Below are 121,896 nucleotides of genomic sequence, written 5' to 3' on the forward strand. Positions count from 1 at the left end.
TCAGGGAAAATTAATAGCTCTTGGTTTAAAAGCTCAACCAACTAAAGCCTCTTAACTACCAGCCTTGGGTCCAGTAAATAAAATTTACTTTACTTTACTTTAATGTCTACTACAAGGTTATCAATCTCTGACATTGAATCAAGGAGAAAATCTTTGGTATCCAATTTAATGGACGAGAAATGCCTTCGTGTGATCAAATATGATCTACATTTCATTTGGTAGCATGCTTTAATTTTCTTATGTTTAAACTAGGTCACTTTCGCACTAATTGAAATTACTTTATAAAACATATTTACCTTAATTCAAACCTAATTTCTATGGTAGAATGGTACCATTTTCATACAAAATTGCCTTCTTGGATTGTTCTCAGTTTCGAATCATAGTATTTCTTTGTGTGTTTCTGCAGCTGCGTAAAACAATTATATATTAGCACAAAAGGATAAGCATAACTATATATTTAAACATTTCTCAACCATTCAACAATTCCCCAGAACAATCAGAGTATGTAGTGCATAAAGGATTGCCTTTGATGAGATAAATTGGACTGTGATAAGTTCTAGACCAAACATAAGTAAATTAGTTGAAAACAGTATCCTTTTTTAATTGAAGATTTATAAGCTTGAAACCAAATGGTAGATTTACGTTGCAATTTTTGTATAGCTAGACAATATTCTCTGTAGGTATTTAATAAATACATCCACTTATTAATTTTTTGGTGACCTAGGGGTTGTAGTCTTTTTTTCGCAATACCATTAAATAAACGGAGAACAACTCTGACGAAAACCCTGGCATTTCTCTGTTCGATTTTTTTTTTCGAAATTAAAATCATGCACAATTCAGATGAAATTTAAAAATATCTATACTATGATCTATCCATTTACCAAAATAAATTCATATCGTTATAACAAACTTACCGTCTTCACCACCAAAAATGTTGATTTGTGTTCTTGTATCCTACATTTAAATGATCTTTCAAACAAAAATTGCAATTAATTTCATACGTCTGATGAATCCTCATTTACTAAATTTTCATTTTTAATGTTACATGTTTTAAACCAACTATTGTATGCTTGTGAGTTCTAACGGACTTGTGAGATTTACATTGAATTAAATATTTTTTTTTAAGATCAACTTTGATTTTTGCATCATATGCATTCTTGCAAACCTGGACACTCTTTCAAAAAAGCGAGTATAAATCCACGTAAGAAATATAATTTAATAATTGTTATTGCTAGTTTCAAACAACTATTTGAAGTTTCTTAATTCAAAACTGTCACTGCATTACTAGTGTATGGTTTGTGCAATTGCAGCGATGTGTTTAGCAGTACAACACATAAAAATGGTCTGGGTTTGTATTGAGGATTTTTTTAAATATGTGCATTGAACTCAGTTTGATTGGTCAGCCATCAAGGATATATTTTTACCAGTGTAGTGGTTGTCAGTTTTAATATTCAAATATGTACTTTCAGCGTTCATTGTGGGTGAATGAAATACCTGAATTCGGTGAAGCATGAATAGTATTATAGTCTATTCATAGATATGTATTGGGATAAGCGAAACAAAAAAAATAACTAATTAGGCGGCAGTTAAAGAGGAAAATCGAATAATGCTGCGTATAAATTAAATTATATCAACTGAAACAAATGTAAACAAAAACAGCAGACAAAACAAAGGATTCTGAGCTCTATTTCTTGCATTTACCGTAATTCAGAACCTTACAATCAAATTTTGACTTACCATTGGAAATACCTTATATTTAAGTGAAGCATTGTAAACTCTAACCATGAATAATAAGAATTTGGACTCAAATAGTGACCATGTCCCTTTAGAAACTGTGCCTCATATGATTAATGTGGCTTAATGCACCTGAACTAGTTCTTAATACTTTAGTATTTATGGATATATTACAAACTCCTTTGATAGATTCGGGTGAATTCTAAGTTTGCTGATCGTCGCCAATTAATGATATAAGGTAAGCTGGACATAGCTTCCTAATATATGTCACCTATCCGAGGTCGAACATACCTATATCGAAACGACTTATAAAAGAGACAAATCAGCAATGGCCTGTATGGACATATATTAGGATGTCATTGTCTTTGTCCGTAATGTTTTTCCTTATAGTTGATCATTAATGTTCTCAGTTATAGATTATTCTAGTCTTCTGAAAGTATTGTTATATCTCCATACAAAACTGAACTAAACAAGAAATTTAAGGAGGTCGATTTGAGGTTTTTTTAAGTAAAAACAACAATATCAACATTCAAAATATTGAGAGTATTCTAGTCAAAATGAAGATATCCCATTATACAAAATATCTGATAGTTTGTTCTGCACTGACAAAGAGGAAGCCAAATTTACATTACTCTTCATATGTAGATTTTAGAAAAATAATCTTTGTTTTTTTTTTTCTTAAAAACCTTCCGCCAAGAAAAAGTTTCATCATGTACTGCCTTTAATTGTTTACTTGAATAGAATTTAAACTCAAATAATAATTTCTAATACTGTATGATTTAAGTTATAATATAATAAAGAATTGTTTAGAGTTCAACACAAATATATTCTCAAAAGCTTTTTAAAAGCACTGTAGACTAGTGCTCATCTATTTTGGTTCTACCGATACGTCTTCTTGCATAGTATATGATATAGTGGATAAAGAACCGCTATCAACCCAACTTAACTGCATCAGTATGAAATTCAGAGAGTATTTGATGGTCTAAATAGCTGATTGCATGAGGAGTAGGATCATTAAAACTTGTTGTTCAGCTTATCCCCACTGTTCCTTTTTGGCTGGATTACATCTTCGGAATATGCAGCAAATGGAGTAAGGATAAAGATTTTTAGAGAGGTTCCGAACTGTTGCACAATAATATCTGTACAAAATAATAAAAATGATGGATTTGCGAAAGAGTATATAACGTTAAGTTCGATGTAAGTCATATCTACAACCTTCAACTTCAGGTTAAGTTATGTGTGGGTGTGATGATGCAACTTCACTATAAGTCTGTATTTTCCTTTTTGAAAAATGCAAATGTCATATCAAATTTTAAAACGTCATGCATATTCTACTTTCAGAAAATGAAAAAATATAGAATAAACGTTTATCAAGTATTTGGATTAAACACAGAACTAACTATATAGAGAGATTTTTTAATACTATTTCTCATTAAAAAAAATTTTAAATTTCGGTATGACATTTTATCCAACTTTTATTGCATGATATCATTATTATTTTTATATTAATTGAATCAAACCTTGAACTAACTAACAATTCGAAAACTGTATAAACTATAAAGGTGTTTGAAATCTAAGAGCAAAAGTATTTTCAATAATGTTCAAAATACACTGTACCGTTCTTTTTAACTTTGCTTTGAAACAGCTTCTTGTAGATTTTTTCTTAGTTGAGCTTATAAAATTACAGTCGCTCAAACATTACACCCCATATTATTTGTATTAGGTCCTCATCAAAGCAACACTAGATATATCACCACAAAACCTCAAATGTCAAAAATTCAAAACATAAAGACTAAAAATGATTTTACACTCACCCAATCTTTTCACCTGTTTTCAGAAAAACACAGATGTTTAGCTATTTAAATTTTCATGCAATGTGTCAAGCGTGTCATTTTTATGAAAATTGAGTAGGTTCATTCTGTCACTTTATTGGCATGCTACATGTAGCTACAAAGAATGCGTTAACATGATTTAAATATCAAAATTTGGATTGGTAGAAAACATCGATGTTAGTTTCCTTTCAAAAGTAAAGCTCTAAACAAAGAAAATCAAAGAACGCTATTTTCAGTAAAAAAAAAAATCAATAGCGTTTTTCTAAAGGTATTCTTTAACATTTACTTGATTGGCTTTAATAGTTTTGAATAACCTGACTGAATTATACAATATGTACCAAATTACTATTGCATTTAACTTTATTATCTTAATCATAAAGGCAATCCATTTTGATGAAAATTACTTAAACTTAATTGCAAAAACCTCATGACATACTTACTGAAAATTCAGAATGAAAAGCAAAATATTCATATTAGTATTTGAAATGAAAGTCTGGTATTACCGATCACAGGCACCTGACGTTATAAATATGTAACTCTTTTTCTTATAATAAAACAATATACCCTCTACCTTATAAAACACATTGCTGCCAGCTTGTCTATACTTACTAGCCTTTTTTCAAAGAAACTACAAAATGCCTGCACCAGAATGACTGCTTACATCTGTGGTATTTCAACACTTACGTGTGAGGTGATGCCCGCAAGCTATAATTGAATTTTAGCTGATAAGTAATTATTGTGAAGTTCATCAAAAAGCTACTTTCATTTTCGATAAAGTAGCCCGAAATAGCAAAAACGCTTTGGCTGATCAATGTCAGCGGTAGTTTGCATCAAAATATATACTTGCAATGAAATGATATTGAATTATTATGTAAGAACGAATATATTTAATGGTAACTTATTTAAAATTTATATAAAAATTATTATTTAACAAATGTTGAACTAATAAAATGAGCCAATTCGTTTCTTGAATGCGCGATTTTAGTTTTGATGGATAGAACGCTTGCGAAGCACGACCTCTGGTGACAGAATGGGATAGAACTTTCCAGAACGGGGTAACCAAGAACGCGGGTATATTCTAGGCATATTTCACTAGTCAATGTCAATTTTGACTAATGGAGTATCTCCAAAAACGGCATTAACCAAGCTTCTGAGCTCCTTTCTAAAATGATGTCAAATTGAATATATGTACCGGGATTGCTTTTTACATGATTTGATATAAAACAAGAAATAGTTTTATTTTCGACATAATTCTTTGAAAACCGTTAAGGGAAAAAAATCATTAAATCAATTATGACGTCATAATGGTTCTAGCACCATAAGGACACTCTGGAATTATTTACTAAATCTTGACCTTAAAATTCAAATATGATACTATCTAACAGGTCTATCAACGAACAATGGTACTCAAGTGACCGTCTAGGTCTTTGTCTCTTATGGGGACGGGAATACTTGAACATTTACTTTTATCATTTAATGTATACTTTAACTCATAATTTTGTAGAATTATAAATACATGAATATATGAATGTCTGGCTTTCCTGTATGTTTTAGACTAGTCCTGATATGTATTTGCTTTGTTTTCAATTTTCATTCGAGAAAAGATAAGACATGTTACAAACAATAAAGGACGCTGATATAGTACTGCTAACCTTTCATTTTATGCATGCAAATAGCTTCATTCAATGCATTAATGTAAAGAAAGAACAGTACATTTTATCTTTTAAAAAAAAATGTAATTTATTTTTATAAAATAATGCTAAAAGCAATTTGCACTTTTAACAAATGACGTAATGTATCGTTTATGCATTCAAATACAGATTAAAGTCTCTTCAAAAAGTTCACAAGATTAAACATTCAATGACGTGTGCATTTACTACTAAAAGAATATGTGCAAGAAAAGATTGATTTTCAAGCTTTTATATTTCTTTTTAAAGAACAGGTTCTACTTGTAAAATGTGCTGGCAATGAGTTTTTCATTGGTCTTACATTAATTGTTTTTTTTTTTTATTTGGAGAATGATTGGTTTCGAAATCAATTTACACCAATCTTTAAGGCCTGATTTTCGGAGGTCGGATAATTCAGCCTCTTTTTGACAATCCTAAATCAACAAAATCAATGGATCATTGTATGACAATCGCCATTTTAATGTTGTTTCAAAAATCCATATCCTGAGTTACACATTTTTTAAACCAAATCAAAATTTATTCTGTTTATTTCTTATGTCTTTACTAATATCAATCATTTATTTTGTAAACTACCTTTATATGTTTATTTGATGTTTGCAAAGCGTTGTTATCGCTTTGGTCAGTACCAAGTATCTATACTAAAAGTAAAATGTGTACTATAATATAACTTAACTCGATTGTTTCATCAATAGGAGATGCCGATGCTTTGATTTGTATTCAATAATGAAATTTCCAGCATTTCTGTCTTTAGCGATTGATCATTGACACTAAATAAACTGAATTTTAAAAACTGCATTTACATCAATGAATATTCTGCATTGGATATATCATAGTGAGCAAGAATGCATTAAGTATTTACAAAAACCTTTCCGATTTCAGCCAAATTGAAGGTTAATGATGATGAATGTTTATGGATGAAGATGAAGTTATATCCTTTACAAAAAATAAGGGGATTATATATGAATGGAACTTTGCAACTTAATGCAAATTCCCTTGAGCACAGTGCAGGATTGTCGACAGAAACTTGGTGCGTATGGTAAATACTGTCCAACATCCATCCAATTGCCAACGTGATACAAATATTTGCATTGAATGGGAAGAAATGGGAAAGCTAGAATATACAATCAGGTGTTGAGTGGGACTATAGGTAATGTTTATTGCTATAAGCTGTAAGTTACTCCCACAACCTGACACTTAGAGCACAAGTGTTTCTGTCAACGGAATTTATTTGCCATTATCATGAGACTTTTTTCCACAATTAAAATACTATGAAAAAGTGTCATGTCGTTAGTTTACGCATACTTTTGGCAATGTAAGATTGTTACATAATAATTGGTTATTACTGAGGACAATATAATTGGATGAAATTACTTTAAAATATGCGAGTTTTATTGTATGTTGTTAGCCTACCCGAGTGCTCAATATTGCTTTGTCCTTTATATTTCACTTTTAAGGGATGTATACTTTGACAAATAAAGTGATAAAGTGTGAATTTAATTATTGAATAAAATTGCATATTGTGCATACAATACCGAATAAGAAGACCATAAGAAGTTAATGATTTAATCTTTAGAAAAAAAAGTGGTGGTCCATCATGTAAAATAAGTTTCGAGACAGAAAAACAATTTTAACTGCTACAATTGCATCACGAATGACAAGGCAGATCTACTTTGAATCGTTAATATCATTGTACATAATCGGTGATGCATTTGGCCTTTCCTTAAACTTATTTATGTGTCTTTGTTACATAATCAATTCTCTCAACAATATAAAACCCAAACAAACTAGAGTGTCTATAATCTAATCTGGGAACCTGTCTATTCGTCCTGTGGTATGTATGATGCTGCACGGTCATTTTAATGGTTGCTTTATATGTGTCTCTAAGGAAACTTAACCTTTTTTACTTCATCTCAAGATCTCTCAATTTTTAAAAACTCTTTTGTCTTCTTCATATTTCTTAATATTGTTTTTTTTAAAATCTTTATTTATAAAATTTGCATGCATTGTTCATTTAAAAGCAATTTCTTTCATATAAATTAATCAGATAAAAGTTATTATCATAGAGGTATTTTTAAAAAAAAAACGTATTGTAGGCTCCTTTTTTTAAAGGATCGCAGTCATTTTCCTAAAATGAATTTCCGTAATTTTAAAAGCGCTGAAAATTCACAATAGAAAAATTTTTAACGCCTCAATCTCCACCTTTCATAGTTCAGCCATCTGCAAGTTGTAATTTGCCAAAATCACCGAAGCGTATTGCGTTCTTTGATGTAACCTACATCGTTAACGTTGCTTATGGCAAGAAACTAAAACAGAGACTGGTTAAATATACAGCGACATTAAATTAATATCTAAAGTAATTTACTTATCTCTCTCTCCCTCTGGATTAAGTGTTGTACGACACCTCATTCTCCTGCATTTAATCATTCTGTCAGAGAGAGAGCTCTCCTAACTGTACACAGAGAATGTTGATTACTTCACTCCAAAAGATTCTCCCTCTCACCAGATATCCAATGTACTGCAGGAACCATTCAAGATTGTGGATCGAAGGATTATCATGCACTTATTGCTTCCGATGCTCATTTGTCTAGTGTATCCTGTTTGGATTGTAAATAGCGGTCATCAGAAACATCACCAGTTTACCAGATACAGAGGTAAGAAATTCTAACGTACCCATTTCATTAGCCTATTGATACAAATACTCAAAAACATTATCATTGCATGTTTATTTTGTTTAGTTTTTTGTGTTTCACATTTGCTAATGTTGCCTAAACATTAATGTGTTGCTGCTATTTTTGTTGATTCGTTAAGATGATGCATATAAGTGGTATGTTGTTATTTATGCTGTTAAATTAAAGTACATACACATGTCCCCTCTATATAATGCAAACTTTCTATCTTAATGCTGAGTATTTTGAATCCTAAACTTCAAGAAAATATGCGTTATCGAAAACATGACGGCTTGTCTTGGCTCTTGCCAATTTCTAAATTAATTAGTAATCGGCTGGCACCTGGAACTCGATTACCGTGGACATTTCTAATTACAAAATATTAATTAATGCTGTTTTTTTAGAATGTGTAAACCTTGCAACAGCATACAGAATAGCATATCGTATGTGTATTGGAAGTATAATATCAACGTTTTATTAAAACTATAAATATTCATCCATTTTACATATAGATGTATATTTTAATTTCAGCATGTTTAAAATTGTTTGAAAGTTACTAGTAAAGTTTTCCCATCAATATTTTCAAACTTATTGATTATCTTGTTTTATTTGAGTTTTACTTAGTATCACTTTGCATTTATTTCTGTGTATGCAATATTGCATTTTTTACCTTAAACATTTTTGTGTTATGTCAGGCATTCCTTTCTTAGAAAAAATAATTATGCGGCATATGATATAATTAGCAATTTATTGTGTTAATGTGACATTCTTTAAGTCATATTTTGGTTTTTTCATCACACGTTCACTATTTTATTTCCGGAAGACAATCATCTCGAAGGTTTACATAATAATAACATAACAAAAGAACATGATGAGTGCATACATCATACATTGTATACTGATAATTTGATACTTAAAGTTATATTTGTTTTAGTAGGTACATACTCGTTTTATATTCCATAATAACTACACACTTCATCCAAATTTATAATATTGAGACCTAAGTTTATTTGCAATATACAGATATTTCCATAAATTGCTTATTTCTTTTGTGTTTGTACTACAAAACAATCGAATCAATTTGAATATCCTTGGTTTACGATAGTAGTGTAATATAATATATAATACACTTATGTCTTAAATAAGATAAAATGAACATATAAGTACAAAATGATGATCATCCTCAACCTCCATACTATTGCATAAATCAAATGTCCTATTATTTCTTGGTTAATTTTCATGTAAAGACAATCTAAAATATGCAATCATAATTTTATACTTTACATGTATTGGTTAAATCTAAAATAGCAGATTCTTTCATCTACCATCATCCAAGTCACCCAAGCCTTTGGCGTATAATTCATTTTTGGTATTCAAAATCTATATGTCATTGTTCACAACCATGTCATTATAACATGTTTTTCATATACAATTTTCACTTTTCACATTTCTTATTTTCAACCAGTATTTTAAAATGTTTTGATTATTAAATATTTCTATAGAAATTATTCCAAATTCGTAATAAACTGCACTTTTACAAGTATTTTTTCGTACTCCATGAATGAATTCTCTGAAGAAGTAATATGTACCCTTTCTAAATCTAACCTTTATGAAAACCCATATTTTAGCACAATAACATGGCACACTTTTTACATAAAAATCAAACACGCTTATCTGGGTTTTAACATTAAAATGTTTTATTTTACTCACTACACTAGACAACGTTTTTGTACCTTGTATTACACAGTGCTTCTGCGTAGATAAAAATTTACCGTTATAATTAGACACCATCCCCAAATAGTTAAACTGGTTCACTACATCAACATTGTTACCATTGTACTCCAATTTGTCGTAATTATTAATACATTTTTCATTTCTAAAAACTACAATGTGGGGTGGTTGTACATTGACAGTTAAATTCCAATCTTCTGTGTATTTATCTGTTTATGGAGTTCATTTAACATTCTTTGTAAGTTGTCAGCCGGCTCTGCTATAAGTACAGTCTCATCTGCCAACATTATTAGAAATATATGAATCATCTGCATTTCAATTGATGTACAATTATTTTATAAAACGTCTTTCAAAATCATTAAGATACACTGAGAATAATATACGTGACAATATTTCACCTTGGAGGACACCTGCTGAGATACTAAATGTATCAATCAATTTTCCTGGTGTTCTATACATGCTCTAACATTTCTATACAATGACTTAATAATACACAAATGTTCCCTTGTATGCCATCTTCTTGCAATTTCTGTCATAATTAAGATCTATCAATTAAGTCGATTGCCTTTGTATAGTATACAAAACAACAGTACAACCCTTTTATCACACGTAAAAAAAAAATGATAAGCAGCTGTAGAGTTCTCTACATTATACAAATATGTTGTTGGAAATAAGTTCAGAAAATGGCAATTGTTTTATTTCGTGTGTATCTATAAACGTGAAGACAATTCTTTTATTTACAAGACTACTAAATAAAAAACAATTCTTCTGAAGACATTGTGTCAAGTTACGAAGAAAAACAGTTATAAACCTTGGATTGAAATTTCAATTCTAAGAGTGGATACTACACATTTTCCGTTTGCATTTTGCATTATAATTACTCTTTTATTTTATGAATTACTTTTTTTCTTTTTTTTTAATTATATCACAACAATTATTAACAACAAGAAATTATGTTATGCTTTCTGACGCCTGCAATTCTGCATTTTAATTACAAATTGCACTTTTGTTTCTGTGGTCTAAAAGATTTTGATTGTCTTATAGTAGTAATAATACACTATAGAAACGTTGCGTTAGACGTTAACCATTAGAAATGCTGCGTTATATATAACCGACAATAACTATGAAAATTACAAGAGCGCTTTGAATAGTACAATGATGCGTTCAAAATTGATTTCCTGTCTCTGAATACATTTATGGAAAAATTCGCCTCTAAAGTAGAAAGGTAGAAAGACAACACAAACGCTCTCTCTCTCTCTCTCTCTCTCTCTCTCTCTCTCTCTCTCTCTCTCTCTCTCTCAACAATTTCCATAGACATAAACCTTCCTTGATCTAATGCAATAAAAGACTCAAGGCCATTTTACACACTAATACTGTTCTTGAATAAAAGCTCTCTAATTGTTTAAAATAAGCTAAGAAACGTACATTTTGAAGAGCACGCGGGCAATAAAACAACACAAAAACTGAGCTATTAGCATGAAGCTAATCCATAATATCGTTCAGTAGCACACATTCCTTCTTTATTTATTCAATTTTGATTTAAATTCATATTACTAGAATTTGCAACATGGCATTTTGATTTTCAAATTAAAATGTATTTCAGTTTACGAGATTAACATTATAATAAGTTTAGTTTTGCAAATACCAAACAATTCACTACAATAACAATTCTATCCTGTGCTCCTTAACATTTGCATTTTATATTTAATTTCTAACTAATAACCATTTAAAGTGTTTTATTTAACATTGTTAAAATCATCAAGTTTAAAAAACAGAACTGTAACCTGCCACTCGTGTTTTGAAACAGCTAAGCTACTCGTGAATTGGTCAATTTCGAACATATAGTAATATCAAATAAAAAAATTGTTAACACGTACTTCAACCTTGCTAGCCAAATTGAGGGATTATCTATTCTTAAAGAATCTGTTTGTTGATATACCAATGTAAACATAAAAAAGAAATTCACAAACATTGGTTATTTTCACATAACAATTATTTTCCCAAACCTTGCATCTGCAAAATGTCTTGTAAACAATATAAACTTGTTGATATTTAGTAGTATGATTGTTATAAAACGTTTATTTTTCGAACATGTTTTTATTCATTGATTCTGAACAGTTTCTAGATATGTAAGGTCCTACAAAACCTGCTGATTGACTCATGCAAAAATAGACATCTGTTTTGCTTTTTTTTTGTTTGATGCCTTCCAACAAGCCATGCATGAGGCTGTCCTTTAAATGGGTTTATAAAAATGATATTAAAATGGAAATAGCTTCCGTAAAAACATGACAACTGGAACTTGAAATAAATACACTGTATTTCAAAATTTCTCATAAATCATAAGATATAAATAGCCTTGGTTTTGTTTTAACCTGGCGATGCGTTTTATTTAGATTTTATTGAGTCGTACAACTCTCAGAAGGACAGATAAAAAATCTCTGATTTCATTAGTTTCTAATATGTTAATCTTTTAGCAGCATTATCAAACTGCATTATCTAACTATAGAACCTATACATATGTAGTATTTAAGATCAAATATCAAGAACTTGAAATACATGCAATTAAATGATACGTTGAAAAATTATCAAAAATGCTGCTTGCAATTACTTTAAAGTACGTCGAAACACAATGAACTTTTGTATACATACGAAGGAATTTTCCTTTTATTAACAGCATACAAAGACCATCTGCGTTTATGTACATACAAATTATTTATGTGCCTGTTTCAAAATTCGTTTAGCATTTTTTAAATTTAGAATTTTTACATTGTGGTCATTGCCTACAAAGATGAAGATGTGGTAGGCTGCAAAGCAGGGCAGGTAGTTTTATAGTCATAGCATTTGTCATAGTCTTGTGAACTTGTTGGTGATGCGGTCTTTTCTCGTATAGTATGTAAGTTAGGTTAGTTAAGAAACATGCATTATGTGTCGGAACGTTGTTTGACTTTAAATCGCAGGGCCAGCTTGATGTATGACTGTACAGAAATAGTTTAAACGAGTTTTAATGACATCATTACTCACCTAACTGGCACCAATATAACTTACTAATTTGTGCAGGCAAAAAAGATATTTGTGTTTTACTTGAGGTCTTCTGTACCTCCGTCTTTGTTGTTTATAAAACCTGTGCCTTTGAATCAATCAACATAAGAACATTGACTATTGACATGTCCTCGGATTTTTCAGACCAGCAAACAGTTAAATGACAAATCTGACATGGTCCATATAATATTGTAATTTAGTCTCATTCTATGTAAATGCGGTTTCACCGGATATCGTGGTGCTGTGGTTGTTATTCCGCAGGAATTTGGTATCATAAGTGAAATCTCTTGACATCTCGTTTTGTACATTTAATGCATCTTTCTTCAAAAAGATTTGTATGAATTTATGTATGTTTTTTATCAGAATTACATATAGCAGAACATCAATAAATATCTTTTACATAATTCTAATATTTCATTACTTCCTCTTCTAATTTGTCTTTGTTCTAAACAATCGGCATCCTTATATTCAACATGTTTCTATTTCATTTGTGTGAAAATAACATTTATACATTGTGGACATCACTTTAGATAATTTCCAAGTTTTAGTTAAAATTCATTTATTTTTATTTTTTATTTTTTAAGATCGCCATCAACATATTTCCCGGGACATTACAAATTTAACCTTGCGCTTTCTGCACCAGAAGACTGCTACAACAATAACACCGACCACTTCTATACCGCACAGTCTTAAAGGACTGTAAGTATTCCTCCATTATATTTCAGTTTATTTTACTTATATCTATATTTGCTTTAAATGTTGCAGTTTTATCAACCACTAGTTCAACTATATTTCATAATAGTTGTGTCCAAAAGCAATTTGAGTTTTCGAGGCTCTTCCTGGTAGACTAGATTTGGAAGTTTAGGCTATTTCGGTTAAACACTATTCTGGTTACATGTATTAACTGCAGCAAAAAACATTAACAAAATTTGCTTTTCATAGATGAACAAACAAAATAAAAACCCAACCAAAAATGAACGCAAAACCACACCTTAAGATCATAAGAATAATATATATCGTTAAGACTTAAACGACAAATGATGAAATTTACAGACATCGTTAAATACAATCTCGGTTGTAATTTGACAAAACATGCTTCAACTCCCAATTTATAATGGTATCTTTGTGTACAACTTCCACACAAAATTAGCCTTATGAAATTCATATGCTCTGTCAGGTTTACAATTTTTAACAACATTCATTTTCTAGATAATTTACTTGTAGAACTTCTAATAAAGATACACGTATGTATTTTTTTGCTTGTTCGCCACATTGTGAAACCACAAGGGAGATTATACGTTAATTAAATGAGCAACATTTTGCAACGAAATTGCTTATCTGGCGTATATGTATATCAGTGGTAAACTATGTATATTTATGAAGCTTTTTTGAAATTCTTATGTTTTATTTTAAGGTAGTCCATCCATAACTATCATGTTTCATATCTAATAGATTGCAAGGTTGATTACTAAAATCTTAGTGTGATTTTAAGGGGTTTATTAAATACTAAAGATATATCTTTAAGATTTTAAAAAAAATTAAATTGAATATAAACAAATTTATCACATCTTGAAGTTAACATTAAAGTCTATGGAAAAATATGTATTTTTAAATATATCTTTATAGTATAAATAATTTTATCACAAATCTCTTGGTAAAAAGTTGCAAAAGCTTTCCCTTTCTTTGAAAATGCCCAAAAAAGAATCATTTTTATAAATGGAATTTTCCTCATTTTTGCAAGGGGCAAACAACTCTTTTAAAAGTTCCAAGTGCAAAAAGTTCATTTAATTGACTGCATACATATCCCCGAGTTTTGTTTATGTCAGCCTCATAATTATTTTAGAATAGGTATTCAATGTAGTTTATATAAATCAAAATTGTTAAATTCACCCTAGTTTTGGAGGGACTGCCTTAAGGAATAAATTGTATATGTTTTAACGTTATTTTCACTGTGAAAATGTTTTATTGACATCCTCTCTATTTTATTGCATACAATATAAGAAAAATATACAATGTGAGAACAATTTGAATTGAATTGTGTACTTTCCAAGAAGTTGTTGTCTTATTATTGTAGGAGAAAGAAATTCAATTTCAGATAACCGTATGTAATATTCAAACCGATCTCGATAAGTATTAAGACAAAAGAGACACCTTAGATCTGCAATAGAACTAAAACAGAATGAAACACTTTTGGACATGTGTTTTTCGGTGTAAATTATCATGCTCTGGTGTACGACAGATGCGCTTGAACGATTTGATAAATATCCGTGTGTAATAAGTCGGTGTTCCAGTGGTCCTTGGTCCATTCACAACGTCAAAAATAAGTCTTAGGTTTGACATAGTTAATACCAACGACAAAATTACAAGCAGTGACCAAAACCATCTGTTGAAACAAACCTGTCAACGAAACTCAAAATCTAAAACAACCAATTTCAGTGTTCAAATATCAAATTGAAGAATATTGTCATACTTATACATATATATTTCTTAATTAAAAAACAAAACTATATATTGATATAAAAAAAAATGTTTTACCAAATAGTTTTAAACCTTTAAATATTTTTTGTATTCTTAACGTTTCAGACATGCTCGTAAAATATTTTTAAATCACGCCCCCTTTATATTGAGTATTCTTGTGTGCAATAAAGACATTACATCTGTTCTGAACAAAATTTTAATGAAGGAACTTCAACACACGTTTTTTAGATACACGCAATCATACATGGTAAAGTGACAAATGTGGTCAAGAGTAATTAGATACCTCCAGGTAGTCTTTTTATAATGAGCCTATTAGACGTATACCTACACGAATACAGGAAAATTAATTGGAAATAAACATAGTAAGCTGGATTTAAAAGCACTTGCTGTTATGAATTATGTTTAATTATCATAATGTCTTCTGACTTCCTTTCACTTTTTTCGTTATACCTATTAAATCATATTTCGTTATGAAAAGTTAAGTCATAAAACTTTGTAATATGGATTTTTATTTAAATAACAATCATTAATTAAAATGTGGTTAGTTTTTAGAGTCAATTCTCTTTCAAAAAATTTTCATTTTTAATACAATTTAACAAAGATGTCTCTTCATCACAATGATAGTATTTAAGTCGGCCACTTAATTTGAAAACAAAATTCTGACGAATTTAACAGGTTACGTAATAAATGAATTAATAGGACAGAAGTGGAGAAAAACTGTGTCACACGAGAGCATTTTAATCCAATGAGATCAAACAGAGATCGATTAGCAGGCATTGCTTTTAAAAATTTTTTCAAAATAACAGAAAATGGACAATAAATGTAAAAACACTAATAAAATTCTGAAACTGCCTCAACATGTTATAATAAAACTTGTATCTAATAAAACTGCAATATGATACATATCGCTTCAGTTTTTCATCACACGTAAAAAAAATTTAAGAAAACTGGTCCCTGACTTTAATCTTTCCATAAATTTAAAAGGCTTTGTTTTGAAAACGAATATTGCAAAGCAATCGCAAAAAAATGTATCATTTGTGAATTTAAAATTCACAAAATTTTAAGAGGATGTGAAGGAACCCATTCATTGACTGTACTCATATCTATATCATCTCTTTTTAGAATTGTGAGGAACGAGAAAGACATCATGGTTATAGAGCTGTGTCAGTATTTACAGCAGAGGAGATCACCATCGTGGTTCCATAGATACTTTTGTGTCAGGGATTTCAATCCAATCTGGTGACTCCGTCCTCTGTCTAGGAGTAAGTTGCCTTTTTTGTGTGAAACCATTTTATCGATGTAATATTCATGTTTCGTGAACAACCAATATATTCAAAATGAAGTAAAATTTAAGTTATTGGTATTAAATAATTCTATTGTATATAAATGAACACTTTATACTTTATGTGAAGCTTTTACAGCTGTGCAATTCGTGGTTTGCAAGAAATGCGTTTCTTTTCTTTTCTTTTTCACGTAGTTAATCCGGTATGATATGAAAAAATTATTATAATTCTAGAAAAAATATATATATATATATATATATATATATATATATATATATATATATATATATATATATATATATATATATATATAATACAGCCGCCTTGTATTATTTGTGACTATCTTGCAAACGTTCTTCGGGTTTGTGTCCAATATGGCTTTTGTAACTGTTGTAACTGATGTTTCTTTTTCCCTTGTTTCCAGGTTTTAGTGTGTTTGTTCTTGTCACGGTATTTGTATCCAGCATAAAGGTTATGCTTATGACTGCAAGTAGCGGTGGTCTATCCAGTGTATGTACCATGTACAAAGGACACTTACAGTGTGATATGATGGTCGAATATGACACAAAATGCTGGAATTTAGTGATATTTATTATTTATGAATCATTTGTGAACTTTTTGAAGTGTGTACATCCTCCATTATCATCAAAGCTTAGATTTCTCATTCAAAGTCACATTCAGTAGGATATCAAATGAACGGTGTTGTATTTTTAGTTCTTTCTGTAATACTTAGTATTGTGATTTAAAATTATTAATATCTATTATTAAATTTTCAGATATGATACAGTATCAGTCATCGTTTTTAGATAGTTGTTAACAACATGTACAGTGTATGTCACTTTTCGACAATGAATCCTTGGTTTAACACGATTTGATATTTCGTCATGTATTTTTCTTCTTTTTTTTTTTAATTATGTATGGATATACTTCATGTTTATTATCACAGAGAGAGAGAGAGAGAGAGAGAGAGAGAGAGAGAGAGAGAGAGAGAGAGTAAATGAATTCTGCTACTCGTAAAATTGTGAAAACAATCATTTTAGAAAAAGAAAATATGTGTTTTATACCTTTCTCAGTTTTTATTCATCAAAAGAAATTCCTTAACCATATAAACTATCAATTTTATGAATATTAAATGGTATTGTTTTTAATTTCATGACTCGAATTAAAAAAAAAATACATTATGTATGAATTTTGATACTTACATCACTAGAAACATACAATTTAAAAAATTTGAAAATTTAATGGAACAAAATATTTCACCCGTATTTTATCCATCATATAAGGACTAAGCCTTGTTGACCTCTGTAATTAAGCTATTTGCATTTAATCAGTTCATTAATTTGTTAATTTACCACACAGGTCAAAATGGTACGATTGTACCATAGCATTAAATGCCGGACAGTGTTTTAAATGAGAGCACGATTGCAGTCGATCCTCCGGTGAATGACTTTAGAAAATGCCAAGTCACAACAAGGTGATTTGGTTGTGTTCTAGTTCTCTCTTGTTATATAACTATTGTCAGCGGAAAGGACAATTAGCATATTACGGAGATAAGATATACTGCGCGGTGAAACATACCTGTGTATTGAAAAGGTCAGGGTCATAGTGATTTGTTATATTTCGTTATATTACTATATTCAGGATAACACATGTAAGGGTAAACTTTGTTTTGCAATTTTCGGCTTTTTCTGACTGGGGCAGTAATATCCAATAAAGGCCGGATTTTTATTCTTTTGGCTACTGTATATATTTAATTTATTACAAATAACTATAATGCATGAATGAAAATATCGTGGTTTCAAAATTATATATGTATGATAATGGTAAGTTTTTGCTGTGAAATAAAAAGAATATATAAAATAAGCCTACAAGAAGGATGCAAGACAGATTCTATAATGCGTAAATCTTATTCTGGACAAGAGGTCTATGGGGCATATCGCTCACCTGAACAACAGGTCTAAAGTGCACGAGTTCTTAATAAATATTTTTTATTAAACTCTAAAAGGAGAAGTTGAAGAAGGTTAGGTGGTACAAAATTGAAGTAAATGTAGTTTTAAACTTTATTGGTATACGATGCTTTAATAATAAAGTCACGAGTTGAACAATTATACTTTATATCGGAAACTTGAAAAACAGCTTAAAAAAAGGTTTTCAATGATATACTAATACGTATGCTAATTTCTGGCTTCAGTGCTCTTCAGTGTTGACTGTGCACCACTCACTTGTCTCCAGTATTGATTCCGGGATCAGGGTTGGGACACTATCTATACTATACATGTATCATGAACCATCCACAGTAATACAACAAATCATAGAATTGTAGTTCTAGAGAAGATTTTAAAAGATTTTTCTCTTTAGATTTCGAAGTTGATTTATGAACCCTTTCTGGTGCTTCAGTATTGGTCCAGGACATGGCTTGCAGAGAAATATCACTAATTGCAGTTTTTAAGAAGATCACTTCCTATATATTTATTTCTTAAACTTTGAACCCCTTCTAAAACTCCAGTATTTATCAAGGGGTTTAGATAAGAACACTTTAGAATCTACACTTGTTTATATGAGGGTGTCTGTATTGTCACTTATTTTATCACTCCGGCCAATTTTCTGATAAATGGTAAAAAAAGTGGTGCAATATCGGTCCATGTTATTACCATTAAGAAAATGAAAACCTTCTATTTCTACTTTTGAATTTTAACCCCTCTTTGGACCCCAGTATGGTCCGGAGATTAACGGTTAAAATATTTTTTTTTAATCTTCAATACGCATAGAAGCTTAATAATAAGTCATAATAATTATAAATTATAAATGGTTCTTGAGTAGATTATTTTAGGGCACCGCCCTGTTTTCGTAAGTGAAACTTTCTCCTAAAGGATATGGTTAGTTTAATTAAGGCCAGCAAATTTAGGAAAATTAGTGCGACTTAAAAAGAAGAAAGGACGGCCAACTGGAAGGAGAAAACGCACGGACGACGGACATCAGGTGATGATCAGCAAAGCTCACTTCAACATTCGGTTGTAAAAAGAGTATCAGCGAATAGTAAAGAGTGTAAATTAATTTGTAGAATTATCTTGTTAAGCCTGTTAAACTATACTGATCCGTCGTAGAGTCAAATTTTTCGACTACATCGATAGTTCTAGGTACAGTCTCTGTGGATAACAGAATGCCTCCCATCTGATGAGAACCATTTTCACCAGGCTGTCGGTATTGCTTCCTTTAGTCGTACAGTTGATGCAGGTGATTTAAAACGATAAGTCTCCATAACTTTGCAAGTATTCAGAAAAGACATGAAATAAAGGACTAACATTGCCTTCGTCTTACGACATTTCATTTTACAACTACATGTATTTTAAAGTCAACTTGGCCAGAATAATAACACCTGTAGACATTAAGCCTTTGTCACTGGACTTCCAAGAGAAGAATGAGGCCTCGGTCCGTGTTGCAAAAGAAACTACAATATATTCCAAATCGGGAACCGGACTTCAGAAACACATTTTTAAAAATTGACGGTTTTGTTGAGGCGCCAAAAGATTCTGGTTTGGTTTCATTTGTATGTTCTGTTGTACAATGACCTTGTAATCAGAATAAAAAATCTTTTACCGACTTTTACACACATGTTTCGCCTTCATCGTGAATTTCATATTTAAAATAGGAGAACCTCCGAGACAGTGACAAATGGTTTCTGTATACTGCTTTGCCAGATTTCATTTTCTTTTCACATCATTCGTCTTTTAAAAGATGAAACCGCATGGTATGTTCCTTGAATGGACATTAACAGCACTTATTTACGGGGAAACGTGTCGGAGATGACACTATTCCCTATACAATATACAGCGTGTTTTGGTCCGAAGTTCAATAGTTTGTATGCAAGACCAAGAGCTTTTAGATTTATTGTTAATGACATAATGACACAACTAAAATTACATATCGGTATGCATGTTCAATGTCATTAATCAACCAATTTAATTCATCGAATTTTACTACGAACATAAATATAAACTGGCCACAAGAAAAAACGGTTTACATTCATTCGGTTTCTAGCCAAAGTCAAATGCTTTTTTGTATATATTTGTTTCATTGAATAAAATGAGAAATAAATGATAAAATGAAAACAAGGTATCTGCAAGGTCATCCTTCTATTAATTTTCCGGAGTCATTTGTTCTTATAAATTTCAAAGAAAAAACTTACTAGATAATATTGTGAACGGGATAACCTTTCTAATTACGGAAGTTCACGATGGAGAAGGTTCGTTTATCTTAATGGTATAAGAGGCCATCACGTAAAAACATTACAAACAACATCGTTTTTGATGAATTCTCCACATTAGGGTTCTAGGATCCCTATTCTGCGGCAAGATACAATGTTATACACAAAAATATTTTGTTCTTCGTAGTACATTGTATAATTCAAAATAAGATAGAACCTTATCTTTGGAATGTTTTCAAAATACTAGTGATAAATTAGATAGTAATTCAACACAGCCACAAAAGGCATGTATTAGTTTACCATTTATTGTGTACAGACTTACAGAACTTAGCCACTGGACTTATCAAACAAAGTCAAAAACAGGCCTCGGACCCCCACCCCGTCAAACACATTTATCCAACGGTCCACCCCAAACCCCTCCTTCTGGCAGACATGTATGTAATTATCCCTCGAATCCTCCCTACGGAAATTTGCACACTTTTCACGTATTGGGGAAAAAACCTTTTAATTTTTTTTATATTTTTATTTGTTGAAAAAACAAAAGGCCAATGGGCCACATCGCTCACCTGAGCAAAAATAGACATAAAATCAGCTTTATGAAATAATATCCAAAATATCGGGACAATGAATAAGTAAAATAGATCAGGTATTAAAAAAATTTCAAATTTTTCTACAGATGTTCTTATGTTGAGCCCCTTTTGTATCTAGAATAGTTCATAGTTTACATCACATATTGAGCATTTCCATTCTCAAAAAGATCTTAAGAACAACTGTTCATATAAATATAAACCTACATCAAACTTTGAACCCCTTGTGCGGCCCAAGAGTTATCCAGGGCCACAGTCTAAACAAATGAGAATCAACAAATGTCAGTATGCTTGCATATTATCAATATTATATTTTTTAGAATAATCAAATTTATTTCCTATGCAAAAATTTGACCCCCCCCCCCATTATGGTCTCTTCATTTTTCATTTGATTTTAAAGATTTTTTTCTATATATACCGGTATATTACACTACACCAGGCTTGGGGCAAATTACATTGTAAAGTAATGCATTACATTACCATTACTTCATGAATTTGGGCATTAAATTACCATTACCATTACTTGATTTTCTTGAAGTAATGCATTACATTACCATTACATGAGTAAAGTAATGCATTACCATTACCATTACTTTTAAAAAATAATGTAAAACTAGAAAGAGTTTTTGCAAATGTTTCAAATATAAAACACTCTTTAACATATCTACAGGTTCATGCTCAGTATCAGGTTCAAATTCAATGACTGCATGTATACAAGTGTCAGTCTTTTATTTGCTCAATATATAATCATATTGTGGCATTATGAACATTAAATAAGTAATATATATATACCGGTAGACATTTATATATTCATAGACATTTGCCATGATACAATGTCAGATACGAAATAGAGATGCAGAATTACATGCATAACAAAAAACAATTTATGGAATAATGTTGCGGTTATTAAAAGCTGAATAGAGATATTTCCCCAGATTACACAAATCTTTATAATTTTGGACACTTAATTGTATTAATTCATAAACAGATGGTTTTTCCCAGTTATATTTCTTAAGATACTGTATTTGAATCGTATTTCTTTCTACTGAGGACACTTTAAGACAAAAGATTGCTCTTGCACTTTATGATCAAAGTTTCAAAGGGATCATCTTTTAACTGCATCTTGTTAGTTTGAAAATCTTCCCAGCTTTACTAAATAAATGTTTTACAGGAACAGTCGAAGCTTGGACTGAAAAGTACTGTTTGACAATCTTTATCTTAGGCTATGAATCTTGTATTTTCTATCAGTCCAAACTAACCATGTACAGTGTACTTAATATACAAGAGGAGAGAGAGAGAGAGAGAGTCGAGAGAAAGAGAGAGAGAGAGAGAATAAGTAAGTAAAATTATTTTCAAATGGGTTATAATAATGGAAGTGATATTGATTTTCATCATGGATGTACAGTGCATTCATTTTGCTTTTAAAGGTGCATGTCTGTCTCCTATTCTATTGGGACATAGCGAAGGGAATGGGATTGGGGTGTTTAGCACTTCTTATAACAATAGATTGTTTTGATACTTAGATTATCCTGGGGGCATAGTGTGTTGTTGACACATTTCTTATTGAAGCGCAAACTAATTGGAGTAAATTGTTTAAATGATTAAAAACTCTTAATAACAACACTCTTAAAAATGTTATGAAATTGTGCTGTTATATTTAGTAATATTAACAATTCAAAAATGAATTTTTAAAAATCTTTTTTGATAATACAATTAAAACGTTTTTATCTCAAGAATTATTTCTTTCTTCTTGAAAAATAAATTTAGTCAAATTCAACTATTCATTTATTCATCACATTTTTTAAAGTGAACATGCATAAAAAAGCAATGTAATGCAAAGTAATGCCATGTAATGCCAGCATTACACTAGATTTTGGAAAGTAATGAATTACATTACCATTACTTGTAATGCTAATTTTGTGGCATTACACACTACTAGCATTGCTTTCAAAACATGTAATGCATTGCAATGCATTACCATTACATTTAGCATTACCCCAAGCCTGCACTACACTACCTGAGGATGCTTCTAATCAAGTCACAACTTTTCTGGCCAATTGATTTTTGAGAAGATATTTCTCTACACATTCCTACAATGTATGTAAAATTCTACCCCCAATTGTTGCCCCACCGTACTCCCGGGGATCAAGATTTGAAAAAAAACTAAAATCTACACTACCTGAGGGTGCTTCCACACAAATTACAGCTTTTCTGGCCAAATGATTTTTGAGAAGATTTTTCTGGATATATTCCTATGCATTCGACCCCCCACTGTGGCCTCAATCTACCCCCGGGTTCATGGTATGAACAAACTTGAATCTACACTACTTGAGAATTCTACCATACAAGTTTCAGGTTTTTTTGCCAGTTGAATTTTGAGAAAAAGATTTTAAAACATTTTTGCTATATATATATATATATATATATATATATATATATATATATATATATATATATATATATATATATATATATCAGGCTTGGGGCGAATTACATTGTAAAGTAATGCATTACATTACCATTACTTCATGAATTTGGGCATTAAATTACCATTACCATTACTTGATTTTCTTGAAGTAATGCATTACATTACCATTACATGAGTAAAGTAATGCATTACCATTACCATTACTTTTTTTTTTAAAGTAAAACTAATAAAGAGTTTTTGCAAATGTTTTAAATATACAACACTCTTTAACATATCTACAGCTTCATGCTCAGTATCAGGTTCAAATCCAATGAATAAACAAGAGTCATTCTTTATTTGCTCAATACATAATCATCTTGTGGCATTATGAACAACATATTACATAAGTAAAATGATATTTATAGACATTTGGCATGATACAATATCAGATATGAAATAGAGACACAGGATAACATGCGTAACAAAAAACAATTTATGAAATAATGTTGCGGTTTTTAAAAGCTAAATATAGATATATCCCCAGATTACACAAATCTTTATAATTTTGGACACTTAATTTTATTAATTTATAAACAGATGATTTTTCCCAGTTATATTTCTTAATATATTTTAATCGTATTTCTTTTTACGGAGGACACTTTAAGACAAAAGATTGCTGTTGCACTTATGATCGAAGTTTCAAAGGGTTCATCTTTTAAATGCATCCATCTTCCGGGCTATACTAAATAAATGTTTTGCAAGAGCAGTAAAAGCTTGGGCTGGAAAATATTGTTTGACGATCTTTATCTTAGGATATATTAAGTGCAATAATAGATTAAATACATGAATCTTGTATTTTCTATCAGTCCAAACTAATGTACTGTGTAATTAATATACAAGAGCGAGAGAGAGAGACAAAGAGACAGAGAGAAAGAGAAAGGAAAAAAATAAGATTATTTTCAAATGGGTTATAATATTGGAAGTGATATTGATTTTCATCATGGATGGACAGTGCATTCATTTTGCTTTTAAAGGTGCATGTCTGTCTCCTATTCTATTGTGACATAGCGAAGGGAAGGGGATTGGGGTGTTTAGCACTTCTTATAACAATAGATTGTTTTGATACTTAGATTATTCTGGGGGCATAGTGTGTTGTTGACACATTTCTTATTGAAGTGCAAACTAATTGGAGTAAATTGTTTAAATGATTAAAAACTCTTAATAACAACACTCTTAAAAATGTTATGAAATTGTGCTGTTATCTTTAGTAATATAAACAATTCAAAAATGAATTTAAAAAAAACCTATTTTAATAAAACATGTACTTGTCAATTAAACATTTTTTTTTTTAATTAGAATTATTTCTTTCTTCTTTAAAAATAAATTTTATCAAATTTAATTTCAACTATTCATTTATTCATCAATTTTTTTAAAGTGAACATGCATAAATATGCATAGTAATGCAAAGTAATGCCATGTAATGCCAGCATTACACTAGATTTTTGAAAGTAATGCATTACATTAGCATTACTTGTAATGCTAATTTTGAGGCATTACACATTACTAGCATTACTTTGAAAACATGTAATGCATTGCAATGCATTACCATTACATTTAGCATTACCCCAAGCCTGAATTATATATATATATATATATATATATATATATATATATATATATATATATATATATATATATATATATATATATATATATTTATTTATATTCCTATGTAAAAATTTGACCCCCAAATGTGGCCCCACCATACCCCTGGAGATCATCATTTGTAGAGACTTGATTCTACAATACCTGAGGGTGCTTCCACACAAGTTAAAGCTTTTTTGGTGGATTGAATTTTGAGAAGATATTTCCCTATACATACCTATGTAAAAATTCGACCCCCAGTTGTGGCCCCACCTTACCCCCAGGATCATAATTTGATAGAATTTGAATCAACTCTACCTGAGGATGCTTCCACACAAGTTACAGCTTTTCTGGCCAATTAACTTTTGAGAAGAAGATTTCTAAAGATTTTTCTCAATATAATCCTAGCTACGCAAAAATTTGACACCCAACTGTGGTCCCATCATACCCCTGGAGATCATGTTTTGAACAAACTTGAATCATCTCTACCTGAGGAAGCTTCTACATGTACACAAGTTACAGCTTTACTGGCTGATTGATTTTTAAGGACTTTTCTCCCTATATTCCTATGTAAAATTCGACCCCTGATTTTGGCCCCATCCTACCCCCGGGGATCATGCTTTGAATAAACTTGAATCTTCACTACTTGAGTATGCTTCCACACAAAATACAGTTTTTTTGGCCATTTTGTTTTGGAGAAGAAGAAGAAACCAACAAATTTTTAATATTTCTTAATTATCTCCCTTAGAAAGAGGGTGTTGCCCTTCATTTTAACAAACTTGAATCTCCTTTACCAAAGTATGCTTTGTGCCAAGTTTGGTTGAAATCAGCCCAGTGGTTCTGGAAAAGGAGTCAAAAATGTAAAAAGTTTACAGAATAGTCCAGAATATTCTAATAATATACTAACCTACTATATATAACAAGACAGATGGACAGACAGACAGATGAACGCCAGACAAAAAATGATCAAAAAAGCTCACTTGAGCTTTCAGCTCAGATGAGCTAAAAATCAAATAAATTACATTGCTTTGCCTTCAAATTCTCTCTAGCAACTCTTCAAACTTAAGGCATTTAAATACAACATTAAACTTTATCCATAAAAGATGGAAGATAATTGTTAAATGGATAAAATAACTACACTGTATAATAGTAATTAGAGTAAAGTGCTCTAAAAATAAAATAGTTTTCTATGACCCAATTAAACATAGCAAATATATGTATATAAGCAGAACTATTATCATAGTTTCAAAATAAAGGTTCAATAAAATGAATACACGATACAACAATTAAAAAGTAGGAAATCTGACTAAAATTCAAAGCCTCATAAACTGTTACATACTACATGTTTGTATAGATAAACAAACTTTTGTATTTCAATGAATTTTACAACTTAAGAACAATTGATTGAATTATTTTGAAGTGAATATGGAGAGAGAGAGAGAGAGAGAGAGAGAGAGAGAGAGAGAGAGAGAGAGAGAGAGAGAGGGTGTTTACATTCAGATTGGCAGTAACTGTAAGACATACAAATTTAATATATGAGCATTATCGCATCAGTTGCACAAAAAATACATGTAAGGGATAAGGAGTTAGTCTTAATCTGACCTGCTAGTTGTATGTATAAATATAATTTGAAATAACTTACTTCATAATGCATGAAAAGGAATGCAAAGTATAATCAAAATATAGTTACTAGTATTTCTACAATCCTTGTGCACATAAAAATATGGACAAAAAAATATCAAGTAACTTATTTTTAAATGCATGAGATGGAATGCCCATCATGATAAAGTATAGCTATTTTTTACAATCTTAATGCAATAAAATATTGACCAAAAACAACAATTCTCCGACTAGCTATTTATGACAGGATTTAAATGTTTTGCAGTGATGGTTGTAAACCATGACAAACATTAAACATTTCAGTGTATATCTATGATACACCTATTCCACAAAATGTAAATATTAGTGGCAGTACTTTTTGTAAAACCTCCAAAAACCATACCTGGTACATGTATATAAATCTGAGTTTAATGCCATATCATCAAAAAGATTTCATGATTACTTGATATGCAATAAAAAAAAAATCATGAACACTTATATGTGTAACTTTTGATGAAAAATTAGGTTACCTCATGTGTAAAACTGTATAAACTTTTGGTGAATAATATGGTGACCTCGTGTGTAAAACTGTATAAACTATTGATGAATAATATGGTGACCTCATGTCATAATGTTTTTAGTGCTAGTACTTGAAATAACGTTACAATCATTCACTCTGATTTCCAGCACAGACTACATGTACACTATATATTTTCAAAACTTGAATTTGTGTAAAATTGTCCCCAGTGTTTTTTTTTAAATGCTATCATTCAGTACAACTCAGCTTCTAGAGAAAGACATAAGAGGGTGACTGGAGGAGTAGCCATTTGTTATGTTAGGGTCTTCCCTGGTTCCCGCCTCACTGACATGGTATTTGTTATTTTGTGTTTTCCTACACAAGTACTGTCTGACTAAATCAGCAGTCAATGACAGGGTCACTATGGTAATGAGTGAGATCACCATGGCGAAACTCCGGAAGGGGAACTGCTGTCCATCATCCTTGCTGTACATTGGATACTCGATAAATGGCTGCCAGTCCAGCAGGACTTCCCCTGCACCAATCCGAAGAAGAGTTCCAACCAGGAATCCTGGGATAGCTCCGTAAACATTGGTCTTCTTGAAGAAAACAGCACAAAACAGTTGTGGTAGAACAATCACAAAGACAATGTCAGCTGCTAAGACAAACAGTCCATACACTATGGGTACAAAGAGAGAGACCAGGGTAGCCAGTGTACCAACACAGAATATTGAGACAGTCTGTACCCACAGGGTTTCTGTGTCCTGGGCCTGCAAAATAAGCAACATTTACATGTAGATATTTAATATCTATATACATTTAGATATTTAATATCATGTTAAAGGTAAAACTTAAGAATATTTAATTTTCTTATATTAACTTGCAAACTAAAGATAGCTAGCTATTGTCCAACAATGGGAAATAACTAGATTTTTAACTTATCATACAAAATAGCATAGGAGTCGTGTACTCATACTGTACATGCTGAAAAAAGAAAAACAAAGAAATACACCTAGAATAATATCAGTTACAAATATTCTTGATAGTTATATATGTTATTGCCTTTATCGCAGAACCACCATTTTTGCAAGTTTTACCTTTTTTCTAATGATCTTTTTATAGATGTTATTGGTAAACATAGAACTTGAGCCAAGTATTGAACTATCCATTGAGGACATCACAGCTGCAGAAATTGCACCAAGACCTTAAAAATAACATAAGATATCCATGTACAATTCCGCAAATTGATTTTGCCATACTGATGGTACAACAATTTTACTCTATTGTAGTAGAAAATTGTTGCAAACTAGCACAATTAACTTTGGTCTGCTACAAAGAACATGCATGTAAATTTTTTTATATCAAATATCACTGTTATCTAGCACTGATTGTCAATGTAATCTTAGGTTATGTGAATTTGGGTTACTGTCACCAATCTTCAGTCAACTACAAAATTACTGTAAATTAGAATAATGATACTGTATTTTTAGTCCCTATTACTGTTATCATCATCTTCAAATAATTTTAATAGTCATTTTGGATCATTATTAATGTTGCTTTCAGTCAATTTGTGAAATAATATTGGCTCCCTCTAACAGCTATCCATTCAGTCAATAATTACAATAATCTCAAGTCAGCTGTTACTTTTTCCTTAGATAGGTACTATTACTGTGATTTTTATTGATCCCAAAATATTTTCATCTTGAGCCACTATGCTAATGAATTCTAGATCCATGTAAGCAATATTAAAAAAGAATTGCATGTTTCAGCATATTGCATACCTAAAATAGCAACCCAGTTAGGTGTGAATTCATGTAGAACATAGGGCAGAGTCATGCTTGATTGATTCAATGCCATTGGGGAGGCACCAAGTGTAGTGTTGCTCCAATCTACAAAGAATATCAAAAATGGATAAGTACATGTATATAGGTAACTGCAAAATTGAATTAAATTTTTTTTTTTACAATGTTTATCTTTATGCTTGTTTGATTTGCATATAAATGTACAGAATAGTGAATTTTAAATAAATCCATCTAATCAAAGATAATCTGTTCCATGCACTTAACATAAATCAACCCCATAAATCTTTTTCCCTCTATGAAAAAAAACCAGAGTTCCTATTGAAATAATTCTTTAAAAAATGTGAGTATGTGTTTAAGGTCTGCAATTTCATTATACTCTGTCCCAAGATATTTTGGATTCACGTTTGGCTTAATTGTTTGATATTTATAAATACCTCAGGATTCAAACGATGTTCATTCAAAAGTATGAAAAATTTCCAAGATTTCTCAGTCAAAACGCCCTTGTTAGCTTATCAGGTTTCAATACAATGCTAAAAAATGTGATGTCTACGGAGATTTTGCATTGCAGCAAGCCCGGATGATAACGTTGAAATATTGTGCGATGTATTCCGACTGTATTCCGAATGGAGAAAAGATGTAAACATTCCCCATTATAAATCTCCGTAAGGAATCTGTTTTCGTTCCTGTGAATTTTTCCGAGTGAAAGATGATAATGTGTCAATGAAATTATCTTGGAAAATATCCCTTTCAACTATTTCAATTGCACTTCTTTCACAGGTAAGTGTATTTTTTATTAAAAATCGTCCAAATGTGCAGCATAAATATCTTGGGACAGACTATAGTTTAATTCTCTTTCAGTCTGATCTTATAGATAAATTGCTCCATTGATTATCTGATAATAAGCATATCCTGACCCTTTGCCTGGCTTTGTCTTATTTGTTACCCAGATACAGTCCTACGGTACATGACTTACTGGCACTCACTGCCACCGCTCCAATAACCACTGAGGGAATGGCCAGGATCAAAGCACTGAATGCCCCCGCCACAGACAATAGCTGGGCCTGTCTACCACTTCTGACAGAGAGCACTCTCTGGAAATAGGCCTGCCAGGGAATGGTTCCAAAAATCTGAAAAAATGCAATAACACAATCATGTGAGAAATCTAAATGTGGAAATAACAATTTGTGTGGAGCCCAAATACCAGACTTTGTAGTTTTTTCAGATGGCTGACTTGATTACTGCATACAAGAAATGCTTGCCCCGTTTTATTTTCACCCCTTTCGCCCTCGTTGTTAGCGGGCGAATTTAAGACTTTACGAATTTCAATGTCTCAAGTTATCTCTTTTGCAACACGTCTGAGTGAATTCAAGAATGTGGGAAACTGTTTGCAAGTGTAGAAGGATGAAAATTACATGGGGCAAAAATAACCTTGTTTACAGTATATATTTTGTTTTAGATGCTTACATCTTTAATTAGTTTTTATGCTATGCTTTTATGATAAATCCTTTTATCTTTGAAATTTTACATATTTAAGTAGTTTCTTTTCCCCGTAACTCAATGAAAATTATTAATCTGACAAAAATTATCATTTTAAATGAGCATTACCATAGCAATGAATAGGTCAATCCAAGGACTGGTGATGCTTGGGTCAAATTGTCCAATCCATACATCTGATGATGCCGCTACACTGCCAACATTTTGATTGGTCAGAATGAAAGGCAGTGTCAAACCCTAAGCAAAACAGTATCTTCAGTACTGATATCAAAGCAACAAAACAGCATTTTAGATTTCAGAGAAACTATATGACTCAAATTTTGCAACAATAAATAAATCAAGTAGAGGGTCCTAAAGCACATCATTTGACTGGTATGTATGTATAGCTTGTAGCAAATTACCACATGTCTTCACCATGCAAAGCTTTCTATTACTCTTTCTATATATGCCATATTGTTTCACTTTTTAATTGATTTCAAAGAAAAGAGGTTTATTTTGACTTTCGGCAATAAATGGCTGTAAAAAAATTGCATTTATTCTTCCTTATTCTGCATTATATAAATTAATACAAAAAACTGATTTTCCAGATGAGAGATAGCTAAATTGCATACAAAATATAAACTTATCCCAATATCCATAGGATAGACATTTAGTATATCACAAACGCAATAATACATCAGATTTATAGACATCAATTCGTGAGCAGCAAATATCTTTGTACGGTAGATAACATGAGTATAATAGCTTAGTTAAATCATATGATTTGCAAGCGATTTGGAGAGTTAAATATCTTGATGTGAGCAGCAATTGCCAGCAAGAATGTATATGATTTAGCGATTAGGATCTCAACTGTTTTTCAAGATTATATTAGCAATGCTAAAGTAATGGAGTCTAAATGTCCATGTTGGCACTTTATAAACCTTGAAACAAGCACCAAGAGTACATATGGAAAGGTATTTGTTAAAATATTAAAGCACAACGCTGATGAAGGAAAGACTGATTGGAAAAGGTATTCAGAGGCGTGTTCAACAGAGAAAGCGCTCGCCAAAATTTGTGTTGCAGGTACAGATAATGTTGAACACACCTCTAAGTTACTCATGTGACCTAAAAATCAAATATTTAGCATAAAAAAGGAATGCTGTCATTCATTTTTGACATTTAAAAGATAACTTTTAAAGAATATACACAGGTATGAAGTTGTCCATGTTAATTAATACACACCAAACCAAAGATGATGAAGATGAGCTGAACAATGTCTGTGTAAGCGACAGAGATCATTTGACCAAACATGGTGTAAAAGATGGTAGCTGCTGAGGAGCTGACAATGGCTATACTCAGGGGGATGTTCACAATAACACTAAGGCTGGTCCCTGTCAATAAACACATCACTTCTGTAGGTGCAAGCAGCCACTCTTTACATACCAGTGTAGATACATGTACACAGAGGAAATAATGTCATCATTTCATTCATTAAAGATTCTTTGTCTACCAAAATCCTGCAAAGCTAAATGATGAAAAGTTAAAAGGCAAAACTAAAAAAAAAAAATTGATTTTTTAAAATTGATTTTTAGCATTTAGAAGTCAGAACACACTTATTTAAGCTGTTAGTAAATGCCTTTTTTATCCTTTGTGAGAATGCATTAACAGCATAAAAAAACACATCTATGATAAGTATATGACAGTCATAATATCAATTAAGCTTTGTGATTATGTTTATCATTTTAATTCTGTACATGTATTTAATTGGCAATCCTTTCTGATACCAACATGGCTTTTAAACATTTACAGATTAGAACAAACAAGATATCTGTGAGCCAATGCTCACTAGTGATACCCCCGCTCTGATGTGAATATGCAAAATAAGCAAAGTCGACATTTAACAGAAAGCTGGCATCCGATTGGTACAGAAATATATCCCACAATATGGCATGCCTAAACAAATAGTGTGTTAAAATTTCAAGCATCTGCGATAAATAGCTGCTGAGAAATCTTTGAGGAAAATTTGTTTGAAAATTTTGGCTAAAATAAACAAAGTACTCATTTAACAGGAAGATGACGTCCGATTGGTACAAAAATATATCCCACCATATGGCATGCCTTAAAAAATACTGTGTTAAAATTTAAAGCATTTCTGATAAATAGCTGCTGAGAAATCTTTGAGGAAAATTTGTTTGAAAATTTTGGCAAAAAATAAACAAAGTCATTATTTAACAGGAAGTTGACGTCTGATTGATACAAAAATATATCCCACAATATGGCATGCCAAAACAAATAGTTTGTTAAAATTTCAAGCATCTGCGATAAATAGCTGCTGAGAAATCTTTGACGAAAATTTGTTTGAAAATTTTGGTTAAAAAATCAGCAAAGTCGTCATTTAACAATAAGTTGACGTCCGATTGGTAGAAAAATATATCCCACGATATGGCATGCCTTAACAAACACTGTGTTAAAATTTCAAGCATCTGCGATAAATAGTTGCTGAGAAATCTTTGACGAAAATTTGTTTGAAAATTTGGTTAAAAAATAAGCAAAGTTGTCATCTAACAGGAAGTTGACGTCCGATTGATACAAAAATATATCCCACAATATGGCATGCCTAAACCAATAGTGTGTTAAAATTTCAAGCATCTGCAATAAATAGTTGCTGAGAATTCTTTGACGAAAATTTGTTTGAAAATTTTGGCAAAAAATAAACAAAGTCGTCATTTAACAGGAAGTTGACGTCTGATTGGTACAAAAATATATCCCACGATATGGCATGCCTATACAAATACTGTGTTAAAATTTCAAGCATCTGCGATAAACAGTTGCTGAGAAATCTTTGACGAAAATTTGTTTGAAAATTTTGGTTTAAAAATCAGCAAAGTCGTCATTTAACAATAAGTTGACGTCCGATTGGTAGAAAAATATATCCCACGATATGGCATGCCTTAACAAACACTGTGTTAAAATTTCAAGCATCTGCGATAAATAGTTGCTGAGAAATCTTTGACGAAAATTTGTTTGAAAATTTGGTTAAAAAATAAGCAAAGTTGTCATCTAACAGGAAGTTGACGTCCGATTGATACAAAAATATATCCCACAATATGGCATGCCTAAACCAATAGTGTGTTAAAATTTCAAGCATCTGCAATAAATAGTTGCTGAGAATTCTTTGACGAAAATTTGTTTGAAAATTTTGGCAAAAAATAAACAAAGTCGTCATTTAACAGGAAGTTGACGTCTGATTGATACAAAAATATATCCCACAATATGGCATGCCTATACAAATACTGTGTTAAAATTTCAAGCATCTGCGATAAACAGTTGCTGAGAAATCTTTGACGAAAATTTGTTTGAAAATTTTGGTTAAAAAATAAGCAAAGTCGTCATTTAACAGGAAGTTGACGTCCGATTGGTACAAAAATATATCCCGCGATATGGCATGCCTTAACAAACACTGTGTTAAAATTTCAAGCATCTGCGATAAATAGTTGCTGAGAAATCTTTGACGAAAATTTGTTTGAAAATTTGGTTAAAAAATAAGCAAAGTTGTCATCTAACAGGAAGTTGACGTCCGATTGATACAAAAATATATCCCACAATATGGCATGCCTAAACCAATAGTGTGTTAAAATTTCAAGCATCTGCAATAAATAGTTGCTGAGAATTCTTTGACGAAAATTTGTTTGAAAATTTTGGCAAAAAATAAACAAAGTCGTCATTTAACAGGAAGTTGACGTCTGATTGATACAAAAATATATCCCACAATATGGCATGCCTATACAAATACTGTGTTAAAATTTCAAGCATCTGCGATAAACAGTTGCTGAGAAATCTTTGACGAAAATTTGTTTGAAAATTTTGGTTAAAAAATAAGCAAAGTCGTCATTTAACAGGAAGTTGACGTCCGATTGGTACAAAAATATATCCCGCGATATGGCATGCCTTAACAAACACTGTGTTAAAATTTCAAGCATCTGCGATAAATAGTTGCTGAGATAAATGCGACAGAAATTTTTGTTACGGACGGACAGACAGACGGACAGACAGACGGACAGACAGACGGACGGACAGACAGACAGACACACAAGGGTAAAACAGTATACCCCCTCTCCTTCGGAACGGGGGTATAATTATATAAACCCTTTCTTATTAGATGTAAAAAGTATGATATTACAGATAAAAAAAATTGGTTTGTAGCAGTGAATTTTTACTGTATAAGCATTAGAATAAAAGAAAAACAATATCCAAAATGAACATGTACATATCAAAAGAGAGTATATGTAATACATGAACTTTCATAAACTGATACAGAAGAATGGTGCTCCAAAGCTTACCGAGAGCTACTAAGATGGAGGCCGTCCAGAACACATCCCCACACAGTGTAGCAAAGTAGACCAGAACCACCACTAGAGCTCCAGACTTCTCCTGGATGGGATCCAACATGGTCAGGTACTGACGGTCTCTCATTGGACGAGCAAATATAACACCACCTAAAGCAATCAGCATTTTTCTGTCATACATGTACTTGCATTGGTAGGTTTTTTGAACATTATGTACCCTGTATACATTGTAGGAACAGAGAACATATTTTATCATTGAAAAGAATAAATCACAACAATTTAATTATGGTTTCATGTATACAGGAGATTTTTGTGAAGATAAAGTTATATTCATTTATTTAATTAAACCAGTAGGTTCAGAGTTGTCAGTCACATGGCTTTAATAAACAGAGGCCCATGGGCATCATTGCTAAAATGAGCAACATTGTCAATATCTGGCCCCAGCAGCAAACAAGCTTTACTTTATCTACAGTAATTTAATCAAAGACAAAAAGTCATCCTCCATTACTGTGATCTTTCTTTGATAAATTACAGCTCCATTTATATCATAGGATGTACCGGTAGCTTCTATGATCTTCACGCAAAAATTTTTAATGTTCATTTTTATGATGAACTTTGACCTCCATGTGGGTCTATTTCTAAACCCCTATAAATGTCATGATTTAAATAAACAAGATTCTACTCTCTATTAGAAGCTTAAGTTATGTGTAAGTTTTCTTGATATCGTTGTCCGTGAGATTTTGAAGATGATTTTTAAATAACCCCAACTAATTCTCATCTATCCTTGGAAGTGGGCTTTGCCTTTCTTTAACATTACACTTGAGGATGTTTTTCCTGAGTCTGGTGGTTGAAATTAACTTATAGGTTCTGGTGAAGACAATGCAAATGTAAAAGGTTAATTAAAACAAGGATAAAACTACCAGGGTATGACAGGCATTTTACAAAGCTCTCTTAAGTCTTGAACTCAGGTGTGGTAGGCCAAAAATGTAATCAGCTTCAAAAATGACATAGTATTTTTTTAAACTGAATAAGCTGTCTTGGCTTCTTATTTTACCTAGGATCAATCCAATGAAAATACCAAATGGAGCTAGAGTCCACACCATCCCACTCGATGCAATGGACTCGGCTGTTCCATTGATGTATCCTCCCCCAACTGTTGTAGCTGGTAATGAAAAGGCCAGTGTTACAGTAAGATTGAATCATTAACTGAATGTAACAAAAGATTAGGGATGACATAATTATCAATAACATTGGACAAGTAAATTACTTAAAATATCATGTAAACAATTAAATTACTTGAAATGCATTTATCATAAAATTGAGAATTTCAAAATGATGTTAGTTAATGAATACAATGTATCATACATGTAAATATACACTTCTGATTGTAATACATTTCAAAAAAAATTTGAAAATTAAAAAAAAATTCATACATGTAAATATACAAATTAAATGATCAATTAACTTCTGATTGTAATACATTTCAAAAAAAATTTGAAAATTAAAAAAAATTAAGGCAAAATTTTACATTTCACATCATCATCATTTGACATTTTACATCTTCATAGAGAATTTTTCTCTAAGCTTTCAAGCATTATAATGGAAACCAAGCATTGATTTTTACCTGTCATGGTGAAGATCCCTACAACCACGTTGATATCCCTCCCAGCCACAATGGCCTCCTCCATCCTAGAGCTCCCATTCCTCTTCCTCTTGAGCCTGGCCGCCAGAATGCCGACCACGATAATGACCAGGTAAAAGAGGAGCAGCACCACCAGACCCAGCACATTAACAGCCATGGTCTAAATATTACAAATATCCAATATTTTTATTTTTTGTCTGAATCAGAATGAATGTACCAGACTGAGTAATTTTATTTTCTAGCTGTTTACATTATAAGAATGACGTGCTGGTATTTTTTAAGTTGATTTCTAGCTGTTTTAAATGCAAGTCCACAGTCCTGGTATGGACCTGTCTGATAATGAATTGTTGTTTTATACATTTCCAAAACAGAAACAGGTCAACAGAATGCACAACAATGTACATGTTACCTATTTTGTGACCTGTACTGTGTGTGGTGAAATAAACAGCATTGAATGAAGTATGTATCACATTCACTTCGAGCAAACAAAATATTATTAATTTTGCAATAATGTTTTCCAATTCAGAATTACCTGATATATCACTTTGTTACAAAAAATCTACTGTAAATCAAAAAAACATTTTCAAAAAAATTAATATAAATGTTTTTTCCATCAGAAGATAAACAAATTATATCTTCTGAAACAAGCATCATAATTGGATCATTATATTTTTAAAAGAACTTGCTTTATGCATGTTTATGTGAATTCTACAAAATGTAGCAGTTACATTCTGAAGAAGATATTTTTAACATGTTTAAGCCCTTGAAGATAAAGATGTTTATGTCATGTCTTAATTTCTTTAATTTTTTTTAAGCAGGTAAATCTTCAAGTGTCTGCATTCAATTATAGAAGCCCTTTGAATGTGTTCAGTTAAAAGACCTCAAGTTCTATTTGTTTGTGATTACAGGTGACTCTTGATGGCTCCATTACTTATAAAGTAGCTCTTGGTCTCTCAAAGTGAAATAAACTGTCTCAATTTTTGTCGTTTATCGATACCGTACATGTAATTACTGAGCAAATCTACTTCTGATTTCTCTATAATCTAAATTAAACATATTTGATTATTCATTGTTTTTTTAACCTGTTAAATAAAGTGTTGGTAGTGAATACACATCATTTATTGTATATAATTCACCCCGAGTGTACCTCACCTAACAGTACATGCATGGTGCTTATCAATTGTTTGTATACATAGCTATAACATGTATAAAACACCTATATATATGCTTTGTTTTAAGGGTATATTTAATTGATTTATGATTTGTTCTTTATAATTAACTCTTGTGCAACATAACTTTGGTCAATTTAGCGTTGTTAAGAATATTTGAATTTGCATGCATATCAAGCCTTCGATCTTGCAATGTATGCGGGTCCTTCAAGAAGTACACTCCTATGTTTTAAGTCCTTTGGGTTTTATATTATAAATACCTGGTAATTAAATTTATTCCTTGCATGCCATTTAATGCCTACTGAGCAAAAAATAAGAAACAAGGTAGCTACCATTTGACAATTCAGTGCCTACACTAAGCTTAAATAAGAGGCTAATGGGCCACAATACTCATGCATGCACCTAAACGTTAAATATGCATGGTTTTACAAATGAACACTATACGTAATGAGTCATTAACTATATATAGTTTACAATCATAATCTATAGTTAACAGTTAAGTATAGTTTATGGTTCATAAACTACAATTAATGGTCAATAAACCTAGTTTATCAATTGTGAAACTATAGTTAACACCATTAATCTATATTTCACATTTGTAAACTGTAGTTAATTTAACATGAACATCTATGTTTAAGAAGTGAAAACTATAATCAACACTAAAAAACAAACATTTGTGATTGCAAAGCATATCGTTTATCTGATAAATAAAGTTTCATGTATTTGAAACTATGATTATAAACCTCTTAAGGATGCATGTTTAATCATGCATGCAAGGTTTGAGTTCTCAAATCCGGATAGTTTTAAAGTTCAATCTCATGAGAAAAATTTGTTTTAAATACAAAAAGTATTTATGAAATGAATTATTATTGATATAACAATCAATATTTTTACTAAATTAAGCAAAACAGAGGAAATTTGGACTAAATTTTTCAGATTTTGTTTTCCACTGAAATATTTTTGGTAGCTACTATAATATTCAAAGTTAAGATTTTTTTTGTTAATCAACATAATTTTGCATATTTTCTGTTGGTTTTATCTTGCTTTTTCATTTAGATAATCGTATGGCACACACTGCAAAAATATTGAAAAATGCTTAAAAATGATAAAAGACACCACATGTCTCAAAAGTTTGATCATTGACCTCAAATAAATTTTATGCCAGCAGAGAAAGGTCAAAATACTTAGTTTAATACTATAAATGTTTAAGCATTATCATTATTCAGTTTTTTGTTATATTGAATCAAAAATGGGTAGTAATTCAGGGTTGCAATGTCTCTAAGACCCGGGAGGCGGGGAATTTCCCGGGCCACCTAAAGTGACGTAATTACCCGGCTATTTTTTCATTTCAATCACAATCTAGCTATAAGCTAGACCTCCAGATCCCCTTCTACTTTTTTATTTCTCCCTTCTACATCAATTTTTAGAGACAACTCTGTAATTTGAAAACTGATACAGGGCTATAATATCTATAAAAATTGTGAATAAAAACTTAATGCTTTGTATCTATTTAATGTCACTACCATTCATAAACTGTATTTCATTTGTTAAAGAGTTAAGCAATTTGTATTTTTATCCCAATTAAATAAATCTCAATCATAATTTAAAATTTTTATGGATTTTTCTCAAATTTTCAAAAAATATTCAATGGCCGTTAACTCAAAAAGTAGGTCATTGACCTACTTTTTTGAAAGTGAAGAATAACACTACCATGTAAGGTCTATAACACACAATAGTTGGTTTTTCATTATCATCAGTGGAATTTTTTTCATTCTGAGTAAACGTCATCCTTATAATCATAGTTAACGAATGCAAATTACAGTTTACAGATGTGAATCTATATTTATCAGCAAAATCTATGTTTAACGTTATTTGCAGACAGATTATCATTTAGTGCTGAAACGAATACCATAAATCAGTATTCGAATATTTGTGAGTGCCTACAAATATTCGAATATGAATCGAATGGTATTAAGCATATTTGATAGTTTGTATTACTAAGTGGGTGTATGTGTAGACTGCTTAAACACGTCAATTCGAAGTTGAATCTTAATGCATTAGTATCCATTGAATTGGGTGCGCATTTATTTTTTATGCAAATAATAATATATTTAATTCTTTTTTTTTAATTTCCATCAACTACAATCAAAAGATTAATTACTTCTTTAATAATATACTGCAGTCCTGACTCTTGTATGAGACTGATATGTAACTTCGAAAGTCATTCCAAATATTTCCGCCATTTTTGATATAGTATTAAACAGAAAACCAAAAATGCTCATAATTCATGAAATGTTCTGTTTAAATATAATTTAAAAAAAACAAATTATATTGAGGTATCTTTTTTAAACAAAAATTTCGATGTACCTTTCGATATTAACTCTCTGTAGCTTACACTCGTTCAAACATTTAAGCAAATTAAGTATTTCTTCAGAGTCTGATATGAATTGAAAAATCCAGAATGTTTGTATTCGTTTTGATGTAAACCCTGCTTTTACTTTCAATGTAAACAAGCATGGTGGATGAGTCTATTACTAGGTTAAGTAATAGACTCTACCAAGCATGGCAGTCATAGATGGCTTTCTCTTTACTTTCGTTCAGAGTAAAATGTTTCCAGCTTCTCTTTTCCATTGTAACGAAATAACCTATGCTGCATAGTTTACAGTGCTTAATATGGGTGTGAAACATGTGATCGAATATTCGAATGCTATATAGATATATATTCGAATATCAGAAATTTACTATTCATTGGCAAATATTAGAACATTCGTTTCAGCATATTATCATTCGAAAACTATAGTTTACAACTTTTAAATATTGTTTTGCAGATGGAAACTACAGTAAACAAATCGTTAATTATAGTTTACAGATCGTTTACTTAACTATAGTTTACGGTTTGCAAATTAATTGTTAACTATAGTTTACAGTTCATAAACTAAAAGTATTGTTAACATCATTAGCATCATTAAACATAGTTAACAGTCAATAAACCTAGTTTATCATCTTTGAAACTTTACTTAATGCTGTTAATCTATATTTCACATCTGTCACCCATAGTTAACGCCATCATCTGTGAAACAACCATTTGCAATTGCAAAACATAATTTATCTGATAAATAAAAATTTGTTTCACAATTGTTAAACTATGATGAACAACTCTTAACTATATTTAACCAGTGCAAATTATAGTTTACAGATGTGAATCTATATTTATCAGCAAAATCTATTAATTGTTAACATTATTTGCACACAGATAAACTAGCTTAGATTATTATTCGTTAATAACTATAGTTTACAACCGTGAAATATAGTTTTACAAATGAAAACTATAGTTAACAAAAATGTTAACAAAACAGTTTGCGCTTCGTAAACTATAGTAACTAGTAGATAAACCTAATTCATCAAATTACGAAATGTGAAACTATGTTAAGCTTATTTTTGTGAATTTGGCGTGCCATACATAGTTGCATGGTAGCCTTCAGCAGCCCCTAATCAAATCAGGGCAATATTGCTGAAAGTCACTTTTATTACATTAAATTCTAGCCACATCCTTGAACACCCCTAGGAATATGTTTGGAATGTTTTCTTTATCGTTGATAAATACGTAATAAATCCAGAGGTGCTCGAATGAAAGTTCACGAGACTTCACCGAGATTTGTTCAGTTCCTGTGAAATTTCGAGCGGAAGTATAAGTGTTCGGATAATATTCTCAAAATACGTAAGTTCTGGTCGTTTTTTATATCATATTTTACATTGATTTATGTTAAAACGTGAAAAGCTTTTAAGATGTATGTCTTATTTCACCATCTAGCAGTTATTTATATTAAACGATAATATTCAGAACAGAGTTATTGTTTGTGTTCAACCACGTGTAGAGTGGTTGAAAATATAAACATTGGGTTGCTTAATAAAATCATAGTCATATTTGATGTGTGTGTGTGGTGTGCAATACCATGTTTTAAAAAAAATAATGGGTGTCTGCTTTGCATAAAAACTTAGTATATCTATGGCACGCCAAATTCACAAAAATGAGCAAAACATAATTTCACAGTCGATAAACTAGGTTTATCGACTGTTAACTATAGTTTACGGATCGTAAACAATAGTTACCGACATTAATCTATATTTCACATCTGTAAACTATAGTTAACGCGATAATCTATGTTTCACATCTGTAAACTATAGTGAACACTTAAAACAATTATTTGCGGTTGTTAAACATAGTTTATCTGATAAATAGGGTTTTATGATCAGTAAACTACGGTTTACAAATCTAAAGCACGCCCAATTCACATAAATTAGCAAAACATAGTTTCACAAGTCGATAAACTAGGTTTATCGGGTGTTAACTATAGTTTACGGATCCAAAACTATAGTTACCGACGTTGATCTATATTTCACATCTGTTAAACATAGTTTACGAATGCAAATCTATGTTTTTCTGTCTGGAAATACACGTTAACAATAGATTTTGCTGATAAATATAGATTAACATCTGTAAACTATAGTTAACATTTGTAAACTATAGTTAAGAGTTGATAAATATAGTTTCACGATTGTGAAACTATATTTATCAGATAAACTTTGTACAATTTGCATTCGTGAACTATAGTTTAGAGTCATTAGGCCAGCATTTTTTTATTTTTAGGTTTACAAACCCGCCGCTCGGTTTTCTGAATTTTTAGAAAAAAAATAAAATTACAAAAAAGATCTATTTTTTCTCCCCGACAGCAAATTTTTCCTAGTAGGAAAAAAGTATCGTCATTGTTAACACAGAGGCATAAAATCTGCTCTTTTTGTGTCATGATAGCCTAAAAATTTCGTACGCATCTTTTTCTCGTGCTACATTCTTCAGAGAAGCTTCTACAAACACTCTGCTGTAAGTTTCATTCTTTGAAGTTTTACCGACAGTGTTGACCAGTGGCTAGACGAGATAGTCACACTTCATTGAACATGGCTTCGATAGTTACCTGTGCAGCTGTTTTCAAGTACATCACTGTAAAATGATTCCCTTTCTTTTTGTGTTGAATTGGCATATGTATTCATTGGCCTTTTTAAAAAATTATTTTACAGAGAGAGAGAGAGAGAGAGATGTATTAAAGATATTATAAATTTCTGCAGTAACTATTCTCATGAACACATTTTAAAGTGACCTGCCTAGTGAATTAAAAAAAATCATATTATTGTTTGTGCATTTTCCGTTATTTTCTGTGCTACGCGCATTGATGAAGTTTTCCGGTCAATTTTTTCTTTGATACGTCGATCAATAGAAAAATTATTATCTTCATTTCTTAAATCATACAGGAGAACACATTATGACTTTATGTACATAACATTTTGGGTTTTGTTTAAAATGAAATGTTGACATGTCCGACAATAGTCTGACTAGTAACTTTGAATCTTGGGCTAGTAAGTTTGCGGCCAAATTTTGTAATTGCACACCCCTGACATTGCTATATGTACATGTAATATCAAAGCTGTATGTCTAATATTAATGTACTATTTCAGTGATATGTTACACCAATGACATACTTTTCACATGCTACACTTGATGCAGTTACACTCCACTATCATGAAGTTGTCATTTATTATATTATTAGAATAAAGATGATGTCATAAAAGTTTTTCTTTCTCCTAATAATCTTTACAATTTTGTGGTTCGTAAACCAAAAAATAAAAAAAATTGTAGGTCAAAAGAGATTTTTAATTTTTTTTTTATTTCCTCCTCCTACGGAACTTTATCATTTTGTTGTTTGTAAACCTAAAAATAAAAAAATGCTGGCCTTAATTATAGTTTCACAATGGTGAAACTATATTTATCAGATTGCAATTGCAAATGATTGTTTTCAGTGTTAACTATAGTTAACAGACGTGAAACATAGATTATCGCGTGAACTATAGTTTACAGACATGAAATATAGATAAACGTCGTTAACTATAGTTTTCAATCCGTAAACTATAGTTAACAGTCGATAAACCTAGTTTATCGACTGTGAAACTATGTTTAGCTCATTTTTGTGAATTTGTCTGATAAATGTAGTTTCATGATTTGCGAAACTATAATTAACAACTCTTAACTATAGTTTATGATTGTAAATTATAATTAACAAATGTGAATCTATATTTATCAGCAAAATCCTTTGTAAACGTTTTTTACAGATAGATAAACTATGATTATCATTCGCAAACTATAGTTTACATTCATGAAATATAGTTTCACAGATGAAAACTATAGTTAACGAATTGTTAACTATAGTTTAGGATCCGTAAACTATATTAAACAGCTGATAAACCTAGTGTATCGACTGTGAAACTATGTTAAGTTCATTTTTGTGAATTTGGCGTGCCATATATATCAAGTAAGCCATTTTCAAGGAACATTCTGCATAAAATAGTATAGTCTGTTTCCCTATTGATGTTATTACTAGGTCAGGCGCGGATCGAAAATTAATCATCAGGAGGGATCTCTTTAAAGCGTGTTAGTTGTTGCAACAGCAGACAAAAACTAAATTTTGTTTTGTCACATTTATTTCTAGAACACATTTTATTCACCAATTAATGAAGATAAAGTTTAAAACAATAATCCTATAGATTTTATATATGACTACAAGAACCTAGATACTGTGAAATAGACTATAAAAACGAGGTACAATTTTTACTACGAAATTGAAAGGTCAAATGAAACCATGTGGTCTAAAATTTTAATAACAATAACATTCCTAGGGGTGTTGAATACCAGATAGACACATTAACTGATCACAATTGAAATTATGAAAAGATTAACATTGAGTTTGCCTAATACATGCAAGTATTTACAAAAAAAATTAAGCCAAATAATAGTTAACAGCATATCAAAATATAATACATACACCACTGTCAAGTGGGTTCCAGTCAGCTACTGAAGGTTTGTTGTTCTACATCCCAGCAAGTTGAATACATGTCACTGACCATCACTATAAATTACATTAAACACTGTTATGAACACATGTGATAAATGGGTTTTTTCTCTCCAATAGAATTTTTTGTAGATGTTTTCTACACATATTTTCTATTTTAACAAAACCGGAGTCAATGACTTATCATACAAGTAGAATCAAGAAAATTAATCTCCCTAACAGGCTAACTCAATCCATGTGCTGCTGTTTACCTGTTTACAAGATACACGTGTAGGTTCCTTCAAAATTCGGTTCAGTGGGTTTTTGGCCCTCCTCGATTTATGTCAACTTGAAGAATTGTCTTTTTGCTTACAACATTACATATTACAATTCATGTTGAATTCAAAAAAAGTTCTGAAACACGCTAATCAACAACTTGTGACATGATAGTACATTAAACTGTTACAACCCAACAAACGGCATCTGATATGGGGTTCTGACCGTATTTTAGTAGGTCCATTCAATGCAAAATCTTTTTATGTATAATTCAGAAAATGATTTATGATTTTAACACTTCATTATTTTTTTATTGACTTAAAATAAATTTATAAGTTTTATTTTTTGTGAATGTCCTTGATTTTTGCCTAACAAGAATTATTCTTTTTTAAAAATGAAATTTCAAAGAATTTACGGTTTTTAAACTTACCCAGTATATACAAAGATGGCGTCGAAGAAACCGTGTAGATATGGCGGGAATTGTTATAGAAAGAATCCACAGCATTTACGGGATTATAGACATCCAAATGATTCACCAGAGTCAGATGAGGAAGCAAACAATCCCAAAAGAAAAAGAGCGAATGATGTCATCGATTCAGAGGAAAATGAAACGAAAAAAACTAAAGGTGTGGATTCGCCAAAAGACAATGATCCTGAAGAGGCATCGGAGAGCCCCAATGAAAGCAGTTGTGATGCCAAAGCAGAAGAAGAAACTGATTCAGATCAAATGGATAAAGACATCCCATCCCCCGATAATGTTAAAGATAACATTAAGCAAAAGTATCTCATGGAAATGCCAGAAGATTTTTACCAATTTTGGGAGTTTTGCAAAGAGCAAAATAAATCACAACCAGAAAACGCAATGTATTCATTCCTGGGTTGGAAGCTAGTCGGACCATATGACATTCTTGCGGGAAAACATAAAGGAATCAGCAGAAACAAGAATGGAAGAAGACCTAACTACCTCTTGCACTACCGCTATTACTATGATCCTCCAGAATTTATGACTGTTATTAGAGGTGATGACAAAACTCAGTTCCATATTGGATATTTCAGAGATGTTCCTTCAGAAATGCCAGTGTTTGTTGCTGTGAACCAAGCAGCAGATTCATGTAACATAGTGCCTAGAGGAGAAAACATATTTGGTGCTGTGAAAAATATCATTGATGAAACATTAAAAGCAAAATCTACTGATCAGGAAAAGAAGAAAAAGATGGAACATTTCCAGAGTAAATTGGTTAACTTTGCGCAGACCAAAGGCATTTGTTTAGCCTTACAAAGCCCTTCAATGAAACAACGCAATAAAAAAGTTGTTTGCAAGAGTTTTCATGGGGCTGGAATTGTTGTTCCTGTTGACCAGAATGAGGTTGGCTATAGGCCAGTACCGGAAACACCAGCTGATTTAAAGAAAATGTTGAAGAAAGTCGTGGATAGTAAAACTGAAAAGGAAAGAGACAAGAATATGGACCCTATTCAAGAACTTGTGACACTTGTACAGTTTGCAAATGATGAATGTGATTATGGGGAGGGACTTGAACTTGGCATTGACCTATTTTCCTATGGAGGAGATGTCCTTCATCCTATTATGGAACATTTGCTCCCCCTCGCTTATCAGCTTCTGGGACGTTTTGAATACAAAGAAATTATTGAGTCGCATTTGCGACACAGATCGCATAAAGTTAACAATGAACTGGAACTCTGAAAAATAATTTCAGTTTCTTCCGAAAATGCCAGCAACCATAGATAATATGTATAGTTTACTTGTATTCATAGTTTGTACCTATTTTCAAGTAAAGCAGATATGTACACATTCAATACTGTTGTTTAATGTCATATTTGAAAGGATATTGTTTAATTATTATTTATTAGTGCTATGTAACATGTATTCCTATGACTTTTACTAGAAATGCTGATTTTTTCTTCAGTCTAGTGATATAATTTATATCATTATTTTAGTTTCCATTATATCATATAACGGAAACTGAAATACAAATTTGCGGAAGCTATAATGTGTTTAAGTGCTTTTTTGTGAAATTGCCATTTGCCAATGAATCAATGTTTATCAGTCCATCTGTAAAGTCATTCTAAGACTTAACAGTAAATAGTACTACATGTAATAACTAATGAGTAAATATTATCCAAGGATATTTATTCAATATTTTGTGAATTTCAATCCTCTTAAACTTGTAACTTGAGAAAAACACTTTAGAAATCTGGAATTGATGGGTGAACAATCAAAGGGAGATGACTTGTCAATTGTCATTTTCTTTTATCTGATTTTTATTTCTCATCTTTCCCATGGGAAATTTTTAAACTTCAAGCATTCACCTTAAAAAGAAAATCAGTACATGTACCGTATAAACATGATCAATCTTCTGCAATAGGATTAATATCATTATTATATGATACTACTATAATATTTTAGGATACTACATGTATATTGTATATGAGATTTATTTAGACGTCAAAATTCACAGATGTGGCCGTTTCTGTTCCATTAATTTAAACTTGTCCTAATGATGCAATGGATTCTGAGATATTAATCACAGACAAGGCATCTTTCTCAGACATGAAGAGTCGGGCCAGTGCTTATCCCCGACTTCCTTGGTGCCAAGCTGATGAGAGTGATTGAATCTCCCTGGATGGGAAACTAGTCTTTGGCAGGTTAACTAAGCCAGTACCAATTTTCAGCTGGGTAGACTGAGACAATGTAGATACATTGCCTTGTCTATGGGTACAACACACGACATCCAGTGACCACAGCAAGGCTTGATCCAGCTACCTTTGAGTTTCTGGCCTAATGCCCATGACCACTGAGCCATATGCTCCTTATATATATGTTTAAGCAAAAAATCATTACTGGTATGTTTTCAAACATATTTTGTCTCGTTACTTCACCGGTATGTGCAAACAAATGTTTACAACATGTTAATTAATATGTGAGCACACCACCAGTCATCTTACAAAAAATAACGATTCAATGCTAAAATATCCTTAAATACAGTAAACTACTTTAACAAACCTGGCCTGCTGTCACCCACTTCCCCCCCAATCAATGCTCATCCTCAAGTCCGACTACTGTAAGTCGTTTAAATTCTACGGTGTTAAAATTTCACGATTTCTATTAAAGTACCAATCGCGATGGTTTTAATTTCACGCTGCTTAAAAATCATTTGATCAGAATATAAGCATTGAAACATTTTTGAAAACTATTAAACTAATGATAGTATTCATCATGGGTTTAATTTCGTGGGAAAATATTAAATCTCGAACATAATGAAATTATTACCATCGTGATTATTTGCCATTCTACAGTATTGACCTCAAATTTATGCTCTTTCCTTTAAAGTATTTGAGTTGGGCAATTTAAAAATGGTGGCAACTGGTATTATAATATATGATACCCCTCAATATTATGCCACATTATAATACAGTAACCGTTTCATATTATGAATCAATAATATACACCAATATATTATGATCTGAATCATTGTTATATCATGTGATTTCTTGTTTATTGATATAATAAACAATTATGCAATTTGAAATGTTTAATATCATTGGATGCATCAACCATCTGACAATTTGGTAAAGATGGGACAGGTAACTTAGTTTAACTTCCTCCAGGAATCTAAAATAATGTGGCTCAAATTTAGTATCCAAGTCTATCAAGCATATGAATGTCATAAGGTACATAATCCGTCCAAGTTTGGTGAAGACAAGACCAGTAAGATCTCATACATAAGAAATGCTCCAGAAAGTTGAATTATATGCCAATGCCAAGGAAATAGCAAAAGCTTCCCATTCTATCTCTTTGGCCAAAAGTTTTCTACAGTCTGTCCATTTGTCAACAGAAGTAATTATGCATATGCATTTAGGAAATGTTTATGGCTTATTCAGTCTGAGTTCCGTAGACCGAAATTTTGCAGAATTGTCCAAATTCTTACTGGTACTGAAATAAGCTAATTTTTAAAATATTTATTTACTATTTACCATCATTCTAAATAAAAGCATCCCACATAGAAATCGATCGATTTTGGTAATTCATTTGATGTTAGCATTTCCACATCTTTGTATTCCATATCACAATTAACACACAACACAAGGTAATGATTTAACATGTATTTAGCAAAGCACAATACAATTAGTATAATAGAGAAACAATTTAACAGAGAAAAGATTTATAAAATATTACTAATTCAACATTTAAGGTATATATTAATCACACCTACATAAAACATGCAGAAAGTACAAAAGAAAAACCAAAATCCAAAATATTCTAATTGAATAAAAAAATATAAATTATGAAAATCCAGCTAAACAGATTGGATGTCATTAGCTTTGTTCATATAGCTAGAGCTTTGTCTTCAGCACTTTGGTCAAAATCAAAAACAAATCAACATTAAGTGAAGAAGAAAGAATTGTGTAAAACTTCAATTCCCAAAATTTCTAGATCTGTGCTGGTGCACCAGGAAAATGAATATTGCCATTGTCAAACAACAATATAAAACAATTTTATATGTATACAGTATATTAGAAAAATTACACAAGCTTTGTCATGTTCAAAACATTTGTATGAATAGGCACTTTTGACTGGTTGTCATTTGCTCAAGAGACATGGTGTGCATGCAGCGCTGCCTCCCATAGTTGTCCTGAGTGCTTCAAGGATCTGCAAGGAAAATAGGGTGAAAATGGTCAGTTAAGAAGAATGGTTCCTAGTCTTCTGATATAATATACCATGATTGCATTTGTAGTTTGACTGAAAAGTTTGGTATGCATCAATGTTCATTCTCCATTGAAGCTCAATCATAATTAATATATTTGACCAATAACCTTAATTTGGAAAAGGATATAAGCCTTATCTTTAAAACTACATGTACCGGTATTTATACAATTTTATCCCTCCTTTTTGGTTTTTTCATACTGTTCAATCCAGAAAAATACCTGTAAAGAGCATATATGAGGCCCATACTTACTTCACAATGTCAATGAAGGATTGGGAGAGGGTTTTCATTTGGTATGGAATTCCATGCTTTTTACAGAGGGACTGAACAAGAGGCTGGATTTTGTACAGGTTATGTCTAGGCATGGTTGGAAACAGGCTATAAAACAAATTAACAGGCAAGCTTCAAAACATCTGACATGCTGTTTAATGTATACAATGCTGTAAGAGTACATAAAATGTTTGTGATGATTATCAGATAGATATTGAACAGCATGTAATTGAGCCTACACCAATTTTTCATATGTCTTCATATATTTTTATGATTTATCTGCTTTGAGTAAACCAAAATAAAAAAACATAGGTAATCATAGATTACTAAGCTCACCGAGACGGAGCATCACCCTTATGAGACATCACCTTCATAAGACCACCTTTATCATTTTATATGAAAATCATACTTTATGATCTTGGATATTCATGGATTCTGTTTTGACAAAATATCGAATATCATCTGATAAATTTTTTTTTTATGATAATCATATGTTCATATGTTAATCAATACAATGATATAAAATTAAATATCATATTACATAATACATCATAACACTGAAACATGATATTATATTGTATAATATAGTATGATATTGTATTGAATGACACTGAAACATATTTGATACATTATATGATATTATATCATATAATACAATATAATTTGATTCCAACACTGTATCTTATCAAATGATACAATATTATGTGATAAAGTAAAATATTATAACATACATTATTATATTATACATATTGTATCATATGACACAATAATATATATCACAATATCATATAATACAATTTTATGTGATATGAAAATATATCATATAAACCAATATCATATCATACAATATCGTATGATACAATATTATATAATATTACAATATCATATAATACAATTTCATGTGATATAATTCTATATTACTGAAACCAATATCATATTATACAATATTGTATGATACCATATTATAGAATATACAATATTGTATCATAGGATACAATATAATATTTTGCAAAATCTTATGTAATTGTATCATGTGATAAAATAATATATTAAAAATACAATATAATATTATACAATATTGTATCATAATATACAATACTATACATAACAATATCATGATACAATATCATATCATAAAATATCAAAAAAATTGATACAATATCATATCGTATCGTATCCTATAACTTTTTATAATATAACATATGATATCATATTGTATCATATCAAACAATATTGTTTCATATCATACAATACTATATTATAGGAATCATGTTAATCATTTATCAACAAACACATCTATCTATCGAGCTGGTTTGAGTGAGGTAGGAGATTCCTTTAGCATCCTTGATAATGGAGATCCGGCTCTGCATCTGAAGCAACCTCTGCATTTAATTTATAACTAGAACTGTCCTAATGGAACTAATACCCCCGCTAGGCTAATTTCAAATGGGACAAATAATTGAATTGAATAATAATTAAGGTTTGGAACACATACAAAAAAAAAATTCTAGAAATGTAAAAAAAAAAAAAAAAATAGTTAACAAAGAAAAACTAAAATCAAAATTGTCAGAATTTCACTGTAAATACATATCTATAACAGTAATACATTTACAAATGTATGTATTTGATGATATATTTTTTTAATTTAATTGATTCAAAGAAAAACCAACAAAATGACAATAACCCCTCCCTTTGCAGTGAATAGAAATACCGGTAGCCAAGCAATGCTCTTCTGTTGATAAAACTTTCAATATCTTTCTAATAAGAGTCTTGACAGATGCAATTAGTTGTTTCAAATTTTCCTCACTTTCTCCTATGGCACAATTGAACTCCAAATCAGAAAATTGATCCCATAGGACTATGATTTTCTTTGATGAGCTTGTTAAATTTAATAAACTCCCAAAACATTACCATAATTACCATACTATGTAAAAATATGTAAAAAAGAAAATTTAATATTACAAACAATTTTAAAATTGCCAAAACACTTCAATCATATCAGTAATTTTGAATTTCATTTAAATTAATGCCCAATAGGGTCACTTCATCAAATTACTTGACAAATAAATTTAAACAACCTCTAAAAATAGTTTAACTTCTTTATTAATAATTATATTATTTATTTCCTTATAATGATAGACCTTTTGGTTTACATGAAACAGTTTTAAAATAGCCCCAAAACCATCACCCATTTTACAGATTATCAATTTCCCCTAAACACATGCTCCATCTGAACCATGGCTCAGATAATGGCTCCCTTGGGACAAATGAATTCAGCCACACTTGTCTTTGATGTTCTCATTAGCTCCTAAGAATTTATCATTGACAAACAAAAACTTTGCATTGTCAGTTGATAGAATACTTATAAAAAATAATTTTTTTTTTATTAATTAAGACATAAAGACAAAAAACTCCATCTGGATGTATTTATATAAATATATTTTAGAGTGTTTTCTATTAATTAATTAATAAAATCTGTAAGGATTACCTCCCTTACTTTTCAACATTAGTGTACAATATATAGAATAAGGAAAATGAAAACTGTCATAAAATCATTAAATCTTGTCTGATCTTAAAAAAAATTGCAGGTGCACATCTTCAGATGGTGTTCAACATATGTACAAATTTTCAAACTGATCCATGCAGTAATAAAAAATTCTATAGGGGGGACAAAGTTGCGTCTACAGACAGACGGACAGACGGACAGACGGACAGACGGACAGACAGACAGACGGACAGACGGACAGACGGACAGGGTGAAACCAATATACCCCCCTAAACTTCGTTTGCGGGGGTATAATAAAGTTAAATCAACTATGCAAGCTATCATCTATAAAACGTGACCTGTTCCAAAAAACTAAACCTCATCCAGCATCCGCAACCTATGGCTCAGATTCAGCATTCAAGCCCATCAGGTGCATTGGTATCATAAGACGCATCATCCATGCAAGTTTGGTGAAGTTTGGACCAGTAATAACTAAGATATCATCATCAGAGGGCACTAGCAATTAAAACCTTAACTTCCTCCAGCATCCGCAACCTATGGCTCAGATTCAGCATCCATGCCTGTCAGGTGCATCTGTATCATAAGACACACCATCCATTCAAGTTTGGTGAAGTTAGGACCTGTAATAACTAAGATTTATTTTTTAGCATCCCTGATAATGGAGATCAAGCTCTGCATCTGCAGCTACCTCTGGAATTCATTCATATTACAGTTAAATCAACTATGCAAGTTTGAAATAGTACTATCATCTATTAAACATGTGACCTGTTCCTAAAAACTTAACTTTATCCAGCATCCGAAACCAGACTCAGCATTCAAGCCTGTCAGGTGCATCAGTATCATAAGACACACCATCCATGGAAGTCTGGTGAAGTAAGGACAAGTAATAACTAAGATATCATTATCAAAGGGCACCTGTTTCAAAAACTTTATTTAACCAGCTCTTAAAACCTTAACCTCCTCCAGCATCCGAAACCTATTGCTCAGATTCAGCATTCAAGCTTGTTAGGTGCATCAGTATCATAAGACGCACCATCCATACAAGTTTGGTGAAGTTAGGACCAGTAGTAACTAAGATATAATCATCAGAGGGCACCTGCAACAAAAACTTTAACCAGCTCTAAAAACCTTAACCTCTTCCAGCATCCGAAACCTATTGCTCAGATTCAGCATTCAAGCTTGTCAGGTGCATCAGTATCATAAGACACATCATCCACACAAGTTTGGTGAAGTTAGGACCAGTAGTAAATTAGATATTGCTATCAATGGGCACCCGCAACAAAAACTTTAACCTGCTCCAAAAACCTTAACCTCCTCCAGCATCCGAAACATATAGCTCAGATTCAGCACTCAAGCCTGTCTGGTGCATCAGTATCATAAGGCACACCATCCATGTAAGTTTGGTGAAGTACGGACCAGCAGTAACTAAGATATTGCTATCAAAGGGCACCTGCAACAAAAACATTAACCTGGTCCAACAACCTTAACCTCCTCCAGCATCTGAAATTTAGGACCCAGATTCAGCATCCAAGTCTTTCAAGTCCATAAGTAGGTCCAGATGCATCATCCATGCAAGTTTGGTGAAGATAGGACAAGTAATAGCTTAGATACAGGACCTGCAACAAAAACTTTAACCAGGTCCGGACGCCGACGCCGACGCCGACGCCGACGCCACCGCCGACGCCGAGGGTATAGCATAAGCTCTCCTTGACTTCGTCTCGGTGAGCTAAAAATGTCAGGTATTAATTCAAAACATCGTCAAATTTAAGCAGATTTATCTTGCAACATTTTGATATAACCATTCGGTGCTGTGTCATTGTATCACTTAGGAAAAATTAAATATTACCGGTACATCATGGATTATCCAAGATTGCATGGTTTTAACATATCAAATAAATTCTTACTGGTGCTCTATTTGGAAATTAAGGTGTCCTGTGAACCAATCATTGAAGAAGGATTGTTCAATATCACATGTAGCCTTCATCTGGAGCCTGATCCATGGCTCAGCGGTATCACGATCTATGTCCATAGGGATGTGGTTTGACTGACTGACCCAGGTAAACCAGTGACTCTCAAGCACCCTATAAATTCAAAAATACAGTCTTGGATCATTATTCTTATTTTTTTTATATGAATGTCTTCAAAATCAAGTGTTTTCTAAATATAAAATTAAAATAAACTCTTATGATCATATTTTTTGATAATCAATAAAGATCATTCATTAATCAAAAAAAGTTTTACTGTTTTTAATTTGATATTTACAGAATAAAGGAAATACTGTATGTACTACAATGATGTAAATGCCTAGTGAATGTTACCTCATTATTTCATAGTAAACCAGTGCCCATCCTAATCCAAGCATTGATGTATAAAGGTAGAAAAATTTCACATAAAAGGCCATGACCACAATGAAATCCTGAAATATATAAAATAAATTACAGATACAATTCACTACTACAATGCATTGAAAAACATACACTCTGCTGATATACATGTAATATAGGAAGAAAAATTAATGATTATGAAGGTTATTATAAACCAACTTTTATTTGCATGCAAGAAATATTTGCTAGGTTTGTGAGAGCCTTTTCAAAGTGATTATTTCTCGCTGCGAACCAATTCTCAAATAGATAAACAGCATATCAGTCACCTCGAACCAGTTCAGTTTCGATTAATTTCAAAATAAAATTGTCATGAATAAAAGTTGGTTTCCAGTCAACAATATACATGTATACTGTTATTACCAACATTTATTTCATTTTAAATGTAATATGGTGTAAATTGACTTTAAAAGCTTTACAGAAAAAACTTGTTTAGTACTAACAGGGATACAACGAAATCTCAAGGAAAGCGAAGTTTTTTTTGAGTCCCCAGTAGAATTCTTGACAAATTTTTGCAAAATTTTACGGTGAAAATTAATAAGAACTTAACGAATTTACGGATATAACAAACTGATTTTAAGTCCCGTGGAGATGAATAATGACAAAATTTAACACTGATTTCTTTACTGTTTAAAAAGTTTGCATTATCATTTAACATATTCATAATATGCAGTTTGAATGAATTTATTTTCACATAAATTCTTCAATTTACAATCTGATTATCAAAGCTATTAAAAGAATGTATTTTCATTCTAAGCTTCAATTAGCAAAAATTGTAGTCTGGTAAAAGAAAACATGCATAATGTGAATTTGCTTGATAATTATTACTAATTCGTTATACAGATACATGTATAATGAATTATGGTTATAACGACGTAAATCCATTGGTCCCTAGGACTTTGCTACATGTATAACCGAGTTTAACTATACAATATTTGACTTATCTTTTACAATGATTACTGGGTATTCATAAGGTATGTGCATGCACCAGTATGTGCTTTCTGCTTTAGTCAAATGAAGTAATTTTTATTTTGAAATGTAATCCATCAACAAGGTTTAAGAACTCAATCTCAAATCTGAGTAATAATTGTTTTTGTTATACTTTCATGTTAAATACTGAAATCTGATTGGTTAAGATGCAGGTAATAATATTTACTATTACCCTCAGATTTAGCAACGCACTTGGCAACGGGTAACATTAAAAAATGTTACATGCGCGAAAATTATGCGCGTACGGTTCGCTGTAGAATTCACGTTATTCCTATATAAAAGCAGTAAAATTTTCTTAAAAATTTTAAAAAAGACATTCAGTATAACAAAATAAATAGTGCCTGTTTGGGAGGATAACAGTTGAAATTGACACCCCTCGAAAACCATTGTCAACCTCCGCTTCCTCCTCGGTTGACAATGGTTTTCTCGGGGTGTCAATTTCAACTGTTACCCTCCCAAACAGGCACTATTTATATAATATCACATGTTCAGCTCAATATGCATTGGATATCAGTCAGGTAATAAATTCTTTATATAACCCCAAGTGTTCTTATGCCACGTGACGTCATAATTAAACATCCCCCTTTTGACATTTTTTTTCTAGTTTTATAGAAAAATAAATGGCATTCACCTTCCATAGCCTTCTGGTGAAAATATGTCTAAACAACATAAACTGGAAATACACAGGGAACAGGAGAGGAGGACCAACTACAAAACAAAACACTCCAAAATTAGCAGAAATTACTAAATGTTAAAATTCTTAAATTACATATATATCCATACTTTGACTGATGGAAAATGAAGTCAATTTACTTGATCAAACAAAATTGGTGTATTTCAATTACTTTCTTTAATAGATTTAATAGAAGCATTCAGTTTTTTATTATTCCTCCTGAATAATAAAAGTATTAGAAATATTAATATATGTATACAATAAATTTCTTTAAACTGTATCCTTTTGATTTTCATTGTTACTAAGAGAGTATCAGTAAGGAATTTTATGTCTTTATATCTTGCAGCTGAAAATACTCACTAAAAAAGAAGTACTTGTGCTGTTGATTGTAGGGCATGTTGGATTTCTTTGACTTTGCAACCTTAAAAAGTCAAAGGTAATTTGGAAATAAAAGAAAGTTTTTAAAAATGTTTTACATAAAGTACAATTATGATAACATTTTGTAAGGATAGCATGTTTTTTAATCTGTGATATAAAATTGTTTCTTGGAAATTTGATTTTGTTACGGTACTTAAAAAAATAATTATTCTATAATCATAACCCTTTACTAATAAAAAAAAAAATCATCAGGAACTTAATTTGTTTTGATTAAAGTTCTGAACAAAACACATTTGTAAAGAAATTATAATCCCCAACCAAAATTTTTCGTCTTTTAATTAGGGTATTTGTTTTTCAGCTGATACGAGTTAACCAGTAGTTAATAAAGAATCTACATGACTGCTATTATTTGTTAGTGTGTATACCTCTAGAGGCATTTTCTCTCCCACAACAAACAGCTGGTCCACCCTCACGTCAGGGTCCTTGCCCATCTAGAATTCAAAAGGAAATATGCAAACATTTTATACATTAAGGTAAAACATTGTTAGTGTTTTAAAAAAGAATATTGACAAATACAGGGACATTACATTGATCCTTTTTAAAACACAAACTAAGCGCATGCAAGCTTATATAGACAATTACCAGTAGTTCTCAGTTTACAAGAAAGTTTGCAGATAAAACATTTTATTAGTTTAACATTTAAATTAGTATTAATCTTTTATGCATGCATTAATTTACAGGTATTTAAAAAAAATCACTAAAGCTTCTTGGTCTTTTACATAAAATTTTATGTACTGTTTTCTGAATGTTTTATGTACATTGGATGTTGTATGTACAATCTTCATGTTGCCGCTTGAGGGCCCTTAATTGGTAAATAAAGAATTTGAAATTGTTTTAAATGACAGTTTTGGTTATAAGTATGCATGTGTATATGCTTGTTTTACAACTCTGACATTCGCTATAACTCATGGAAATATGGTATCAAAAATGTTTTGGTAAATCAAAAATAAACCTTTGTACATTTTTCCACTAATCTTTGACAAGTGTGATATGTTTGAGAAATAAAGTACGAGTTTTCGTGAATGTTGCAGAATAACCTCCGAGGTCGAGAAATGTTGTTTTGAAATATAAAAGCCGAGGCGTTAGCCGAGGCTTTTATATTTCAAACAACATTTCGAGACCGAGGAAGTTATCCTGCAACATTCACGATAACAAGAACTTTATTTCTATTCTACTAACAGCCCAGTATTTCTACAAATCGTTTCTCCTATAGAGAGACGATCTAGGTCATTTTGACGGCTGTTCCGTGTAACCCCAACGGTTTTGTTAGTAATGTTTACATGTGTATCGATCAACGGAATCGCATGCAGACGACAGAATTTTTCTTGGGGTTTTTAATACTCTTCACTTATTTATAAAATATCTTTGAATCATGTTCCTAATATTTTGAGGGCAATTTAATACGATTATTACTACTACACGTGATATATTTTATGTAAAAACACGCAGTGAAAATGTGGTAGGGAGGTCCTAGGAACAGCCGCATTGATCTCTTAAAAATAAACATTTGAGGCAATACACATCGTTTTGACTGGAACTAACACTTGAAATTTACATGCTTTTAAAAAAATTTACGGTTTAAAGTTATACTTTCATGATCAGTGCGATACAAATAGGTATATCTGATCTGATAATTCACTGATGACGTTCGTGGTATATTGGAGAATAATGTCCGCGGCATCTCTTTGATCTCGGCAATAACTGTAGTAGAATTACAATTAATGCATGATATGCATACAGGTTAAATAAACTCAATCAATTGGATGAAAAAACGGATCCCTTTTCTTAACATGCCCAAGATGCATTTACTTTGAGGGTTTTTTTGTGTTTCCATATAGATATCCTATTTACTTTGAATATTTCTATCTTTGAAAGGGGACCGATTCTGCTGGTGAAAATAGGAGAAAGTCTACAACTTTTTAAGATAATTGGTTTGAATGGAAAAAATATATTTGATCTGTACTTAGCCAAAAATTTAGACCAGTCAACATGCAATCGGTACTTACCACATTAGGTTTGGCATGGTGCTGATAATGCATATGGTTCCACCAGCTTGGAGAAGCACCCTTATTAAAAGAGAAAACCTCTAATTAACCTAAGCATGTATGGTTTCCTAAAACATGCATCAACTTCGAAAATCAAATGATCATATATTTAAAAAAAAAAACAATTTTAATAAAATTTCTTTCATTTAAATTAAATATGATATACATTTCTAGCATTCACAATGCTATTTGTATATAATTGCCATGCAAAATGCATTCTGGCCATGATATATTATATTAATTTTAGAGATATGTTAATAAGAGTCATTTTTTCACAGCAAGAACTTAAATTTACAGAGATTAGGAGTAAATGCCACAGAAAATGACATTGTTGATAAGTTGTTACTTTCACACATTCCTAGCTTATTTTCACATTACTGATTACTGTATTATAGCTGGGTTGATACTGTATCAATTTTTGTCTAGACCTGAGTTGTTGGCATGTGTACAAATCCAAATAAATAAAATTAAAAAAAAAAAAAAAAACAAGGAAAAAAAACATTCAAGAAAAAAAAATATACAAATAAAATTTTAAAGACACAATCTTGCAACATTAACATTTTTATGTGGATACATTATACACACGACACAACAATAAATCACTTTAACTAATGATATTGGGAAATAATCTTAAATATTCAATAATGATTGGTAAAAGGGGCAAAGTCACGATTTTGGTCAAAATTTATTTTTTTCATTTTTAATGTTTACAATGTTTCAATAAACTTTTCTTATAGTATAAAACTAAAACTAGAGTGTAAGTTGTTAAGATATAAGCAAGATATAGAGCTCAAAATTCTTTTGTTATATATAATTACAAACAAATCTTAGGTCATGTTTTTGCTTACATTTTAAACATAGAAGAAAATCCCAGGGTTTGTGTATTTTTGTATAAAACGAATTAATTAGCATATAGAAAAATCAGCTTGAATAAGAACTAAAACTGGTATATGAAACCAATGTACCGGTAAACAAAAACATGGCTTATGCTAACAAAGAATTGCAAACTCTGTATCTCAAATTTTGTTTGATCATTAAAAACTAAAGTTGTAAATAATAAAAATAAAACTTGACCAAACTCCTAACCATGTGGTGTAGCAGTATATTGAGGATGAGTGGTAAGTAATGTTTTAAGGGTAGAAATCAGAGGCACTTAATTGTTTCTATAATTAAAGTTTACCCCAATTATATACAGCAAAACTCGTTTAAAGCAAAGTTCATGGAACCATTGAAAAAATTTCATTATAGCTGTAATTCGCTAAACGTTAACAAATAATTCGTAAGAAATATTGTAGCAAATTCATTATAAAATAATTAGCTTACAGTTTTTCAAACTATAGTAAGTTATCTTGACCTAGCATTACTGCCATTTACAAAAAATGTCAATATATAGTCACTTCAATTTAAAAAAAAACCATCCGTATGCTATTTGAATTTGAGTATATCATATATGCATCTGAAAATTGCACGCATCTTAAATGATATTTGAAATGGAAAATATTTGTAATAAAAATGATAAAATACACTAAAAATTTGCAAGCGGGGTCTTAAAATTACTTTGGTATAGCCCTAAATTTGTTATAGCCATGTTTTTTATATACGGCAATTTTCTATGGGTTTTTATAAGAAATTTGCCGAAATATTTATATATAATAAGATAATTTGTTACAGCCGTAAATTCGCTATATTCATGTTTGTTGTATTCGAGTTTTGCTGTAGTACATTGCGTAATACTATTTTCATACTACTTGAGTAAATTTTTATTATAGGAACAAAAGCTTGTGGTGAAAGTGCATAATTCTTTGATTTACACGTGTATTTAAATGTATTTCATGAAATAATTCTGGTGCATTAAAGTTTCCTTATTTTTTGTCAATTTCAATTGGAAAATAATTACAACTGTTTTAATTAATATGAATATAAATATATAAGTATGTATTATTTATATGATTTCAGACATCATTTTTGTCATTTTTCATCTCTTTATTAATTTTCAAATCCCAAAAAACATTCAAATATATCTAAATACAATTACCAATTACAATTTTTGAAACTCAGTGCTCCCTGAAACTAAAAATTCATAAATGAATTTAGTATGAAAGTTCTTATTAGATTATTTTACATAGAAGGCTTATCAGTATTGATAGACCTCAATGACATTTTATGCTTATTAGTATTTACAGTTTTGAAAATGTTGTTCAAAAAATTTTATAATTGTGGCCTCCTTATAGTTTTAAGTATTTTATATCATTCTACTACATTTACTGCATATAACTATTTAAAAAGTGGTCAAAAGTAGTTCAAAATTATCAATTAAATTTAAAATTGGTGCTAAATATTAAAATGCAAGTTCTACTTTACAAAAAAATTATTCATATTTATACATTTTTTTAACTGGTAAATGAATGAATTGCAGCTATACTAAACTTAAGCCATACCAGTAGCTCTGCTGCTGATTACATAAAACTATTTCTATCATGTAGGAAAGCCAAGATGTTGTCATTAATAAACAGCTCCTGATCCATGAATATTAAGTTTTATTAAAATTGCAGAGATTTATTAATGGACCATGCTTCAATGTTTTCTAATATTATTTTTTTTGAAGGTTTTTATATTTTAGTACATGTAACTCTAATATACCAGTTAATTCTTTAAAATTTGTTGTAAACATCACCTAATGGCACCTTACAAGTCCTTTAGAGAGCACAGGAAAAGAGAAAAGGGGAAATAAAAGAATTGAATGTTAAACAGAATGGTTGGCATCATTTCATTTCAGTATGCCAACCAGCCTAACAAGTACCTTGATACATCCTATTGTTAAAAAATGAAAAAGATGGTCGAGCCAGCTGGCCTTAAAAACAGATAGATGTCCAAAGTCATGCTGCAACCATCCGACCTGGCTCTGCAAGTAAAGGGTTTATAAGAGGTTTAATCAACAGTGGAAGTTATTATTATTTATTCAGTCGCAGAGACCAAAGTTGGCAAGTGGGGTAACATTACCATCCCCAAAGGTTTGGACACACTTCCTGTTGGAAAGAAACGAGGTATAGAGGGTTATTGGGTTAATCATGCACAAGCAAGCAAAACATGGTGCTAGGTTATGATTAGCTTGAGTGTAAATGTGAGAATGTGTTATTGTGTTTTTCTAGCTCAGTAATCACCGCTAAAATGACAATGCCAAGAAACAACATAGAGAGGAAATTGCTCTGATTCGTTTGTTCTGCATCACAGACAATCCAACTGGTAATAATTCTAGCATATTCCTTAAGGACAGCTAATCTTTACTTTTTCTCATTCTCTCTAGCTAAGCTTTTCCAAACTAACTGTTGATTTCCATTTAATGGAATAGCAGGCAGCAATAGTTAGTTGGCTCTGATGCAAATGCAGTACCAGAACAAGCAATTCCATTTCCTCATCATTCAGTTACCTTTGTAAATCCCATAGTAAAGAAATGGACCATGTGATCAAAGGTTGTATTCTTAAATACAGATAAGTGGCCAAAATCATGCTGAAGCCAACCACATTGTGCCTTGAAAACAAACAATAGCCTGGCTTAGGTCCTGCTTGCTTGTCCTACTGGTAACACAAGACTTGGTCCACAGACCACTAACATAGCTATTCTGAGAGATTTATTACAAATGAATGCACAATTTTCTATCTTTTCTTTGTATAATATTTGCTGTAGGTACATCATTATCACTTGCTACAATCTTCGTAGCAATTGAAACAAAGGCCAAATCAATGAAAACAAAATTAAACAGAAGGCCCATGGGCCAAATCGGTCATGTCAGAAATTATGGCACTTAAGTTTTACAATCTCCTTCAGTCAGAAAAAATTCAGCAGAGACCTACCTTATTATTTGGAATGTCAAAAGCATATCCTAAGCATTGCCACTTTGTTAAGAAAAACAAATTTCACAATCTTAGTAGCTAAATGTAAATAATCTCTGTTCATCTGTTCTGATTATAAGTGCAATTAAGAATTTCAGGTGCTACAAAAAATTAACAGTAGTTATTTAGAACAAGTTAACCTAAGATGTTCATTCATAAGGTGTAGTACATGTACAATCACCAATGAACAAAATGTAGAGATGCTGACCAAGTAACGTAGTGATCATCTTCCATTCCACTGAGCTTTGTTAGGTACAAAAATGTGTATTTTAAGAGTGAAAAGAAAATAATGATAAAACAAAGTTCAACCCAAATCTTTGATACCCTGCATGCATGCATTAATCAAAACTGTCAAAAATCATTTGAATATCTCTTGGCAGAAACATATTTCTTGTTAAGATATTTTTTTTAATTATGTTTTCATGTTAATAATAAATTAAAATTAAAAAATGATGATTCCTTGAAATACTTGCAATCCATCAAAGACTATAAGATAATGAGATCTATATTAGTACATGTATAATACACTCAAGCTCATATTTAAGATGAAAAAAGATTTAGTTTAAGTACTACAGTAATCTTTAAAACAAATGACCAGTTCCCTTGCAAGACTTGTAGTAAAACAGTGATTAACACATATTCACTGCATGTGATGATTTCCTTGATATCAAATTTAAATCATTTCATATTTTTTATCTCATAATTCAAAATGTTGTCACTTTCATGGACCGCCATTTGTATCTGCATTTATTCTATCTCTAATAAAATACCAAGTTCTTGACCACAAAATAAATAGGTCTTCAAACTTATTTGGGAGACCTATAACTACAATATGTATGACATGAAATAAATCACTGATGGAGAAATGGAGTATGTTAATAGGGCTCTGGGAATGATGACATGGCAACCCATGTATTGATCACTTCTCTCTGCTGCCACCAGCTGTGGTGGAAGTCTGATATATTACTCCCTGAAGAACATTCTAGCTTTGAGTTCTAAACCTGAGATTGGTTGCATAGGCAGAAAAAAAGCAAAGAATACCCAATGATCTGTGAAAACAACATTGGTTGTTATCTAAGCTTCCCTCCCAATATCTTTATGTTACACTTTGTACTTTGCTAATGTATCAATTACAGTGTATTTCCAAATCAATGTAAAAATCAATAAAACCCACTTCTAACAACACCTGAAAAATTTTACATTCCAGTAAATAAATGAAGCCACAAATATAATTCTTCAAGTTATGAAACAAATTTTGTGCAATTTCTGTTGAATACATTTTTTCTTCACTAAAGAATTTTATAATAAATCAATTTAAAGACAAGTTAACAAATATATTGTTTATTGTTGTTTTTCCTTCATATATTATATTTTTTGTAAAAACATCTATTAGTATCATTATATTAGGTAGCCAATAATCAGGGTAAAACAATAGTTTTATGAGGGCAACTGCAGCGTTAATATTCAACTTCTAAAGTATAAGTACAGTACATGTATTTATTCAAAACAAACAAGTAAAATACTTTATAAACATTAACAAAATATTTACTAATAGAACAAAATCAATAACATCAATGAAATCTTTCAAATACAGTTATCCTTTATTTAAGTTGTTAAAAGGTTTACAAATTGTTTTGGGTTTTTTTTCTGATTACATACCTGCACGGTGGAATAGAGACAGACTGAAACTAGGAATGGTATCCACCCTGTACCGAAGTAGTACAAGGTTAAATAGGCCATCACCTCCATGGCAATGATGTGAGCCAGGTGTAGGAAGAAAAACAGGTAACTGGGCTTGAACAAACCCTAAAGAATGAAGACAAATATAATAGAATAATTTATGTCTACAATGAACAGATGTATTCTTATTTTAAAATTCAATAGATTTTTAATTCATTTTTTTTTTCTGACATCTGTACAAAAACTATTTCCTTTTGAATGAAAATAACACTGATTGTTACGATAAAAAAACATCAATTATGCAATCATTATAAAGATACCTGCATCATGTATGTGACAGTATATTACAGAATTATTTGAATCATTCCCCCCTCCCTTGTTCTTTAACCTATTTAATATAGCACTCATGGAACCTTAATTATCACTGTAATAAATAATGTCACAAACAATATATAAAAGATTTTAATAGCTTTTTGGATTTAGAATATATTTTAAAAATATTTGTACCTCTCAAACATTGAAACTTACCGTTTTCTCAGCAGTTTCTCTTAGGTGTCTAAAATCATTCTCCAGAGAGTAATTTGTATTGACCTCCCCTTTTTGAACACTTCCAATATGTAGAGGTAAAAGATACTTCTGAACTTGATCAAGGTCATTGTGGAAAGCTCTAAATGCATCCTGTAAAAAGGTCAGAACTTGTTCAATCAAGTCAGCTGCAAAAACGATACCCTCTAATTATTTAGTTGTTGTTTCTTGGATTTAGTGTTTTGTGTACATAAAAATGTGCCCCTTTTCCAATTTTTGGTTATTGCAAGTGGGGGGAAATCTTGTCCTGAATACTTTTAACAAATAAAACAAAAATTTCAGGAGAGCTTCATTTTTTCATCTTTCATTTATCTTGCACAGCGGACTTCTTTTAAAAATATGTCGGTGGAAAACAAGCTCTCTCTCTTCTTTCAAAACAACACTTAATATATCTCTTCATCCTCTCCAATGAATGGTACAAATTTGTGCATTTATAATGATATCAGGTCATGGCTATTCTTCTAGCGGTATTTATTTCTGTTTCTCGTTCGTACATGTATAATGTCAAATTACAGTCCTAACTTGCATTTAACAGCAAAAACAAACAAAAAATCAAATGAAATGTACGAAGCAAGACTTAAAATGTTGACTACATTTATCCAAAGGAGCATGTTTCATAACTGCAAAAGCATGGTGACTCTGCCAATTATGAAATTTCCATTAGTCCTCAAAGTAGTACGTTACTTAACAGCTTTTGTAATGTTCAGACAGGTATAGGATCAGGGCATGTTTAAATCACCTTCTAACGATTGAGAAATCAGAACGACCTTGAAATACCTTGAGTAATCATGAGGCCAAATGAATATCTCATAACCTTTAGTTTAGTTTCCTCAGGTTCACCCACACAAGTTAAATGTCCTATAAACACATCCACTGTTATACAAAGATATTTAAATTTCACTGTGAATGGTTACCTGTATCCTAGTTATGAACTTTTTGAAAGCTCAACATTCATACTGCTGGGTTTTATGTCTAAGCTCTACAAAATGCTGGAATAGAGATGTGAAGCTGTGTCTATATCCTCTTGTATACTCAACATGAGCATTCCATCAGTTTAGATTAACGTTGTGTGGTTTTTAATAATCAGGGATAAATTGTAATTTCTTATTTTTGTTACAATCATCAATGGAATGCTAAAGAATTGATAGTGTGTCATAAAGCTGTTAAAAGTCATCAAGTTGATGCCATAGTTGTCTTTAGTTGACTGACATCTGACATTGTACAATATTGTACCAAAACATAAAGCAGAGTTCTGTATAGGGCAGTGATTTTACAATATTTTTTCACAAAGTATTTTGAGATTGAGAACTTCATTATATAAGAATACCAAAAAAATAAACAGATCATTCACACTATATATATGATGCATAAAAGTAATTAAAATTCCTTTTATTCCCACCCAGTTTTTATCTACAATGCATTCTTTTAGGTGGGCTTTTAAAATGAAACATTCTTCTGTTGCTAGTAGGTCCCCTTCCTGTAATATGGTGTAGGAGTGTTCATAACCTTCCATATGTGATACCCTCTATTATTTAAACTTTTGATGCATACGTGAGATTCTACACAACCCTGAACTTGCAAGGATTTGTCCTCAATACCAGGTCATTTTCTCTGATGAGGTTGTTACAGTTGCAATCAATATGGTTATGTGATTAGTTTAATGATGTGACTCTGCTCTATCTACAGTGATCTATGTCTACAAGGAAGTTGTTTTATAATCAAGGACTACCAGCGATACATCTTCCTGACAATTTCCCTGACTTCATGTACAACCAGGAGAACATGATTACACCACTTTAACTTACAGTGGCATCTTGTCCTGCATAATGCCCGATGACCCTAGAGCCACCAGGGTGGCGGCGTGCCCAGTTGGTGATGTTATATACTTGGTTATTGATGATGATCCATCGGTCATCCCGTTTGTCATGTTTGGACACTTCCTGGTAGGAATAGGTGCCCAACTGTTTCCCTCCTTTACCCATGTCTGTGCGAGCTTACTGAGCCACTAGTATTACCTGAAATTAATCAGATTAAGACAGATTTAAATGAATGAACTTTCATAATACCAGCAGACATGTGGTTTCTTGTTGAAATGAGTGTGAAGATTTCTTGTTTTGGATGGATATACCCGGTAAATGGTTTTCTCAAACTCTGCTTACAGTTTCAATCCCGAGAGCATGTATTCACCTAATTTTATTTTAAAATCACATGTTCAAAACACACAACAATGCCTCCTATGTTAATTACACATACTATCCGCTATTATGCCACACCAAACACCTTATATTAATCCACCCATATAATGCTTTGTCTATTAAAAAGTCTGTTAAATGTTTTTATCTTAAACAGGTGTCTGGATAATCACACAGATCAATATAACAGATAGGGTTTCCAACATGCACATTAATCCAATATTAGGTCACAGTGGATATATTTGATAAACTTTAACATTTGAGGGTTTAAATTTGAGAACTAAACATATTAAGGTCTAAAGTGTACACAAGCAAAGTTAGGGTTCTCTGATCCTCAGAGTATTTTTTTTTATCATAAAAATGTTATTTGCCTTTCAAGCTTTATTAACGAAATGAAATAAAATATGAGAGAGAGAGAGAGAGAGAGAGAGAGAGAGAGAGAGAGAGAGAGAGAGAGAGCATACATGTTAAATAAATCATTAGAGGGAGAGAAAACAGAGAGGGCAAGAGGACAAGTTTTAACAGACAGAGAAAAGAGAGAGAGTACATGTTTAGCAATTAAGTTCCTTCTTGATTCATTTCTTGGGAGACGCTAAATGAATTAAAAAGTAATACTGATTTAGTTTAATTTTTGCAAATAGAAAATGATTTCAAAAACACAATAGACAGGAGTTTTGAAATACTTTCAGTATATTATTGACTAATGTTTGTCATAATTGAGTCTTATAATGAAATATTTACTTTTCCAGTGTCTTTGCCTGTGATAACACTATACATGTATATCGATTTTGCACTATATAACCCATAACTACAAAGGACGCCAAATTGAGGCGCCAGCGGGGTTTGCTTATTTTTATTCTAATATTTAATCCTACGATGGCTTAAAATTATGTAAATATCAGTAATAAGGAATCATTCTTTGAATATTATGAGGTGATAATTTCGGTCAGGGCGTGATCAAATCTATCATAAAGCCCTTCGGGCTTTATTGGATTTGATCACGCCCTGACCGAAATTATCACCTCATCATACTCAAAGAATGATTCCTTATTCCTTAAATATTTCCCAACTTGACCAAAAAGATCCACAATTTCCCCATCCTATATGGACCTGTGTTTAATGCCCAAAATGTGTGTGCAGTACGTTATAAGCTGATGCCCCTGGCTGATCCTAATGTTTTGCAATCCTCACTAATCAAGTAATTATTAATATACATAAATGGAGTCAGGACAGACAGATCAACAGAATAAAAGTATTTGATTTGAATACATTCATAAGTTAAAGCATCAAAATTGGATGCCTGGGGAAAACTTGTTTTTTTTTCTTCTCCTTTTTACCTTTTTTGTTATGGTTCAAGCATTAAATAAACAAAAATACATGACATAGCAGACAATCCAGAAACAATATCCACCCTCATCAGATAACATGTCACCCTGGATTGTGGACAACCTACAAGACCTGACACTTTATTATTTACACTACACTGTAGTACTTTTAGAACCACTTTAACAAGATCTTGGACTTTCAGTAGGATGTAATGATCTATTTCTTGCGTCAAAACAAGTTAAAATGATGCTGGTTTCAAGTGAAATATACACCGATTGCTTAGTCTTTGCTCTAAAGCCAGACAAATCCTGTTGATTTCAAAGAGCCATGGCTGAGTGGCCTACAATGAAATAGACAGGCCTATGTCACATTGCCGTTTGACTTTACTACACAAAGTCCAAGCTCTTGTTAAAATGGTTCTAATATTCAATGCCTTCTCTAAATCTAAATTCTTATTGTTTTTATGGGTTTTTTTTTGGTTCAATCTACTGCCTGAGTAAGATTCTAGATCATCCATACAGCTAGACTATCAATAAACACCATGTAATTGTGTGGCAAAGCAGAAGTAATAAATACATAGAACAGGAACCAGCTGATTCAATCACTTCCCAATTTCAAGTATATACATGTAATAGACCAAACAATCAATCTTTGCTTTGTTTTCAAATATAATCGCTAAAAAAACAAAAATCTTTATAGTTGACTAGTTCATGCAGAGTAATTCATAATCTAAATGAAATAACATCTCTTAAAAATTATTGAAATTAGCCAAGAGTTGCATGTATGCGTCGGTGTATTATCTCTTCCAGAAATGCACATGCCTATGAAGAATTTCAAACAGAAAATACAACAATCCAAACAAAATTATCTAAAAGATATTATTTCATGACTCATATGAATAAGCTTTTTCTAAATTTGTCACATTTTACGCATTTATTTTTAGTAAATTGAGTAATTCATCAGTAACCCAAAATTATAAAGTATACATTTTAAATAACATTCTGATGATCAATTGATGCAAATATTACAGAACTTGTTCTCTTACAAAAGGAATGATTATCTGCCAACTGAAGCATGAAAATCTTATCCTTATATTTAAAGCCTAATTCAAATTTATAAGAGAGTTTTATTTCTAAATAAATCAATTATTAATAAGACAAGTTTATTCAATAAAGTTTCATAATCAATAAATCTGAATTCAGTCATTATTGAAATAGATTGAATTTGTTAAACCTCAGTATCATATTCCTAAAAAGACTTGATAAATTTTAAAAAAAATCTTTTCTTTATATCAGACATAAATAAATTTTTATATATATTTTATTTTCTATTTATATGAATGGTAAGTATTTAAAAATGCAGTTGTCTTGCATGGTCCACTCTTTAAGTGCAAGCTATACACTATTCCGTAGCACACCCTTAACAACAAACAAATATTGACGAAGCAAAACTAAATAATCGTGCAGTCGATGCAAGTGTCAACATACGTAGGTTGTACCACAAGTGTGGACTATAGCTCTCCAAATACAAATTAAGGAATTACAAAACCATTCCTTTAAATGGCATGCCGAGACAACGCAATGCAAAAGGGCACATGCACTAAATGAGTAAAAAGTTGAATTTATGTAACACCGTGACAACGCCAAATTTCTCTCTCTGTGCAATGATTATGAATAATGTTGAGCATACATTTCAAGTCTACCATCTATTTCGAGACAAACGAAGCATATTTCAACTTACTTGTAGCAGAAAATAACATTTTCCTAATTGACACTTACCACACATCTATCAGCCGACACGATCACGCACCGGTATGTTGGAATTCCGTGAACTCATGCGCACCTGCTTTTCCTTTAGCGACAATAAAACACCGAACCCGATCGAATTTAGTTCGACATAATAATCTTCATTTTTTTTTTTAGCTTACCTGAGCTGTAAGCTGAAGTGAGCTTTTCTGATCACTTTTGGTCCGACGTCCGTCCGTCTGTCTGTCAATAAACTTTTTACATTTTCGACTTTTTACCAGAAACACTGGGTCGATTTTAACCAAACTTGGCACAAATTAAGCCTCCTTAGGTAAAGGGGATTCAAGGTTGTTAAAACAAAGGGCCATGCCCTACATTTAGCACTTTCAAAGGGAGATAAATAAAAATCATCGAGAATTTGTTGGTATTTTTAAAAAATCTTCTTCTCAAAAACCATTTGGCCAGAAAAGCTGAAACTTCTATGGAAGCATCCTCAAGTAGTGTAGATTTAAGTTTGTTCAAATCATGATCCCCGAGGGTAGGATGGGGCCACAAGGGGGGGGGGTGTCAAATTTTTACATAGGAATATATAGAGTATATCTTTAAAAATCTTCTCAAAAAAAATTTGGCCAGAAAAGCTGTAACTTGTATGAGAGCATCCTCAGAAAGTGTAGATTTAAGTTTGTTCAAAAAGCCTGATCCCTGATGGTAGGGTTGGGCCACAATGGGAGGTTGAATTTTTTCATAGGAATAGACAGAGAAAAATCTTAATCTCAGAAACCAATTTGCCAGAGAAGCTGTTAACCCATGTGGAAGCACAAGGAAATGTTGATTCAAGATTGTTCAAATCATTATCCATAGGGGTAGGGTGGGGCCACAATGGGGGGGGGGTGAATTTTACATTGGAATATAAAGTAAATCTTTTAAAAAAAATATTCTTCTCTGAAACTGATCAGCCAGAAAAGCTGTAACTGGTGTGGAAGCATCCTTAGGTAGTGTAGATTCAAGTTTGTTCAAATGATCTCCAGGGTTAGGGTAGGGCCACAATGGGGGGTTGAATTTTTCATAGGAATATATAGAGAAAAATCTTTAGAGATCTTATTCTCAGAAACTGATCAGCCAGAAAAGCCGTTACCCATGTGGAAGCATCCTCAGGAAGTGTAGATTCAAGTTTGTTCAAATCATTATCCCTGGTGGTAGGGTGGGGCCACAATTGGGAGGGGGGGGGGTCAATTTTTACATAGGGATATATAGGGTTAAATCTTTTTAATCAAAATACTGAGGCACTGACGGGAGTTGATTTTATCGATTACGATTAATTTTTAAATCAACAATACGTTATTTTGCATGGCAAGTAGTTTCTAATCTGTATTTGAATTACGCAATTTTTATAATATGAATTCTCGAACTTTTCCCGACAAGAATTTTGAGAAAACCCCATATGAATGATGTTGTGTAATATTCAAAGGTAGAATCAATTCCATCAAACTATGTATCAGTAATCGAAATATTTCTAAAAATTGTACACATGTCTGGATCCAAGCAATATTGAACTTAAGTCTCGTTCAAACAGACGCTCGGCTCTCCGACTACCGAGACTCTGCTTGTCGGAGACAGCCGAGCGTCTGGTTGAACGAGACTATATCGAACTCTGGCGTAGGAATACATACGACTACAAAAAATACCTAAATTGTTCGTACTATTCAAAATCTGACTATTTTTAAGGTACGGTATTTATAAATAAATTCGTTTCCTTGAAAAACAATGTTTCAGCATACAAACATCGAGTTTATCTATTATTTTCAAGGTCTAAGTTTTGTCAGCGGTGATGATTTGTGCTGAGGTCCAAACACTGTTTCACTTTCGGTTTGCCAGAGTAACTGCATAGGAGAGTTAATTAAAATCAACTCCCAAAAATCATCTTCTTTAACATAATTTGTCTAGAAAAACTTTATTCAGTTCAGATACTGTAGAATAAAATTTGTCAAAATCATAATCTTCAGGAGTAGGGTTGGGCCACATCGGGGGGGGGGGGGGGGGGGGGGGGGGGGGGTTCGTCAAATTTTTCAAAAAAAAAACATTTAAATTAATCACAAAAACTCAAATGTTATCATATATGGTTTTACTTATATCCAAGCATTTTGTCATATTGCTGATTCTTTAAAATTGTTCAGACTCTGGCCCCTGGAAAATTCTTGGGCCTCGCAGGGGGTTCAAAGTTTGATGTAGGTTTACTGTAGATTCCTATTTAAACTTTAGGAATTAATTTCTGCGTAAAATCGCGAGAGGCAACCCTCGCAGATTTTAAAATCTCCCTTTTATTTTTCAGACAGTTTTGAAATATAGTAAATTATTGTAGAACATTGCTAATCGCGATTATATATTCTCTGGATTTGATACAGAACAGTGGAATTGCGGAATTATGTACTCGCGTAAAATAAGGAATTTACAGTATTATCCATATATAAACAGTTGTTTAAGTCTGATTATTTTCTTGAGAACTGCAATGCTCAATATGTGATATGACTGTAAAATCATCCTGTTACAAAAGGGCTCAATGATAAACGTAAGAATATGCAGAGGGATTTTTTTTTGATACAGAATCTATTATACGACATTGTTCAGATATTTTGTATATGACTCCATAAAGTTGATTTTACGTCTATTGTTGCTAAGGTGAGCGATGTGGCCCATGGGCCTCTTGTTACAATGACACAATATTTTGATGCTGTGTAATTATCTAGCATTTAGAATTTGTATAACTTATTCCTTTAATGTATATGGCTTGATGCTGTTTTTCTTTAAGTTTAATAATTGTATGTAGGCATATTTTTAAGTCAATTTAAAAATAAAGAATTCTTAATCTAGTTAAAATTGATGTTTATTTTACAATTATGATTACGATTAGTCTCCTTAAAGTAATGGTACATGAAATTAATATGTCCTAAACCTTTTGAGCTCTTAATATTAAAACAATAATTTTAATTTCAATCAGAAGTTGCAACTGAAATTTTCACAATTTAATTTTTCTCATTTTGCAAACAATAACACAATGTAAAAATAATTCTGTAATGGATGCAATATTAGAAATAAACCAACTACATGTATAAAAGCAACTGTTGTAAAGAAAACACAATGCATTGACAAAAAGCTAGGCAAATAAAATCAACATCAAACAGTAAGACAGGATGGTTACCATCAAATATATAATAATTAGGTATATTAGAGAAATAATAATTGTATTTAGTTTTTAAAAATAAATGACTGACTAGAGGGTTAGAAAACAGAACTACTGACTAACTCTTCCAAAGAACATCATGTGTGGCCATATATTATGCTTGTTGATCAAATGAATTTACATTATGGCAGAATGATTACAGTAAAATGAAAACTTGACTAGCATAACAGAATAAATACATGTACTTAAAAACAAACTAATACTATGACAGAAAAATATTTGTAAAATGAAACTATTTACTGTTTCATATAATTATTGGAATTTAGAACTACTTTTAGTATGATAACAGTAAATAATACGATACTATATATTTTAAAATTTTACAAACCAATAACTGAAAAATGTTGTAAGGCATCAACACTTATAAATACATGTATATGTACAATGTTATTGATTGTTTAATAACATATTTTTAACAATTTCAATGTAATTGATATTTTTATATAGCATATACAAAATTGCAAAACGATAACAAAACATGTTATTTGTAGTTAACTTCATTAACCAGTTACTTCGCAGAAAGACACTCCAGTTTCGGCGTTATGTAATAATTCCGCGTCACTGGAAGGTGGAGGATGGGTCTTCCATGATTTCCAAAGCTGGACTGAGATTCAAGACTTCTGAAATATACATAGAAATGTAGATTTAGGCATAGACTGTCAAGCACATGTATATCAAGACAATCAATCCAGTGAAACACCAACTGATGTCAATTTGATATATTTATGCATTTTCACACTAAATGGAGTCTATCACAGAATGCATTAAAGGACTTCCTAAAATTATAATATAGTTGTATAACCTAAATTACTTTGGCATTCTTTGACTCTGCTATATTCATATAATCTAATGTAATATAATATCACAGTTTAACCAGATATTTCATTCAGCAATGACAGTAGATTATTGATAGAAAGTACAGTATGACTAATGAAAAGCTTTGAAAATTTACATTGTTGTTAACTGTTAGTGTAGTGAAATGAGGTAAAGATGGCTGGGGTCAGTGGAGTGTATGTTTGATATACAGAACCAAGTACTAGTACCTTCTGGCATTAAGTCTCTCTCTGTTTACATCATAGTTCAGTAAATGTGGTGAGACTGGTATTGGAGCGCCTATGGCATCATCTCCACAAGAAAACTAAAAGGTCAATTAAAATGATATACAAGAAAAGTAATGATCAATGATCAATTGGTTAATGAGGAGTACATTGATTAAGAGATGATCAGCATTCTACAATTGTGACATACAAATGGCTTAGACCATGAGCATTCCAATTCTAAGGAACAGAGCACACAGATGGATTGAAGAAACAGACCTGGGCATTCCACAGTGACTGTTCATCTGTCATGGTGGACAACACACTACAGCCCTCAACAAAGGTGGGGAGGTGGAGGAACTCATGGACTCGCTTGTGACCGCGAGCACATATACTCCTAAGAGACTCCCTTTTAGCAGTGGCTGCAAGCTTGCCATAAACCTCAGATTTGTCGTGTGCGATGGTATTCAGCAGTGGGTGAACTAGAAGCAAACCCGACTCTACAAAAACTTCCCCAAACCTAAAAACCAAAATAGACTAAACAAATTAAAACATAAAAAAATGACAATTGCTACACACAATGAATGGCAGGGTATGAATTAAAACAAAGTAATTTAATTTTAAAATGATTGTAACTCCCAAAACATCATCACATCAAAACTTCCTGTAAGTATGCACATCTGTATTTTTGTCTGTAAAAGCAACAAAATTCTAAATTCAAAAGTGCTAAATACACCAAAAAATAATGAAATCAGAATTTCCTGGTAATATGTACATGTACAAAATATGTCCTAAATACCAACAAAGTTTTAAAAAAGTCCATGCAGCAGTTTTAGAAGAGTTGCTCTGACAAACTGTTCATTACTATATTTAGTATGGGGACAATATTTTAAGTACAAAAGGGACAAAATTTTAAGAATAGTAATGGAATCAGAATTTCCTGGTAAATGCACATCTACACTTCGTGTCCTAAATATCGACAAAGTTGCTGCCTGGGGTATAATAATCCCTCTTAATAACTCAGCTATGAAATAGGATATATATGTACATGACGATGTATTCTCTCCTCTCTTATTTAATATACATGTATATACCGGTACATGTATAAACTTTTCTATTTACCAATAGAAGTTGTCCACAAAAAATATATCTCTTTCTTAAAGAAAAATCTCTATTGTCAGAGAGACTTGGCTTTCTCCAGAGAAATATTTCTCGCATTATCACCGATGTGAGATCAGTTTGTCCAGTGTGAGATAGCAGTGTGAGATTTTTCTGTTTTATACTGTGTATAATTATGCTGTTTTAAAATGTAAACAAACTTTGCCTGCTGTAGGGAATTGCAAAATGATGGATTGAGATTATCAATTAGGCAATTGTTTTGCTTAATCAATTACAATTTATCATGTTTTTCTTGAAAAAACTGTTGTGTGCCCTCATTTTGACTTGCACCATTTGAAGCACGTGGTGGGATAAACCGAAAGTCATCTTTTGAACGTCATAACAAAAGGTTGTCGGACATCGTTTTTAAATGTTAAATAATAATGCGAAAAAACAATGATTCATTATATACTCATGTTGGATAGTGAGATTCCACCTCGGGCCAAAATTCACGGTCTAGGACTCGGCAGAGCCTTGTCCTAGACCGTAAATCTTGTCCACTCTGAAATCTCACTTTCCCACACTCATAATAATGAATGAATCTATTAATCTCTATGTCTTACACAAAAACAATACATGTATTGTCTATGGAAATACATGTACCATACAAAGACCTACATTTTCCAGAGCATTTTGAAGAGATTTTGTTTCTCTTGGTTCAGAAGGTTGATCTTGGAGTGCCAGATGTTCATACTCTTGGTCAGCTTTTCATCTATCTGCTTCACATACTTTTCCATGTCTCTCCTGATGTGTTTGCTAAGATCCTCCCCTCTAAGGATCTCCAGCACTCTAGCTGCAATGTTCAAAACACCATTTTACTTCTTATGGAATCCTGCTGTGAATAGTTCCATGTAGTGCACGACTAATTACTATGAGCAAAGAGCATGGAAACTATTTTACAGAAAACATAGTGGACATGAACAAGATCTAAAGATACAGTCACCTAATTACCACAGCCTGTACAGATGGACCTGTCAAGGAGTTTCATGCTTGCATTTTAAGTTTTATTTTAGAATCTAAACCCTAATCCAAGACTCCTCAGACATTTATTATATGATGTTTGCAAACATCAGTTTATAAAAGAAGGGCAAGAGTTGGAGGAATCTCAGACTATCTGTACTCAAGCTCCAGGGGTTAGAATTATAAACTTCTAAAAAAAGAGACCTGCATGGTCACTTGTTAACAAGTAAAATGAAAGTTTGTACCCAAGAATGTTGTGAGATTTAGTAGCCTTCACTACCAGTATATGGCCATTTTGGCCCTGTCCAAGGGACTGAACCAATGATAATGAATTTCACAATTTTGGTAGAGGGCTTCATGAACACTATAATCATGTATTTAGTTTATATCTCCCACTACTGTGGAAGAACCAGTAAAAATAATTTTCTTTGATTTAATGCATTTTCGCTATATGGTCATATTGGCCCCTTTTTAGGGCCTAAACCCCTGACCCAGGAGCCATGAATTTCACAATTTATGAATATCATAATCATTCATGCATTTACTTTTTCTCAAAGGACTATATATGATATGGGCCTAAAAAGGCCCCCTAAAATGAACATTGTCAGTTTACTGTAATTCTTTGTTTTATTTGTACAGATATATATGTGATGTTTTTACATAGTGTTCATTTTGATTCAACTGCCCACAATTTAGAAATATGACATTGTAAAGACAACCTTTTCCCGCCATTTTTGCATTTTTAGCATAAAACAGCTTGTTTTCAAGCAGTTTTTCTTTCTGGAAACATAGAGTGCATGCTTGAACAAACAAAATATTTTAATCAGAGATGTATCTAGCCAAGGCTAATAAGTGACAATTTTTTTTCCTTGTTCAAGCATGTGCTCTATATTTCCCATTCATAAAAAGGTAAGAAAAATGTCAATTTTGACTGATTTTGATTGAATTATAGAAATAGCATCACTTCTGACGTCATATACTGCCAGTGAGTGCAAATAAATCAAATAAATAGGTGAAAAATATATTTTACATCAACTCATCTAAAATAATATAACATTTTTATTGTACCCAAAACACTTAAAAAAATGACGAATTATGGGGCCGAAATTTAACTCTTATCATATATAGTTCTTTATGCAAAAGAAGAAAAGACTTCCTAACATTTAATACAATGTCATGTTCACTATATAAACCATATTAAACCCTCCCTAGGTCTGAAATCCTGACACAGGGGCCTTGAATTTCACAACTTTGGAAGAGGGTACCAGTCAAAATTACCATGCATTTATTTTTTCCCCACCTCTGTAGCAATAAAGGAAATTTTTTAAAATTTGGCTTTTTATTTTGTATGTTTGGCCCCGCCCACGTGGCTCCAGCGACGGTAAGGTAATGAATTTCACAATCTAGATTTCTCTTTTCCTAGTAAGAGATGCTTCAGACCAAAAATGGTAATAATCTACCACGTAGTTTTCAAGAGGAAGATAAAAATGTAAAATTGTTAAGTTAAGAGGCGATGCAATAGTTTTTTTTTCGTCATTATTACTCCAACTGTACATGTTATCCTTGACTGTATTCGTGTACATTTGTATATACCGATTTTGAACCTAGTAGTAGGGTCCAGGTTCTGGGGCCATAAAACTAAGACAAGCTCACTTTTACACAAGGAAAGGAAGGTAGAGGAAAAGTAAGACTGGGATAAAAAGTGAGCTCATTTAAGTTCTATGGCTAGATCACAGTCAGTGTTATAATATAATGTACTAACCTCGAGTTTCTTTTACGGATCTGAAAGCAACATACTGCTCCATCATATAGCGAAGCCTTATTTTGGGGATTTCTAGTGATTTCTCCAACAGGCTTCGGATTAACTATTAAAATATAGAGCAGGTAAATCAAAAGCAATCAATAAATCGAAAAGTTTTCTTTGCATGCATAGAATATTAAAACAAACTTTGCATGGAAATTATGATATCAAGTGCTCGGATCTTACAAAGTACATGTCTTTTGATATTTTGTTCTTTTCATACGCCTGCTCCAACATTCTGATGTTTTTCTTTTGGTCCATAATACTCATCTCTAGCTCATTATCATGCACATTTGGTCTCTGAAATCACAACAAAAATAGCAACTATATGATACAAGCACATTCTGATATGTCAACACAATCATTCAATATATTGATGAATGTGAAATTTAGATGCAGTACGTAAGTAAAGTATTTATGATCTTTATCTTTTCATTATACTTACCGGTACATTTTTAAGCTCCATTTTCATTTGTGATATCAAAAGACCTTCATTTTCCTTGACTTTTTCATCAATGGCATTTTGTAAATCACCTTGCCTATAAAATGATTGGATTCATTTCTTTATCCTACATGTGCATGTGAAATCTACATTTCAAAGATCTTATTTAATATATCACTAGTTGAAAATTCAATGAAACATAGGTAATCATAGATTACTAAGCTCACCGAGACGGAGCATCACCCTTATGAGACATCACCTTCATAAGACCACCTTTATCATTTTATATGAAAATCATACTTTATGATCTTGGATATTCATGGATTCTGTTTTGACAAAATATTGTATATCATCTGATAAATTCTTTTATGATAATCATATGTTCATATGTTAATCAATTCAATGATATAAAATTAAATATTGCATCATGTCATATTTATAATATATATCATATAATACAATAAAATACCGTAATAAACAATAATGAGATGATATTGTAACGTATGATATAACATTGTATTACGTTATACCTTATTGTATTTGATCACATAATACAATATCATAAAATATAATACAATAAAGTATTATATTACAATATCATATTACATAATACATCATAACATTGAAACATGATATTATATTGTATAATATATTACAATATCATATAATACAATTTCATGTGATATGATAATATATCATATAAACCAATTTCATATCATACAATATCGTATGATGCAATATAATATAATATTACAATATCATATAATACAATTTCATGTGATATAATTCTATATTACTGAAACCAAAATCATATTATAAATATTGTATGATACAATATTATAGAATATACAATATTGTATCATAGGATACAATATAATATTTTGCAATATCTTATGTAATTCTATCATTTGATAAAATAATAAATTAAAAATACAATATAATATTATACAATATTGTATCATAATATACAATACTATACATAACAATATCATGATACAATATCATATCATAAAATATCAAAAAAATTGATGCAATATCATATCGTATCGTATTACTTTTTATAATATAACATATGATATCATATTGTATCATATCAAACAATATTGTTTCATATCATACAATACTATATCATAGGAATCATGTTATATCATTTATCAACTAACACATCTATCTATCGATCTGGTTTGAGTGAGGTAGGAGATTTCTTTAGCATCCTTGATAATGGAGATCAGGCTCTGCATCTGAAGCAACCTCTGCGTTTAATTTATAATAAAGTTAAATCAACTATGCAAGCTTTCATCTATAAAACATGTGACCTGTTCCAAAATCTAAACCTCATCCAGCATCCGAAACCTATGACTCAGATTCAGCATTCAAGCCCATCAGGTGCATTGGTATCATAAGACGCATCATCCATGAAAGTTTTGTGAAGTTTGGACCAGTAATAACTAAGATATCTTCATCAGAGGGCACTACCAATTAAAACCTTTACTTCCTCCAGCATCCGCAACCTATGGCTCAGATTCAGCATCCATGCCTGTCAGGTGCATCTGTATCATAAGACACACCATCCATTCAAGTTTGGTGAAGTTAGGACCTGTAACAACTAAGATTAATTTTTTAGCATCCTTGATAAGGGAGATCAAGCTCTGCATCTGAAGCTACCTCTGCGATTCATTCATATTACAGTTAAATCAACTATGCAAGTTTGAAATAGTACTATAATCTATTAAACATGTGACCTGTTCCAAAAAACTTAACTTTATCCAGCATCCGAAACCTATGGCTCACACTCAGCATTCAAGCCTGTCAGGTGCATCAGTATCATAAGACACACCATCCATGGAAGTCTGGTGAAGTAAGGACAAGTAATAAGTAAGATATCATCATCAGAGGGCACCTGTTTCAAAAACTTTATTTAACCAGCTCTTAAAACCTTAACCTCCTCCAGCATCCGAATCCTATTGCTCAGATTCAGCATTCAAGCTTATCAGGTGCATCAGTATCATAAGACGCACCATCCATACAAGTATGGTGAAGTTAGGACCAGTAGTAACTAAGATATAATCATCAGAGGGCACATGCAACAAAAACTTTAACCAACTCTAAAAACCTTAACCTCTTCCAGCATCCGAAACCTATTGCTCATATTCAGCATTCAAGCTTGTCAGGTGCATCAGTATCATAAGACGCATCATCCATACAAGTTTGGTGAAGTTAGGACCAGTAGTAACTTAGATATTGCTATCAATGGGCACCTGCAACAAACACTTTAACCTGCTCCAAAAACCTTAACCTCCTCCAGCATCCGAAACCTATAGCTCAGATTCAGCACTCAAACCTGTCTGGTGCATCAGTATCATAAGACACACCATCCATGCAAGTTTGGTGAAGTACGGACCAGCAGTAACTAAGATATTGCTATCAAAGGGCACCTGCAACAAAAACTTTAACCTGGTCCAACAACCTTAACCTCCTCCAGCATCTGAAATTAAGGACCCAGATTCAGCATCCAAGTCTTTCAAGTCCATAAGTAGGTCCAGATGCATCATCCATGCAAGTTTGGTGAAGACAGGACAAGTAATAGCTTAGATACAGGACCTGCAACAAAAACTTTAACCAGGTCCAGACGCCGACGCCGACGCCACCGCCGACGCCGACGCCGAGGGTATAGCATAAGCTCTCCTTGACTTCGTCTCGGTGAGCTAAAAATACCAACAAAATTTTAATAATTCTTTATTATCTCCACTTGTTCATTTGAACAAACTTCAATCCCTTAACCTAAGAAAGCTTTGTCCCAAGTTTGGTTAAAATTTGCCCAGTGGTTTTGAAGATGAAAATGTGAAAAGTTTATGATGACAATGACAGACACATTGTACATAGTGTTACTACTGGTAGTACCTAGATATCTTAAATAACAGAATAAATTTACCATTAACAACAAAATGCACAGCAGATTAACAATGTCTTTCTTCAGGAAAGCTGGTACAAAAGCCACAACAGTATTACATTTTATCACATCTTTAATCCATGCAAAAAATATGAATCTCAATTGTAACTCTGATACAAACTTCCAGAGAAAACACCTTTTTACATCCTTCACAAAAATATACGTTTCTTTTACTTTTTAGTATAGTAGCATAGAACACAGGCAAGAAGGCAAGAAATTCGTTTACATTTAATAAGTATTTAACTCATGCAGATGTTAGCCTTGAAGTGCAAAAAGCAGTGAAATACATGCAGGTCAGAAAAGTGAGATTGTTAATTTGAAACTGTAAATTCCTTATTTTACGTAAGTACTTAATTCTGTGGTTCCCCCTTTTTGTATTACATCACAAGAATATAAAATCGGGAATGACGAATTTTTATCATAGTTTCATTTAGTTTACATTTATGAAAATATGAAAAATAAAGCAAGATTTTAAAATTTGCTAAATGTGCTTCTCGTGATTTTACGCAGATTTTAATTCTTCACATTTAATTAGAATTCTACAGTACAGCAGTACACATATAAATGGCAGTTTAAATACACACTTATTTTAGACATTCATTAAATGCTGCTAACAAGATAAACCCATGTTGTGACTGTTCCTTACTTATTGGTAGAGCTTATACCCAGACCCCACATATAACTGCCTACATCTGTTAACCTAGTTGCATATTTCCCCCTTTGAAGAAAACTGACCACTTTTTAGTTGAGGAAATGCTCTCATAGTATGAAAGTGGGTATTGTAATTCAATTGTACATTGAGTACTATATGAAACATATTGAAAAATTCAACAACTTGGTTGCTCACACCCAATAAATGTATTGACTGATATTCACACACCTGTTGACCTACTTTTTTGAACACAAAGCAATAATGCTAAAGTTCATCATGCAAATAAAGAACTAGTGCTGCTATTAAACATACTTACAACTCTTAAACAACTGAAATAAACATATTTTGTATTAAATTATACACTGCTTTGTGCATGATCATCTTTCTTGACAATATAATCATTGTAATATTTCTTATTTCAGATTACTCTGAGTAGCAATAATATATTTACAGAACATGAAAGTGACAAATTTATGCAAAAGAAGTAAAAGAGAAGTTTCAAATGCAGAATAAATATTTCCAATAAACTCAAAGAAATGATACATTATTCAAATACCCTATTAACAGTTATCTTGTATAATGAAAGTAAAACAAGCTTGAACCATAAATAACCTCTGACCATCACATCATTTATGCTTACAGTATGGTCATGTCCTTATTCAAGTTGTTATACATCTTCCATACTCTTCTATATCGATCCAGTAAAGCCAGATATTTTCTATCCTAAAACAACCAATGACTCATCAATAAGTGCTGCAGGACAAAAATCAAATTGATCATCACAGATTGGTAATGTATCATTCAATCTTTTTACCAGTCCAATGATATATGAAAAGAATATTTCAAAATTTATGCTTTTTAGTACAGACTACAGGTGTCATTCATTATTCTCTCACATGAACTTCCTGCCTCTCTGTAAGTTCTTCAAACTTTATCAGCTTTTCTTTAGCCATCTTAAGCCTCAGTGCCAGTTTTTTAGATTCTTCTTTGGAAACATCTATTTGTTTCATATTTCTCTGTAAAGATTCAATTACAATTATCCGGTAAGTAAATATCTGACACTGCAGGTTAAAGATCTATTAAATTCTACCTGGAAGTAAGAGATGCATTGTACATGTACAAAAATGGTGAAACTTCCAAAAATGGTCCTTTTATAAAATGTTGAACATGAGGGTAAAAATGTCAAACATAACCATTGTCTTATAGCTTAAGGATAAAATGCATTTAGTAATAAATATCATATCAACATTAAATGTTTACTTTTATCGAGCCTATAGAATATTGTCAATCAGTTTTCTACAATAAATTGTTTATTTCTAACCATTCTAAGTAAACAGTACCTTGACCTCTTCCATCCTTATTCTGTTTTCTGTCTGTTTTCCAGCTATGAACTCCTTCGTGGTAGTCATAGTAATGGAACCTTTGATCATCATTCTCATTGTCAGGAAAGCATTGGCCATCACCACCTCCATGTTGTGCATGACTGGCAAATAAAAAAAAGACTTATTCATATAAAAAGACTAACAACATTGCAAGAATAAGTGGTAATTTATCATAATTGTATTGCAATCTGTTTATTAAGATATCAAAGATAAAGAAGATTAAGAAGTACTGGCACATTATATAACGCTTCCACAACTTTCAAGGAAGAAGAATATTCGGAAAAGTCTTACTTACATTCAACAACACTCCCAACAAGCAAGGCCAGCAACTCTTTTGGATCTGGGACTAGCTGTAACAAGAAACAAGTAATTTCATAAAATTTAATTCATCAATCTTTAGTTGACTTATTCCCTTTGATATAGTTACTTCAAAGAATTTATGTTACTGAGGTTGAGATCATATTGTAAAATGAGATTGCAAATCTCAAGCATTCTCTCCTGTAATTCATTGCTCAATTTTTTGAAATTATAACTTCTTATTACATCCTATTATATCGGAATATAATTTTAAGATTCAAGTGCAAAATTTCAAAAATACCAGAACTTGACACTGATCCTGTGAATAGCATTTACATGTATTTAAATTACATTACTGTATATTGAACACATAATAATACTAAAACTAGACCAGCACAATTCTTACTTTATCAGGAATGAGTGACCCGAGGCCCTGCAGGGATCGGGAGGCGTCTTTCAGGCTCTCTTTCTCTACAATTGTACAGACGTGGTCACGGAAGTGCATGATGGCACGAAGCACCCTGACCACATTTTTCTGGATGACATTCAGCTGTTCCTTATGATTGTCTTCCACCCTCTTCACCATTGCTGCATTCCTGTTCAAACAAATAAAACACTGGTTATTTTCATATGGTAAATACAAAGAATAATATCTTTATTGTCATAGTAGTTTTTCTTAATTCTGAATGTGAAGACATGTCTTTAATCATACAGTACAGAGCTTTTTCAACCTATATTTCTCAATACAGTAAAATTTTGTAGTCTACTTTACCTGAGCCTCTCTTTGGTTAGATGACTTTTGATCTTCTCTAGTTCTGCATTGAAGTCCTTCTTTGTCCCTGCCAGGAGAGTTTTGTAGTATGTGCTGTCTTTATCACCGGTCTCCACAATCTGACAAAGAATATAATCAGTGAACCATCTCATGAAATAAAACCAACATGACAAAAGTATTTCACTTTTTATGATTGAAGCGGTGTCTTAATTTGGGTGACATTATAATTGATGTTGTTGATATTATTAGAGGATGAACTAAACTAAAACCTTGCACTCATCAAATGCTATGTGAAAAAAGAATGTGAGAGATCTCCATAGTGAAAAAACCCCAAACTCTATTGGTATCTTCTTTCTATTTTCAATGGCATCAAAGCATTGCATTGAGTCAGTTATCCGAGTTTTCAAATTATTACGAAAGTATTAATAAACATACAGTGTACAAGAAAACAAAATGGTATGCTCTTAAAATTTATAAATGTCTCTTCGCTATGGTTGATTACACTTGTATGATAAAAAAATTGAGTTATCTCCCTGTAACTGCAAACCTCTCCTTAACATCACATAAACAATAAAAAAAAATGCTTTTCTACATTAAAATTCCTTGTCCAGTTAACTTACCTGGACCTCAGGGGCAGGATCTTGTTGAGGCTGTTCAACTGCCACTGTTAATTCTGCCTCCTCGGCTCGACTTATGGCTTCCTCTAACTCCAGCCTCAACTGCCGAACTCTCTCTGTGAAAAATAGAGAGGGAATAAATGAAAACATATATACAACAGATGTACAAAATAACATTGGAAAAGTTGAAACAACCAGCTAAAAATACATGAAGGTTAGTTTTGTTTTATAAACATTGCACTAGTCATGTAATCAGTTTATGAAAATGTTGTGCACAGATACAATCAATATACAGCCGTTTTACCTTTCTCTTTCCTCAGGAGTCTTTCAACTGTTCTGATTTCATCCTTTGCCTTTTGGAGTTTGGTCTGAAAATAACAGTAGTTTTGATACAACTGCACCAAAGGACACATTTTATATGAAAAACAAAACACACATACTACCAGCAACAGCAACTGTATTATATAAAACAAACATAAAGTCAACCCACATACACATGTACATATGTACTCGTTTATCTGTTATAGTATAAAATCATACCTTTTGCTCTTCTATTTCTTTCTCTGCCTCACTCAACTTCAACTGGGTTGCTGAATCTATCACCTTAATTATTTCTGTAAAGCAAACAAAAGAATCTCCAGGCTATTATCATTGTTTTTACAATTTCTAAGATATTTAATCTATATATGCATGTATGTATTTGTCTCAATATCTCATTTGTGTAAAGCAAACAAAAAAATCTCCAGGATATTATCATTGTTTTTACAATTTCTTAGATATTTAATCTATATATACATGTATGTATTTGTCTCGTTTGTAAAACCTTATAGTTATAGTAGGGTGAGTTAACCATGCATCGGACACATACCTTGGATCGGACAACTTTGGTTATAAATATACAAATAAATGTGCATGCGCTCATGTGTTGTTTGGTATATTCCTGAATCAGAACTAATGAACGTTATCAATATTAAGAATTTGACGGTCACATTGTCAAAGAAATAGCAAAATAGGCATCGTAAAATGACGTCATATACGCCATCATTGAAAATTTAGTTACGAAGATTTTACTCTGAAGCATTATTTGAATGTTTTGCATTTGATTGTGAATTAGTGAAAATGCACTCTCTGCATAAAATAATTTAAAAAGAAGTAAGTTTTGAAACAAAATTTGATTAAAATAAGTCCAAGAAATTTAAACAATTAATGTCAAGGTCATTTTTGCTCCATATGTTGATTTCACCATGGATCGGAAAAGAATTAACCATGCATCGGACAGTGCATGATTTCTTCTAATAATATGGATATTATGTGCCCATTCCTTGCGATATGCTTCAAATGGGAGGTAAAATAACAATTGAAAAAATAACAGCTACAAACATTTTCCTCAGACCACTTAAAATTCGAGTTTTATGGACACAGCCTTTTTAGTCCAAAGTTCCTGTAGGAGCTGGCACGATAAAGTACGCCACATAATAAGTATTTCTTTAAACAGAAGCACTTAGTCTAGTCTAAATTCCTAAGATTTGAGGATTTACATTCAACAAGATCTGAATAGCAATTGAATAAATTTATTTTTCAGAACCTTTGTATTTTTGCATTAAAACCAGAAAATTTTGTCATTTTTAATCTCTACTGTATAGCTGTCTGATGCTTGGTAAATATTGTCCGATCCATGGTGAAATAGTTCAACACTTCATTAATTTGCTTTATTTTCTACATTTTTAACAATTTTTTCTTCAATAATTAAGCAAGGAGAAAACCTGTAATTTTTAAAACAGGTTTTATTTATATTTGGACGATGTTTGATGCGTGAACAAAGGGGAAAATCCAAAGGTGTCCGATGCATGGTGAAATAACCCTAACTGTTCTAGGAAAAGAGAGCTACAAACTGTTTTGCGTACCAGTAAGCAGAGGACCTATTTCTCAAATCATCTACTTTAGTGAATTACCTGGGGGTGGGGGTGAGGGAGGTGGAGGAGGGGTGGCAGGTCTAACCTTCTCCACTACTTTGGGTCCCTTCGCTACTTCCTTCTGTAGCTCCTTGATCTGAGCATCCAGCTTGTGACACTTTTGCATGATCGTGGCGCTGTTCTCTTCTGATTTTGACTGAAATTATTTTTTTCACAAATTTGAAAATACAATAATCATAGAATTCTACAGCATAGCAAGTATTCTTACAGCTAAAAATAAATTGCTTCTGATTGCATTGTGCTGATCATGGCAGGAATATAAGTTAATATTACCGTATTTTTTTAAAAAATTAGGTCGATACGGTTTATTGGGCGAAGCAGGCCATTTTTAGCCAAAAAAGAAAAAAGTATAAATAGGTCGACTTCGAAGAATTGGTCGAAAAATTACCGCTAGTTTCAATGAATAAATGGTTTAAACCAATAACGTTATCATATGGTAGCCTTTAATCTTATTTCACAGTTTTAAACAAAAGGGAAATAAAATGCATTTCTTAAAAACATCGTAAGAAAATGTCTGAAATTGCATCAAAATTTTCAAACCAATTAATTCAGTACAGCCGGGTTAATTTAAAATCATTTTTTATTACTTCTCTGCCATGTGTACAAACTGGTGTAAACCGGGGAATAGTAACCTAACCTGGAGACATGACTACGGTAGCACATGCCACCCTGTGTCTGTGTGACTTTTTACTGTGTATATACACACGAGTCAACATATCGAAGCCTGTGGGCATGATTAGCACGTGCTGAGAGTTCAACTGTGTATAAACAAAGTAGGCGCTACCCAGACTGATTTCAGAGACACCTGGCTAAGATTTCATCTCGAGTTTTATTTTGAATATACAGAAAAAACACAAATTGTTTTTTTTTCATTTCTACCCGACAATATTTTCCCCCCGTAATTACCCTTTGTACGGTTCTCATTTTACATTTACCACGCAATATCAATTTCCTGTTTATCGTAAGCACACGATCAAAATGCATGACAGCATGTAATAATGATCGAAAGATGATTCAGTCAGCGATCTAACTGAGAAATGTAAGAAGAAATTACTTTATTCACATTTAATTTGTTTAAATGATAAATTACTACAGTATATTGATTAAAATCCATACGATTTTTACACAGAAATTCAAGCACTATTATAGTAAACACTCATTATTTCATTGGAGGGTTGCATAAATTTTTGCAAAATTTCATATCAAATTTTCCAAAAAAAAAACAACCATAAATAGGGCGAAATGATGAATAGGGCGAGGTCCACGTGTCAGGAGAAAAAAGTATCGACCTTATTTCCGAAAAATACGGTACACACATGTATTAACAATTGTATTAATAGTACATTAATACATGTAGTTGTTACTTGATTAATTAATATAAACTAACCCCTTTCTTTAAAACTGAAAGGAAATTTTTAAAATTTAAATTATTTTTTAAAATCTCCCTTCCAATATCAAATTTACCAGCATATGTTTCTTTTCTTCAACCTCAGTTGTCAGATTTCTGACATTCTTCCTTAGATCTTCTAGTTCTTTTGTTTTGCCCTCCACATCAGCCTTTGCAGTTTGGAGTTTCTGTGATACAAAAAGAATGCATGGTCTGCAAAATTTTACACTGAGTAAAAGTAAAACAGGCAGAATAGAATCTGAAACATTTAGTCCTCTTTATGCTGCAGATTAATTCAATATCTTTAAGACAGATTTTTTATAGATCTTTTACTTGTAAATTACCATTCTGGTGTCAAAGGAATTTCAATGTTTAAACCATATATACATAACTATAATAGTGTGCCATAAGACAGTCTCCTTCAATCCATGTATTTTAGCTAACAATCATTACATAAAAGGTATATTAGAGGAGTAATCAGATGCTTCAAAGATTTAAGACCTCCAAGCATTATCCATACCGATTTTGCTTCATCGACAGCTTTCCGTTTTTCTTTCAACTCTGTGTTCCGTTTCTTCATTCCAGATGACAGTTCTTTAAACTGTGAAATGCCTTTCTTGATCACTGTTCAAAACAAAAACTGTTTAGAGTTTTTAAAGTCACATCATAAGTCTATTATTTTTATCTCTATTTCTTTCTGTGCATGCAGCTGTTCTTGTAGTAAAATACATAAATATGAGTGTGATTAACTTTCAGTTTTGACAATTTAGTAAAGAATAGTGCGTGTATACCAACCATTCTTGTGACCTGCATTCTTTGTCCACTTAGCAGCATCATCAAATGTATTCATGATCATTTTGATTGCTTTCTCCCACTTGTTCTGATCTGCTAACAGCAGGCGCTCTGTAGAAATTTAGAAAGAGAAATAAAACAGACGCTGTATTATGGTATGTCAAACATGATATACCAATATTACATTCATTTCTATCGATTTTTTTTTTACCCTCAAACTTTGACAATATGTCAAGTCAGTATTCTTTGATGTTTGTGAGTTTCGTGGATATGACAAGAATATGAAAATAATATCTTGTACAGCATATAAGCAAAGTTATGTAACGGTTTTTCAAGTTACAAATAAAATAATCAGTTTATAATTTGTGAGTTCGCTTAGGTTTCCTTCCTAAGAATCAAGTAAGAATCAACAAATGCAACGAATACTTCAACTGCCAATAGAACACGCAGTAATAATAAGATTTTCCTAGGGCCCACCTTGGCTATTTGATTGTAGATCAACTAACAAGAATCAAAATACAAAATTAACCTATAATCAACTATCCGTAGACTGTGGATTTAAACAAACAATTCTGTTTGCTACCACTGTGCTACACAACCACTATCAATTCACCAATACACGGTCAGTCGAAAGTCACCAAGACACAATCGAAGTCACAAAGACACTATCAAGTCACTAAGACACAAGTTACAGAAGCAGGGTTAAGAACTGAGTGGTCTAGCTAACAATTCTGTTGCTTTCCGACACAGCTCAAATCTCTGTTCTGTAGAACTCTAACCGAAGAGATTCACCAGAAGACCGTTCGAGTCGTTCACCGGCAGAAGACTGACTAAGAATGATAGGGTGGCTGTATATATACCCTGCAAGTTCTCACTGATTGGTCTAATCATGCATCATTTCTATTGGGTATACTGATTATCAGTGATTGGTCAAAAATGGAGGCATCTGATTGGTTAAACACATGATACATTTCAATCCGGAAGTAAAATCATTACAGTTATATGTACAAAGTTGATATGTGAAAAGATAGGTTAAAAGCAATTTGCCTGCCATTTTTTTAAATCTTGTTTTCATCATCTTCCCATTTATGTCAAGCAATATCACATACACATACAGTATGGTTGTAAACACTAAACAGTCATGGATGTTTCTTAGAAATGTTGTGCATTGAATTTTTCTTTACTGTCTTTCAATAAGAAAATATTTAAATAAGCCTAATGTGTACAAACCATCAATGACAACTGTTTTGTCCTGCTCTTTTTCCTCTATTTCTTTAGCCTGCTGTTTTCTTTCTACCATTATGGCATGTGTTGTTGCTAAGAGACAGTTCCCAAAATCCATTACTTTTTCACTCAGACTGCCATATCTATGAAGAGCTGTCCTGCATGCACAAAGTAATAAAATGCAGTGCCTGGGTTCATGATACACCTGTTTGTAACTATGTGATACATCTATGTTTATCAGATTCAAATATGAGATGGCAAAATATTTAATTTTTACAACATCGATTTCTCTAACAACCTACCAGGTAATCCTCTCCATATTTTTCTTTCTTGCAGCTACGTACATTACAATACTTTCAATATAATTGTTAACAATATATACATGTAATTGGACTCATATTATGAAAAGTTTCATCAGATGTAATGTATTTTCTAGTCCAGAGCATACAATTTGGACTGACTGCAAGTTAAGTTGTGTATTGTTGATATATATATATTTAATAGTTAGCTTCCATTAGTCATATATAAGTACCTACATGACATGACTGTGAATTTCAAGGAAATGTCTGCTCATTTGGTTAAGATCTGCCTCTGCTGGAAGATCACTGACCTACAATGTCAAACAGAACTCTGTTTTCCATCATTAATTTCATTGGATTTGAGATGAACATAAAACATAAAAATCAAGGCAAATTTAATGCTGAAAAACAGTATTAGGCTTCTTTTATTTTATTTTTTATTTTTTTGTAGATAAATATAACAATATTTAATTTATAGTGACATGTTTTGATTAACCTACCAGATCGGTAGAGGACATCCAGTGCTCCACTTCTGCCAGGAGGGCATACCTCTCCTCACACGTTCCCTGATAGCTGTACACTCTCTGCAGCACAGCTTTCTCTTTCTTCATCTACATATCCATTGATAATATAATGGATATGTGATAATATAGGGAAATCAGAAAAAAGCAAATAAAAACATATATACAAAAACATATAAGCAACAAAGCAACTTGAGTAAAATGTTGAAATGAATGATTAAGCATGCTCTGACTTTTTCATTATAAACAGCAATTTAAACAATTCATTATATGGGCTTGAAGTTGTTTCCATCATATTTTTTTTTATCATTTTTTGGGGGGTAATATATGTATCACCCATTGAAAGAATGCTATACAATTACTCAATAAACCCTTTATCAAAAGATATCATGTGCCATGTTTGGTTGAAATTGTTACATGAGAATTGGTTTATGAGACGAATTATGTTAATGCTGGCAAATACACCAATATTACATGTATATTGTCAAAAAAAATTTGATCACAAAAAAAACTCAGGCCACTCAACTGAATCTTAAGGTTTGCTGTGCTAATAAAAGGAATAGTGTACCAGTTTATCCAAAACTATAAAAGATTTAGCATATAAGTTTTACAAATTAAAATAAACTCCACTGAATAATCAACATTATGCTAACACACTCTACTATTTCCTATATCTTTTCAAGAGCTTATCTTGGACCATACACATATATGTAGGTTTTAGTAAACTAGTAAACTTTGACTCGATCACCATACCCAACTGATGGAGTGTACAGTCAACAGTCTTACATATCAGCTTATATTTTCAACAAAATGTAGTTTAATTTTATTTTACAGTTTTACATAGCGTTGTAGTACAAATAGTTTTCATTTAGAAATACTTATGTTTTACCTTCTCTCTTCTCTTCTTCATGATTTCTAGACTGTTGATTGGTGGAAATTTAGTGACCTATAAATGAATATATATGTAGCAGGACATCAGTAATTATGATAAAGAAATATGGAGCCATATACTTTAAAATATTAAATTTTCAAAAAAAAATTATATTTTCACATTGGTATTAGTAAGAGGGAAATGCAACATATGATCAATACTTCCTGGAAAGTTTTGGTTATTTCCTTATACATGGGTTTTTGTATATCTTAGTCTCTATTTCAGTATACACCTCTACATATGGCTAACTTACCACATCTAAATCTTCATCTTCATCATACATATCAACAACATACAATGCCTACAAATATAACAGATTTTTTTCAACAAAATGTAAGACATCTAGGTACTAGAGTATAGTCATGAAAACTGCTTATGACATATGTTTAAAATTACAGGCAATGTTCTTAAATTTGATTGTTTTATTTTCCTGCTACATTTTGTATATCATGTTTTAAAATTCAACTTATTTTAAGAAAGAGTATTACATTATCTTTTAATATAAAACACCAAAATTACCTCTTTTACTCTATCTTTGATAGAAGTAAGTTCTTCCTTTATTTCCTTACGGAGACGTGAATGTTTTCCAGCATCAATGTCCTCCATGATTTGACATACATCTGGAGATGTACTGAAAAGATGTGAATCAGACCCTGCTTTGTCACTCAGATCATCACGGCGACAGAGACTTGTCTCTGATCCTATAATTGCATGGAAGGAATGATATTATATGAACAGTTAAGGTTTGGTCTATGAGAGCTAGACAACTTAAATTTTTCAAAGACTGGAAAATGCTAAATTAATTCAATTATTTGTATGTATAAATAAATATAAAAAAATTCATAAATTTTCTTATCTTGAAAAAATAGTGAAATTAATTTTTTTTATTGCAAAACCTGACACATTCCTTATTTTATAATTCAATTACTGTATGTTAGATCACAAAAAACATAACAAACAGTATGTGCACTGTCTAATTTCTGGAATGATATATACAGCACCCTCTCCTCAAACATACTGCAAGCCTATTGGATTCAAATGCACTTACCAAATCTGCGGTCTGCAACAATGCCCTGCAATAGCTGTTCAAGCGTGATCATTGTGGGGGCTCTCTTCACACGCTTTTCACTGGAAACCTTTTCAATGATCTAAAAAACACAATATTTTCAACTAAAAACGTGAATGGAAAGCCTCATTTTCCCATGCTTGTACAAATAGTTAAAACACCTCTACATAAGAAGTCTTCTTACATATACTTTTGTAGAATATATCTACCACATTTGCTCTTTATCTTGACACACTAGGTCTGACCTTTATTTTGACAGGGGACAGTGTATCCTTCCTTTCATAGTCAGGCGTTACCCCTCCTTGCCTTTTACGGACTCCCATTTTCTCTGGCGAAGGTGATTTTGAATAACTTGGATTGGTATGTTTTTTCTTCTTCTGTCTTTCAACACTCTTTAGCTCAGGTGAGGGAGACAACCCATCATGCTTGGCTTTGTTACCTGTCTTCTGTTCTGCCTCTGGGACCATTTTGGAAAAATGAACTTTCCTCTTGTCTTCCATAGTTAAGGTATTCCACACATTTGGCTGAAATAGATTTTCATCCTTAAACTTAATTTTCTTAACATTGAATCATTTACTGAGTAATGCCATCTTTATCAAAAAAATCTGTGCATTGGGGGGGAGGGAGGTCAGTTAAATGCAGATCAAATTTCTATTCAATCTTTTGACAATTATTAATATTTTTTTATTTTCCTTTCTACCTTTAAACATCTAGTTAGGAAAAGGCAAATTTTAACATTTTTTTCCCAAGGTGGAAGAATACTTACTGCCATCATTTATGTAATACAATACTGAATAGTGATGGTGAAGGAATTTGGGGAGTGGGACTTCGTTTTTTAATACTGCATTAACAGTTAAATTACAACACCAGTACTTATTTGCAAAAGCTATAGGAAATTTTTCCAACATTTAATTTCATTTGAAGAAAAAAAACTTCTGTAAATGCAGAATGATAAAACAGCTAGCAATAAAAGTCTCCAATATTCTTGCTTTATGTTACTAGTTCAATAGATGAGGAAAAGTATTCTTATCAGCTTGATTTAAATACATCTCTTAGACCAAATAACAAGAAAATGCCAGGTCACTGATAAGAAGCAAAGTAAATATACCAATACTCTTATCAATCTAAAAATTTTCCATAACATTTGGGATTTTAAAAATCTAGTGAAATTCATATACATGTATTTTAAACTTCAGCATAAATTATCTCTATCTGGGCAACAAAGGAATCCCAAATATTCATCTTGTCATAATGAATTGTGAATATGGTCAATTGAAAGTTTCTTAATTAATGTTTTCATTACAAAATTAATACATATAGCTTAATATAACATTATTTCTTAAAATTTATGGTAGACCTGATGCCACCGTCACCAAATTTTTAATCCCTCAACTCTGCAGTCCTCAACTGAAATACTCAAAACAAATGTACATATATTTGAGGTCAAAACTCAGACTTGAGGTTGAATATTCACTTGAGGAAACTTGAAGACGACAGGGCAATGGTTTATTTGTTTACCACTAAGCCTCCTTAATAATGAGATAAATATGGTATTATTATACACATTAATATTACCAATGGATCTGGTGAGGGCGTTCCCTGCTTTAGTATGGAGAGTTTCTTCTTTTCCTGATGACCGCTCCTGCTGCCCATACTATTTCCAGGTCCATCATTTTTTTTCAACTTTTTCCTATTACCTGTTAATTTTTCTGGACTGGTGCTTAATGCATCATATTTTGTCCCTCTTTTTCTCACAACAGGCTCAATTTTCTGTGACTGCAGGAAGTTTTTTAGTCTTGGTCCTAAAATACATATTATACAAATAATTATCACTATCATATCTATGTTATGTATGTATATTCATTGTAATTAAACTTTCTTGCCAGATAAATTTCAATTCAAAATAGGATAAAAATATATTCAAAATCTTTTTGCATTTTAAAAGTTCCCATGAATATCAATTAATTTCTTTTTTACATGCAACGATCATTTTGATATTACAGAATATTTAATGGTTCTTAAAAAGATTTTTAAAACACCCCCACTCCATTTTTATGACTTCTTAATTATCTCCTCTCATGTTATGTTCATCTTTTGGGATCAAGAAATGCAAACCATAACCAGTAATTTAACTCTTCTATGGCATACTGCTTAATTCCAAAAATGAGCTAAACATAGTTTCACAGTTGATAAACTAGGTTTACCGTCTGTTAACTATAGTTTACATTGTAAGCGTATAGTTAACAAATCCAGGGACATATATACTGTTATTAAATATACTGTTATAAACATGTCTCTGACAAATTGTTAACTATTAGCAGGTTACAATTTGTAAACTATTAATTAATAAACATAGTGTGAAACTATGTTTAGCTTAATATTTTTTTAATTGACATGCCAATATCGTCTTCTTTGACATAAGATCTTAATTGATCATATGAAAATTCAGCTTGTTAATTGTGATTATGTGCAGATTATTGCCATGTAAAAATCAGTTGTAATTATCATGAGTTTTCATATATTTTTAGTTATATTGATCATTTGTTTTAAAATTGTTTTTTTTATTTTGACTTCAATTAAAACACAAATCAAAACAACGTACACTTTTCAGATCTAGCATAGTTGGTCCCAAGATATTTATGCAGCACAATAAATTTTGGCAATTTTTTTATGATAATATATGCACATATACCTGTGAAAGAAGTGCAATTAAAATCAATTATGTCCAAAATCTTCATTGACGCATTATCATTGTTTACTCGAAAAAAAATTCACAGCAACAAAAACAGATTTCTTAAGGAGATTTAAAACAGGAAATGTTTAATTTGGAAGTCACTTGGAACAGGGACGTATATACGTCCCTGCTTGGAATAACTCGCACAATTCATTTATTGACACATATAGCGACTTAAATTAATTACCATTGTTGGCATGAACATCATAAACGTAACAGTCTGACATACATACAAAGAAACAAACTCTAAACACTTGTTGTTCAGTTAATGGAGTGTACTCAACTTGAGTGTTAAATTAACCTGATAAAAAGCTAAACCCTATATGTAAATGTTTCTTTAAAATTGGTAAAAAAATAAAAGTGCATGGACTGTTTTGTGCATATGTATTCGCAATAAATCCAATATATTATTAGTATGCTCTACAACCCGACAAGATATAAGCTTTTTCGCAATTATGATTCGAAACATACACATGTATACCTTTACTCCTCATGTCTTTAAACAATTTTAGCGCGCCTTCTTCATGTCAACAGTACACACGTGGTTGACCCTTCAACTATGACATTTCCGTTCAGTGAAGGTACTGGCAGGATTTTTGGCTCATAAATGGAAATAAGAATATCTCCTTAACACAAGACAAATAACTTTCATTTTAATCATCAAAACTATACCATTATAATTAATACGTTGCACAACTGTAATAAGATGCTCGCTAAGGAGATTTTATGATACTCAATGCCTGATCCTCCCTTAAAAATGAACTCTTCTAGACATTGGAAAATGTTTGTGACGTCACTATGGGAATTGGCAATCTATCAATATTATGTCGCGTAGTAATTTTATCTTTACCTAAATTCATAAAATTTCAGAAGGAATCGCATATATGTAACTTCAAAGTAGATTTTTCATACAAATGAACAGCTTTAATATTTATTTTTACGCTCTTATTGATATTTATTATGTTTTACATGCCGATCTATATTTATTCGCGGAAATACCACATCTACTTATGCACTGAGCGCTTTAGCGAGTATGAACAATCAACGACTAAAGAGATTACACCGAATTTACCGTAATAGGTCAATTGACTGTTGATTGAGACTAGAAGCACAGGTATAGTATGCGTAGTATTCGTTCTTCTCTCTATCCGCGGCAAATTTAACGTTGATAATTTCCTTCCTTGGTTGTTCAGATCCTCTGTCATTTTGTGTTTGTCCCCATTCACGAATAAAGAATTTTATAGAGCATTGTTCGACAACCGTAGTGTAATCCGAACATCTGCTTAGTATATTTTTGTTTTAAAAAATTTAATGTACTTAATTTAATTTGAAGCAGATAGCAAAGGGGTTCTGCCTTTATAAATGGACATTAAATTTGCAAAATTACTATAAGGGACAAAATGGGGGCTTAATCTTCAATATTCTTATGTGCTATGGGTATATATATACATAATGATATATGTATATTTTTTTTTTTATGAATATACATAATTACAAAAATGTTATACTGGAAAACATGTATGTTTTTATATATCTGCTTTCATTACGTTTTTTATCACAGGTATCCCAATCTGACTACTACAATGTTTAATTCTGAAATGTTATGTGCTTATCATTAGCTGCAATAATGTAGCCTTCTGCCTTTTTTTTTCCTCTCCAAAAAAAGTCAGATAAATAAAATTGGCGGGGCTACATTATTGCAGCTAAAAATCTGCTATGACACATCAGACTTCAAAAGTATTAAATTTTTCTTGATGTTCAATACAATATTTGCAGACTAACAAATTAGAATGTAAATATTGCATAATTTTATATGAATTATTGATGAAGCACACATTTATAAGTTTTGAACTTAATTGTGATACATGTATGATTATGATATTGATTCTGTTCCTAAGCTATAATGAACATGTCTCTAGAGATGGGTGCTAGCCGCTAATGATGTGTTGGAAATATATTTCACAACTGTGTCTGTTCTTCTCAAACCTTTAAAAAATGTTGTTACACCAGTAATTAACAAATCATATAACAAGGCATGGATCTTAGAACCATTTTAACAAGCCCTTCGACTTTCAAGGACGTAAGTAATTTATCTTTGTCTTTCATCAAAACAAGTTAAAACTGATGCTGGTTTCAAGTGAAACATACAAAGGTTGCGTAGTCATACTAGCTCAAAAGCCAGACAAATCTTGTCGATATCAAAGAGCCATGGCTGAGTGGCCGGCAATGAAATAGGCAGGCTGAAGTCACAGTGCTGTTTGACACAACTACCCAAAGTCCAAGCTCTTGTTAAAATGGTTCTAATGCTGATTTCAACATCATATAAATATATTGATGACATTTTACAGAATGTAAAAAGACTTCACAATGAAGCGCAAATTGGAGGGTGTTGACTCCTCTCCCCAGACGTCAGATGCTGAAAACAGTTGTAGTTCCATCATTACCAATAGCAGCTCAGATGTTCCGCTGGACAGCTTACAAAGTATGTGTTTATATATGCAGTGGAGCCTCAGTTATCTGGACGCTTTCGTTCCCATGGCCAATCGTCTGGATAGGTGAAGCGTCCCGATATCTGAAATGTGTTTATTGTTGTCATGAATGATACTGTATTTGTGTACAATGGCTCCCAGTGTTGATACTTGGTTTTTTGCCTTTCATACTAAATAGCAACACATTATAGAGTTGTCTGTTGATATGAACATTTTTAGATATAAAGAACCCCGCTTTATCAGTCTAGATGGACTCCCAAAATGGGGTCAACGGAAGTGAAATATGGAACTAAATTGACAGTCGTAATCTTTTGTATTCAACAGGGTAGCATTAAATTTTACCGTCCAGTTAAATGAAGCAAGATTAGTAGTAAAACAGTGTTTTGTGGTAAAAATAGACCGTCCGGAACGCGGAATTCCAGATAAATGAGACAAAATAGCATATAAAAAATCTGTTCCCAAACAAAATCGTCTGTAAACTGAAGCGTCCAGATATCTGAGGTCCCACTGAATTAGCAATTGTATGATCGGTACTTTTCATGAAACCTTATATGGTGTAAAGACCTGATTTAAGTGATTTTGATGTTTCTTGGTAAATAAATTAAATCCATTTGCATTTGAAACATTATAAGTTACTGGTGACTGTAAGTTATGAAAGTGTAGATACAATAATTATGTATTTTTCCTCTTAGATCTCTCCTCGAAGAGGAAGAAGACGAAGACGAAAAAGTCGGTCAAGTTCACTGGGGTAACTGTGTTCTACTTCCCCAGGATTCAGGGATTTACCTGTATTCCCAGTGAAGGTGGATCTACTCTAGGTAATTATGAAGATATTGAGATTGGAATTGAGATTAATACAATTCATTTATTTAGCTTGAACAATAGACAGTTTTATGCAAATTCAGAGTATAAATTCATTTATATTTTAACAGTTTGGTTAAGTCATTATCTTGTTTTATTAATTGAAATGAAAAATTATGATAAAACTGATGAATTTCATGTCCCTGTAATTATTTACTTTAAATATTAACAAAAAAAAAATTTTTTTAACAGGAATGTCTGACAAACATCTGTATAGTAAGGACTTTTCTTTGCAAGAGCACTTTGTAGAGCAAAAGAGAATCCACAAGTTGTACTTGGAGGAGCAAAGGCGACAAGGGAAAATAATTCCTGAATTTTTGATGGAGGACAGTGAGGAGGATGAGGATTCTGACTTTGACGATTCTGATGAATACTGTTTCCTTCAACCATTGACCGTTAGGCAGCGTCGGATAACTCTTAGACAGTCTGGAGTAAAAAAAATTGATAGCACCGAAAAAGATTACTGCAAGAAAGTTAGAAATTCTCGTGAGTTTTGTGGTTGTGATTGCAATATATTTTGTGATCCTGATAGTTGTGCATGCAGTTTGGCTGGCATTAATTGTCAGGTGGACAGACAGTCATTTCCTTGTGGTTGTTCAAAAGAAGGCTGTGGAAATATAAATGGTCGTATAGAATTTAATCCGCTAAGGGTAAAGACTCATTTCATTCATACAAAAATGAGACTGGAGCTTGAAAGGCATGACACAGATATTCCTATCAAAGTGGATCACTCTTGTTCGAAAGAAACCCCAGACAATGTAGCAGAGACTGAGAAAGACATATCTTGTAAAAATGACAGAAAAGAAGCCATTGACTTAACCGAGTTCAATAGCAATGAGCTTGGAAGTTGCAGAGATTGTCAAAACTGGGAGGTTTGTAATGTTATGATGCAAGAAGTAGAGAATGCAGAAGCCGAACAACAGAGAGCGGTCATGAATATCTACAGCAACACTACGCAGCAGATGGTAGAAATCTCCAACACTCTGCCAACAGGTGTCTTAATGTTTAATGACAATGAAGGTGAACTATATCAAAGAGAGAGTAGCCAATCCTATTACCCTTACAAACAAAATGTACCTTTCTCTGGAAATCAGGCGTGTCCCAGTGAAAGCACACCAAATTATGTTGAGAGAACTGATTTTCCTAAAACTTATCAAAATCTGTCATCATTTCAGAACTCTGTTAGCTGCAATAGTACAGAATTCTGTGCTAATGCAGACAAGACCAAATCATCTTATGAACAAAATGGCCATTACTACCAAAAGTTCCATAATGCAGTAAACCCCAGCAGTCTTGAATATAAAATGGATTCAACTTACACAGACATACATCATTTTGAATGGGAGCAACATAAAATGATGCAAAATCAGGTGCAGCAGACTGCTTTGAACCAAAATGCCTGCAGTTATACCACCATGACAAATACCACCAGTGACAAAATTGCTGAGGCTTGTCCTGGTATTTCTTCACATATCAGTAGCATCAACAACCAGGAGCAATGTACCACACCCATCAATGAATATTCGGAGAGCTACAACTGTGAGACCAACATTGTCACAGGGAAGACCTATCTTAACCTTGATAATACAACCACATCTCAAGAACCAAAATTGGATGGCATCTCTACTACAACGCAGTCCCATCCTGGGCTTTTGGAGATCAACTGTCAAGTTGGAGGAAGCTCTAATTTTGGTGAAATTATCAAGGAATCCCTTGTAGAAACAGTGTCAGCTTAAATTGAAAGTTTTTCTTTTTTTCTTTGAAATGTTTCCTTGCAGTATTCTTTATGCTCCAAACTGTTAAAAAAAATTTGGGAAGAAAATGAAGTATTTTCCAGTATAGTGCTACCTTTGCATCTTGTATTATAACAAGGTCAATATAATACATGTATTGCGAGGGATTTTGCATTATTGCAAAATTTATTGATCTCTATGACATATGCTTTTATGATTTTATTTTAACCACTACTTACATTTTCATCTCTAAATGAACACAGCAAGCCATTTCCTGTACCTGTTGTCATTTCTTATATGTCATGTTTTGTATCTTGTACATGTGTATATATTTGATATTGTTGTTTGTACAGTGTTGGATAAATGTAGATTAAGACAGAGTGGCAAAATTTCTAAGTCATGATCTGATATGCATTTATTTTTATTTTTAAATAGATTTTACATATATTTTGTAGATTGCAAATACAATCTGCTATCAAATGGTTGTATTTCACTCCAAGTTTATAGATCATGTTGAACAATATGTCTATTGAACAAAATATTGTAGTTGTTGCATAATCAATGGTTTTAGAACTTTCAGTTTTTATGCATATATATATATATAATGGTATAAGTACATTTGTTTTGACTTGTAGATTTACTGCAAATTTATGAGTTTTATTTTTGTGAAGTATTTTTTATGAATCTGCAGTAGCTAGTTTTTACATGGCTTATTCTTGTAAACAAGTTTATTGTATTACAATTTACAAAATTTCTTCTTTTCTGTCCTTTTGTGATGAACACAGTCCTCTAGATGTTACCAGTGTTTGTTGACTGACATAACCAAGTGTTGCATACATTATTGATCTTGAATCTGAACTTTGATTTAATGTACTGGTATATGAAGAAAACAAAAATGTTTATGTATAGTTTTGGACCAAATTCTATGGAAAAGAAAATGATATTTACAAAAATTATTTTGACTACCAGCAGTGTCATTTTAACATGATATTTAAAGCAGGTGGTATTGGATATGAAGTAGATTTGAGTGCTAATACTTTTTGACTTACAAGTCGAGTTTTTGGTTAGAGGTAAATCATCATTTGTAGACTTATTATTCTTGCATCATTGTATTTTTTGGAAGGAAAGTGTGCCATATCACATTGTTAATGTTATTCACCCTTTAAATGGCTTTAATCGCTGACGGGAAAAACTACAGCAACATGCCTAAATCTGTGCTTTTACTGTAATCCTGGTGCCAAAGACAAACAAAGGTTTGAACAGCTGACATAGGTCTAGAAACTTCTTTGTAGATTTTACACATTCTATGGCTATAAATCTAAGTAGGACAAAATTATTTTGATAATGCAAAGTTGTTCAAATTGACAGTATTTAAAACCAGTTTTGTTTTATTTTCTATGGAAATAACACACTAAAAATAGCATGATGCTAGTTAGGATGTCAATTATATGAAATTAGATTTGAAAATTTTGACTATATAGCTGCACAAGTCTAAATTTGCCCTGCTGTAGGTTTCTGCTGGAAAATGTGCTTGCTGTTTTCATTATGATTGTACATTTGTTATCATTATTACTTTTAAAGAATACTTTCAGGTCAAAGTATTATATTGTTTCAATTATTGTAATTTATTTTAAAATGCAACCAGAATTGCAGGTCTCTTCTTGTTAACTTTTCTACCAATATCTTTGATCTGTATTTCAAAGAGTGAATTTATCTGCTTCAGTTGATATTTTACATAAAATGGGTGCAATATTGTTTTTGCATTTCTCTAGTACATTTACATCTTTTCATTGTAATTTCTCAGCAAAACCTAGAGAGATAATAAAACTTCGGTGCTTTTATGAATTTTCAGTCTCTATAGTTGAACTCTCTGTGCATTAATGTTATCTCAAAAGAGGAAAGAGTATAACTGTCATGTCAATCCTTTGTTTCTTTGTATGTTTCTCAAGCATGTTTAGTGGATAAATACTTTTATATATATTGTAATGTGATGCCTCTTTATACAAATTATTTGCATTGTAATGTGTAAGTGTTAAATGTACAAAAAGTGCATGTGCAATAAACATCAAAATAAAGCAGTGTTTGGTTGATATATTTGTTTAAATTTCATCTCAAGGGAACAGCTATGTAGAGTTTTCGTATCAGATTAATTGCTTTAAAACTTGCAGGCACTATATGTACAGTGCTGCATGACTAGATATAATTTTGTTGTGCATTTTGGTTTAGGGTAACTTTTCCTTGACTTTGAATATTGGTACATTTGAGAGGATAAGGCTTCAAACTGGAGTTTTATTGCATATACTGTGGGATCCACCGATGTATATTTTTAGTGTTTTACCGGACATCTTGCTGCCAAAATTTTAAGAAAGTTTGTTTTCTTTTGGATATATGGATAACTTGCATATACAATTTATAACCACGTATTCATTTGGAATTGGACCAATGTGTAAAAGTCACCATAAGTGAACTGCACTTACAAGATATCATGTAATATACGAATCTGTAAACCACCATACTGAGTATAATGAAACCCTAAGTTAATATCATAATTCAATGGATAAAGGGATATTGAAATGTGCCAACACTATATGAGAGAGAGAACATAAATACATGTGTCGTTTTTACATAAAGCACTTTTGAGGATTAAAAGACCTGGGTCTGAATTACTCTATGGAAAAATACTAGTATACAGCATTCCTATAGTTTCGAATTAACATGATTATAGCATATTGATAGTTTTACTCGGACATGATTTTTATACGTAAATATTAGAATCAAAAACTATGTTCAAATATCACATTCTTTGATTTGTGTAAGGCGAGTTCGAAACTGTGCTGACAGAAAGCAACAAATCCATTTCCGCTTGCGGCTGCTCAGTGAAAAATATTTGGAAATGGAAACCTAAAGATTTTCGTTTTTAAAGCAAATTTCTTAAAAATCTGTGCTTATTGCGAAAATATTCAAAAGAAATGTGCATACCACAGATAGACGTAAGTTAATTATGATAATGAGAGAAGAATACAGGAGAGCATCACGTCCTACACTAGCACTAGTTAAAATGATGGCCGCTTTTATCCTTGGATATATGTAAACAATGTTGATTTTTGTGATTTTTAAACAGTATTTAAACAAATTAATTGCGATTTTTTAAATATTTATTTTGAAAAGTTCTGTCTTTTAATTTTGATGGACAGGACGAATACATATTCGTTTACAGGAGCTGGTGGTTTTGACCTCAAACAAATTCGCATTGCTTCATTTTATAGGCTCAATTTTCACCATAAATGAAGTTTAACATAATAGTTAACCCTCATCCCTTCCAAAGAAGATAATAAGACTGTAGTGAGATATGCTATTCTGTGTAGCATTGTATAATAGCTTGCCCACAGGATTTTTTTAAAATTTTAGATTTAGTATGTGTTGTGTCAGATTTATTTTCCAGATTAGCCAAATGTATAATACTTTCAGGATTGTGCAATAATTTATGACCATATTTAGGGCAAGGCCAATGAACAAAATTGCATTTTCACTAGTCTTTAATTTTTAACAGACTAGCCAAAAAATGAACCTGGGATGTTTCGCACCTTTTCTGCTTCGCCCTGAGATGTTTCGCACTAATATCAACTCAAAACATCTGATGTTGTTTTTCTTTTTATTGCCACCCATCTAAAACATAAAAATAATTATTCTAGCTATAAAAGACATTTGAATTCTGGTAATAAACTTGATTGCCTTGTCAGAAAAATGGATCATAATTATTTGAGGTGTTTGTTTGTTTATTTGAACCGGGCCTCTTGAATAACAGTTTAATTATACTCATCATTTGGAACAAGTTATTAGTACTTTTTTGTTCATAGTCAACACTTGTTTTACAGATTTCAGATTTAGCATAACAAAGAAGAACCATGTCACTGTTCAAAGCTCGAGATTGGTGGTCCACGACAGTGGGAGAAGAGGAGGAGTTTGATCTGGGATGTCTCTGTGTAGCAAATATTGACAATGCCACCGATGAGCTTGGTAGGTGGTTTAAAGAATTAATATTGAACAATAGACTGTACACGTAAACTTTTTTCTGTTTTAGTCTTAATGTATAATTTGTTCCTTTTGTACATTTTAATCGTTTTCTTTTTTCTTTTTACAGTTTTTTTTTTCTTTTTTAGTTTAACAGTGTCATTCCTTTCTGGTTGTAATATATATGTATAATATTCATTTTATTTAGATCAATCAACTGGTCATTCTTATTTTATATCTAATTTGTTTTTAATTTTTAATGGTTATATTCTATATCATTCAAAAATAGTTTATAAACATTATTTGAACCATAAAGAATCCAACTTGTTAACAGTTTATATTAAAAGTTGCCTCTTTTTTAATTGACAGACAAGATAATTATTGGAAGTTATCATGGAATATTAAGAATATTTAACCCCAAACCTACAAAGACAGATGATGGTTGGTCTGGCTATAAACCTGAAGATGTTTTGCTAGAGGCCTCGTTACCTGAGCCCATTCTTCAGTTGGAAGCTGGGAAATTTGTTTCGTAAGTACATATATAAAGTTTGCTTGATATAGCTCAAATGAGTGTGTAAATACCATTATGTATATATTATTAGAAGTAAAATGTATATTCATACGTATTCTAGTTAAGTACATGTATTTTAAAAATATTGTTGGAGTTCAGAATTTAGATATCTTAAACAGGGCTTGTACTGGAGTTTATAAAGTAATGTATGATTATTGAATAAAATGACTTACAAATTTCACATACATGTATTATCAAGTTATTAACAACTTATGAAGAAAAAGATACACAGGCAAAAGCAAAAACGACACCAAAGGGGATCTTTGAGCATGTTATATATGGGAGTACTGTGGTACTTATTTAACCATTTACTCTTTCAATGTTAAGTTTCTTACAAGTCATTTCAAAACCTGATTTTATTCATATTTCAGAGGAACAGAAAACTTACATTTAGCAGTTCTGCATCCTAGAAAGATAGCTGTTTACAAAGTTGGAGGTGCTTCTCTATTAAAAATCCACAATTTCTGCAGCCAAAATGATAAATTTTATATATTTAAAAAATTGTTGCATTTAATTTATTCTTATTATACGAAATTTTTTTTATTTCAGTCACCTCAGGGGCTGTGGAACATGGCAGACACTTTCAACTTAATATGTCATTTGAGCATAATTTGAAAAGGACAGCGTTCAATTTCTGTTTTGGTCCATTTGGGGGTGTTAAAGGTAAATGCTGTATTTTATTTTCTTTTCAACCTCATTCCTGCATGTGAACACATTTATTTGTGTTTCGTAAAACTTATTATCTCATGTTCTTATATAGTTTACAATCAGTTTTCTTTCCTTGAACAGGGCGGGATTTCCTTTGTGTGCAGTCCATGGATGGTACTGTGAGCATTTTTGAGCAGGAGAGTTTCTCCTTCTGTCGGTTTTTACCGGGTGCTTTATTACCGGGTCCAATAAGATACATGCCAAAACTAGACAGCTTTGTGACAGTCTCATCAACATGGCAGCTGGAGTGCTACAAGTATGAGAAAGTTTTAATCTTCTGTATCATAACTGACAATTTTTCCAAAACAAAATAACTTGTTAACTATTAATTATTGTGCATATGCATGTTAATGATGCAATTAACCTGATAAGTCTTGTACATATATGGTAGATACATGTACCATGTATATATTTTGTATGAAGATATTTTCCAAGGTTTACAGGGGGTTTTTTGTCATTGAGGGATAACATTTTAATTTGGTCAATTCTCGTTAAATTTAGTATTAAATAGGGTTTAAGAAAATAAGTAATGCTCACAATAAATTCAAAATGTCTGACAGCTAGCTGAGACACTCAAAAAGTTTTGCTTTATTTACAAACACAGTAGAACCATAATTAAAATTGTAAATAAACTATCTACTAAATATATGTACCTTGAGTGTAGTAAAAGCTATTCTTGTTTATCTTTAAAAGGAGCAAGCATCTTCTTTGGAAAACAGAGTGTTTTGTATCATTGTATTTGGTACTGGTACTCAATAAATATTCTGTTGCATGTTTTCGTAAAACTTTTGTTGACTGTTGCAAAATACCCGGTACTTCAAATATGGTAGGTTGTTGTGATATAAAATATGGTAACAAAGAATTACCAACTAAAGCTTACTGATGCAAGCAATTTTATCATGATTGTAGATACCAAGTACTAGCTGTCGCTACTGATGCCAAAACAAAAGAAGAATCTCAGAATATAAAATCTGGGAAACGGGTTACGGTACGATTTTCTACATTTAAGTGCATGTATCATCAGCTTTGGTACAGATTAACCAGATGATCAATAAAAAATACAACACAGTATTTCAAATGACTCTAAGATTTTAAATAAACAGCAGAGACAGTGCATAATAGAAATTTGTAATAATTATTAAATAAGATATTAATTGTAACTTCTACCTACGGTAATTGTTTTAACAGTGGGACTGGTGTTACAATCTGGGAGAACAAGCCTTAGATCTGGTTGTTGTAAACTATGAGAACTGTCCACCGTCCATCCTAGTCTTAGGTAAGTTTATCCATTTCATCATTTAAAGGAATGTAAACTGAGAAATACATGTATAAGTAGCAATAAGATGAAGAATTTTTTGGGTTTGCATTTGAAATATGTTCAGTATTAACTGGTGGCTGAAAGTGGATTGTATACACAATTATTGTTGTATAAAAATTTGAGCATAATGCTAGCAAAGCATTATTTCAGTTTGATAATATACCGCGCATCCATTTTTTTTCGCATGTCACAAAATCTGCTAAATTGGGGAAAATCTGTAACATTTTTAATTTGCATCAGTCATTTTTTGCGATTTAAAAAGTTTCTTATAGAAAATGATACAGGATATAATGCAATTTAAAAGAGATCATGAAAAAGGGGAAAATTAGATCATCACAAAAATTACCGGATGTATGGTAGTTATTTTGATATTTATTTCATTACTGTATTTTTATTAAGGTAATCATTGATTTATGATCAGCATGTTAAGTGTGTGAATGATATCAATTTTTACAGGGGAAAGAAACATATTCTGCTTGACTGAGATAGGAAAATTAAGGTGGATGAAGAAATTAGAGTATGAACCTAGTTGCTTTTTGCCATATTGTTCAGGTATAGTATTACTTGCAAATTTACAGACTTTTGTATTGTCGTTCAGAGTTTTAAAACATCATTAGAGCTAAGTATTGAATATTTTGGTTTTTACTTTAAGTTGTAGAAAACACAATAAATTGCCTGATTGGAACTCATACCACCAATTCTCTTATGGTGTATCAAGACATCACCTTAAAGTGGGCAGCCAAGCTAGATTTTACACCAGTCCAAGTGAAACTGGCTACTTTTCAGTAAGCATAGATACATGTATATTTAGATGTATCAATAAAAAGTCAATGCAATGATGTAAAGTAATCATTCATGCCATAAATGTGTAATCTTCATGTATGCATTCTACCTCACTCAGGTATTTGTAAACTGGCTACTTCAAGATCACATTATCTCTCATTTGAGGATACTTTAATATATGCTAATAGTAATACAATGTATATTAGATATTAATTATTAATGTCATATATATTATAATAATATAATTAAAATTGCTAATATGCTAATTCCAGGGACTTAAAAGGTGTTATAGTGACCTTGTCTGACAAAGGCCGTCTGGAGTGTTCTTACCTGGGAACAGATCCAGCTTTGTTCATACCTCCAGTGCCAGAATCCAGAGAACTCAATTATGCTGATATGGATCGGGAAATGGCACAGCTACAGAAAAGAATCAAGCAGTCTTCACATAAAGCTGGTATGAATTTGATTTTTGATGATGCAATGTTACACTTGAGTTCTTTTGTTAAATGATATCAGATATGTACATATTTTCATTTTGCATTACAGTTCTGATGCCGAACCTGAAGAAACAGGAAGATGATTTGCAGCTGCTGGCCACTGTTAACACAAACTTTGATGATGTTTCTGTAAGTATTACCCATAAATTATCACTCTTTGAAGTTTTTTTTTAATGTTAGTTTACATTATCATTTTCATTTCTGTTGTTGAATGTATAAATATGAGTAGGGGGACATGTATTTGTAAAGCATGTAATAACATTCCTAATGGTAACCATACCTTTTAAAGATGGCCACTGAGGTTGAATTTGAAGACCCCGACCCTGTGCCGTCCATTACCGTCCGTGTTCAGGTCAAGGCCAGACTTACAATAGAGCATATCAATATGCATGTCCATGCCTGCTGGCCACTTAAGTCCAACGTCTCATCATTTGAGATTTCATCTGTTGGTAAGATAAATTCACTTATAAATTCATGGATATACTAAATTGGTATTGTTGAATATAGTTACCAGAAACTACATATATCTTATATTGACCATAAGTAACAAATTAAGAGAATCGCTATTGTGGTTTTTTGAAAACATTTAATGATAAAATTCTTTAGAAATATGTTATTTAATTTCTTTCTTTTTTTCAGATCCCAGTAATCCGTCCGAACAGTTTGTGTCATTTTTCATTGTTGGGAAGGCTATGCCTGCTGACATGACAGTCTCTGTTTCAGCCAACTACATGAGTGCCTCTGGTCAGACTCAGTTAATACTCTTTGCACTGACTGTAATGCTTAACCTAATTTCATATTCAAGACATATGTATACATTCTGTACATGTATGTTGAAGATATCTGGAGTTTAAGAATGTTTTATTTGATGATGCAGGTGCTCCAAGAGTTGCCACAGCAAGGGTCAAACTTCCTGTAAAACTTGTCATAAAACCAGTGGCTCCAGTCAAAAATGCAGAGTTTAAACTAACACTAGACAGTAACAAGCCTCCAGCCAACTTAAATGAAATTTTCCCAGGTTTGTAAACCTCAAGTAGTAGCAAAATACTGAATATATGATGAATGAGTTATTCCCCTTTTTAAGATAGTAATGAAATTACCGTAATGTGGCAGTCATTTGCACAATGTAGTAGTGCCTTAAAAACTTACCTTTTTGGGCCTGGTATGAATCGTCTTGGCTTATTCTTAATTAACTGAACTTCCAGCAAATGTCCATTTAATGGTCAGTGTCTCATTTTTGCATCAAAGGTATTACTTCCATTAGAATAGCTTGTAACTTACATTGATTATCTTGAATTTTCTGTACTTTGTAGATTTACTTGGGGAGAATGCTGGAGGTCAGGGTGCTGCTTTAGGATTTCAGTATTATGGAAATGGTCCCATTGTGACAGTTCTTGCATCCAAAACTTCTCGTAAGCACTTCTTAATGTCATTATCCATTATGAGTGAACTCATTCTCCTTTTGGGGTTTAAATTTCTCAAAGCAAAACTTAACCTGCAGGATTATATTAATAAAGAAACAAAGCTCATATGATTTGGGAAAGCATTTTGGGTTGATTAAAAAGTTTGATAAATGAATAGAAGCCTTTTGAATTGAGTAGGGAATTGCTTGAATTTTTAGAGAGATACCGGCTGCAGTGTGATAGGTTTGAAGCCATGTGGCTGATGGTGAAGGAGCTGTCAGGAAGACTCAATAGTCACTTCAACCGGGGGAAAAATGACAGCTTCGCACTTTATTTTGCCGGTCAATTACCACTGCAGGAATATTTTGATTTAATTGATGCCCACTTTGAGGTAGGTGTTATTTCGATCTACAATCAGGGTTTCAAAATCCTGAGTAAAAAAGAAAATTGCCTACAAGGAAAATGCATGATTTTTTCTCATTGTTACGCAAATTTTTTAGCACTACTTACATATTTGTAACTGGTATCTCTGATAATATTAATTAAGATGTAATATCTTTACAGCATCGGCTGAATGCAGACAGATGTAAAGAAATGTTGAATCAGCGAGCCTCACAATTCCGTGCAATACAGAGAAGGCTATTGACAAGGTTCAAAGACAAAACTCCCTCTCCCCTAGCCAACCTAGACACTCTGTTGGAAGGGACATATCGACAGGTCTGTAATACAACTGCAGCTAAAATCCCCCCCCCAAAAAAATGAAATTTTTACATACTTGTATTTCTTGTGTGATAAAAAGAAATATAGTCTAAAATATTTGAAAATAAAAAAAAAAGAGATATTGAATTTTATAATAGTTCATGATGATAATTTTTTGGCAGATCTTACATTTAGCAGACACAATAGAGGAGAACAACCAGTCGCAGGAAGTGGCAGCTCTCAGTCTGTCCAGTGCTACCTCCCTGTTTAATTACCTGATCAAGCTGTGGACCAACATGTCGGAGGAGGAGTACAAGGTCCTGCAGCAATGTGTGTCTCCTGTCGTATCCAGCTCCACAGAGCAGGTACACTCCACACTCACAGCCTCTGTGTTAACCTGGTCAAACCAGATGAAGTCTCTTAGTTAACTGTTATAAAGATTTTGGCAGATAAGGTCAGCTTATTTTTAAACAAAATTATACATATTTGAAAAGAGGTTGTTTCAGCAATTCCTTTTGTAAGAATAGCCAAAAAATGTCTGAAGTTTGGGGATGTAAAAAACACAGGATTATATGATCTTACATTTGGACAGAAAAAGAATATCTTCAAAGCTTGTTAGCATGCCAAAAACATGAGTTATTACAAGCTGTTTCTATTGGGTATTGATACATGTATGGATTTTACACAACAAATTGATGAACTAGCTTTCTGTATAAACAGGGTTGGCAAGAGTCAGTTGATGCTGCAGTGACACACCTGCTGAGAACTACCCTAGCCAAATCATCGAAAGATCAGACACTAAACCCCCAACCCCTACACATACCAGAGGATACGACCAAGGTGAAGAAACACTTGGCCCTGATGTGTGATAAACTGGGCAAGGGGGCCAGGCTGGTGGAGGGGCTGCCTACAAACTCCATGGGTAAGACACACCGTTTGTAAGGGGGTATACACCAAGTAAACCAGTTATTAAAAGTTGAATACTATCAAATTCATAGTAGCCTATCATTAAATTAATGGATTGATTAAAAGAAATAAATACCAAATTTGAGATAAAATATGATAGTGAATCATCAACTGAATTTGAACTTGTATTAGTACTGTTGTCTGTTTTACCATGTACCGTAAGATGCATGATATGGACACTGTACAATTAAAAAAAGCTTTATTTTTGTACATTGAAGAATTGTTTCATTTCTCTACTGAAATTGTTTATTTAAACTTTTCTGATATATATCCATTACCTACACAAAGATGATATTACAAAAGCCAGCGATTTTGTGTATGATGTTTGATATAATTGTTACATGAAACAAGTGAATTATCACACAAAGTTATTATGATGTATACACACAATAAAGAAATATATATTTTTGCTTACATACCGGTACTATGAAATATTTTGTTATGGTAAACCAAAGTAATTTTTTTCTATATTATCTTTTAGTAAATATGAATCCTACCCCAAGAAAGGAGAAGAAAGCCAAGATTTCTGCAACAAGCAAAACTGTGATGGAAAATGGCCATATAGACAATAGTGATGATACAGAGACTCTTATAGGAAGTCAGTTTGGACAGCATAAGAGTAAACGTAACAAAGATCAGGATTATGGATCAGATATCAATGGATTATCAGATTTATCAATGCTAGGATTACCAGCTGAAAATGTGGATGATGGTTAGATGTTTGCCATTTTTATTCAATAATTATTTTAAGTGGTTATTTCAGTATCTTTTCATTTCATTCCCAACAGATGTTAAGTTCTTTTTTATCTTTTGGAATTCTGTTGTGATGAACTTTAGTCTTAATTATAATGCATCTCCTAGGTAGATGTCACACAGTTATTCAATTATGAATTGAATAACTAAAATAACCTAAAATATTGTATTTGTTATGAAGGGATGACAGAAAAGAGGAAAAAGAAGCACATAGAGGCCATGGTCCCTGATTTAGATGACATGGATGATGAACCAGTAGCACTAGAAAGTTAAAAGAGGTACTTGGACTTCTATGCACATTGCCATAATTTGTACACAAAAATGTACCCTTATGAAAGTCTTCATAAAGGAGTTATTTGTAATTACAGTTTTATTTTATACAGGGTATGAATGATTTATAAAGCCTGGTGAATTTTTTTTAATTACAGCATAGCTTCTTTTGACATGTTACTGTCAGGATGTAACAGAGCCATTATGAATCTCCAGTACTGATCTGAGAGAGAATTCCGTCCATTTCCGTAGGGAAACAGTCATTCTTTTACCTGTCGGTGTACTTAAACTTTCCATACCTGTGATATCTACACCCCATGATGTGTTGTGGAGGAGATTTCTTTCAGAACCTCACTGATTTCTTCTGATGTGACAATGAAGAAAGATCCTCACATCTCCTCATCAACTCATCTCATACATAAGGTTGTGGTGACTCAGATTTATTTATTTTTTTATTTTATGCACCTTAGTACTTACCTGAGACCTACAGGTATGTGTGCTGTATGTTACCTGTTAAACAATGTGGCTAGTATGACGGTAATAGTTCACACTCCTCACACTTCTTGTATTGTTTATCTGTGATGTTTGAATATTTTCATGAAATGTATTTACTGAGTGTTTTTGTTCTACTGTTTAGTCATTGAAATATAGGAAGTGCTTGTATTAAATAGCTACCTTTTGATCTGTATTTAACTTAATAAATGGATCAAAATTTGTCTAGCATCAGTTCTACCATCCCCATTGTTGTTCAGTTTTCACATTTTCAGTTTTTTCTTTTAAAGCACCCTGTATTTTAACTAAATTTGGCCTGTACTATTGTTTTCAAGTTTGCTTAAATAATGGTCAGTGCCACCCTAACTTAATTACAATGGATGTCAGGTAAACAGGATACTGTTGGGCTGATTTTCTTAACCCATGATTTCACTGGCAAGCAATATATAAGGTGCCACTGCACATGTATTGGGGACCTACATATTTATATTTTTCATTAAGAATAAAATAGGTTGTAAAGTGAGATTAACATTGTTAAAGTGCATCCATTTTTTTCCTATTTGCATCCACATTTTTAATAATAGAAAAAAAATTTGCTTGTGATAAATAATGTTGATATTTGTTTTAAAATGATTTGAATTTAAATGGGTTTTTTTTGAAGGGATATACATGTATTGTAGATAATTATACATTGTAGCAAAGACAAGTGAAGTCAATTGGACCAATGGCCTCTTGCGTTTTTTTTATCATCATTATTATGTTATCTGTGAGATATCCACATTGTCATTATGTTAGAATTCACCAAGTTCAAATTCAAATACATTTACATGTATTGTTTAACAGAATTATTTTAGTTAAGAACACTATATTTTTCATATACATTTAGGTTAGGTCTGTTAAATTAATGCTTTTTTTATTTTGAACCAGTTTTTTTAAATGCATGCTATATTTTTTCTATGAGAGTCTAGAGTTATGTTTCTTCCTGTGTATTGGATTGAGGAGCACTGGTCTGTGTGTGGTGTAAACTCCTCACCCTGTCTCTTACATCAAAATGACCATTCCTTATTTATTTCATGCTCATGGATATTCTCATGTCAGCAAGCAGACTTAAAGATTTGTTCAGGGTTATTGTTTGTCATTTTAGTGCTGAAACACTCTCCTGTGTATCTATATATCTGGAAAAAAATGTCTTTTGTATGGTGGCGTTAGTGTTTAATGATTTTGTTGTGATTATAATGGTGCAGTTTCTCCCTCCAGTACACCAGAAGCTTGTGCCGTGTGATATGTGCTTTCTGATTACAGAAAGTCTGATAGTCCTCAGTGTACATGTTAATTACTGTAAAAGGTGGCATCAAATGATTAGACATTGTATTTATTGGGGGGAAAAAACTATAATATCTCAGTTGTTTCATCTCCAGAATTTGTCACATATTGAAGGAAGCCATCGTAACGTTTCCTTATTAAGATAATGTGGTTTGAATGATACTTTTTCTGAATTTTGTTTTATTAGTTTATTTATTTTGCAAATTGACTTGTCGCCAAGAAATTAAAAACTTTTTTAAACTTTCGTAATGGAAAATTAAAGGTTACTTTTATTTTAAAAAATAATTTCTACCTTGTTTAACAAGATATGTGAAGATAGAAAAGATCCATTTTGGTAGAGACAGGTTTTAAAGAGGTTTACAATGTGCTATGATGGTTTGTGGATGCCTTGTTTGTTTTAATTTCATGATTGTTACCTGAACAAACATATGAGCTGCGATAATAAATTCTAAACACAAGAAATGCTTTGTTCCATCACCTTACATATCAACGGAAAGACAGCAGCCGGCTACAGTCAGTAGTGTCCATGTTTCTCTTTCTTCTAAAACTCGCATTTTTCTACAGGCATCGTAATTATTGGAAGGAAGAGAAACTTTTCAATGCATTTTACATGATGTTGATTTTGTTTTCACGTCTGAATTTCCAACATTACAAAATGACTGAAATATGTATATGTACCGCGGTAGATATAAAAAAGAAATATACACATATGTCGACAATTGAATATTATAAACGTGACTTAAATATGTAGATTTTGATGAAAAATATTTATCTATATCTACGACCGAGTACATATAATTTATGATCATCTATTACAACGGTAGAAAATTTGTTTTTCATGAATTTGAAATACTAGTACGTAGTCATAGTTGTCAGAACGAATTACTAGTGGGAATATGTGTTTGAGAGGAAGCTGGAAAATCGTCTGTATTGTGTTACGGAATCAAAAACTTCTCATGACAGCTGACGATGATGAAATTTAAATAGTTGTGTAAAATAATATTTCACTTGCACAAACATTTTTTGTTTGTCCTTATTTTACTTAACATAATTACACCCCATTTCTGGCTTGAGATGAGGCAGGTCATCCAACATGCTTTTAATTGTTTTCACATCACATAATGTGTAATTAAAGAGAATCTCTTTGTGGAATGAACAAGCGTTTAAATGCCCCATATAACAGCTTACAAATACTAGTCTATAACGTATAGAACACTTTTAGGAAATTAGATAGTTCCTGTGAACCTGTTTATAATCTTAGCTTTAACCTTCTGATTTTTCCAGAAACCGTTAAACATAACGATAATTAAGTGCCTTTATCTACACCAATTAAATGGAATTATTTTAATGAAGTTTAGACGTCTTCGATGCTCTCGAGGAATACATTATACAAGTTTCATCTGAAATACCCCTATCCCAATAAAATGTTTGACACAATCTTTTCATCTCTCTCTCTCTCTTTTTCGCTCTCTCTCTCTCTCTCTCTCTCTCTGAACTTCCAGACAATCTTGGATGAATATTTTTTTTCTACTTTCAAGCCATACAGTTAACCATTTCACTCATCCTGATGTAAGGCTTACACTTCCTACCGAACTTGAAACAAGTGCTGTTACACTAATTTTGTCCCCGTGGTATGAAAGCTGCTTGCACGGTAGGTAAAATATGGGGCAAATACTTGTGTATGGAAATAAACTTGTCTTATAAATTTCATTTTATGATCAAGAAAAATTAAAACAAGTTCATTAACACAGTTTTTTGACAACTTTTCACGAAAAATAATAGAAAAAAGACGCCATTTTCGCAGTAAAATGTCATGCACAGAAGAATTATTACGTTATGAAATGCAACAATATACAATAAAACATCCTGTTCAGTTACGTGTTTCAAGAATTCTGAATATATAAATGTATAAAATAAAACAGTAAAATGCATGTTTCAACGTGAATGCAGTCCTGGTTTAGCATTTTCGACCTGGCTGAAGAACATATCTGAATGGCCAAGTATCAAAAAGAGATCGTTTGTTGGTTAGCTTCAGATGACGACTATAATTATATATCAACAATAACAAAAATTAATTTTGTATATATCTAAAACACTCATTAAACTATACTACAAGTGTCATGAATTTTTAAGGACATTTAAAAGTACATTATGTACATATACATGTAACTAGTTCTATTGAAACTAATATTGCTGGAAAATTGAGGACATGCATTTTTAATCCCTTGAATATTTCTTTCTGATCGATAGCTTTATAATTTTAAAGCTAAAACGTTAGGATTGTTTGCTGAACAATAATGAATATGTAAAAAAAAAATATATACAACATTTGAAGATTATTCTGAAGGGTATTTTGTTAATTGATCAGCCTATAAATCGTCAATTATCTCTTGTGCCCTGTAATGATATATTTCTACTTTCAGTCAGTATTTACTGATTAAAGCACTCGCATCTCGTCAAAAATTCACTTACATGTACTTCCTCATGACTATTCCCCCTTCTCGGCATAGGATGCCTTTGAGATTCCTCCAGCTCCCATTCTGTACTATGTTTGTGTCAGTTTCTTGGTATATCCGCCATTCGTTTCTTGGCCTTCCCCTCGTACACCTATAAGGGTTCATTGATGATATTGCCATATTGAGAATTCTGAATTTACATCAACACGGTGAATTTAAACTTTACATGATTACAATAGTCTATAGCTAGTGTTTTTGTTATTTGGCTTGCGCAGTGTATGCCTTGTCCATCTCGTTGACTTATCATGATTCCCTCTCAAATGAAGAGAAAAGAGTGAAATAGTGTTAGAGTAATACAGCAGAGGTGAAAAACCCACAGCTATAATATACAATTATTTAATGCTTGAGCAGTCGATAGACCCGAATATTTTTCCCGAGGTGCAGGGAACAGCTCAGTATGATCTATTGCCCGAGGGAGCTGAGCTGTTCCCTGCACCAAGGGAAAAAATTCGGGTCTACTGACTGTTCAGGCATTAAATAATTGTTTTATTACCTAATTCCGTTTTAAGTATTTTGTGTTCACAATTATAAATTACAGAAGGTTTTCATACCATGAAGATAAATTTTAAGAACAATAGTAAAAAAAAAAATAATAGAGTTATCTTTTAATCTTGTAGCAATTTTACGTTTTCTAAAAAACGTTGCCGGTCCAATTGATCGCAGTCTATTGACCAGCGGTCCAATAGATCACAGTCTATTGACCGGCAGTTTAATAGATCGCAGTCTATTGACCGGCAGTTCAATAGATCACTTTCAAATCTGAATCCACATACAAAATAGACGAAAATATTTAATTTGTAATTACATAACAAAATCCCTTTGATTAGGTAATAACACCGAATAGGCGGACTAAGGATAGATAACAGTTTAGAAAGGAAACTCTAAAATCAAACCGTATTTCCTCGAAGTTATGAGAGGTTTGCCTAAGGCCAACTACTCTACCTAAAAGAAGCATCAACAACAAACCAAAACCAACATAACCTGGGCCATATTGTACCTACTTCAATGGGAATGATGATGATGATGTGCAACTAAAGCAGAAAGAAAGTAGCAGGGTTGACTTCCTTTCTATCACTCAGGAAAACCATCAGATTCTCTCCTTGAAACATCAGAACACTGTAAGAAACAGGGTGAACAACACGAGAAGCAAAGGAGACGAAGCACTATAATATTTGTCTCCAAGAGCTGAGACGAGGTGGCTATAGTTAAGGCTGACCACTAGAGAAACGGTGTGTTATATTTAGGAACACAACCAGGAGGAAGCCCATCACACCGGAGGTGTAGCCCTGATGCTATTCCTTGGGGTACAATGCGCCCTTATTGGATGGGAACCTGTCAACTCCCGGATAATAAGAGCTAAGTTCAACACCAAAAGCAAGATTAACTTGAAATCTATCTAGTTTTTTGACGAAAAGAAAGACGCCATTCAACAACAACTGTAAGCAGTGTGGATAAACCAGGGAAGATAGCTACCGGTATGGCAATACTTATGGGCGACTTCAATGATATGATTAGGTGGAGCTAACAACATTGGCTACGATGAAGCCATGGACATACAATGACTGGGCAACATGAACGAAAATGACGAGAGATTTGCTGTCCTATGCTCCCTTAACCAGCTTGTAATAGGAGGAAGCATCTTCCCTCATAAACGGTTCCACAAGGCCACATTGAGATCCCCTGACAATGTCACAGAAAATCAGATCGTGCATATTTGCACAAACAAGAAATGTCGAGCAATGGAAGATGTCAGGGTGATGAGAGGAGCAAAAATTTCATCAGATCACTATCTTCTGATGACGGCAGCAAGAGTACTCCTCGAAAAGTTAAACAACAGGACAACAGGAGGACAAGATACAACGTGAATGCTCTCAAAACAAAGGAAGTGGGAACAGTACTCCACTTAAGCCTGTCCAACAGATTTCAGCCGCTACAAGATTATCTAGAAAACGATGACACAAATATCGAGACAGAGTGGGAGCATATCAAGTAAATGTGGTAAGAAATATGCGAGAAAATCCTCGGCAGAAGAAATGCTCACCACAAAGAGTGGATCTCTGTTGATACCATGGGGAAACTGGATGTGGGAAGGAAGAGAAAGCAGCACTGAAAGCAAGCCGGACAAGAGCAGCAAAGGCAAACGTTCAAGAGGACTACACAGCAAAGGATAAAGAAGTCAATAAAAGCATCAGGAAAGATAAACGGGACCACATTGACAACCTGGTCAAACAAGCTAAAGAAGCTGCAGGACAAGGAAACTTAAGAGAACTGTATATGGTTATCATGAAGCTCTCTAACAAGTTCCAGCAGACATACAAGCCAGTGAAGGACAAAAACAGGAATCTCTTACAATAACTGAGAAACAACTAAAGATATTGGTATAACTCTTTAGACAGTTTTTGAATAGACCAACACCAGAAACACCTCCCGACACACAACCAGCCGATACACACAACCCGATCGACTGCAACACGCCATCTACGACAGAAATCAGGCGAACAATTACCACACAAGAATGGAAAAGCGGCAGGGCTTGATGAGATACCAGCGGAAGCCATCAAAGCAAACACATTGACATCTGTCAACATTTTGCACAAAGAAGATATGGGAGGAAGGAAAATCCGATGGAATAGCAAAAAGTTTGGAGATTTGAGGGATTGCAATAATTACCGAAGTAGTATGCTCCTATCAGTGCCTGACAAGGTCCTCAACAGAATCATTCTCGTTCTACTAACAAACTGCAAATCCTCAACTCCAATGTGAAGTCGGTCTTGCTGTTTGGAGCAGAGACATGGAGAACAACCAAACCAACCCTACAGAAGATCCAGACATTCTATAAAACCTGTCTAAGGCCAAAATTCAACATCCGATGGCCTCAAAAGATCACAAATAAATAACTCTGTAATAGAGCGGAACAATAGCCAATAGATACATGTATACAGATTGGACGGAGGAAGTGGGGCTATATTGGACACAGACGTAGATGTAGCAGAGTAATTATCAAGTAGTATTGGTGTAGGAAGATGCAAAATCAGAGATAAAAGGAGAGAAAGAATAGACATCCTGATGGACAACTATACCAATGACAACGATAATGGGCATTCAAAATAGTAACAGAATTTATGGATCACCCTGTAACTGCAATTTTTGTTTGGTGAAAGCAAGTGGCGGATACTATTGTTGATTACAGTTTACGTAGACTTTAACAAAGGTCGATACAAGAATACTTACTCGAATATCACGCGTTTTTGTCATTTTAGTACACCTGACAGTGTATATGGCAATTTGATAAAAACTAGCAATCACGTAATCATTCCGTCTTTCAATTGCATTGAACCACTCCATGACGCCATCAAACGAGAAACAATTATCATCAATAACAGTTTTGCTGAATAATAGACATTTAAAAGTTGTAGGATCAGCATACCACCATGTATTTCTTAAATACCATGAAACGTTCTGACAGGATAACATTACAAATTGGAGTAACTAAAGCTAGCAGCGTGCTTATGTTTCAAATATATCTTTTCATCGGTATAACAAAAATTGTGTTTGGAGCCACTAGAGTATCTTTGAAGTTCACCTACTACACTAATTTGCATAGTAGTTTAAACATTTTCAATTAACATTGATACTTGATCAGCCCATCGGTGATCATCGAGGTCCTTCCAAAGTCACCTCTCTTTTGATGCATGATGACCCCCTTCGACCAATGGGATGCATTGTTACAAAAGACATTGAAATTCTAGTTTCTGTGTGTCATATGAACGCTTTTGTTTGATTGGAGCTTGTGACAAAACGTCTCGTCTAGTTTCTAATTGTGAGAACGGCT

The 121,896-nt window shown here is 32.1% G+C and overlaps 6 protein-coding genes and 2 long non-coding RNA genes across 14 annotated transcripts; 5 read left to right on the forward strand and 3 right to left on the reverse strand.

Moving 5' to 3' along the window:
* Nucleotides 1-6,741: 6,741 nt before the first annotated feature.
* On the forward strand, nt 6,742-17,552 carry LOC117681550 (uncharacterized). Of its 2 annotated transcripts, XR_004596193.2 has the most exons (5): nt 6,742-7,085; nt 7,758-7,905; nt 13,275-13,389; nt 16,291-16,430; nt 16,876-17,552. It is a non-coding gene; the product is annotated as an uncharacterized lncRNA (long non-coding RNA). The 2 variants fall into 2 exon arrangements; XR_004596192.2 differs by lacking the exon at nt 6,742-7,085 and having other exon boundaries at nt 7,613-7,905.
* A 9,399-nt stretch (nt 17,553-26,951) lies between these two features.
* LOC105318547 (high-affinity choline transporter 1) lies at nt 26,952-45,176 on the reverse strand. 2 transcript variants are annotated; one of them, XR_010710826.1, is made up of 12 exons: nt 44,989-45,176; nt 44,711-44,794; nt 36,655-36,832; nt 36,085-36,192; nt 35,025-35,180; nt 31,927-32,075; nt 30,817-30,942; nt 30,185-30,338; nt 29,191-29,298; nt 28,507-28,613; nt 27,513-28,179; nt 26,952-27,467 (listed from the first exon to the last, which is right to left on the reverse strand). XR_010710826.1 is itself a non-coding variant. In XM_020063410.3 (11 exons), exons 3-11 carry the CDS (start codon nt 36,827-36,829, stop codon nt 27,673-27,675), a joined length of 1,590 nt encoding a protein of 529 aa, XP_019918969.3. In that variant the 5' UTR covers nt 36,830-36,832; nt 44,711-44,794; nt 44,989-45,176; the 3' UTR covers nt 26,952-27,672. The 2 variants fall into 2 exon arrangements, 1 of the variants encoding a protein (XP_019918969.3); XM_020063410.3 differs by having other exon boundaries at nt 26,952-28,179.
* A 228-nt stretch (nt 45,177-45,404) lies between these two features.
* On the forward strand, nt 45,405-46,807 carry LOC105318548 (histone PARylation factor 1). Its single transcript, XM_011415747.4, has one exon. The coding sequence runs from the start codon at nt 45,438-45,440 to the stop codon at nt 46,692-46,694; it is 1,257 nt and encodes a 418-aa protein (XP_011414049.3). The 5' UTR covers nt 45,405-45,437; the 3' UTR covers nt 46,695-46,807.
* A 2,292-nt stretch (nt 46,808-49,099) lies between these two features.
* On the reverse strand, nt 49,100-70,617 carry LOC105318549 (acyl-CoA 6-desaturase). 4 transcript variants are annotated; one of them, XM_011415749.4, is made up of 13 exons: nt 70,472-70,617; nt 66,981-67,190; nt 65,119-65,268; nt 64,570-64,716; nt 61,820-61,921; nt 58,981-59,040; nt 57,340-57,405; nt 56,897-56,957; nt 56,495-56,571; nt 54,811-54,908; nt 54,397-54,573; nt 49,969-50,094; nt 49,100-49,661 (listed from the first exon to the last, which is right to left on the reverse strand). In XM_011415749.4, exons 2-13 carry the CDS (start codon nt 67,155-67,157, stop codon nt 49,601-49,603), a joined length of 1,302 nt encoding a protein of 433 aa, XP_011414051.2. In that variant the 5' UTR covers nt 67,158-67,190; nt 70,472-70,617; the 3' UTR covers nt 49,100-49,600. The 4 variants fall into 4 exon arrangements, with proteins under 4 accessions (XP_011414051.2, XP_011414050.2, XP_065931347.1 ...); XM_011415748.4 differs by lacking the exon at nt 61,820-61,921 and adding an exon at nt 62,447-62,548; XM_066075275.1 differs by having other exon boundaries at nt 70,434-70,528.
* On the forward strand, nt 66,671-67,070 carry LOC136272763 (uncharacterized). The gene is made up of 2 exons (XR_010710827.1): nt 66,671-66,776; nt 66,862-67,070. It is a non-coding gene; the product is annotated as an uncharacterized lncRNA (long non-coding RNA).
* Nucleotides 70,618-73,301: 2,684 nt separating the features above from the next.
* Nucleotides 73,302-97,321, reverse strand: LOC105318551 (myosin-11). Of its 2 annotated transcripts, none has more exons than XM_066075276.1 (30): nt 97,153-97,321; nt 95,513-95,739; nt 94,183-94,461; nt 93,920-94,019; nt 93,391-93,572; nt 93,125-93,172; nt 92,830-92,886; nt 91,920-92,030; nt 91,657-91,730; nt 91,127-91,278; nt 89,900-90,007; nt 89,625-89,728; nt 89,182-89,292; nt 87,697-87,853; nt 86,285-86,358; nt 86,049-86,112; nt 85,748-85,860; nt 85,128-85,246; nt 84,762-84,951; nt 84,354-84,408; nt 84,017-84,159; nt 83,573-83,692; nt 83,317-83,399; nt 79,078-79,171; nt 78,819-78,932; nt 78,594-78,696; nt 76,490-76,664; nt 74,993-75,233; nt 74,720-74,814; nt 73,302-74,296 (listed from the first exon to the last, which is right to left on the reverse strand). In XM_066075276.1, the coding sequence occupies exons 1-30, from the start codon at nt 97,163-97,165 to the stop codon at nt 74,185-74,187; spliced, it is 3,618 nt and encodes a 1,205-aa protein (XP_065931348.1). In that variant the 5' UTR covers nt 97,166-97,321; the 3' UTR covers nt 73,302-74,184. The 2 variants fall into 2 exon arrangements, with proteins under 2 accessions (XP_065931348.1, XP_034302434.2); XM_034446543.2 differs by having other exon boundaries at nt 79,084-79,171; nt 97,153-97,318.
* Nucleotides 97,322-97,616: 295 nt separating this feature from the next.
* On the forward strand, nt 97,617-103,829 carry LOC117681554 (cysteine/serine-rich nuclear protein 3). The gene is made up of 4 exons (XM_034446548.2): nt 97,617-97,785; nt 99,020-99,153; nt 99,853-99,978; nt 100,214-103,829. The coding sequence occupies exons 2-4, from the start codon at nt 99,039-99,041 to the stop codon at nt 101,755-101,757; spliced, it is 1,785 nt and encodes a 594-aa protein (XP_034302439.2). The 5' UTR covers nt 97,617-97,785; nt 99,020-99,038; the 3' UTR covers nt 101,758-103,829.
* A 756-nt stretch (nt 103,830-104,585) lies between these two features.
* LOC105348719 (protein PTHB1) lies at nt 104,586-116,010 on the forward strand. The gene is made up of 23 exons (XM_011458265.4): nt 104,586-104,744; nt 105,630-105,771; nt 106,135-106,294; nt 106,708-106,772; nt 106,886-106,999; nt 107,126-107,300; nt 107,954-108,032; nt 108,233-108,320; nt 108,819-108,914; nt 109,015-109,147; nt 109,418-109,599; nt 109,692-109,771; nt 109,932-110,091; nt 110,282-110,386; nt 110,520-110,660; nt 110,956-111,054; nt 111,264-111,436; nt 111,610-111,762; nt 111,927-112,109; nt 112,465-112,666; nt 113,192-113,422; nt 113,645-113,741; nt 113,892-116,010. The coding sequence occupies exons 2-22, from the start codon at nt 105,660-105,662 to the stop codon at nt 113,734-113,736; spliced, it is 2,823 nt and encodes a 940-aa protein (XP_011456567.3). The 5' UTR covers nt 104,586-104,744; nt 105,630-105,659; the 3' UTR covers nt 113,737-113,741; nt 113,892-116,010.
* Nucleotides 116,011-121,896: the final 5,886 nt, after the last annotated feature.

The sequence above is a fragment of the Magallana gigas genome, chromosome 2 (assembly GCF_963853765.1).
Source record: "Magallana gigas chromosome 2, xbMagGiga1.1, whole genome shotgun sequence".
NCBI classification, from domain to species: domain Eukaryota; kingdom Metazoa; phylum Mollusca; class Bivalvia; order Ostreida; family Ostreidae; genus Magallana; species Magallana gigas.

Bases quoted from the DNA above. Each gene is read 5' to 3' on its own strand.
- LOC105318549 (XM_011415749.4), bottom strand. From the start codon at position 67,157: ATGGGTAAAGGAGGGAAACAGTTGGGCACCTATTCCTACCAGGAAGTG. The intron at 59,041-61,819 runs GTACTTGTTAGG...TCTTTTAATAAG, and splicing joins TAACAATAGGATGTATCAAG to GGTGCTTCTCCAAGCTGGTG. The intron at 57,406-58,980 runs GTAAGTACCGAT...TTTGAATTCTAG, and splicing joins ACCATGCCAAACCTAATGTG to ATGGGCAAGGACCCTGACGT.
- LOC105348719 (XM_011458265.4), top strand. From the start codon at position 105,660: ATGTCACTGTTCAAAGCTCGAGATTGGTGGTCCACGACAGTGGGAGAA. The intron at 107,301-107,953 runs GTATGAGAAAGT...TCATGATTGTAG, and splicing joins TGGCAGCTGGAGTGCTACAA to ATACCAAGTACTAGCTGTCG. The intron at 111,055-111,263 runs GTAAGCACTTCT...TTGAATTTTTAG, and splicing joins TCTTGCATCCAAAACTTCTC to AGAGATACCGGCTGCAGTGT.
- LOC105318547 (XM_020063410.3), bottom strand. From the start codon at position 36,829: ATGGCTGTTAATGTGCTGGGTCTGGTGGTGCTGCTCCTCTTTTACCTG. The intron at 32,076-35,024 runs GTAAGCTTTGGA...GTTTATTGACAG, and splicing joins CTCCATCTTAGTAGCTCTCG to GGACCAGCCTTAGTGTTATT. The intron at 29,299-30,184 runs GTAAGTCATGTA...TATTCTTTGTAG, and splicing joins AGCGGTGGCAGTGAGTGCCA to ATTGGAGCAACACTACACTT.
- LOC117681554 (XM_034446548.2), top strand. From the start codon at position 99,039: ATGAAGCGCAAATTGGAGGGTGTTGACTCCTCTCCCCAGACGTCAGAT. The intron at 99,154-99,852 runs GTATGTGTTTAT...TTTTCCTCTTAG, and splicing joins TCCGCTGGACAGCTTACAAA to ATCTCTCCTCGAAGAGGAAG. The intron at 99,979-100,213 runs GTAATTATGAAG...TTTTTTTAACAG, and splicing joins TGAAGGTGGATCTACTCTAG to GAATGTCTGACAAACATCTG.
- LOC105318548 (XM_011415747.4), top strand. From the start codon at position 45,438: ATGGCGTCGAAGAAACCGTGTAGATATGGCGGGAATTGTTATAGAAAG.
- LOC105318551 (XM_066075276.1), bottom strand. The intron at 93,573-93,919 runs GTAAGTGCATTT...ATGCAATTATAG, and splicing joins TGTTGCAGACCGCAGATTTG to GATCAGAGACAAGTCTCTGT. The intron at 74,297-74,719 runs GTACTAGTACTT...TGTATATTTCAG, and splicing joins GAGAGACTTAATGCCAGAAG to AAGTCTTGAATCTCAGTCCA.